The sequence below is a fragment of the Ornithorhynchus anatinus genome, chromosome 2 (genome assembly GCF_004115215.2).
Source record: "Ornithorhynchus anatinus isolate Pmale09 chromosome 2, mOrnAna1.pri.v4, whole genome shotgun sequence".
NCBI classification, from domain to species: domain Eukaryota; kingdom Metazoa; phylum Chordata; class Mammalia; order Monotremata; family Ornithorhynchidae; genus Ornithorhynchus; species Ornithorhynchus anatinus.
This window is the reverse complement of record NC_041729.1, coordinates 28,323,132-28,467,310: the sequence shown is the minus strand read 5'-3', so window position 1 is coordinate 28,467,310 and position 144,179 is coordinate 28,323,132. Positions and strand designations below refer to the sequence as shown.

The window sequence follows — 144,179 nt, the reverse complement described above, 5'->3', positions numbered from 1 at the left end:
TGTAACCAGATCGCAGCCCCCACCCCACATGGGGCTCGAAGACTAAGATGGGGTCAGGAGAATAGGTACATAATCCCCATTTAACAGAAGAGGTAACAGGCACGGAGAAGTTAAGCGACTCGCCCAAGGTCACGCAGCAGACAGGTGGTTCAGCTGATATTAGAAGCCGGGTCTCTGATCCACAGTCCTGAGCTCCTTGTATTAGGCTATGTTGCTTCTCTGAATTCAAGTTAGTGTTGCCGCTCATTAATCAGTGTCTGTGATCACTGAATCTTAAAATGATTCCATTATTATGTGAGAAGCATTATCGGAAGGGTTGACTGAGAAAGATTTGAAAGGGAGAGCCTAGCCTGCCCAGGAAGCTGCAAACTGAAAACCCATGGAGAAGCAGGCGGACTAAGAAAAAGACAAGAAAAAGAGCCTTGGAAGTTCTCCAGACACAGAAGAGCTGAGGAAAAGCCCAAGAGTTGATGAGGGATGTCTTATTGCTCCCATCTAGCCTTCAGTTAGAGTTGACTGTCAGTTCCTTCAGTATAAGGATCATGTAGAGAAGCAGAGTGGGTTAGTGGAAAGAGCACGGCCTTGGGAGTCGGATGTCGTGGGCTCTAATCCCAGCTCTGCCACTTATCAGCTGTGTGACTTTGGGCAGGTCACTCAACTTCCCTGTGCCTGAGTCACCTCATCTGTAAAATGGAGATTAAGACCGTGAGCCTCACGTGGGACAATCTCGTTACCGTGTATCTCCCCCCAGTGCTTAGAACAGTGCTTGGCGCATAGTAAGAGCTTAACGAATACCATAATTATTATTATTACTCACTGTGTCTAACCCCAAATTTTTCATATCTACCCCTGCTCTAATCCCAGCTCCGCCACTTATCAGCTGTGTGACTTTGGGCAGGTCACTCAACTTCCCTGTGCCTGAGTCACCTCATCTGTAAAATGGAGATTAAGACCGTGAGCCTCACGTGGGACAATCTCGTTACCGTGTATCTCCCCCCAGTGCTTAGAACAGTGCTTGGCACATAGTAAGAGCTTAACGAATACCATAATTATTATTATTGCTCACTGTGTCTAACCCAAATTTTTCATATCTACGCCAGTGCTTAGAATAGTGCCAGGCACATAGCAAGCACTTTATCATGTTTTTGTTTTTTTCAAAAAGGAGCTTACAGTCTACAGGGGGAGACAGGACATTTAAATAGATTGGGGATAGGGGAAATATAAAGTGGAAGCTTAAAAATATGGGCTCAAAAGACACATTAACCAAATTTAAGGAATATAATCTGCCAAAAATGAATGAGACATTTGAAAGGCATAAATTTCGGGTGGGTGCAAAACTTAGATGACCATCCCGAGGAACATGTCGCAGAACTGAGAAAGCTGAATAATAGCTGTACTTTGGGGTGACCAATGGCATCCAATCAATGTTATTCATTTATTCATATTAATGTCTGTCTCCCTCTCTAGATTGTAAGCTCGCTGTTGGCAGGGAATGTGTATGTTTATCTTTATATCGTACTCTCCCAAGCCCTTAGTACAGTGCTCTGCACACAGTAAGCTCTCAGTAAATACGACTGAATGAACTCTGCTAGGGATTGAATTAGCTGAAGGCAGAAAACGTTCAAGAATCCCAAGTGCCCAGATCAACTGTACGTGCCCTGAGGGTGTTGAATCAAAACTTACTAATTGACTGTCTTGTCCAGAAAGGCTGAGGTGACCTTCACCCCACTCTTGTCACTGGTATTCTCCACTGACCCCGGTAAGCCCCCATTCCTCCATGTGCCAGTGACCCTGCAGAAAGTTGTAAAACTTCAATTGGAGATGGAGAGCCAAGCCTCCCCCTCTGCTTAGTACCCAAGGTACTGGCAGAGTACTTTATCATCCTCATCCCCATCAAATCAGACCTTACTACAATCCCAACACGGCTCAAAACTGGGATTCAGGTGGAATGGTGAGTCTGATGAAGGAGTTCAATCAAATAACCAAACCAAACAACCAATCTCACCCTCTCCGCCATCTATCACCGATGGGTGACCAAATGGTAACGTAACCGTGAATGCAATCGATTTATTGAGTGCTTACTGTGTGCCGAGCACTGTTTTAAGTGCTTGGGAGAATGCGAAGCAACAGGTTTGACAGTCGGATTTCCTGTCCACAAGAAGCTTTCAGTCCTGAGGGGGAATCAGACATTAATATAATAATAATGTTGGTATTTGTTAAGCGCTTATTATGTGCAGAGCACTGTTCTAAGAGCTGGGGGAGATACAGGGTGATCAGGTTGTCCCATGTGAGGCTCACAGGTAATCCCCATTTTACAGATGAGGGAACTGAGGCACAGAGAAGTGAAGTGACTTGCCCACGATCACACAGCTGACAAGTGGCAGAGCCCGGATTCGAACCCATGACCTCTGACTCCCAAGCCCAAGCTCTTTCCACTGAGCCACACTGCTTCTCTAAAGAGATGGAGAAGTAATGAGGCTTAGTGGATACAGCCCAGGCCTGAGCGTCAGAAAGATCTGGGTTCTAGTACCGGCCCCACCTCCTGTCTACTGTGTGACCTCGGACAAATCACTTCCCTTTTCTGAGCCTCAGTTACTTCATCCGTAATAATGTTGGTATTTGCTAAGCGCTTACGATGTGCCGAGCACTGTTCTAAGCACTGGGGTAGATACAGGGGAATCAGGTTGTCCCACGTGAGGCTCACAGTTAATCCCCATTTTACAGATGAGGTAACTGAGGCACAGAGAAGTTAAGTGACTTGCCCACAGTCAAACAGCTGGGGGTTAAGACTACGAGCCCACTGTGGGACAGGGACTGTGTCTAACTCAATCACCTCGTATCTACCCCAGTGCTTAGAACAGTGCCGTAGTAAGCGTTTAAACATATACCACAGTCAGAATGCAGATTCCTTCTTCGCATGTTCGAAAGCAAGCAGTTGGTTGAGTTAAGTGCCTAAATACCACAGGATTATCGGGAAGCAGAAGTGAGGATTTTCCCCAAACGACACCTTCCTACATTGCCCTTGAAGTTTACAGACTGGAGATACTTTCTAGTTACAGAAATGCCAGAGCGGTGACCCGGAACACCAATGATCATGGCTGCATTTCTTTATTTCAGTGAAGACTGAGGTTCTACTCACTTAGAATTACCTAACTCCTCATCAGCTACGTCCCTCCCGGGACCCTGAAGGGTGGTTAATTAGCCCTGCCCCAGAATCTGCAGTAGATTCCTGGGCAGACCCCAGATATTGGCCAAATAGAAGAGTCACATCTTCAGGGGAATTGGAATGAGCTCTACACTTTGCAATGGAACCAAAATGAAGCAAGCAAGAAACTGTGACCCTGAGAAACTTACAGTTTCTGTTCCCACCTCTCTCACAACCCAGGATTCCTACAGATCCCACATCCAACCTAGATGTAAGGTCCTCACCACTGTCATCGGGAGGTAGCATGGTCTAGCGGAAAGAGCATGGGACAGACAATAAGGAGACCTGGGTTCTAGGCCCAATTCCACCACTTGCTCGCTGTGTGACCTTGGGCAAGTCACTTAACCTCTCTGGGCCTGAGATTCCTCATCCGTAAAATGATAAAAGACCTACTCTCCCTCTTTCTTAGGTCGTGCGCTCCCTTTGGGACAGGACGGTATCCAATCTGATTATCTTGTATCTACTCTAGGGCTTGGTACTTAGTGAGTACTTAATAAACCCATGATTATTAGGATCATTCTGAGAAGCAACACGGCCTAGTAGAAAAAACACGGGCTTGGAAGAGGACCTGGTTTCTAATCCCAGTTCTGCCACTTGTCTGCTGAGTGACCTTGAGCAAGTCACTTCACTTCTCTGTGGCTCAGTTTCCTCATCTGTAAAATGAGGATTGAAACTGCGAGCCCTATGGGGGACAGGAACTGTGTCTGACCTGATTATCTTGCATCAACCCCTGTGCTTAGTGCAGTGCCTAGCACATAGTAAGAGATTAACAAATACCAGTTATTACTATCATTATCAAACTTACCCACCTCTGCTTGAGCCTGAGCCTGTTCAAACGAACTAAAGTATCCAGGAGAAAACTCATCCGTGCACACGATCACCTTCCTACATAAGGAACTTTCCATTTCCTCTTCAAGCACTCCACTAACCAGAACCATCCCACTGGGAGAGGGGGAAAGCCAATTCTAAGGGCATAACCAATCAATCAATCAATAGTATTTACTGGGCACTTACTACACTCAGAACACTGTTCTAAGCACTTGGGAAAGTACAATAAAATAGAGTGGGAATGTCACAATAAAATAGAGTTGGTAGACATGACTCTTGCCCACAAGGAGCTGTAAGGAGACAGGGAGACAGACCTTAAACAAATTACAGAATAGAAGGAGAGGTACTTAAGTGCTGTGGAGCTGAGGGGAGTATCAAAGTGCTTCATTCTCGGTCTCCTTCGCGGGCTCCTCCTCTCCCTCCCCTCCACTATAGCGTTTCCTCAAGAATCAGTTTTTGGCCCTCTTCTGTTCTCCATCTATACTCGCTCCCTTGGGGAACTCATTCGCTCCCATGGCTTCAACTATCATCTCTACGCAGATGACACCCAAATCTACATCTCCTCCCCTGTTCTCTCCCCCTCCCTCCAGGCTCGTATCTCCTCCTGCCTTCAGGACGTCTCCAGCTGGATGTCCGCCGCCACCTGAAACTCAACACGTCCAAGACTGAGCTCCTGATCTTCCCTCCCAAACCCTGTCCTCTCCCTGACTTCCCCGTCACTGTGGACGGCACGACCGTCCTTCCCGTCTCACAGGCCCGCGACCTCGGTGTCATCCTTGACTCGGCTCTCTCATTCACCCCACGCACCCAATCTGTCACCAACACCTGCCGGTCTCACCTTCACAATATCGCCAATATCCGCCCCTTCCTCTCCACCCAAACTGCTACCTTGCCGGTACAAGCTCTCATAATATCCCCACTGGATTATGGTGTCAGCCTCCTCTCGGATCTCCCTTCCTCCTGTCTCTCACCGCTGCAGTCTATTCTTCATTCCGCTGCCCCGATCATCTTCCTACAGAAACGCTCTGGGCACGTCACTCCCCTCCTCAAAAACCTCCAGTGGTTGCCTATCAACCTTCGCACGAAACAAAAACTTCTCACTCTTGGCTTCAAAGCTCTCCATCACCTTGCCCCCTCCTACCTCACCTCCCTTCTCTCCTTCTACTGCCCAGCCCGTATACTCCGCTCCTCTGCCGCTCACCTCTTAACGGTCCGTCGTTCTCGCCTGTCCCGCCGTTGACCCCTGGCTCATGTCCTACTGCGGTCCTGGAATGCCCTCCCTCCCTCACGTCTGCCATGTTAACTCTCTTCCCCTCTTCAAAGTCCTACTGAGAGCTCACCTCCTCCAGGAGGCCTTCCCAGATTGAGCCCTCCCGTTCCCTCTCTGCTCATCCTTCCCTCCCCATTCCCCCTTCTCCAGCCCTCTGCTCTCCCCCCTTCTCCTCCCCACAGTACTGTGCATATTCGTATATATTACCCTATTTTGTTAATGATGCATATATCTCTATGATTCTATTTATCTTGATGATACTTATGCCAGACTACTTGTTTTTTGTTCTGTTTTGTTTTGCTGTCTGTCTCCCCCCCTTTAGACTGTGAGCCCGTTATTGGACAGGGACTGCCTCTATCTGTTGCCGAATTGTCCATTCCAAGCGCTTAGTACAGGGCTCTGCACATAGTAAGCACTCGATAAATATGATCGAATAAATGCACGAAGGGGTACACCGACGATGCAGACAGGAAGGCGGCTAGGAAATAGGAGTTTAATTAGGGAAGGCCTCTTGGAGGAGATGTAAAAATATGACAAAAGAACCAGCTGACCGAGCTTGCACAAATGAACAAAGTCATTACGTAAATCCAGCAGAGCTACTCTCTGTTGCAAAAATGAATCTGATACGCAGTGAAACGAGCTCGGGGTGGCGAGAAAGGAGACCTAAGTGTTCATCCTGTCTGCTCCAGATTTGGGGCCTGGGGTGGCCATTTAGACTTTTCCGGGCCTCTAGTTTCCAATATGTAAAATGGGGACGACTGTACCTGCCTCTCTCATGGGCTTGTTAGGAGGACAAACGAGGGAAATGATAAGAAAACTCTTTATGCCTGTAATTACTGAAGTTCGGATTAGTCATTTTATATTGTCAAAAGGCAAGTATAAAGGAGAGTTTTGAACGAAGGAACAGCTTCTAACACAGCTGACCCTGCAGACTCTCCCCTCTTAAAATTCAGGTGGGGAAAGGTCTTCGGGCAAAAATGGGTTCCATGCCACGTCAGGAGAGCCTGGGTGTGCGCAAGAGCCATTTTGCTTTATTCACAGCCTGGGTCCTCTGATGTCCTCTTCTCTTTCTGTCTTGTGTCCTGGAGGTGGGATCAAGGTGGATAGTAACTCATTTGAGGCTCTAACAGGCAGCCCATCCTCCCATCAGACAGAACAGCTGCTCCTCATCTGTTTGCCTAGTCGGATCACCTTATCCTTTTCTTTTTTATGGTATTTGTTAAGCGCTTACTGCTTGCCAACTAATCAATCTGGACACAGTCCATGCCCCACACGGGGCTCCTAATCTTAATCCCCACTGTACAGATGAGGTAACTGAGGCCCAGAGAGGTCAAGTGACTCGTCCAGGTTCACGCAGGAGGCGAGGGGCAGAGTGGAGATTAGAACCCAGGTCCTCCTGTCTCCCAGGCCCGTGCAATATCCACTAAGCCCACGCTGCTTCTCTTTGGGATTATCATTGAGCTCGAAGTTTTAGTACCGATTCGTTCGCTGCACTTTCTTTTACATTTCAGTAGCTCTGCTCGGGACGTGGGAGGAATGACAAAGTTTTAAGAATTCCCGGAAAGGATGATCAGTTTAACCATGGTGCCCTCTGCAGGAAAATCCCTTTCTGGATTTTAGCCAGAGTTGGATGGTTGGAAGCGGCGGGACTAACTGGACCCTGAATCTCAGTGTGCTGAGAAAGACCGTTTCTAGCTAACATCTCTCACGTGTAAAAACAAGGAGAATTTTCATCGGACACGTTCCTTAGCAACAAAAGCTTTTAAATGTCATTTCTCTGCCACCGACTTGTGATCTGCAAAGTTTAGCGGCTCTGCACGGATCCGAGTTGGCACAAAAAGAGGAAAGGAGATGTTCCTTCTAGAAGTAGAGCCGGTGGTGTTAAACAGCCTCTTGTTGAAAAGGTTTTCTCCACTTTTTTCGGATAAATGAAGGTTGAAGTTCATCCGGTTTGTGTCGGACCCGATCCGTGACGTACGCGCACCCAAGATGGTCTGCTTTGAAGGCGTTATATCCGGAACTCTGATGAAAAAATATATTTCAGCATAGTTTAGGTTCAAAAATACTGCTAAGTTTGGGAGACTGAAATGTCACTATTTCGGGGGAGCCTGGGATCCCCTTCTTCTAAGCCACCTGCACCTACAGACCTTGACCTGGAAATCTCTACCCGGTCAATCAGTTGTATTTATCGAGTTTTCTGTGAGCAGGGGATAGTACTAAGTGTTTGAGAGAGTATGCTACAAAAGTGTTGGTAGAAAAGTTCCTTGCACACAAGGAGTCTTCCAGAAAGTCAGTGCAGGAGAGCAGTAACGTAGGCATCACAGATAAAGTCGGAAAACAGGCAGCCTCAACAGTGACCGAGCCTCTACAAATCCTGGCCCCACTGAGCATCGATATCGGACAGGAATTTACCATCTGTGATCCCACCGTTGTCAAACTGTAGTTGGTTAGGTGCCAGGCTTGTGGAGACCCTGTGGTCAGGGAACGTGTCTACCAACTCTCTTATATTGTACTCTCCCAAGTGCTTAGTACGGCGCTTTGCACGGGGTAAGTGCTCGGTAAATATGATTGATTGGTTGAATGATCGAAGGGAGAGACCCGGAGAAGTGTAGAATCAGCCTTCGACTTTTAGAAGTTAAAAGTTTACTGCGGTGAACACCAACAGAGAAGAGTCAAACATAGAAAGTTGTCAGACAATCGTTGCCTGGCAAACCTTATCCCTGTAATTAAGGATCAGAATGAACTCATGAAAAACATCTCTTTCTCGCTGCATTCCTTCACCCCGGAGAGAAAGATCAGTGGGAGAAGTGGCACCTGTCAATCACAAAGTGGAGGTCAGAGGTGTAAAGTACTCGTAGAACCATGCAAAGCATTGCAAAGAGGGACCAGGATTAGTTTTGGGAAACTCTAAAGAACGTGCTATTCCAGAGATCATTGGGGAAGGAGTTTATAGACAAGAACCTTTCTGGGAATGGACACATAAAGTTCTCAGGGTTCCTTCTAGTCAAAGGACTCAATTAGTTCAGTCCTTTTTTTATAATAATAAGTAATAATGATTACGGTATTTGTTAAGCACTTACTATGTGCCAGCCTTTGTGCTATGCACTGGGGCAGGAACAAGCTAATCAAGTTGGCCACAAGCCCTGTCCCACATAAAGCTCAAAATCTTAATCCCCATTTTAAAGATGAGGTAACTGAGGCTCAGAGAAGTTAAGTGACTTGTCCAAGGTCAAACGGCAGATATGTGGTGGACCCAGGATTAGAACCCAGGTCCTTCCGATGCCCAGTTGGTGTTTTATCCACTAGGCCTCCCTGCTTCTTGATTCCCAGGGTTGGTGTAGGTCAGGAAGAGTGTGGGGAACAGGTGAAAAGCAGCATGGCTCAGTGGAAAAAGCCCGGGCTTGGGAGTCAGAGGACGTGGGTTCTAATCCCGGCTCCACCACTTGCCTGCTGTGTGACCTTGGACAAGCCACTTCTCTTCTCTGTGCTTCAATTTCCTCATCTGTAAAATGGGGATTAAGACTTTAACCCCACGTGGAACAACTTGACCACCTTGTATCTACCCCAGTATTTGGAACATTGCTCGGCATATAGTAAGCACTAACAAATTTCATAATTATTAATCATTATTATTACAGGTGAGGTGGTGGAGTGGAGAAGGGAAGGTCAGGGGAGCAAGTGCTTTCTGCAAGAAACCCGTGTCCTTATTCTCCCCAACCTGAACAAACCCTGGAAACCAGGAGTCCCTCTCCTTCTGCCTTTTAGGCAGCGTGGCTCAGTGGAAACAGCACGGACCTGGGAGTCAGAGGTCATGAGTTTGAATCCCGGCTCTGCCCCTTGTCAGCTGTGTGACTGTGGGCAAGTCACTTCACTTCTCTGGGCCTCAGTTACCTCATCCGTAAAATGGGGATTAACTGTAAGCCTCACGTGGGACAACCTGATTACCCTGTATCTACCCCAGCGCTTAGAACAGTGCTCGGCACATGGTAAGCGCTTAACAAATACCAACGGTATTATTTTACCTCAATCCAGGTTTTCTCTGGGGTCAATGTTTGTCACCAGGGGTCACCCCACTCCCTCCAGAAGGCACTAAGTGCCCTCCACCCCTTATTTAGCACAAAGAGGCATCTCTCCAGAAACTCTGACAACCGCTTTCTCCCCTCTCAACAGGAGAGTTAGGCTCAACCTCAACTTCCTTTCAGTTGCAGTCTTACAAGATAATCCTGTTTTGACTTTTACCTGCTATTAATGGATGTTGAACCAGCACAGCTGCCATGCATCTATTTCTCCAGGGAACGCGTCTGCTAATTCTGCTGTATTGTGCCCTCCCCAGAGCTTAGTACTATGTGTTCCGCACATAGTGAGGCCTCAGTAAATACCACCGATCGTTTGAGTCTCCCAGCAGTTCACTGCTGACTAGCTGACGTGAAACAACCCCTCCGGAACCCTTTACTTTGGAGGCATTTGCAAGTTCTCATGTTGGAAACTTGCAGGTTGGAAATTTTCATGTTGGAGAAGCAGCGTGGCTCAGTGGAAAGAGCCTGGGCTTGGGAGTGAGAGGTCATGAGTTTGAATCCCAGCTCTGCCACTTGTCAGCTATGTGACCGTGGGCAAGTCACTTCGCTTCTCTGGGCCTCAGTGACCTTATCTGTAAAACGGGGATTAAGACTGTGAGCCTATGGGACAACCTGATTACCCTGTATCTACCCCAGCGCTTAGAACAGTGCTCTGTACATAGTAAACGCTTAACAAATACCAACATTATTATATCAGGGAAGCAGAGTGGCTCACTGGAAAGAGCACGGGCTTTGGAGTCAGAGGTCATGGGTTCGAACCCCGGCTCTACCACTTGTCAGCTGTGTGACTTTGGGCAAGTCACTTAACTTCTCGGTGCCTCAGTTACCTCATCTGTAAAATGGGGATTAAGACTGTGAGCCCCACGTGGGACAACCTGATTCCCCTGTGTCTACCCCAGCGCTGAGAACAGTGCTCGGCACATAGTAAGCGCTTAACAAATACCAACATTATTATTATTATTATGTTGAGCTTGGGGGCAAGAGAGAAGGGATTTTAGTGGGGGTGGGAAAAAGGACTGGGAAGCAAGAGGCCACAAAGAATTTATAGGTTAAAAAGGTCACCATTTTGGGTCTTTCCATCTCCAGTGGGAAAAATCTTGGATTATTATTATAATTAGTAGTAGTAATAGTATTTAAGTGCTTACTATTTAGCAGACACTGTACTAATCGCTAGGGTACATGCAAGCTAATCAAGTTGGACACAATGCATGTCCCACTTGGGGCTCACAGTCTTAATCTCCATTTTAAAGATGAGGTAACTGGGGCACCGAAAAATGAAGAGACTTGCCCAAGCTCACAGAGCAGACAAGTGGTGGAGCCAGAATTAGAACCCAGGTCCTTCGGGAGGCCAGGCCCTTGCTCCATCACGTCCATGTTGCTTCTTGGCTTTTGTCAGAGTCTTGTGATGTGGAAGTCCTAGAAGGGGAGCTCAAAAAACTACTGGGGAGAGTGGCCCTCGGCATCCTCTAGGAGTGGGCATCCGTGCTTTAGATTACTCTACCCACATTCCCCAGCAGAGCCCAAGCCACATTGACCTTCATTTTCCAGCCACCAATCTATCTTTTCCCTTAATCTGGATATCACCTAAATGATATCAACTGATGTCAGCAGGCTGCTCGGACACCAGGCCACTTTCTCACACTCCTCTCCTCTGGCTATTCTAGAGGAACAGCCTACTGGTCAGCCTAGTGGAAAGAAATACTATTATTATTATTACCATCATTATTATTATTATTTTCCAGGCACTGTTCTGAGCACTGGAGTGAACTGGAAATCCCTCGAAATGATCCTGTGAGGATGCAGCCTCTTATTCATTCATTGAATAGTATTTATTGAGCGCTTACTATGTGCAGAGCACTGTACTAAGTGCTTGGAATGTACAAATCGGCAACAGATGGAGTCAGTCCCTGCCCATTGATGGGCTTACAGTTTAATCGGGGGAGACAGGCAGACAAAAACAGTAGCAATAAATAGAATCAAGGGGATGTACATCTCATTAAAACAATAGTTTTAACATCTCTTAATGATGATGGCATTCGTTAAGGACTATGGGCCAAGCACTGTTCTAGCACTGGGGTAGATACAAGGTCATCAGGTTGGCCCACGTGGGGCTCACAGTCTTAATCTCCATTTTACAGATGAGGTAACTGAGGCACAGAGAAGTTAAGTGAATTGCCCAAAGTCACCCAGCTGACAAGTATCAGAGCCGGCATTAGAACCCACAACCTCCGACTCCTAAGCCCGTGCTCTTTCCACTAAGTCACTCTGCTCCTCCGCCATGCCAAGACAAGCACTCAACTGGAAATGGACGGGTTCTCCAAAAGGAACGTGTCTACCAACTCTGTTAAATTGTACTCTCCCAAGCGCTCACTACTGTGCTCGGCACACAGTAAGCGCTCAAGAAATATGAAGGATTGATTCACTGATAGGGCGACCAGACCAGAAAGAGGGCAGCTAGTGAGTTGACGGATAAAAGGAGTCCGCGGAAATTAGCTACTCAGAGTTGGGAATTCCGTGTATGGTCGGCGGTGAGAAGCAGTTCCTGGCAACCGGAATAGCAAGTCTGCAAGTTCCCTTTGTTCATGCTAAATGTTTCTGTTTTTCCAAAATGCAAGGAAAAGAAGGGATGACAAAGAATGAACAGGAAAGAGTAATTCAGAGAAGCCCTAGGGCCTGATCAAGTGTTGAGAGGAATGTGCAAGATGGAGGCTAGGTCCCAGATGGAGAGAAAACGGTGCCAATTCCAAAACTGGCTCCTAGGTGGGAGGGAAAGAAGCATGACCTCGCCTCAAGCCAAGCACATGGTGTTCCACTTAATGTCTTCCAAATTCTCCATCTGGGATGGAACCCAGTTGCACCCAAGCTGCGGGAGCCGCCGAGAGCCCTCGATCTGAGAAAACAAGGATGGAACCGGTCTGGGGGAGGCTCTGAGAAGCGATCGGTGGAGTGACAAAGAAGCCTAACTCTCCACCCCCGCTGCACGACTCCATACTTCCCAATCCTGTCAAGTCTGCCAAGCCAAGGCTTAGTGAGAGAAGCCAGATAGGGGGATGAGGATTCCTCGCCACTAGCTTTAAAGCAGTCAATCACCTTGTCCCCTCCTACCTCCCCTCTCCAGTCTCCTATACAACCCAGCCCACACTCTTCGCTCCTCTAATGCCTACCTTCTCGCCGTACCGCAATCTCATCCATCTCGCCGCCAACCTCTCGCCCACGTCCCGCTTCTGGCCTGCAACGCCCTCCCTCCTCACATCTGACGATTACTCTCCTCCTTCAACGCCTTACTGAAGGCACGTCTCCTCCGAGAGGCCTTCCCCGACTAAGCCCCTCCTTTCCTTTTCTTGGACTCCCTGCTGCGTCGCCCCGATTTGCTCCCTTTATTCATCCCCCATCTCGGCCCCACAGCACTAGTGCACGCGGCACGGCTCAGCGGAAAGAGCCCGGGCTTGGGAGTCAGAGGTCATGGGTTCGAACCCCCGCTCTGCCACTTGTCAGCTGTGTGACTGTGGGCAAGTCACTTCACTTCTCTGGGCCTCAGTGACCTCATCTGGAAAATGGGGATTAAGACTGTGAGCCTCGTGTGGGACAACCTGATTAGCCTGTATTATCCCAGCGCTTAGAACAGTGCTCTGCACCTAGTAAGCGCTTAACAAATACCAACATTATTATACCTATAATTCTATTTATTTATATTAATATCCATCTCCCCCTCTAGACTGAAAACTTGTTGTGGGCAGGGAATGTGTCCATCATACTATTACACTGTACTCTCCCAAGAGCTTACTAGAGTGCTCTGCACACGGTAAGACTCAATAAATGCAATTGATTGAATGGAACTGAGGGTGTGACTGAAGCTAGGCAGTCCGACTGTTGTAGTATTATTCCCGCGTGGCTCAGTGGAAAGAGCCCCGCTTGGGAGTCAGAGGTCATGCGTTCGAATCCCAGATCTGCCACTTGTCAGCTGTGTGACTGTGAGCGAGTCACTTCGCTTCTCTGTGCCTCTGTTACCTCATCTGTAAAATGGGGATTGAGACTGTGAGCCTCACGTGGGACAACCTGATTACCCTGCATCTACCCCAGCGCTTAGAACAGTGCTCGGCAGATAGTAAGCGCTTAACAAATACCAACATTATTATTCCCATTATCGTGGTTTCTTTACTCTGGAATTGTGGCACTCCTTCCTTTCTTTTGAAGGCTCCCCCTGCTCTGGGCTTAGAGTTTAGCCACAGTCTTCTCCCTCACCTCCGCTCACCAAGGGTCGGTGGGAACCAGGTGGCTCTTAGTTAGACCTTTAACGAGTCTAGCAACCAAGTGGCCCCCCACATTCTACTCCGGCAGTGGGTAGCATCTTGGACCGACCTGCTACTATCCCATCATTTCAGCCCTGTGGGATGTGCCCGTAGCTCAGAAATTCATTCAATCGCATTTACTGAGTGCTTACTGTGTGCGGAGCACTGTACCGAGAGCTTGGAAAGTACATTTCAGCAATGAAGAGAGACAATCCCTGCCCACAACCTGTCAGAAATGAATAAGGGGGTATTTATCTCTACCATGAAAAGAGTCCTAGAGGCCATTTCTGGTTTTGGTTTATAGCATCTGTTAAGCACTTGCTGTGTGCCAGGCACTGTAATAATTGCTAGGATTAGATGCAGGTTAATCAGGATGGACACGGTCCGTGTTCCACAAAGCGCTTACAGTCTTAACTCCCATTTTACAGATGTAACTGAGGCACAGAGAAGTAAAGTGATCATACAGCAGACAAGTGGTGGAGTGGGGATTAGAACCCAGGTCCTCTGGCTCCCAGGCCACGTTGCTTCCCATAGTAAGTGCTCAACAAATAACATGATTACAATTATTATTACATATCTGAACTCTTAACTAATAATAATAATCTGTGGTATTTGTTGGGCACTTATATGGGCCAAGCACTGTACTAAACACTGGGGTAAATACAAGATAATCAGACTGAACATAGTCCCTGTCCCTTATGTGCGACAGATCGTTAATCCCCGGTTTACAGATAAGGAACTGAGTCCTAGAGAAGTTAAGTGACTTGGCCAAGGTCACGCAGCAGGAGAGTGGCAGATCCGGGATTAGAACCGGTCTCCAGACACCCAATCCAGTCCTCTGCCCACTGAGCCATGCTATTTCTCCGGATCTCTGCGTCTTGCAGCTGTGTCTGCTTTTGGACCTGGAGCTCTTGGATTCATTCATTCAATCGTATTTGAGGGTTTACTGCAAAGCACTGTACAAACACTTGGGAGAGTACAGTGTAACAAGAAACGGACATTCCCCGCCCACATCGAACTTAGAGTCTAGAGAGCAGGCCGCAAATGTGCAGCTTGCCCCGAGACAGCACCAGGGTTCTGGTCACCAGAGGAGCCGGTCTTCATCACCGAGCAAGTCCCAGACTCGATTCCTCAATGAGCAAAGGGGAGGACGAGAGGAAAGTCGGGGGGTTCAGCGGCAGAGTTTCAGGACCAGTAAATCACACCTAAAAGCTGAACCTGTTGACTATTTTATGCCCGTAATCCTCCTCAATTCCAGGGGAGCGGGCAGATTTATCCTGAGTTTGCTGCTATTCACTCCTTGGGCCCTAGCTTCCTGATCCTCTCATTTTACTCCTTATTTATTGTGGAAGGTTCTTCTTTTATTTCACTGCTTAAGGATTGCTGGCAAATGTTTATTTCTTCCTTTGGTTTTCATTCCAGGAAGATTATTCATGATGAACTCATTTGTTTCTAATGTAGATGTAAGATGTAATTCCCCAGGAATTCAAATGTAATTTAAAGTTATTTTCCGATATCTAATTTGCCTTTTATTTATTTAGGAAGATATTTCAGTGGGATCCTCACATCTGAGATGCCATAGCTTGTTTACAGTGCAAGTCCTGGAGGCGGCTGGGAGCCGCACACTTCAGACACAGACGTTACAGATTAAAAAAGTAATTACAACATTGAACACGGCATTAAATAAAAGGGAAAACACAGAAGACAGGGGAGGAAACAAAAACATAAATTGGGAACAATACCATTCACTACAGGCATTTACAATAATTACAACCCGACTGACTCTGAAACTATTTCCCAGACCCCTCCGTTCCCCGACACAAGGGCTTTAGATCCTGAAGCGAATCCAGACTCTGTGTGGGCGTATGTGTGTGTTGGGGGGCAGGGGTTAGGCGAAGGTTAGGTGGAAGGGGTACAGATGTAGTTGTGTATTTACACATTCTTTGAAGGGAGAAATCGGAAAAGGGATCTCCTGAGACGGGGAGAAATGATCCCCTGGTAACTTCACTAACTTCCAGTTTCATTCACTGGAAAAATTACTTCGCCGGAGGGACAGCTCCATAGGAGAATGCTTCTAAGGAAGGACAGAGAAGCAGTGTGGTCTAGTAGATAGGAATTTGCAAGTCTCGGGAGTCGGAGCTCTATCCCAGCTGCTCGGGCAAGCCACCTATCACCCTTCCTCCTGTCTCTCTCCGCTCCAGTCTAGTCTTCATTCCTCTGCCCGGCTCATCTTCCTGCAGAAACGCTCTGGGCATGTCAGTGCCCTTCTTAAAAACCTCCAGGAGTTGCCTATCGACCTCCTCACCAAACAAAAACTTCTCACTCTAGGCTACAAGGCTCTCCATCACCTTGCCCCCTCCTACCTCTCCTCCCTTCTCTCTTTCTACTGCCCACCCCGCATGCTCCACTCCTCTTCCGCCCTCCTCCTCACCGTCCCCTGTTCTCGCCTATCCCGCCGTCGACCCCCGGGCCACGTCCCCCCGCTGTCCCGGAACGCCCTCCCTCCTCACCTCCGCCAAACGGATTCTCTTCCCCTCTTCAAAGCCCTACTTAGAGCTCACCTCCTCCGAGAGGCCTTCCCAGACTGAGCTTCCCCCTTTTCCCTCTGCTCCCTCTGCTGCCCCTCTACCCCCTCCTTCACCTCCCCTCAGCTAAGTCCCCTTTTCCCCCGCTTTCCCTCTGCTCCTCCCCCTCCCTCTTCCCCTCCCCTCAGCACTGTGCTCGTCTGCTCATTTGTATATATTTTTTATTACCCTATTTATTTTGTTAATGCGATGTACATCATCTTGATTCTATTTATTGCTATTGTTTAATGAGATGTACATCCCCTTGATTCTATTTATTGCTACTGTTTTTGGTCTGTCCGTCTCCCCCGATTAGACCGTAAGCCCGTCAATGAGCAGGGACTGTCTCTGTTGCCGATTTGTACATTCCAAGCGCTTAGTACAGTGCTCTGCACATAGTAAGCGCTCAATAAATACTATTGAATGAATGAATGAACCTATACTTCCCCAGGCCTCAGTTCCCTCATCTGTAAAACGGGGATTAAGACTGTGAGACCCCATGTGGGACATTGACGGTGTCCAACCCGATCATCTCGCATATACCCCAGCAACTTAGTATAGTTTCTGGCACACTGCTAGTGCTTAACAAATCAATCAATCAATCAGTGGTATTTATTGAGCGCTGACTAGGTGCAGAGCACATATACCATTAAAAAAACAAAAACCCAGAGTAAACAGGAAGATGAGAGAGGAAGCTCAGTACAGTGCTCTGCACATAGTAAGGGCCACAGAAGAAGATCTGAGGGAGAGGTTTTGTTGTTTGTTTGTTTTATTGATAGGTGTTCAGCACTTACTATGTGCCAGGCAGTGTTCTACGCACTAGGGTAGTTACAAGGTCATGAGGTTGGATACACTCTATGTCCCACATGGTGCTCATTGATCTTAATCCCCATTTTACAGATGAGGTAACTGAGGCACGGAGATGTGAAATGACTTCCCCAAGGTCACACGGCAGACATGTATCCAAGTGGGATTAGAACTCAGGTCCTTCTGACTCTCAGGACCAGTCTCTAACCACTAGGCAAAGAAGCTTCACTGTTGAATGGGCAGATGAAATGCCCATCTGATAACTTTATTTAGCTAGTGGCCGGTCCCCACCAAGTACCAAAAAATGAAGGATCCCATCCTATAGCGTGACCTAGTGGAAAGAGTACAGAGGACCCAGGTTCTAATCCCCACTCCATCACTTGCCTGCTGTGGGACCTTGGTCAAGCCACTTCACTTCTCTGTGCCTCAGTTTCCTAAAATCCCAACGGAATTCAATACCTGTTCTCCCTCTTACTTGGACTGTGTACCCCATGTGGAACAGGGATTGAGTCTGAACTGATTAACTTGTATCTATTCCAGTGTTTAGAACAGTGGTTGGCACATGATAAGCTCTAAACAGATATCATTAGGTTTAGTGGCAAGAGCCTGGGCTTGGGAGTCAGAGGTTGTGGGTTCTAATCCTGGCTCTGCCACTTGTCTGCTGTGTCACTTTGGGCAAATCCCTTCACTTCTCTGTGCCTCAGTTACCTCATCTGTAAATTGGGGTTATTAAGACTGTGAGCCCCATTTGGGACAACCTGATAACCTTGTATCTATCCCCACGCTTAGAACAGTGCTTGGCACATAGTAAGAGCTTAACAAATACCATTATCATTATTATTTTATAGATAATTCTAAGCTGTGCAAACCCAGGAGTGATCACTCATCTGTCATCAATCAAATGAACATACTCATTGAGCACTTACTGTGTACCGAGAGCTTGGGAGCAAACAATTGAGTTAGTAGACCTGATTCCTGCCCCCAAGGAGCTTACAAACTACTTTAGGATACTAAACAAGCCCCCAAAAAGATCATTTCAGGTTTCCTGGCGGTGGAAGCTTTTTTATAAAGTCCTTTATTGATTCCAAAAGCCTTCCCTGACTAACTCCTCATTTCCCCTAGACCCTCTCGCTTCTGTGTTGTCCTCGCACTTGGATTTGTACCCTTTATTCACCCCACGCTCAGTCCCACAGCACTTACATCCACATCCATAATTTATCCGAATGTCTGTCTCCCCTTCTAGATTGTAAGCTCCTTGTGAGCCAGGGAATGTCCCTATGAACTCTGTAATATTGTACTCTCTCAAGAGTTTACTACAGTGCTCTGCACTCATTAAGCGCTCAGTGAATACAACTGATTGATTGGAGCGACTTTAAAGGAAGTTTGCTTTCTTCGATCCCCTATGCTTCTATGTTAGATACATACAGACTCTCTAATGAGACAGAAGAGGAGTCCAACTTCTGCTCAAATGTGGAACAACTAGAAAGCCTGTTGTAAGTGTGAGAAAACCAGAGTGCTTGAAGGAGTAAAAACGGCTTAATTACGGCTAATACCACACCGACTCTCCTGTACGTATGAAGGCCGGAAAGTCTTCGTGAAGGACTTTAATCCTCTTTGCAGACACTTTGCCCCTCTCCACACCCACCCCCCAACATGCTGCTCTTTCCAACTGCCTTTCCCGTCTTTCTCTTCCATCAACCCATCCTTGTATTTCCAGAAGTCACCGGGCACCCATTCATTCATCCTGTTTGCCCATGACTTGAAACAGTTCATCCATTCAATTGTGTTTATGGAGCTCTTACTGTATGCAGAGCACTGTACTAAGCGCTAGGAAGAGAACGATATAACAATAAACAGATACATCCCTGCCCGTGACCGGGAGTAGCAAAGTTGAGCTGCTCCTTTCACCCCAGATTTTCCTAAAGGTGTCCTCATCGCCAAACACAACTCAATTTCCCCAACCATGGCAATGGCTAGCAATCAATCGTATTTATTTAGCACCTACTGTGTGCAGAGCATTGTACTAAGCACTTGGGAGAGTACGGTGTAGCAGAGTCGGAAGCCGCATTCCCTGCCCACAGCGAGCTTACAATCTAGCACCTATCCGACAAGAATTATGCTTTGGCAGGTAAAAGTTTGGGCCCCAGTGGCTATTCAATAAGCACCTTCTCTTCGTCTAAAACCAGGCCACAGAGGGTATCCTAACTGCTCTCTTCTCCTCTTCTATTTGGTGGGTCTCCTTCTCTGAGCAGTTAGCGGTAAGTAAATTATACAATAATTGAATATTGGAGGAAACAGAGTCCCCCCACAGCAGGGAATACCCATTATTTACCCATAAAAAATATTTCAAGGGTTATTAACATGTAAACGGTGATTAATTAAATTCATGGAAAGTGTTTCTAATGCCTGTGAATGAGGAGATGCCTGCCGAGTGAAAGCTGGGAATCCACTTTCAGGAGACCATCAGCAAGTAGCTGTGGCGATCAATGTCTGGCGATTGAACTTTTGGTGATCAAGACCAGACTGTGAAACCCAGTAATGTTGCTCGCCTCCGATCACTGAAAAGAACTTGCTCAATTAGAAGTCCCTCTGCTGGATTTTAAGCTCTCTGAGGGTAGGGATCATGTCCTCTTACTCTCTTGCATCTCCCAGATGCTCAGTACAATGCTCTGTACGTAAGCAACCAGGAGCAGCAAAGAATGTCCATTTGCAACCAATTCAGTCAGCCAATTCAATGGTTGAATCAACCAATTCAATAATTAGCCATCCTGTCTCACTAGAGCCTCCACGTAGATCTGAGCCGGTAAGAGAAACAGTGAGCAAAAACCATGGCCTAGGGAATCGAGCACAGGGTTGGGAGTCAGAAGGATCTGGGTTCTAATCCGCTCTGCCACTCGTCTGCTGGGTGACCTTGGGCAAGTCACTCAATTTCCCTGTGCCTCAGTTACCTTCTCTGTAAAACGGGGATTAAAGTTGTGAGCCCCTCGTGGGACGTGGAATGTATCCGACCGGATTATCTTGTTTCTTTCCCAGCACTTTATATAATTCCCGGCACACAGTAAGCACTTAACAAGTACCATAAAAGAGAAAAGAAATGACACTACCAGTTCTTAAGCCCAAGAATCATCAGAACAGCTATCTGATGCGCCGCCATATTTGTTAAAGCAAAATGAAAAGAAACATAACATTGTAAATTATCTTGGCCACAAAGAGCCCTCAATTTTTCTTTCTCAAGCTCAGGTTCCAGGCTTGCTACAGCAAGAGCAGGTACTAATCTAAGTAATGGAAACCGAGCCAGGCATTATCATGTGGTCTCGTGGATAATGATAATGATGGTTTATGTTAAGCGCTTACTATGTGCCAGGCGTTGTACTAAGCGCTGGGGTAGGTACAAGAAAATCAGGTGGGAACACAGTCCCTGCCTTGCATCGGGCTCACAGTCTTAATCCCCTTTTTACAGATGAGGGAACTGAGGCCCAGAGAAGTAAAAGAGCAGTGTGCCTTAGTAAGAAGCAGTGTGGCTCTGTGGGAAGAGGCCGGGCTTGGGAGTCAAAGATCCCGGGTTCTAATCCCAGCTCTGCCACTGATCAGCTGTGTGTCTTTGGGCAAATCACTTGACTTCTCTGGGCCTCAGTTACCCCATCTGTAAAATGGGGATTGCAACTGTGAGCCCCATGTGGGACAACCTGATTACCTTGTATCTACCCCAGCGCTTAGAAGAGTGCTTGGCACATAGTAAGCACTTAACAAATGCCATCATTATTATTAATGTCACTTAACTTCTCTGTGCCTCAGTTACCTCATCTGTAAAATGGGGATTAAGGCTGTGAGCCCCATGTGGGGCAACCTGATTACCCTGTATCTACCCCAGTATTTAGAACAGTGCTTGGCACATAGAAAGCACTTAGCATGTACCATCATTGTTATTATTATTATTAAACTGACTTGCCCAGGACCACACAACAACAAGTGGTAGAGCCAGGATTAGAACTCATGACCTTCTGACTCCCAGGCCCGTGCTCTATCTACTACACCACATGGGCCTGGGAGGTAGAAGGACCTCGAAGTCAGAAAGACCTGGGGATGAGGATTAAGACTATGAGCCCCATGTGGGACATGGACTGTGTCCAACCTGATTACCTTGTATCTACTCCAGCGCTAATAATATTAGAAACCCCAAATGCCAAGACGTTTGGGAGCCCAATCCAATTGCCAAATATATTCCCCATACCTAGGCCTCAGCCAGGACTAATACGTTTTCTCTAAATTTGAACAATTTTCCTTCTTTAGTTCCCTCCCCTCACAGTTTTTACTTCTTTTTAATTATAATTTATTTTTTATTATGGTATTTGTTAAGCTAAGCTCATCTTCTAGACTGTAAATTCATTGGGCGGCAGGGAATGTGTCTGTTTATTGTTATATTGTACTCTCCCAAATGCTTAGTACGGTGTTCTGCACACAGTAAGCACTCCAAAATAAAAATAACGATAATGATATTTGTTAAGCACTTACTATGTGCCGAGCACTGTTCTAAGCACTGGGGTGATACATGGTATTCGGTCTGTCCCGCATGGGGCTCACAGTCTTAATCCCCATTTTACAGATGAGGTAACTGAGGCACAGAGAAGCTAAGTGACTTGCCCAAAGTCACAAAGCTGACAAGTGGCGGAGCTGGGATTGGAATCCACTACCTCTGACTCCCAATCCACTAAGACGAGCTGTTTCAGTAAATACAATCGACTGATTTAGTATACACAAAACACTCTACTAAGCACTGGGATAAATACAGGATAAGATAGGGCAAGTGGTAGCTTATCAAATGTTGACAGTCAAGCCCTGGACTGCACTACCTCTGTCTTCTCCGGTTAGCAGGAAAGCATCTAAGGCATGAGGCTCCGGCTTCTTCAGGCCACCTCTGCTTTTCCCCAATGGACGGTAGCATTTGGGAATTCACTCTACTCAGCACTTGATCCCAATTTTGCAATCTCCCTTCTGCTAAAGCACCTGGAAACTCTTCACCCTTAACACATTACTGCTCCAGTTGCTTCAGAATTGAAGTGGAGAGTCTGTGCCTTCTTTCTTCCCACCTGACCATGTGGGAGCTGCAGTATTTTTTTTTAATGGTACTTTCTTATGGTATTCGTTTAAACACTGATTATATGCCCAGCGTTATACTAAGGGCTGGAGTAGGTAAAAGATAAAGAGGTTGGGGACACAGTCTCTGTCCCGCAGAGGGCTCGCAGTCTTGATCCCCATTTTCTAGAAGAGCTAACTGAGGCACAGAGACGTAAAGTGACTCGCCCCAAGTCATAAGGCAGAAAAGTGGTGAAGCGGTGACTGGAACCCAGGTCCTCTGACTCCCAAGTCCACGTTCGTTCAACTACGACACACTGCTTCTCAAAGCACAAAAGGAAAAAAAGATAAAAGGTAGAAAGCTAGACAGTTGGACAGCCAGAGAGGATGAAGTCTCCTGTCTCCTAAAATTTCAACATTTTTCCGCCACTCTTCTTAGGAGAAGCAAGTACAGAAGGGGAGAATCGAAATTCATTTTCCACCTTCGCTGATGGTATTTCAGTTACCACATTAAAGACCTAAAACATCCTTAACCAACAATAATGGAGACATTTAAAAGTTTTGCTATTTGCTTGATCGGAGTCTATCCATTTTTTATTTTTGTACTGAAGTTGTTATTTCCATCTGTTGAGAATGTCTGCCTATGATTTCATAGGACATTGCACTTTATGTCTCATCTTCACCCCTGGGAATTGTACTTGACTCCATGAAAATACCCGGAGACACTGCCTGTCTGTGATCTCTGGAACCCTTGTGTGCATTTCTTTCCGAGTCACAGAAGGGGAAGGAGAAACGGGAGTTTTCACTTTTGAAAGATCCCGAAGTGGAGATTTTGATAAGGTTCTCTGCTCTTAGGTAAGGGCCATTGGAAGAGAGAAATCAATCACTATATTCTGGCTATGACTGTAAATATGATTTGTTTGAGCTGAATGTACATCTGCCTTTTCTGAAGTAGATTAAGGTCCTTGAGGATAGTTTTGTCCCGCCTACTCCGTATCACCAGGTAAGAACCCGTACGGCACAGTGGATAGAACCCGGGCCTGGGAGTCAGAAGGTCATGGGTTCTAATCTCAGCTCTGCCACTTGTCTTCTGGGTGGCCTTGGGCAAGTCACTTCACTTCTCTGTGCCTCAGCTACCTCCTCTGTAAAATGGGGATGAAGACTGTGAGCCCTTTGTGGGACAGGGACTGTATCCAACCCAATGTGTTTGTATCCACCCCAGCGCTTAATACAATGCCTGGTACATAGTAAGCGCTAAACAAATACCATAATAATTATTATCATTATATCAATAAGCCTTACTTGGAGGATTCTCCGCTTGAGAACTATAACAATTACTCATGATGCCTCTTTGGCTACAGAATGGCCCAAAAAAAAGCCAAGGTTCAACAGGGGGGTTCTCAGGCCTTCGCCCCTATGGGATCCCAAAGATGGTGTGGCTTGCTGCCCATTAGAGGAAAGACATGGGTTCCGGGGTGCAGAAGCGGGGAGCAAGGGCCGTTCGTTGGGAATGGGAAGCTCACCAATCCCTGAAGGCAATGGCAAGCAGATTGTCCCTTTCAAGTCACCATCCCATCTCCTATCCCAGTTCTCTTAAGTAGCTGGCAACTTTCTCTCCACTAGGATTTCAGCCAAACCTCATCCAGGTGCATGAACATTTAGAATGCGATTAGCCTAGGTCTTCCTAGACTATGCTGTCATTAGAGCACATTTTTGAGTTAAAAATCTCCCGGTGCCTACCCTGAAGGTTTTTCTTGGTTTTTCTCCTCTCTTTGACTTCTCACCCACCCATTTCTGTTGTCCTAGATGCCCTATAACAGATATGAACGGCTTAGAACAGAAACCCGGCCGCAGGGAAGGGAGGGAGAGGGGAAATGGTCAGGGCTAATGGGATTCTTGCTGAGCCACTCCAAAATCTCTCTTCCCCTTTTCTCCCAACACCTCCTCCTGCCATACACAGCCTCAAGAATCTGGGCCTGAAGTGTCTAGGCCACAGGAAGGATTCTTTGAATCAATCCTTGTGGGCAGAGATTGTGTCTACTTACTCTATTGTACTGGTGCAAGAATTTAGTACAGTGCTCTGCTCACATTAAGCACTCAAAAACCATCGATTGACTGGCTGATTGAAGGGAGTTGCTCAGACGATGACGACGGCGTGGAAGAGGCACAACCATACAGTTCGACCAAGCAGCCCCTAAGGTTGGGGACGATGCTCGCAAGTCCTTTTAGGATGTGAGCTCCCGTGCTTCCGAGCCCACTGGATCCCTTTAGATTGGCTTTTCCATTTCCCCTTCTCCCTTCAACTACCTCCATTTTCCCCCCATTTTGTGATCGCGTTCAAGAGATGCTTTCAATCGAAAAGGTCTTGCTAGGACACTGAGCTTATCCAAAGTAAGGGGTCACTGAGATCCTTGACGTCTGCCGAAACGAAAGAATTTTGAGCTAGGTGCCCATTGTATCCAAGTGCCCAGAAGTAGGAACAATGCCCCCTCCTCTGCCCTTCTCTTGGGATGCCCAGACCCCAGGCGTGCTACTTTTCTCTCTTTCAACATCCGCTCACTCCTCTAGGACTATGGGTGACTAGTGAGGGGATATCAGACCGGCCCATTTCTGCCTGTCAGCCCGTACCTCGATCTCATCTATCTCACTGCCGACCTCTGGTCCATGACCTGCCTCTGCCCTGGATCGCCCTCCCTCTTCATATCCGACAGACAATTATGCTCCCCCACCCTCAAAGCCTTGTTGAAGGCAGTTCTCCTCGAAGAGGCCTTCCCTGACTAAGCCCTCATTTCCTCTTCTCCCATTCCCTTCTGCGTCACCCTGATTTGCTCCCTTTATTCACCACCACCCCTCCGCCCCCCAGTACTTACGTACAGATCTGTAATTTATTTATTTGTACTAATGTCTCTCTCCTCCTCTAGATTGCAATCTCACTGTGGGCATCTCTGCCATATTGTTCTATTATACTCTCCCAAGTGCTTAATACAGTGCTCTGCACACAGTAAGCACCTGATAAACACGGCTGATTGGTTGATTGCACATCACCAGCTCACTGACACATTCCCACTTGGTCAACGGGCCTAAGGCAGGGTAGAGAAGACACCCGTCTCTTTTTTAATGCCAAGCACCTCCAGCCCACCCCCTGCATTCAAGGCCGCACACTCTGCCTCTCATCCGCCTTCCCTTTAATACCCTGCGTGTTCTTTCAAAACCCCAACATTATTATTGTAAGGCACAACACCAGCAAGTATAATTGCCATAGTGATTACTTACAGCCATTACATTCCGCTTTAAAATGCTCCTTTCAAATTGAACAATGTTTTTTCAAAGTCAACAGCTGGTTCACAGCTTGAAAGCAACAGTTAAGATAAATTAAATAAAAAGGGTAATAAAATCACAGTCTAAATTTAATTTCGGTAGAAGCATTGACTCGAGCAAATGCTTTTAAAATGCCTTTAAAATACAGGCAGAGAAAAAGTGGTTAGTACACCAGGATACTATGCTGGCTAATGTTCACGGGAGAACAATTAACCAGATAATAGCTCTAATCTGAACAGAGTAACTTGCCTCATTTATACAGATGTGGTGTTGAACTACCGATACTTGCAGGTGTTTATATGCATAGATACTGACTATTTACATGTTTATGCCTGTGTAAATATTTTTAGTAAAGACATCATCCTGCCCGTGAACCAAAAAGGCAGAAGCCAGCAAGTGGCAGCTTTTGCAGAAAAGAGCCTTAGCCCCCCCAGCCAAAAAGTTGGGGGAGGTTCTTTCCCAGGTGGGGCTGTTCCACAGAGAAAATCTCCAGGAAAAAAAGTGGGACAAACCTGATGATCTTGTATCTACCAGAGTGCTTAGTACAGTGTCTGATGAATAGTAAGCACTTAAACAACACAGTTATCATTATTATTATTATTGTTTCCTCAAGTGTAAAGGGGGATTCAGTACCTGTTCTCCCTCCCCCTCATTCATTTAATCGTATTTATTGAGCCCCTGTATGCAGAGCACTGTACTAAGCGCTTGGGAAGTACAATTCGGCAACAAATAGAGACAATCCCTACCCAACAACGGTGGAGCTCCACATGAAACAGGGACTCTGTCCAATCTGATTATCTCTATCTACTCAAGCGCTTAGTTCAGTACTTGGAATATAGTAAATGTTTAATAAATATCATCGTCATCATCATCATCATCTCCCACTGAATACAGAAACTTTGGCAAATGAAATTGATTCGATCTCATGAACTGAAACTTTCAATTTACGCAAAGCTTGTGCCACACACCCAAGGCTGGAAAATAAAAAGCTACGAGCAAATGTGCTCTTCCCCATCCAAGTGCCCAATTCTCGAATTGCCATCAGGCCAACGTAATAAGAGGAGTAAGTGTAGTGGATGGAGCCCAGGCCTGGGAGTCAGAAGGTCATGGGTTCTAATCCTGGCTCTGCCACTTGTCTGCTGTGTGACCTTGGGCAAGTTATTTCACTTCTTAGTGTCTCAGTTACCTCATCTGTAAAATGAGGATTGAGATTGTGAGCCCCATGTGGGACAGGGACTGTGTCCAACTCAATTTGTTTGTACCCAATGCTTAGTACAGTGCTGGGTTCAAAGTACGCACTTATCAAATGATAATGATGGCATTTGTTAAGCGCTTACTATGTGCAAAGCACTGTTCTAAGCGCTGGGGAGGATACAAGGTGATCAGGTTGTCCCACGTGGGGCTCACAGTCTTAATCTCCATTTTACAGATGGAGTAACTTAGGCACAGAGAAGTTAAGTGATTTGCCCAAAGTCACACAGCTGACCAGTGGCTGATCTAGAATTTGAACCCATGACCTCTGACTCCCAAGCCCGTGCTCTTTCCACTGAGCCATGCTGCTTCTCTATACCATCATTATTATTAGTAATATTATTTATCAAGCGCTTACAGAGAAGCAGCATGGCTCAGTGGAAAGAGCATGGGCTTGGGACTCAGAGGACATGGGTTCTAATCCTGGCTCCGCGACTTGTCTACTGCGTGACCTTAGGCAAGCCACTTCACTTCTCTATGCCTCAGTTACCTCATCTGTAAAGTGGGGATTAAGACTGTGAGTCCCACAAGGGACCACCTGATTACCTTGAATCTACCCCAGCACTTAGAACAGTGCTTGGCACATAGTAAGCGCTTAACAAATACCATCATTATTATTATTATTGTTATTTCTGTGTGGAGCATTGTACTAAGTACTGGAAAAGAACACGGGAGTCCACTCTTGGTTATCCCCATTTCTCTTGGGTCCATATAGGTTGGGTGTCTGTTGCTCGCCACTAACATTCGGGGGAATTTTAGTGGATTGAGGTTTGGGTAGAGGGGAGGGAGTGGAAGAAATGAAAGTGTCCAACGTGTTAACAAACTAGTCTCTAGGATCATACTCTATATTTAATCGAGAATAATTTATTGGCATCATTTCAACCTTAGCCCTCAACTCCATTTCCTCCTTTTGCTCTGGTTACAAAAACTGTGGTATTTAAAAATTTACTATATGCCAAGCACAGAACTAAGCGCAGGGGTGGATCGAGATAATCAGGTCGGATACGAGAGTAAAACGTAAGGAAAAAAACCTCAGAACTTCCAAGACCCTTCCCCTGATCTGCGAAGAGGCATTACCCAAAGTTTCCCTGATCCCACACTTGTTTTCTAACCTGAGACAACTTTAGGTTATTGAGACAAACAGACAGTAGTTAGACTGTAAGCCCATTGTTGGGTAGGGATTGTCTCTGTTGCTGAATTGTACTTTCCAAGCGCTTAGTACAGTGCTCTGTAGACAGTAAGTACTCAAAAAATACGATTGAATGAATGAATAATAGTGTGCAGATCAGGAACTGAGGGTTTCCCAGCTAAATTTTTCAGGTAAACCTTTTTTAGGCAAGATTCCATTTTTCGCCTTGAAGACACATCTCTGAGACAGGGACCCACCTATTAACATGTCCACCTAACTGAGAGAATTCCAGGTCTTTCTACCTCTCCCCACACACCCACACACCCTCAAACGACACCTTGGGTGGACTATTTGGGGAAGCAGCGTGGCTCAGTGGAAAGAGCCTGGGCTTCAGAGTCAGAGGTCATGGGTTCGACTCCCGGCTCTGCCACTTGTCAGCTGTGTGACTGTGGGCGAGTCACTTCACTTCTCTGGGCCTCAGTTACCTCATCTGTAAAAATGGGGATTGTGAGCCTCACGAGGGACAACCTGATTACCCTGTATCTACCCCAGCGCTTAGAACAGTGCTCTGCACATAGTAAGCGCTTAACAAATACCAACATTATCATTATTATTATTATGAACTGTCCCCAGAGTCTAAGTCGGCCTATGGTTTTGTGAGGAGAATTGGCCAAGTCCACCAGGATTCTACTCCATCATCTGTCATTCAGGCACATTCACAAGTCACAGCGGAAGTATACACAAGGAAGTTAGATCATCCAACGTGGATCTCAAAAGGAACCAGGCTGAACTGGGAAAACAACAGCACTAATTCCCAGCAACCCTTCTGAAACTGGGAGAGGAAATGGCATTACGTGTTTACTAAGTTCCAGGCACCGCACTAAGTGTTGGGGTGGATACAAGCTAATCAGGTTGAACACAGAGCCTGTTCCACATGGGGCTCACAGTCTTGATCCCCATTTTACAGATTATGCACCAGAGGCACAGAGAAGTAAAGTGACTTGTCCAAGGTCACACAGCAGACAAGTGGCAGAACCGGCTTTAGAACCCAGGTCCTTCTGACTCTCAGGCTTGTGCTCTATCCACTAGGTCATATTGCTTCTCAGCATGCCTCTTAACTGCTCCCCTTCCTGATTAACAACCACCTCAGAACATACATATCTTCCCTGACATCCTTCCTTATTAGCCTTGTCATCCTTGAGATCCTTTCTGCCTTCTATAAAGTCCCTTTCCATCAATGGGTTAAGGTTTAAAAGCTGTTTTTAGGATAAACAAATCTAAGGGAAGAAATCCAAACACACAGGAAGCCACCAACACCTCCCATGTCTGACCTCTGCATTGCAAAAAAAAAACGTTTACAAAGGGAGCGGCAGAAAAGCTCTTTTGTGAAGAACAATTTTCCAACAATGGCGAGCTATTCTAGAGTGTTCTGGGGACCGCCCATTTTGGCATGGATGAGGAGGAAAACAGCCCAGAAACTACGCATTATGCAAATCTGGTCACACACTGCACACAGGCTCCATCCAGGCAGCATCGTGCTTACCTCCTCAGGGGAAGAATCGGATCTTAAAAACTTGCCTTCGACTTGGCAGGGAGTTTGGGAGCAGCAACTTGGTCTGGGGAAATGTTGGGAAGACTCCAGAGCTCCCAAGGCCTCTCACCCCTCCGCCGTAGTCCTTTCCCTCCCTAAAGGAAACAACTCCATTGTATTGGCCTTTCCTAACAATCCCAGATCAGCAATGAGTCTGTCACGATCACAGTACGGTGAGACCGAGAGAGAACAGATGGTCACTTCTGCCTCTCCCTCTTCGGCTCACTAGGTGACATTTAGTTAAGTCTTATAAAACCTAACCCTCGTAGGTATTGACTTATTCCATAGTAAGGTATCACCGAAAATAGAAATAGAAGAGATTTCCCCATCGTTTTCTTCTGGATAGTCATAATAGTAGCAGCAACATTTATTGAGCACCTGTACAAGGTGCTTGGAAAGTACAGAATCAGCACAGTGACGTGATTCCTGCCCACAAAAAGTTTATACTTTAATTGAAGAGAAACACATGCAAAGACAAAAGCAGGAAGGGCAGAGGAAACACTTTAAGGACATGGTATTAGTTATTATTCACTGCGGGCAAGGAACATGTCTACCTACTCATAATATTGTATTCTCACGAGCATAGTATTATTTCTTATGATTATTATTAATAGCGATTACCATCATTGTATTTGGTAAGCACCTACTCTGTGTCAAGCACTGTTCTGAGCGGCGGGGGTAGGTACCAGTTAATCAGGTTGGACAGTCTCTGATCGACCTGGGGCTCGCAGTGTAAGGAGGAAGGAGTAGGATTTCATCCTCATTTTACTGTTGAGGAGACTGAGGCACAGAGCAGTTAAGTGGCTTGCCCGAAGTCACACAGCAAGCAATTGGCAGAGACAAGATCAGAACCCAAGTTTTCTGACACCAAAGCCTGTGATCTCTTCACTAGGCTATGCTGATTCTTACAACAAAGCCTCAGGAAAAACTGTAACCAGCCAAAAACTGGGAGTCAAGAGTCAATTACCAAGCACAGACCAACATGACACACTACTATCAAGACAAGTGGCTCTCTTCCAGCAAAAACTTTGCAAGGCACAAGAGACAAGGAGGCCAAGTGATGAAAACAGTAAGCATGACAACACACGGAACAGGTTTGCGGGTACACAATACTGGCAGGACTGTGACTCCCACGTTGGCTTTTTCACCCACATATACATTGATAAGTGAACTTGTCCATCGGTGGTGTCTTCTTCGAAAACTTTCAATATATACATTTGTTTCCAATTATGTGTTCAGACCTTTCATCTTTACCGATTTGTACTCATCTACTATATCCTTGTTCTTCTCCCTGTTCCCATTCATTATTGAACCCCGCTGCGGCCAGGCCCTCGGGACGGGGTTCGGCGGAGAGGAGGCGTCCGATGGATGGGCCACGCTCCTCTGTCTTCTCGGCCCCAGGGAGCCGACCTTCTTCTTCTCAACAGCTCCCTGAGGAACCATTCTATTATCATTATTATCATTATTATTATCATCATTAGCTGCTAACACTCTTATCATTAGCTCCACACGTGTTAATACTATTAGTATGTTTTTGTCCGTCTGTCTCCCCCGATTAGACTGTAAGCCCGTCAGTGGGCAGGGACTGTCTCTATCAATTGCTGATTTGTACATTCCAAGTGCTTAGTACAGTGCTCTGAACATAGTAAGCGCTCAATAAATACTATTGAATGAATGAATGAAACTAATTTTTGACTGTCCGCCCCATTAAAGTAAGCTCCTTGAGAGCAGAGAATAAGTGTCTTACTTCTACTCTACTCCTCTCCCAGCATTACTTTACAATCAACAAGTGTTCAATACATACCAATGAATGACTGATTGATTAAATGCCCTCTGGGGACGACTAACTTTGAGTAGGATTTCTTTCTACATGTGTGTCTGTGTGTGTGTATTTGAGTGAGTGAGCGAGCATCAAATTCAGCAGCTCCAAAGCCCCAGTGAACTATCAGAAGCAGTGTGGTGTAGTGGATAGAGCATGAATTTGGGAGTCAGAAGGTCATGGGTTCTAATCCCAGCTCCCCTCTTGTCTGCTGTGTGACCCTGGCCAAGTCAGTTCACTTCTCTGGGCCTCAGTTACCTCATCGGTAAAATAGAAATTGAGGTTGTGAGCCCCATGTGGGACAGGGGCTGTGTCCAACCTGATTTGCTTACATCCACTCCAGTGCTCAGTATAGTGCCTGGCGCATAGTAAATGCTTAACAAATACCACAATTATTAGAAGAAAATAACAACAACTTTATGGAAACACCAACCTCGATTTGACCAGTCCTCACCAGATCCTGGAAGGCCACAGCAAATCCATCAACCAATAGGTGGTATTTACTGTGTGCCTATAGTATGCAGAGCACTGTTACTAAGTGCTTGGGAAAGTACGATAGACCTGGTAGGAACAATCCCTGTCCACAAGGAGCTTACACTCTCCAGTCACTGATTAAGCAGATTCCATAGTCAATGGCAAGTCTTTGATTCCCTGTTCCCAGAATCACAAGGGGAACAGTAATGTGGAGCTATTTGGAATGGAAAATAATAACAATAATAATAATTTGTTAAGCACTTACGATATAATAATAATGTTGGTATACGTACTATGTGCCAAGCACTGTTCTAAGTGCTAAGGTAGATATAGGGTAATCAGATTGTCCCGCACAGGGCTCACAGTCTTCATCCCCATTTTACAGATGAGGTAAGTGAGACACAGAGAAGTGAAGTGACTTGCCCAAGGTCACACAGCTGACAAACGGCGGAGCCAGGATTAGAACCCATGATCTCTGACTCCCAAGCTCGGGCTCTTGCCACTGAGCCACGCTGCTTCTCACAGTGCCAAGCACTGTTCTGTTGTAGAGCTGTGAAGGCAGTTATCCCAAATTGGAGCTATTATCGTCAGTTCTCCCTCACCACAGAGGGGACAGGATGTTACCTCAGTACATCTGCTCTCTCCTATGGTCACTATCTCAGAATGCTCCTGGGAGAGACTACAAACCTCAGAGATGCTTGTGGCATATCAGCTTCCCCGTTTTCTTCTCTCATGATTAAGGAGGAGTGGAGGAGGAGGGCAGATTCCGAAGCACAGAGTACAAGGCCTCACTCAGCCTAAATCAGTTGAAAAACAGACCCAGAGTCGGGAAGCAGCATCAGCATGGCCTAGTGGAAAGAACAAATGCCGAGAAGTCGAAGTCCAATCCTGCCACTTGTCTGCTGTGCGACCTTGGACAAGTCACTTCACTCCTCTGGGTCTCAGTCATCTCAGCTCTAAAATGGAGATTAAGACTGTGAGCCCCTTACAGGACAATGATTGGGTCCAACCGGATTAGCTGGCATCTTCCCCAGCACTTATTACAGTGCCTGTCACATAGTAAGTGCTTGAGAAGCAGCGTGGCACACTAGATAGAGCATGGAACTGGGAGTCAGAAGGTCACGGGTTCCAATCCCAGCTCCACCACTTGTCTACTGTGATCCTGGGCAAGTCACTTCTCTGTGCCTCATTTACCTCATCTGTAAAATGGGGATCGAAACTAGGAGACCCATGTGGGACAGGAACTGTGTCCAACCTGATTTGCTTGTATCATTCATTCATTCAATTGTATTTATTGAGAACTGTGTGCAGAGCACTATACTAAGTGCTTGGGATAATACAATACAGCAGTAAAGAGTAACAATCCCTGCCCACAAAGAGCTCGTGGTCTAGGTTGGGGGAGAGGTGTGGGGGAGACAGACATCAATACAAATGAACAAGCATCGATATAAAGAAATAAAATTACAGGTATAAACATAAGTCCTGGGGGAGTTAGGGAGAGGGGGGAAGAGCAAAGGGAGCAATTCAGGGCGACGCAGAAGGGAATGGGAGATGAGGAAACGTGGGGCTTAGTGTAGGAAGTCCTCTTGGAGGAGATGGGCCTTCAGTAGGCTTTAAAAGGGGGGAGAGTAATCGTCTGGCGGATTTGAGAAGGGAGGGCGTTACAGGCCGGAGATAGGACGTGGGCCATGGGGCGGCGGCAAGGCAGGCGGGATTGAGGCACAGTGATAAGGATAGTACCGAAGGAGCAAAGTGTGCGGGCTCGGTTGTAGAAGGAGAGAAGCGAGGTGAGGTAGGAGGGGTCGAGGTGATGGAGGGCTTTAAAGCCAATGGGGAGGAGTTTTTGTTTGATATGGAGGTGGATGGGCAACCACTGGAGACCTTAGAGGAGGGGAGTGGCGTGTCCTGAACGTTTCTGTAGAAAGATGATCTGGGCAGCGGAATGAAGTATGGGCTGAAGTGGGAAGAAAGCAGGAGGTCGGAGGTCAGAAAGGAGGCCGATAAAGTAATCTAGGTGGGATAAGATGAGTGACGGTACTAACATGGTGCTTAGTACAGTGCCAGGCACATGGTAAGCACTTAACAAATATCATAATTATTAACGAACACCTTAGAACACACACACTCACACACACACCCCAAAAACAACATTCTTTTCAGTGGTGGGTATTTATTGCTCCTGAAAACATAATCCATAATCTGTCCTATACAGATATGCTGCATCCATCGTCACTGCCCCTGTTTTCTGCCCTAAGAGTTTCAATCGGACCTGTTCCAAGTCAATGGGCATATCAGATAATGCAGTCAAACTGAGCTGCATATTGGCAAGGAATTAACCAGAAATGTGTTGAGACTGGTCTAGTTCAATATGACCCAGCAGGAGCCAGGCGGCAATATGAAAGGAGTAGGAGCTGGGTAGGAGATTTTGGAGCATTTTAACACTGAACATTTTAACATTTAACATAGAAATTGTTTGCCAAATAATATGAAAATTCAAAACCATGACTGACTCAGCCACTTGGACTCTACGTTGTTTAGGAGACGGGAGCTTATTGATGGAGTTTGAAGACACAGAGGAGGACTAGGAAGAGGAAAAGAAGTAAGAGGATGATGTAACATAGCTTTCCAGAGCCGCCTCGGACATGGAATCGGTCCTGCTCAAGAGCTGGTGATTATCTTGCCTGAAAGCTGAAGGCTGAAATCTTGACCTTGGGGTCAAATTTTCTCCTTCTAGTCCTTTTCTTGAGGCAAAGACGTCTACTCTATATCCTCCAGATCATTCATTGCTTTTGAACTTGTTTTGAAGAGGACCTAGTAAGTGCTCAGCCTGGCTGGCACAGAGTAAGCACTTAAATACCATTATCAATAAATACCATTGATCGAGTGATGGTAGGGCACCCCTGCCTTCCCCATCTCACCCTCTCTTTCCTGTGTCATCAACAAAAAAAGCATTGCTACCCTCCGGCCCCTCCCACTCATCTGAGATGACTCTGGGTTGTGAAAGGGAAAATAGTTGATACACCTAAAATAGAGAATGAGACCCACAGAAAATGGGATATAGCAACCTTTGACAACAAATAGTTCCCTACTGTTAAGAAGATCCAATAGTTATTTAAAACAATTTCCCACAATACTATCGGTAGTTTATTCTCGCCAGATTTGGGCTGCGGAGAGGAGACAGAGAAAGAAAAAGGGAACAAACAGGAGGAAGAACAAAGAAAAAGAAAAGAGAAGGATGAGAAATGAAGCTCCTCATGTGGGAAAAAACATGACTCTAACTGTAAGCTCCTTGTGGGCAGGGAACTGGTCTACCAACTCTCCCGAGAGCTTAGTACAGTATTCTGCACACACTAAGCACTCAATAAATACCATTGCTTGATTGATTGAATGCCCCCCCATGCTTAGAGCAGCATCTGTGATCCCACATGCTTGATTGACCCCTTGCTTTGATTAGTACTTATCCTCCATATCTACTGAGCGCTGTCCTCTAAAAAGCATTGTTGTTGTTTTTTTAAATCCCAAATCCCATCAGACAGTTCTTAAGTATGCTGGTGATAATCATTCCTTTCCAAATAAATGATGTGGTTTTCATCTCCTGAATTATTTATTCATTAAAGGATATGAATCAACTAACCAGCTGGTTATTTGATGGTTCACAACTTCCAAAGAAAATGGAGGAAATTGCAACAGAGACCCTTGGGCTTCAATTTCAAAAACCTCATTGGAAAACAAATTTTGCAATGATTCTAGAATGCAGAGGTTGGTGGTGAAAACAATCTGAGGGCGTAGGTAAACATTCCAGGCTCTCAATTCCCACACCTGCAGCAGTATCTCGCTGGCTCCTGTTAGAGAAGTTATTAAATATCTCAATATTGGTGGTCACGTAGTCCATTTGCAATATCGTCTTGACAAGTCACTTGTAATCCTAGAATGAAAGGGGCTGTTTGGGTAAAATAGATACTCATTTTTGTCTGCAATCAGCCAAGTCAGAAGAAGGCTTCTTTGTTTCTTGCTTCCACAACAAGTATGGCCTAGTGGATAAAGTACGGGTCTGGGAGTTGGAGGACATGAGTTCTAATCCCAGCTCTGCCACTGGTCTTCTGTGTCACCTCGGGCAAGTCACTTAACTTCTGTGTGCTCAGTTACCTCATCTGAAAGTGGGGATGAAGACCGTGAGCCCCATGTGGGGCAGGGACTGTGGTCCGACCAGATTACTCTGTGTCTACCCCAGCACTTAGAACAGCACCTAGCATATAGTAAGTACCTAACAAATACCATAAAAAAAGACCTCAGAGCAAGGATTAGCCAAATTCAACAAATGGCTCACCATTCCAATGGGGCCATGCAGCTGTTCTGACATCATTCCCGTCACTTTCATACAATTGTATTTTTTAAGCACTTACTGTGTGCAGAACACTGTACTGAGCACTTGGGAAAGGACAGTGCAGCAATTAAGAGTGACAATCCCAACCCAGGTCACTAAATGTCTGCCCCTGGACCAAGAAACAGGGATCCTGTCTAACTCCCACCTGCGTATGCTCTCCCAGGGTTTACTACAGGGCTCTGCGCCCAGTAAGTGCTAAATAAATACTAATTCCACCGCCTCCTCCATGACCCTATTTATTTTGTTAATGAGATGTACATCACCCTGATTCTATTTATTCGCTATTGTTTTAATGAGATGTTCTTCCCCTTGATTCTATTTATTGCCATTGTTAGACTGTGAGCCCGTCAAAGGGCAGGGACTGTCTCTATCTGTTACCGATTTGTACATTCCAAGCGCTTAATACAGTGCTCTGCACATAGTAAGTGCTCAATAAATACTATTGAATGAATGAATGACCTAGCTTTTCTCTCCCTCATCCCCTGTCTTGCCTCATATACTGGGTAACAGTAAAAAGGGGAAAACATGAGTACTCCATGTCTCGACTCCATGTCAACATAGCATTTAATGAGATGATATGAGGTATATATCTCCTTGATTCTATTTATCTTGATGATGTTGTCTTGTTTTGTTTTGTTCTGTTTTGCTTTGCTGTCCGTCTCCCCCGTTTAGGCTGTGAGCCTGTCACTGGGCAGGGATTGTCTCTATCTGTTGCTGAATTGTACAGTCCAAAAGCTTAGTAGTGCTCTGCACCTAGTAAGCACTCAATAAATACTACTGAACGAATGAATTGAATGCAGTCCTGTGGGTTGTTTCTGAATTCTTATTCACCTACAGAACTTTCCTTGTTTATCCACTGGCATTTATTAGGATGCTGTGGAGTTGAGCATGTCTGAGGCTTCAAAATATAAAATAGGAAAATTTGGATGGGAATCTAGTGTAGTAAAGGTTAAATGCTCCTACACCTCCTTAAATCTAATAATAACTAGAATGTTAACCACTTATTATGTGCCCAGCTCTGTACTAAGTGCTGAGGCAGACGCAAGATAACTTGGCCAGAGTCCCTTTCTCACATGGAGCTCACAGTCTAAACGGGAGGGAGAATAGAAGCTCAATCTCCATTTTACCAAGGAGAAAACACAGGCACAGAGATGTTAAGTGACTTTGCTAAGGTCACACAGCAGGCAAGAGGCAGTGAAGGATTCGAAACCAGTCCATTGACTCCCAGGGCAATGCTCTTTCCACTAGGCCAAGCTGCTTCCTTCCTTTAACCCTCCCACTCTTGTCAACCCCCTGCCAAGGACTTGACACACCTGGAAACAGACAACTCCTATCTCCCAAACTGGGTTTATGATTATCTCCTCAACAAATGTTATCATTACCATCTCCGCTGGCCGGGGGGCACAGGCCCACGTGCATTCGGGCAGATCCTCCAGGCAGACCCGGGCCCAGCTCGTGGCAACCAGGGAAGGCTCCCCAATCCCCCTCCGCCCCTCGGAGCTCAGGATGGGGGTTATTCCTGTGGAAAATCTTGTCGTTTCTCCTCCCTCTTCACCAGCACCACTCAGCTGACAAGTGTAACGGCTCTCTCCCTTACCCCGCTCTTGTTCCTGAGCAGTATCAGCCCAGGTTTTCCATCCTTGGGTGTTGTTTTGCGGGAAGGTGCGACCAAAGAACCATCCCAAGGCATCGCCTCAGGACCCCAAATCTCACAATGCTACCAAATCCCAGTTTTCAATCTCTTCAAACAATCTCTTCCACCTTTTGCTATTTCCACCAGGTGCCCTTGATTCAACCTTCATGTGCCCTGAGTTGCTGAAGGAATTAACACTCCAAAGGAAAACTCCTTTTTGGTTGTTTGTTGGTTAAAAACCATTAATTATAAAGCAGCCATTGACAGTCAATTGGGGGTCCTACATATAAGTCAAAATACACTGAAACTTTAAAGTTTTCAGTCTCAGCTGTGAATACATTTAAAAGGTTAACGAGACACAACTTGGCCGAATGGGTAGAGCATTGGCCTGGGAGTCAGAAGGACCTGGGTTCTCATCCTGACCCTACCACTTGCCTTCCATATAACCTTGGGCAAGTCAATTCACTTCTCTGTCCCTCGATTACCTCATCTGTAAAATGGGGGTTGAGGCTGTGAACCCCATGTGGGACATGGATTGTGGCCAACCTGATTAACTTGTAACTACCCCTGTGCTTAGTACAAGGCGTAGCACATAGTAAACACTTAAATACTATTTTAAAAGAAATAAAAGAATTACTAGAATTACTGTGTGCTTAATAATGGTTTTGATACTACTAAGTTATTTAAGGAATTTCCTAGAATACTCAAGACACCACTGTCTTCCTTCTGCTCCACCAAGACCCTCTGATAATTAAACAGCAGTCTGCCACCTCAGACCTTTTTTTTTTTCCAAAGTGGGCATAGATTTGCTGAGGTGGAGATAATCACTCACTGCCAATGCCCTGTCCCAAGCCCACTAACAAAATGCTCTCTAAAAATGCCACCGTCCGAGTGTCACCTTATCTTGCTTGAAGTTATTCCATCTAGTAATAGCACCGAAATGATGACAATATGCTGTTCTACATGAGAGTACATGACAGACCTATTTGTAAGACCTGGCAGCTGCCACTCTCAACAGAGCAGATGGCAGTGATAAAACACAATGCAGAGAACAGGTTGATCAAGATATCACAGTCATTCCACTTGCACTTTACAATTACGCTCAGCTGCAAAATGCAATTGAAATGCACAACGCTGCCATACTCAAGCAGGAGAAGCTGGTTTGCCTGTGGCGAATGGCTCTGGGGGTAACGATTAATTTCTTACATGTTATTCAAACAGTCCACTCAGTCCTTGCCCTATAGAGAAAGAATAAAAGGCCTTCCCAGACTAAGCCCCACTTGTCCTCATCTCCCACTCCCGATCTCCCCCTCACCTCTAGATTGTGAAGCCATGTGGGGCAGGAAATGTCACTGTTTATTGTCGTATTGTATGTTCCCAAGTGCTTAGTACAGTGCTCAGCCCATAGTAAATGCTTAATAAATATGAATGAACGAATGGAAGGGGCTCCAGGAAAGGCCCTCTTCCTCAATTAAATGGATCTTCCATAATTCTGGAGTAGATCCTTTTTTTCCTTTAAGACTGAAGAGATGGTTATGGCCTAGTGGATAGAACACGGGCCTGGGGCTCAGAAGGACCTGGGTTCTAGTCCTGGTTCCATCAGTAGTCTGCTGTGTGACTTTGGGCAAGTCACTTCACTTCTCTGGGCCTCAGTTACCTCATCTGTAAAATGGGGACAAAGTTGAATCCAAGTGGGACAGGGACTGTGTTCAACCTGATTAAACTGTATCTATCCCAACGTCAGTACAGTGCCTGGTACAGGGTAAGTGCTTAGCAAATACCATGAAAAAAATAATTGGTTCAAGTTCAAAGTCTTGGCTGATCATGAATAAGGATAGTCCCATAAGGGTTTTTCAAGCTCTTTGTGTTAAAGGGCACCCCACTGACTAGACCACATTTATTAGCCAGTCCTTTCCTTGAGGCTTTTGCAGTGTTTTTTCCTTCATGTGGAGTTTTATTCCAATAGTTATAAGCCCTTGGAGATCCCTCACTTAAGACCGTGAGCCTCTTGTGGGACAAGGCTTAATTGATACTTGTAGCTTATTATCCCAATTTTTAGAAGAGTGCTTTACAGATGGAATCACCTGATAAACATTGGCAGTGATAATAATAGCTGGGTACATTAAAGAATGTTATGTTTCCAAAGAGATGTTTCTCTCAGGTCACAGAACCTTCTCACTCCCGCCATTTGCTTCACCCTGACCTGTTCACACTAATATCTATTTTATCCTTGTTCCTCCTCTTGATCCTTGTGTTTGAAAATAATCATTCATACTTACTGAGCACTTACTGTGTACAGAACACTATACTAAGGGCTTGGGAGAGTACAGTAAAACAGAGTTGGCAGACATGTTCCCTGCTTGCAAGGAGCTCACAGTCTAGATGGGGAGACAGACATTAATATAAGTAAATTATTGATATTTAAGTGCTGTGGGGCAGAGGGTGAATAACCTCGGTCTGGCTCCTCCATTTAATTGTAAACTCCTTGAAAGGAGAGAATAAGTGTTTTGCTTCGGTGATACAGTCCTTAGGTCACTAGATTAGAACCCAGAGAGCTGGGCTTAGAACCCAGGTTTTCAGACTCCCGGGCCTGTACTCTTTCCACTAGACCATGCTGAATTTTCCAAAAGGAGCAAACAAAATTTTGAGGCACCAAACCAGGAGGATATAAGTAGTTGAGGGAAGAGACATTTTTCTGATAGCAGGGCACTCTACCTTAGTGGACAACAATGAAATTCTGGATTTAATAACAGTGGTGATAATTGTTAAGCGTTCACTATGTGCCAAACACTTCTGTGTTAAGCGCTGAGCTAGATGCAATCAGGTCACACAATCGAATAACTCACTGTGTTTCCTTACGGGCCAAGAAGCCGGGCATGAAGTAAATCAGAAGCAGGTCTCGGGGAATCACCAGGGAACTCCAACCATATTCTCAGGTGTCTTACCTTTGACTACCTTTAATCTACTGTTCCAAAACACCAGGCTCTTTGAAAAAGTGCAGTGTCCTTGATTTTGTCTTCTTAACTCCCCTCCCCCTCAGCTCAACCCCTGCTCTGGAAGTTCAAAAGAGGAGACCAAAGTTGGACTCTACTCCACTTCATTTCTATAGTAATGACAAAAGGTCTAGGACAAGGTCAGACTAGAGTGATGATATAAATTAAAAAATATTATCTGCTTCCCCCCCAAATATTATGAGCCTTTACGTACTTTCCAGTGTCAGGGAAAAGATGAACTGCCCAGACTGAGCAGCAGAGACCAAAAGGAATAGCCCTGTCAATGTGACGGATCGTTCTTCCAACTTTTATTCCAAGTCTTCCTTGCTCGTAGCCTGCTATTTTCAGCCCTTTAAGTCTGTAGGCCTGGGCTCCTTTCTTGGCTGCCAGAAAATAGCGGTCCGAGCCAAGATACAGAGTCTCTCTGTTTTCAGGGCTGTGGAGGAATTTCTGCAACAAATGGATCGTGACATCAGAAAGGTCCTCTAATCCTTATGGGATATTCCCTGAAATTCCTAGGAGGGAATAAGCAAGACTGAGTCTCTGTTGCACAAATTCCTGCGATACCCAATTCACTTGATATTATTTTGCCAATCAACAATGTGAGTAATTTACAAGTCCCTTCTTGGGACTATATATTTTGGGGCATCTGTTTGGTTTTTATTACTCCTGGCCTTGGTTTCAATACTCCTTCACAGATCAAATAGCTGCTTCCCCTACCCACTAATTCAAACAGCTGGTTACTGCTCACCAAGCTCCCGCGATAATCACCAAGGGAAGAATTATAAATAAATGTGTACAAGCAAACAGATGTTGTCATTTTAAAAGTCGATCCATCTAAGAAAAATGTTCCACTTAGGACTTAAGCAGTGTACTATGAAGCACGGGTCCTGGTGTCATTTTAATAAAATCTAAAAACAATGGCTTGGCTTCTTGATGGATTCCAATGAGCAAATGAGAGAAGATGATAACGAGGGAAGCAAAGGACAGGCCAGTAAACTTACCCCCATTTGAGACCCCACTTCACACCCTTTCCCATTCCATGACTCCTTATTTGAGGGTTCCTTTGACCAGCTACTCCTTTCCTCACTTATTATTTAAGTAAGCTACTTCTTTCCACCTTTTCAAATTGCTTATTTGAGGGCTCTTTTGACCAGCTACTTATTTCCTTGCTTATTACTTAAGGTACTTATTTCCATCTTTTCAAATTGCTTCTCCTTCTAAAGCTCCAGATTCTGTCCAAAATAAGTCTTACAGATTTTCCTATGCCTCTCTTTCTATCCATGTTAGCCAAAGAATCTGGCAGCACTGACAATTTGAAAGGAAAAAACTTACTACTTTGCGGGGGATATACATCCAGCTTGCCTTTTATCTAATGCCTTTTATCCCAGCATTTAGTACAGTACCTGGCACAGAGTAAGTGCTTAACAAATTCCATTATTATTGCTGTGAAGGGCACGAGGATTTCCCCCAGCTGTCCACTCCAGAGCAGGTGGGAAAGAGGAGTTGGCTTAAGAGCAGAAGCAGCTGTTCTAATCACCACCATGCCCTGTAACCGTCTCTGAAGCTCATCGTAGCTGCAGTCGGCAACTCCCACATCAGCTAATGAATACTGTTCATTGAGCACTTATTCTGGGTACTAAGCATTTGGGAGAGTACATCAGAGTTAGTAGGTGTGATCCTTACCCTCAAGGATTTTATAATCTAATGAGGGAGAGAGACACTAACACAAATTACAGGTAGGAAGAAGCAATGGAGTTTAAAGATCTCAACCTCAGTGCTGTGAGGGAACAGTCTTCGGAGTCATTGTACATAGTGGAGGCCACAGCTCCAATCAACTGGCATTTTATATCCAGTTCATGAGCTAGAATGAATCCACTGGGGGATGGATCCAATATTTTGCTCATCTTGGCTCATTCAATGGTTTTTATTGAGCACTCACTAAGTGCAGAGCACTGTACTAAGCATTTGAGAGAGAACGGGGTTGGCGGACATGTTCCCTATCCACAGTGAGCTTACATTCGAGAGGTCACTCATTTCTTCTCTTCAGAAATAATCCACTAGAAACTGTCGTTAGCTCAGGCTCTTAACAAAAGGGAAATTCTCACATTTCTTCCTGAGACACAGGCAAGGTTATTGAAGCCCGAAGACCATATATGCAGTTATCAAATAACTATTTGAAGTAGTAGTAAGACATGTTTCTCCCCAAAAGGTCTCAAGGGAGACCCTTAAAATGACTTTGAGAAACCTTCAGTCTTTTGGCTGCTGGGGAGTTTGTCCAGAAAGGGAATAAGCTAGAGGAGTAGTGTGGCCTAGCGGAAGGAGCCCGGGCCTGGGAGTCCCAAGACCTGGGTTCTAATCCTGGCTGCACCACTAGTCTGCTGGGTGACTCTGAGTAAGTCAGTTCACTTTTCTGCCCCTCAGTTTCCTCAGCTGTAAAATTCATTCATTCACTTGTATTTATTGGGCACAATGCGTGCAAAGCACTGTACTAAGAGCTTGGGAGAGTACTTTACAAATAGGAAAGAAATTCTACTTCCCCCTACTTGGACTGTAAGCCCCTTGGGGGAAAGGGGCTCTGTCCAATCCGATTAACCCCAATACCCAGAACAGTGCCTACCGCATAGTGGACACTTAACAGATACTATAATTATTGCTATTAAAGTTAAGGAAGTGATTTTAAGGATACATGATCATATCAGTTTCTGTTCACCATTCCCAAATAAATAATCCAAGCCATCAACAACATAAATTTCTGCCGCATACCTACCTGGACCTCCCTGTGGGCTATTGTACTCTCTCTAGCTCTTAGTACAGCACTCTCCACACAGTAAGCACTCAATAAATACCACTGATTGATAGATTGGCCTCAAGGACTCTTATCTTTCATATTCCATGTTTAATATCCTGAGCTATCCAATCCCATTTCAACTAGATCCAGAACGCAGGATGTGCCAGAATCTGAGGTGTCCAAAAAAGGAATAGAATTTATTGCCGCTTAGTCTCTGGGATTTTGTTTTATTGTTCTCTTCTACAAGTATGATTCTGTTTGAGATTGTCCCTTTAGGACAGCATGGCAAGTTGCTTTTTAAAAAGTTACTTCTTAGATAAAGGTCAAATACATTACAGGAAAATAAAGCATATGGCTGCCCAAATCTGCTTTTATCTCATCTAATCGAAAGAGACATAGTCAAGTACATGAATATTTTATAGCAGTTTTCAACATGTACATCACTGTGCCAAGGCCCAATTATTCACTGATCAGTAAATGGCTAGCTAATGAACTTTGGCTAAGAACAATATCCCTTTTCTTCTCCCTTTTTCATCCCAGCCCTTGGATGATGTCTCTCTATGTCCAACTGACTTTTTCATGTACTCAGCTGGCTTTTTTAGGGTAACTTCCTGATCCTCCAAAGTTGTGAGGGCTAAGTGTCCCGAGACTGGGAGGATGGTGTTCAATTCCATCCTATCTATTGAGCGCTTACTGTGTGCAGAGCACTTTACTAAGCGCTTGGAATGTGCAGATCAGCAACAGATAGAGACAATCCCTGCCCAACAATGGGCTCACAGTCTAAAAGGGACTGTGTGGTGGTGGTGAAGTGAACGAGAAAATTAGGAGCAGGTATAGGAGGGAAGATGAGTTTAGCTTTCGACCTACTGGTTCTACGTTAATAATTTCATTCTGAATCTGAAGAATGTTTTCCTTTCCAAAATACTTTCATATCAATTACCTCATATTGCCCTCATGTCATTGTTATTATTACGGTATCTGTTAAGTGCTTACTATGGGCCAAGTACTGTTCTAAGCACTGGGGCAGATACAAGGTAATAGGTTGTCCCACTTGGGGCTCACAGTCTTAATCCCCATTTTACAGATGAGGTAACTGAGGAGCAGAGAGGTTGGAGTCAGAAGTTGGAGTCAGAGGTCATGGGTTCGAATCCCAGCTCGGCCACTTGTCAGCTGTGTGACTTTGGGCAAGTCACTTAACTTCTCGGTGCCTCAGTTACCTCATCTGTAAAATGGGGATTAAGACTGTGAGCCCCACGTGGGACAACCTGATTCCCCTGTGTCTACCCCAGCCCTTAGAACAGTGCTTGGCACATAATAAGCGCTTAACAAATACCAACATTATTATTAAGTTAAATGGCTTGTCCCAGGTCACACAGCAGACAAATGGCCGAGCCGGGATTAGAACCCACGTCCTCTGACTCCCAAGCCCGTGCTCTTGTTGGTGGTGGTGGTGGTATTTGTTAAGCGCTTATTATGTGCCGAGCACTGTTCTAAGCACTGGGGTAGAGACAGGATCATCAGTTTGTCCCACGTGTGGCTGACAGTCTTCATCCCCATTTTGCAGATGAGGTCACTGAGGCACCGAGAAGTGAAGTGACTTGCCCAAAATCCCACAGCCGACAGGTGGCGGAGCCGGGATTAGAACCCGGGACCTCTGACTCCTAAACCCGTGCTCTTTCCACTAAGCGACGCTGCGTCTCTGTGAAGTAGAGGTAGGCATAATTATTCCCACTTTACAGATGAGAAAACGAGGTACAGAGAGAATAAGTGACCTGACAGAAGTTCCTGTTGAACATTATTACGCCAATGTCTTATTGGAGGAGGGGCTAGGGGATTCCAGGGAAAAGTAGTTGGGATAGATATCTCAGAAACCAAAGCGGCTGTTTGCAGTGCAGCTGGGCCACATTTCCCAGCCAGCAAAATGGGAAATAGCAAGGCCTTCCAGAATGTTTTTAGATATTTCTGCTTGAAGTTCACTTTTTCCTTCTCTGCTTCTCCTTTGGCCCGTGCCTTCTTCGCTCCACCCCGTGACCTCCTTAGTCTCTAAGACTAGATCCTAATGGGCCCTGTAAGTTCGTCCTCTAGACTGTAGGCAGGGAATGTGTCCGTTTATTAATGTACCGCACACTCCCAAATGCTTAGTAGACCGCTCTGCACACAGTAAGTGTTCAATAAATACAACTGACTGACATCCAAATGGTAAGTTTACCTCTAAGCATTCTGTTAGCCTTCAGTAGGAGAGTTTAGCCGATAAATAAAGATTGGACTTTTGTTCCACAGTCCGAGAGACACCGAAAGAGTCACTGTTAGAGCCCTGAAACGATCTTTTAATCCTTAATGTTCAGTGTTATTTGTTGGTGGCGTTGGGATCTTCATACTCGTCTGAAGTATTTTAAACATAATTTTCTAAGAGTTTTATGAGTAGCAGAGGTAATAATAATAATTGTGGTAATTGTTAAGCTCTTACCGGGTGCCTGGCACTGAGTGGATACAAGCAAATCGGGTTGGACGCAGTCCCTGTCCCACATGTGGCTCACAGTCTCAAACCCATTAAACAGACGAAGGAACTGAGGCCCAGAGAAGTCAAGGTCACACAGCAGACAAGTGGCGGAGCCGGGATTAGAACCCATGACTTCCTGACTCCTAGGCCCGGGCTCTAGCCACTATGCCGTGCCGCTACTCAGAGATGTAATTGACAGGGCCTCCTCACACCCACACAATCCACACCCTTCCCTCTAGGCCACAATTCCTTCTAGTGGATGATGCCCCGATGATGCACAGAGAGTTAGAAGAGTAGGTAGAGAAATTGCTAAGGGTGGCCACGGTGGAATTTAGGAAGCGGAAACCTGACTGCGGAAGGTTGAGAAATGAGAGGGTGAATTCAATAAGCTCAAGGAATTTGGGTGTGCAACAGGAGTGGGGTGATGGGGCAATATTTGGAAGGGGCAGTGGGGTCAAGGGAAGGATTTTTTTAGTTTGGGGGAGACCTGAGCTTGTGTGAAGGCATTAGAGGGTCAGAACCATCTCTCTCCCTTCTTTGTGATTAGGTAAGAGGTTTACAAGATCGGCACAGTTTGTGAAATCCACCCCAACCCAATTTGGGGGCCAACTACGTGGGCAAAAAAAATTTGCTGTGCAAGTCCCGAATATGCATATTTTTAAAAAACTGAAGTTTTTTGAAATGTAAACCTGATGTTACTATTTAAAAACCATTGATTGACGTAACTGAATTAAAAAATAATTACACTTGAAATGAGCTGATTGTATGTGATCGTTCCATCCATTCCCCACTAGTTAATGTCATATTTTCCCAGGGAAAAGGAAGATTGTTTTTCTTTTGACAAGTTACCCAGCTGGCCTACAGAATCGAAATATTCTCCCCAAAAACTGATTTGGAGGGAATCCAACCTCCCCTCCCCAACCAAACCCTATCATTTTGGGGGTAATTATTTTTTTTAATTCAGCTACCACAATCAGTGGTATTTAAATGGCACAATCAGGTTTGAATTTCCAAAAAAATAACTTCTTAAAAATATGCATGTTCAATATTTGCCCAGCAATTCTTTTTGCAGTAATATTTTTCTTTCCCGAGATTTGCAGGTGAAACAGATAGCTCATTGAATGCTGCACATCAGTGTTAGCTGTTGGCATAAATAGCAATTTAAAGGCATCCATCGTCGCTTAATCTAGGGCACTGGTCAATCCAACATGTGATGATATCCACGTCTTGACTTGGAGGTGAGGGCTCTAGATGAGAGTGAGAACAATGAGTTTTAAAAAAACCTGACTTAATAATAATAATAATGATAATGTGGGTATTTATTATGTGCAGAGCACTGTTGTAAGCACCAGGGTAGATACAGGGTAATCAGGTTGTCCCATGTGGGGCTCACAGTCTTCATCCCCATTTTACAGATGAGGTAACTGAGGCACCGAGAAGTGAAGTGAAGTGAAGTGATTTGCCCGCAGTCACACTGCTGACAGAGGAGCAGTGTGGCTCAGTGGAAAGAGCCCGGGCTTTGGAGTCAGAGGTCATGAGTTCGAATCCCGGCTCTGCCACTTGTCAGCTGTGTGACTGTGGGCAAGTCACTTAACTTCTCTGTGCCTCAGTTCCCTCATCTGTAAAATGGGGATTAAGAGTGTGAGCCCCACGTGGGACAGCCTGATTCCCCTGTGTCTACCCCAGTGCTTAGAACAGTGCTCGGCACATAGTAAGCGCTTAACAAATACCAACATTATTATTATTATTATTGACAGGTGGCAGAGCCGGGATTCAAACCCATGACCTCTGACTCCCAAGCCCGGGCTCTTTGCACCGAGCCAGGCTGCTTCCCTAGAAAACACCCGATTCTCCAGAATAGAGAGAAAAATCTCCCCTCCTTCCCCAAGCAAAATTATGACCTTTAAAAATGAACAAACACCCCAGAAAACACGTCAACTCCATTGACCACAGTAAAGATATTAGCATATAAGCGATCTCATTGTGTTGTTGATGAACACATCGTTTGACCCATCCTAGTTCTGGTACGGTTAAATCCATTTCGGAAATAACGGTTTAAGAAAATTATATTTAGGAATCAATAAATGGTAGATCCCTAAAAATCCATGCATTACTAATGGAAGAGAGTTTCCTTGGTCAGTGGGAGTTCAAAGGGTCTGTTACACGAAAACAGTGTAGTATCATGGATACAACGTGGGACTGGGAGTCAGAGGTGCTGGGTTCTCATCCTGGCTCTGCCACTTGTCTGCTGTGTGACCTTGAGCGAGTCACTTCACTTCCCTGGGCCTCAGTTATCTCATCTGTAAAATGGAGATTAAGACTGTGAATCACCAGTGGAACATGGACTGTATCCAACCTAATTAGCTTGTACCTACTGCGGAGCTTAGTATAGTGAGCCCGTCGTTGGGCAGGGATTGTCTCTCTGTCGCCGGACCGTACATTCCAAGCGCTTAGTCCAGTGCTCTGCACACAGTAAGCGCTCAATAAATACGACTGAATGAATAAGCACTTGACAAATACCATAAAAAATGGCAGAATGACTTTCATCTCCTGATAATGATAACGTTGGTATTTGTTAAGCGCTTACTATGTGCAGAGCACTCTTCTAAGTGCCGGGGTAGATATAGGGTCATCAGGTGTCCCACGTGAGGCTCACAGTCTTCATCCCCATTTTACAGATGAGGTCACTGAGGCACAGAGAAGTTAAGTGACTTGCCCACTTGTCTGCACAGCTGACAAGTGGCAGAGCCGGCATTTGAACCCATGACCTCTCACTCCCAAGCCCGTGCTCTTTCCACTGAGCCACTTTGGATGTTGTCAGACCCTTACATCCTTAAATTGAATCGAACCAATACACTAAAATTAAAAGCAAGCAGTGAATAGTTGGGTTTTTTTAATTTTGGTTTTCATTTTTTTCTAGGGGCGGGGGTGAATTTTTGACAAATCTGATAAACTCAGGTTCCAGCACCAGCACCCTTGGTTATTTTTAAATTGCTGCTCTCTGATAAAAGAAGCAAATTACAAAGATTAAAATGTGGATATATTTTTTTTGGTCAGTGCCTTTCAAAACACCTAAGAGAGCCTTAAAAGGGTCTGGAGCGAACAAACAATTTAGTAGCTTGCAGGAGCAACGTACCTTGGCCAGTGAAACCATCAAATGCAAAGTCCTATGCAGAAATCATAATTAAAGACTCGGGAGGTGGGGTTTTTTTAAGAAAAAAACATTGAACCTCAATACACGGCTTAAAAACAACAGGCTAAAAAAGTATCTGATTAAACTAGCCTCTTAAGGATAAAGGATTGATGACAAGAGCTTCCCAGTTTGGCAGTAAGAAAATTCAAAGAGCTTTTCATCCTCTCATCCATCACCTGCAGAACTGGCCTCTAGTGAATCTTCGTGCCACCGAGGAAGCTCCGTTACGGGTTGTCGGCGACGTGGTCTTGACAAAGCACAGGCCCGCGAGTCAGAGGACCTGGGTTCTAATTCCGCCCCAACACTTGTCTGCTCTGTGACCTTGGGCAGTCACTTCATTTCTCTGTGTCTCAGTTCCCTCCTCTGCAGTTCCCCTTCCTACTTAGAATGAGACCCAGGCGAGACCATATTATCTTGTATCTACCCCAAACGCTTAGCACACTGCTGGACACTTAAATGTTATTACTCCCCCAGCGCTCAGAACAGTGCTCTGCACATAGTAAGCGCTTAAGAAATACCAACATTATGATTATCGTTACTATCAATAAACATGGTTAAGAATGAGGTAAAGGGACTGGATCCGTGACAGCATCTCCCGCCTCGCGGTAAGTTAAGTGCAATAGTCAAATAATCAGAAGCAGCGTGGCTCAGTGGAAAGAGCCCGGGCTTGGGAGGCAGAGGTCATGGGTTCGAATCCCGGCTCTGCCCCTTGTCAGCTGGGTGACTGTGGGCGAGTCACTTCACTTCTCTGGGCCTCAGTGACCTCATCTGGAAAATGGGGATTAACTGTGAGCCTCACGTGGGCCAACCTGATGACCCTGTATCTACCTCAGCGCTTAGAACAGTGCTCTGCACAGAGTAAGCGCTTAATAAATACCAACATCATTATTATTATCATTAACTGTGGTATTTGTTAAGCGCTTACTCTGTGCCGGGCACTGTACTAAGCGCTGGGGTGGAGGCCAGTAAATCCGTTTGGACACGGTCCCCGTCCCACACAGGGGGCTCACAGTCTTCATCCCCATTTTACAGATGAGGGAACTGAGGGCCCGGAGGAGTGAAACGACTTGCCCAAGGTGACGCGGCAGACACGTGGCAGAGCCATGACCCTCTGCCTCCCAAACCCGTGCTCTAACCACTACACCATCCTGTTTCACATCAGCAGGGATTGGCACCCTTTATTGTTGTATTGTAGTTTCCCAAGCGCTTAGGACAGCGCTCTGCACAGAACAAGCGCTCAGTAAATACGACCGAATGAATGAATACGGTTTGAGTCCCTAGTTGGGCACTGTAGCCCCTGCAAATAGCCACCGGGCTACCCGCCCCTGTCTCCCCTCCAGGCTCAGGAGGCCGCTCTTCTGCCCAGACCTCCCAACGAGACTCGCCCGCTTTCTCCGAGCAAACCTCAGCCTGGGACCTGCTGCTGTCCTAGTGGCCGGAGCCCGGCCTTGGGACTCAGAAGCCGTGGGTTCGAATCCCAACACTTCCCCTTGTCTGCTGTGTGACCTTGGGCAAGTCACTTATAATAATAATCACCATGGTGGTATTTGTGAAGCGCTTACTATGTGCACTGTTCTAAGCGCTGGGGTAATCAGGTTGTCCCACATGGGGCTCACGCCAGCGTGGCTTAGTGGAAAGAGCCCGGGCTTGGGAGTCGGAGGTCGTGGGTTCTAATCCCGACTCCAACACTTGTCGGCTGTGGGACTTTGGGCAAGTCACTTCACCTCTCTGTGCCTCAGGGACCTCGGCTGTCAAATGGGGATTAAGACTGTGAGCCCCACGCGGTACGACCCGATGAGCTTGTATCTATCCCAGCGCTTAGAACAGTGCTTGGCACGTAATAAGCACTTAACGAATACCATCGTTATTATTATAATAATGATTATTAATCCCCATTTTACCGATGAGGGAACTGAGGCCCAGAGAAGCAGCGTGGCTCAGTGGAAAGAGCCCGGGCTTGGGAGTCAGAGGTCATGGGTTCTAATTCCGGCTCCAGCTCCACCACCTGTCAGCTGTGTGACTTTGGGCAAGTCACTTAACTGCTCTGTGCCTGGGTTACCTCATCTGTAAAATGGGGATTGAGACTGTGAGCCCCATGTGGGACAACCTGATCACCTTGGATCCCCAGGGCTTAGAACGGTGCTTTGCGCATAGGAAGCGCTTAACGAATACCATCATTAATTAGAGAAGTTGTGACTTGCCCAAGGTCACACGGCAGACAAGTGGCAGAGCAGAATTAGAACCCACGACCTCTGACTCCCAACCCCGGGCTCTTTCCACAAAGCCAGGCTGCTTCTACACTTCACTTCTCTGGGCCTCAGTGACCTCATCTGTCAAATGGGGATGAAGACTGTCAGCCAGCGCTTAGGACAGTGTTTGGCACGTAGGAAGCGCTTAACGAATACCGTCATTATTATTATTATTATTAAGACCCAGGAGATTCCCCTGGGGCACAGAGCCCTGCCCAGGCGGCTCCCGGCGGGGGGAGCGGTGCAGGGAGGTGGCGTGGCCGCTAGGGGGCGTGGTGGTGCAGGTGAGGGGCGTGGCCGATAGGGGGCGTGGTGATGTAGGTGAAAGGGCGTGGCCGCTAGGGGGCGTGGTGGTGCAGGTGAGGGGCGTGGTGGTGCAGGTGAGGGGCGTGGTGGTGCAGGTGAGGGGCGTGGCCGCTAGAGGGCGTGTTGATGCAGGCGATGGGGTGGCCGGCGGGGGGCGTGGTGATGCAGGTGATGGGGCGTTGCCGCTAGGGGGCGAGGTGGTGCAGGTGAGGGGCGTGGCCGCTAGGGGGCGAGGTGGTGCAGGTGAGGGGCGTGGCCGCTAGGGGGCGAGGTGGTGCAGGTGAGGGGCGTGGCCGCTAGGGGGCGAGGTGACGCGGGTGAGGGGCGTGGCCGCTAGGGGGCGTGGTGATGCGGGCGAGGGGCGTGACCGCTAGGGGGCGTCGTGATGCAGGTAGGGGGCGTGGCCGGCAGGGGGCGTGACGATACAAGGTCATTCATTCATTCATTCAATCGTATTTATTGAGCGCTTACTAGGTGCAGAGCACTGCACTAAGCGCTTGGAATGGACAATTGGGCAACACATAGAGACCATCCCTGCCCAATGACGGGCTCACGGTCTATATGGGCGAGACGGACAGCAAAGCAGAACAAAACAAGACCACACCATCAAGATAAATAGAATCAAGGAGATGGACACCTCATTAACAAAATATGTAGGGTAATAAATGATATAAACAAATGAGCACAGTGCAGAGGGGAGGAGACGGGGGAAGAGCAGAGGGGGGAGGAGAGGGGGAGCAGAGGGAAAAGGGGAAGCTCAGTCTGGGCAGGCCTCCTGGAGGAGGTGAGCTCTCAGTAGGACTTTGAAGAGGGGAAGAGAGTTTGGCGGGTACAAGTAGGGATTCTATTTATCGTGATGATTTCAGTCTCCCCCAATTAGATTGCGAGCCCGTCATTGGACAGGGATGGTCTCTCTCTGTTGCCGAATTGTCCATTCCAAGCGCTTAGTCCAGTGCTCTGCACACAGTAAGCGCTCAATAAATACGATTGAATGAATGAAGTAGGGGGCGATGCAGGTAGGGGGCGTGGCCGGTAGGGGGCGTGGCGTTGCAGGTAGGGGCGTGGCCGGTAGGGGGCGTGGCGATGCAAGGTCATTCATTCATTCCATCGTATTTATTGAGCGCTTACTGTGTGCAGAGCACTGGACTAAGCGCTGGGAATGACAATTGGGCCACAGAGAGAGAGACCATCCCGGCCCAGTGAGGGGCGATGCAGGGTATGACGCGGCTTGGCAGAGTGGGGCGGGGGCGGGTCCCCCTATTCGGAAAGGGGGCGGGGCCAAACTCCACCCCATCGACCACTCGGCGCTCCCCTCGTCCTGAGCGGAGACCAGGCCGAGCCGCGAGTGATCGATGGGCCCGTTCGGGCTCCAGCTTCCCCTTCGGGAAACGGGCCCCGGCCGACGCACGTTAGCACCCGCAGGTGGCAAACGCACCGCTCCGGGGACAATTCTGGCGAGTTTGGAATGTCCTAGGGCTCCCCAGGGCGGCCCGAAGCCGCCCAGCTCCAGGCCCTCAGCGCGCGGGGGTAGGGGGAGGGGGGCAGGGCTCTTCCGGGATTCCTACTGCGCATGCGAAGAGGACGGAGGCGAGTTGGAGAAATTGGGGGAGGCGGGGGGGGGATGGGATTGTATGGCGCATGCGCGGGGGGCGGAGGAGCTAGCGGGACTGTGAGGCGCATGCGCAGAGAAAGCAAGCGAGCGAGCCAGAGCATACCGGACTGTAAGGCGCATGCGGAGGGAGAGAGAGAGAGAGCGCGCACACACAAACAGGACTGTAAGGCGCATGCGCGGGGGGTGGAGGAGCGAACGGGACTGTAAGGCGCATGCGGAGAGAGAACACACACAGAGGACGGTAAGGCGCATGCGCGGGAGGAAGACACTGGTACTGTAAGGCGCATGCGCGGTGGGGGGGAGGAGACGAAAGCGAACGGGACTGCAAGGAGCATGCGCGGCGGGGGAGCGGGAGTGGGAGGAGGAGGGAGAGAGCATGCAGGGAGGACTTTTTGTTTAAAAAGCTATTTATTAAGTGCTTAGTATGTGCCAGGCACTGTGCTAGTAGCTGGGGAGGATACAGATCGGGTTGGACACAGCGCCCCACATGGCCTCACAGTCTCAGTCCCCACTTTACAGATGAGGAAACTGAGGCCCAGAGAAGCAAAGTGATTTCATTCATTCAATCGTATTTATTGAGCGTTTGCTCTGTGCAGAGCACTGGACTAAACGCTTGGAATGGGCAATTCAGCAACAGGGGCGAGCCCTGCCCACAACGGGCTCACAGTCTCGAAGTGATTTGCCCAAGGTCACAGAGGAGCCAGGTGCCAGGGCAGGGATTAGAACCCACCACTTACCGATATCCAGGCTCGTCCTCTGCCCGCTGTGCCATGCTGCTTCTCATGGCATTACTGGGTCATGGTCATTACTGGGTCATTCATTACCCTATGTCATCACTACCAAAGCCAATTCCTACGCCGCACAGTCCGCTCCATTGCCGCCGCTCACCTGCTCACTGGGCCTCATTCACGCCTGTCCTGCCGTCGACCCCTGGCCCACATCCCACCACCGACCTGGAACGCCCTCCCTCCTCACATCTGACAGACTAACTCTTTTCCCCTCTTCAGAGCCCTACTGAGAGCTCCTCTCCTCCAGGAGGCCTTCCCAGACTGAGCCCTCCCTTTCCCTCTGCTCCCCTCCCCATCCCCCATCCCCCTCCCCACAGCTCTTCTGTATATTTGTAGATATTATTTATTACTCTATTAATTTTGTCAATGATGTGTATATATCCATGATTCTATTTATCTTGATGGTATTGACGCCTGACTACTTGTTTTGTTATCCATCTCACCCGTTTAGACTGTGAGCCCGTTGTTGAGCAGGGATTGTCTCTATCTGTTGCCGAATCGTACGTTCCAAGCGCTTAGTACAGTGCTGTGCACATCGTAAGCACTCAATAAATACGAGTGAAGGAATGAATCATGGGGAAGTGAAGCTCATAGAAGGATCTCTTCCTAGGTGTCTTTACACCTACCTGGCCTCTTCCATCTTCCTTTACACACTGTTTAGAAAATATGGCCTATCATTATCTAACTATAACAATAATTGTGTATTGTTAAGTGCTCTAGACTGGAAACCCTCTCTAGATAAAGCTGTGAGTCCCCCATCTAGCCCCACAGTACTAACATACATATCTGTAATTTTATTTATATTAATGTCTGTCTCCCCCTCTAGATTGTAAACTCACTGTGGGCAGGGAATGGGTCTGCTATATTGTTTTATTGTGCTCTCCCAAGCTGCACACAGTACGTGCTCAATAAATACGACTGAATGACTGGCTTAGTACAGTGCTCTGCACACAGCAGGTATTCAGTAAATACCACGGATTGATTGTTTATTATGAAAGTGCTGGAGTGGATATAATCAAATCAGTACCAGTCCCTGCCCACATGGGGCACAGAGCCTAAGGGGGAAGAACAACAAACATTTAACTACCATTTTAGAGATGTAGTAACTGAGGCACAAAGGTGTTAAGTGGCTTGCCCAAGGTGAGCAGAAAAATGACGGAGCTGGATTCAGAACGCTGGGCTACCCTACGACCTAGTACAAATGCCTGTCACATAGAAAGCACGGAGTGAATATCTTATTATTATTATTTGGTCCCCCAAACCCTAGTCCTGTGCTCTTCCCACTAGGCCACGCTGCTTCTCATGATAAGTAGAATCAGCCTCCATTACAAGGATGAATGCTCACCGTCATCAGCCTTGGCTTTAAATATCAATCGATCAGTGGTATTTATTGTCAGTAAATCATATTTATTGAGCGCTTTCTGTGTGCAGACCACTGTACTAAGTGCTTGGGAGAGTACAGCACAGCAGAGTTAAGCAAACACCTTCCCTGCCTGCAACAGTGTAAAGGATATGACGGACGTAGGTTTTGCTCATAAACAAGACCGTATCTTCTCCTCATTCTCCTTTTCTTCCTCTGTATACCGGGGTCCGTTTTTGTATGATATTTATAAAGCGCTTACCATGTGCCAGGCACTGAACTACGGACTGGGGTAGAGACAAGTCAATCAGAGTGGACACGGGCCGTGTCCCACATGGGGCTCACAGGCTTAATCCCCATTTTACAGATGAGGTAACTGAGTGACTTGCCCATGGTCACCCAGCAGACAAGTGGTGGAGCCAGGATTCGAACCCAGGTCCTCTGACTCCCAGGCCCACGGTCTCCCTAGTGTGCCATGCTGCTTCTTGATTGGGCCCCATATAAATGGCGAGGGGCTACCTCTAAGGTACCCCTTTTCTCCTGTCGCTCTACGGGGGCGGAACCCAAGTACGTACCCCAGATAGGGTGTCAGTTAATCCCTTTTCCCCTGCCTGGTTCTCACGTGTCCCTGGCCATTTAGCTCCTTGCTTTTTTCCCTTTTCGGAAGCTGGAGCCTCCTCCCGCCATGACTCCTGTTTCCAGGTTCCACCGCTCAGCTGCCCCATCAGACTTCTCGGTGACTCCGGAGAGGAATGCAAATGATCTGGAGCAAGTGGGAGGTTCCGGGATTCCCCCCGAAAAGCACTCTAAGCACCACACTCAATTTTGCATTCTTCTGGAAAATGGGGTCTGTGGTGTCATCACGGTAAACTGTGTACTTGGTATACTCGGGGAAGTGTCACGGGCATTTCCTTGCTGTCAGAGGTGGCCACACTAACAATAACAATGTTATTTGTTAAGCGCTTCCTATGAGCACTGTTCTAAGCGCTGGGGTAGATACAGGGTCATCAGGTTGTCCCACGTGAGGCTTACAGTATTAATCTCCATTTTACAGATGAGGTAACTGAGGCACAGAGAAGTTAAGTGACTTGCCCACAGTCACACAGCTGACAAGTGGCATATGGGGACAACCCCATATGTCAGTCATTCAGTCATACTGAGCGCTTACAGTGTGTGCAGAGCTCTGTGCTAAGCGCTTGGGAGAATACAGTACAACAATAGTCACAATCTCTGTCCAAACTGAAGGTTTTATAAATAAATATAGACATATACATGTAATTTCTCCTTGATTCTATTTACCTTGATGATGATGTCTTGTTTTGTTCTGTTTTGCTTTGCCGTCTCCCCCGTTTAGACTGTGAGCCCGACATCGGGCAGGGATGGTCTCTGTTGCCGAATTGTACATTCCAAGCGCTTAGTACAGTGCTCTGCACATAGTAAGCGCTCAATAAATACGATTGAGTGAATGATTTTATAAATATTTATATTTTCCCGTTTCCTGGCTGCAGTTTCAAGGCGTCGCTAGAAAGGAGAGGATCTCTCAAGATAATCCTTAGAGAACGACGCCTGGGTGCACTCTTCCAGGGCCTCCCATGTCGGAAACAAGCTCCTGCTGGGCGGATCTGATGGCATTGCTGCCCAAATCCAAGGAAGACCTGAAGCTGGCGTTCAGCGACACAATCGAAAGAAGCGTAATCATGTTACTTCAGCAAGCTGGGGAGCTTTTCTATGGCGACAGAAGGGCCGAATGTCTGCAGACGAGTGAAATAATAATAGACTACTCCTGGGAAAAACTCAACGCTGAGACTTGGAAAGACGTAGACAAAGAATGGAGACAAGTGTATTCTTACGGCTGCCTCTTCAAAGCTCTTTGCTTATGCGGCGGTGAGGGTGGGGACGTAGCCGAAGCCATAAGGATCTGTGATATGGGTTTATTGATGGGCGCGTCCATACTGGGGAACGTCTTGGTTGAAGTTATTCGCGTCCTCCGGAAGCATCATCCACGAGGGGAAAAGTCTACTGAAGGGAGAGACGGAGAACCTAGCAAAAAGGTATTCTTTCGAGAGGTTTGTTCAGTCGCATGTTCTTGGGAAGAGAGTCATTATTTTCTAGTCGTTTACCGTAAAACGTAGAGTCTCAGATCAGTATCACTCCAAATGTATGTGCAAACTGACCTAAGATGTTGGTGGTGGATGAATTACACCTGATATTATTTTAACAGCATCAGAGCATGGATTTTGAAGCTGGAACATAACAGCCCATTTTCTGGGTTTATTTGCAATCTCTATAGTCGCAATTCTCATTATGTGTTTGAATTCAGCCTTTAGGGTTCCTGAGAAAAACACCTCAGTTGGGGAGGAGTGAATTGCAACTATTTTGGGGGTGTTTTGTACACCTTTTTATTAGTCAGCCAGTTAAAGTATCACTTTTATTGTCTCCTCTGTTTCTGTTTTGCTGCCTGTCTGTAACTGCAACAAGTTAAGGACTTTTGATTCCCTATATTACTTAATGAATAGTTGGGATTTTTTGTGATGCTTATTTCCTCTCCTTTAAGGTTGCGCTAAGAAGCCACTTTTGGAATTCTGGGTGTCTTTGCCAGGCTGTGCCAATCAATCAGTGCTATTTATTGAGTGCTTCCTATGTGCAGAGCACTGTACTGAGTGCTCTGGAGAAGACAGTACAACAGAGTTGGTGGACTCATTCTCCGCCCACAATGAGTTTAGAGTCTAGAGATGAGGGTACAGTCTAGAATCATCATGTATATTTTAAAATTTGGATGCCGGGGGGAAGGATTGGTTTCAGCCAGCGAGACGTTAAGTTTCCCTTCCTATTGCCCTAACCTTCCCATTTTAGTGCCAGTAATTTCGAGCGAGGCTTACAGAAGCAGAGGCGGGCAACCCTCAAACCGGATTTAATCTAATCTGTAATTTAGACTGTGGCAGAGCCTTCTGGCCAGCTCGGTTACACCCAGCGACCATCCTCTACGTCATAACTCCGAGAACAACCAGGGTAGGCAGCCGATCTGATTGATTGCTTGCCTCTGAGCCAGGTAGGACCTGCTGTGGCCAGAAGAGTCCTTCTCTGGCTGTTTAAGCATCTCCCTCCCTTCCCAGAGAGAGTAAGGGAAAGGGGTAGGTGGCTTGTGGCCCAAAATAATTGTCCACGACTGCTCTCGGGAGTTCCAGTTCAGATCTGACCAACTTCTTTATTGCTCTTGACCCAAATTATAGAGTGCGTCATGGTTTACTACTAATAATAATAATAATTGTGTTATTTGTCAAGAGCTTACTAGGTGCCAGGCACCGTACTAAGTGCTGGGGCGGATACAAGCAAATCGCATTGGACATCGTCTCCGTCCCACATGGGGCTCGCGGTCTCCATCCCTGTTTTACAGATGAACTAACAGGCACAGAGAAGTGAAGTGACTTGCGCCAAGTCACACTTTGGGCAAGGTTACTACTTTGCTCCTGTCATTGGGAAGTAAGATCTTTCTTATGGTATTTGTTAAGCGTTTACTATGTGCCAGGTACTGTACTAAGCGCTGGGGTAGATGCAAGCTAATCAGGCTCGACACGGTCCATCTCGCACGGTCGGCTCACAATATTATTCCCCGTTTTAGAGATGAGGTAACCGAAGCACAGAGAAGTTGAGTGACATGCCCCAAGTGCCGCAGCCGAAATGTGGCGCAGCTGGGATTAGAACCCTCTGACTCCCGGGTCTGTGTTCTTTCTACGAAGCCACGCTGCTTCTCAAGTAATGTGGTAACTCTTCTGTTACTTGGTGCACCTTTAGGGAAAGGTTTTGTGGGAGATTGGAAAGAACTCTATACTCTAAGCTTGTCCTCTAGACTGTAAGCTCACTGTGGGCATGGAACATGTCTATCAACTATTGTATTCTCCCAAGCACTTAGTACAATGTTCTGCACACAGTAAGTGCTCAATAATACAATTGATTGATCGATTTAGTTATCCTTTTCCTGAGGAATTCCTCCCTCTGTTGATGAGAAAGAAGCGTGCGGTATAATTGCTTATTGAAATGCAAATTCATTTTAGTCTGTTTAAACATTTTGCCTCTTGTCACAGAAAAGCAAAACTGAGCCTCCTTCGATTCCAACTGTGCCCTTAGAAACTGCAGTCCCACAGCTTCACTGTCCTTCCTTAGAATATTTTAAGAACAATTATTTGATTCCACAAAAGCCGGTCATCTTGGAAGGGATTGCCGACCACTGGCCGTGTATGAAGAAATGGAGGTAAGTGGCAAAGTGTAAATACAACATGGTCCTTTTTCCCAGTTGCGCCTCACCACTGAGTTGACGGAGTCCCAGGCAGCCCCCAGACTCCAAAAGCTTCATCGGATGGTATTTGTTAAGCACTTACTATGTGCCGGGCACTGTACGAAGCACTGGGGTAGATACAAGATCCTCAGATTGGAGACGGTCCATGTCCCACCTGGGAGTCACAGCCTTAATCCTTATTTTACGGATGAGTAACGGAAGCAACAGAGACATTAAGTGACTTGCCCAAGGTCACACAGAAGACAAATGGTGGGACCGAAATTAGAACCCTTGTCTTCTCACTCCCAGGCCCGTGCTCTTCCACTAGGCCATGCTGCTTCTCAGCTTGAAGGGGAAAAAAAAAAAAATTAGGTCATCATATTGTGCATCACTGCACCGAATTTCTCCTTTAAAATGTGGAGCGATTAGGGGGTTCTTATCTAACGTAAAATGAACTCAAGAAAACCATCCAGTGCCACGCACATTACCCATATGAGAGAGGAACCATCATCCTATAAGAACCACGATCCTACAGAGAGAGTGGAAAACCTACAAAAAAAAAAAGATTACATCATGTCCATGACCAAAAAAAAAAATCTAAGTTTCAGAGTCCTTTGTTTTTGAGGGTAAACAAACAGTCCCCTGCCCTCCTACTCCAATAGCATATCCCAGAACCATCTATATTCTCTCCTGGAGAGAAGCACCATCAGGCAGTCACTAGTTTTATTAATAATGTTGGTATTTGTTAAGCGCTTACTATGTGCCAAGCACTGTTCTAAGCGCTGGGGTAGATACAGGGAAATCAGGTTGTCCCACGTGAAGCTCACAGTCTTAATCCCCATTTTACAGATGAGGTAACTGAGGCGCCGAGAAGTTAAGTGACTTGCCCACAGTCACACAGCTGACAAGTGGCGGATCGGGATTCGAACCCATGACCTCTGACTCCCAAGCCCGTGCTCTTTTCAACTGAGCCATGCTGCTTCTCTGCAGCATTGAGAGCTTACTATGTGCAGAGCCCTGTACTAAGCACTTGGGAGAGTGCAGTACAACAGATTTCGCAGATCTGCTAGAGGAAGATCCAATACTTGTAATATAGAGAAAATGAAAGTGACTATTAAAAAAAAAAATCTCTCCACCCAATTGGAAGGGCCCTGTTGGTTTCCCGGTATGTTATTCAGATATTTTCGGTTTCGGTGGACATGTACTGTCCAGGACTAGAAGAAATCAGATCAAGTAGTTGACCCAAAGAAATTATAGTTAGTTCATCTCTCTTTTTAATATCGGGAAAATGAAAACGAATATTAAAAAAAATTCTCCCAAACTGGAAGGACCTTGTCAGTTTCCTGGTATGTTATTCGAATACTGACGGTGTTAAGGATTGTGACCATAAGATAGTACATGTCCGGGCCTCAAAGAAATCACATCAAGTAGTTGTCCTAAAGAAATTATAGTTAGTTCATCCCTTTTCGCTGTCGCCGTTTTCCTGTGAATTTTAGTCTGTGGAGAGTTCTAGCATATTTACTGCTGGAAGACACTCTGTCCTAACAGCCTAGTATTAGAGAACAGTAAGAAAGGGGGGACGGCAAAAAGTAGGCTAAATACCGTTAAGGCAGATTTTGAAAACTCGTGTAGATTCGAGGCCGAAATAACTCTTGTTTCTTTTTGAACAGTTTGGATTATATTCAAGAAATAGCTGGCTGCCGGACCGTCCCAGTAGAACTAGGATCCAGATACACGGACGCACAGTGGTCCCAGACTCTGATGACCGTCAGCGAGTTCATCGAGAACTACATTGTGAACGAGGTCTGTCGTGTTCACTCCCGTTGCTCCCAGATCCCCAATGGGAGACATTCTCTGTGAGACAATCTAGGCATTTTCGCCTCCCACCAGAGGGAGAAGAGGTTAGATTAGATTAGACTGTAAACCCGTCAAACGGCAGGGACTGCTATCTGTTCCCGACTTGTGCATTCCAAGCGCTTAGTACAGTGCTCCGCACATAGTAAGCGCTCAGTAAATACTATTGAATGAAAGGTTTCTAGAGGAGCGAGGCTGCTAGGGCCTAAAAAGAAGAAACAGAACCCACGAAAGAGGACTCTGGCTTCGGGTCTCCCCGATCATTTCCGGCTTCCCGATCCCCATCTCTGGGAGGAAGGAGAAGCGCAGGGTGGCCAGCCAGGTCCGTGAGCGTGTACCGGTGACAGGTTTGTGAGGAAATGGTCCTCCCGGCAGTCACTGCAGTCTCTGGACCAGCTACTGTCTCCCAAGATACCCCAGGAGCGTGAATTCTGACTCCTACCTCCCCCTAGAGAACCAAGTGAGCTTGGCCTAGTGGATAGAGCATGGGCCTGAGATCCAGGACTTGGGTTCTAATTCATTCGATAGTATTTGAGCGCTTACTACGTGCAGAGCACTGTACTAATTTGGCAACAGATAGAGACAGTCCCTGCCCATTGACGGGCTTACAGTCTAATCTCAGCTCCGCCATTTGTCTGCTGTGTGTCCTTGGGCAAATCACTTCACTTGTCTGTGCCTCAGTTCCCTCATCGGCAAAATGGGGATTAAGACCGTCAGCCCCGTGTGGGACAGGGACTGTGTCCGACCCGATTATCTTATAATGATAATGATGGCATATGTTAAGCGCTTACTATGTGCCAAGCACTGTTCTAAGGGCTGAGCACTGTTATACCTACCCCAGCGTTTAGTACAGTGCCTACCGCTTAACAGATACCATTGAAAACAAAAAGGTGCTGGGAACAAATGGTCTTTGCCTGGCAATCAACCCTATAAATGACTAGTTCTGAAAGAGCCCATGAGGAGCCATTTAGATAATCCAGGCTAGGGGTTGATGTGGAATTCTTCTTTGGGGCACGAAATGAAGAGAGTGAGTACTTTTAATAAAACAGTAACACTCGCTAGATTAGAAAGAAATATAGTTATGTGTCATATGCTAACTGGGTGAGTGGAGAAAAGAGACAGCCGAGGGGAGACCAAATGTATCGTCAGAGTGGACCACTTTAGGGACATTAAACCTTCTTACTGAAAATGCCATTCTGTCTCACCCTTGGGAGCAGGACATTTGTTTCCGGCACAGAAAGCTATGGACGATACATAATGAGAGTCATCTGAAAAATCCCACCTACCAGAAACTGACACCCCAAGGATGTTGGACTCCCTCTAGACTGTAAACTCATTGAGGGGAGGGAAATGAGTCTGTTTATTGTCATATTCTGCTCTCTCTAGCTCTTAATACAATGCTCTGCACACAGTAAGCACTCAATAAATACGATTGCCTGACAAACCTAATTCTACACATCAACCTTCTTTGTTTTTCCTCCCTTGAAATAGCAGAATAACGTCGGGTACCTCGCTCAGCATCAACTATTTGATCAGGTAGGTCTAAACAATACCCTTTTGCCCTTTGCCCTGTTTTGCTGCTCTTTGCTAATACCCTCCCTTGATTCACCATCGTGATCCTCATCATCATACATCATTTATGTGATCTAAAGTGGTTGGAGGGGAAAAATAGAATGAAACACGTAGTTTAAGTTCTAAGATGGTTGGGGAGGGTAGGGGGGCAAGACGACACACAGAAGAAAATTGGAACCCTCAAGAAACCTTCCAGAGATTCATCAGAAACAAATCAAGTCCCTGGAGTAACCCGAAGGTGAAACAACTGTCCTTGTTGGCCAGGCTTAAGATCTGTAATTGCTCAGGGGGGCCTGGCCAGAACGAGAAGCAGTGTGGCCTAGTGGAAAGAGCACGGGCCTGGGACTCAGAGGACCTGGGCTCTCATCCTGGCACTGCTCCTTGTCTGTTGCGTGACCTTGGGCAAATCATTTAACTTCTCTGTGCCTCAGTTACCTCATCCGTTCCCTAACTCCATTCTGCGTCGCCCTGACTTGTTCCCTTTATTCGTCCCCCCACGCAGCCCCACAGCACTTACGTACGTATCTGTCATTTACGTATTTATATTCATTCATTCAGTCATATTTATTGAGCACTAGGTGCAGAACACTGTACTAAGCGTTTGGGAAAGTACAATACAACAATGAACAGATACATTCCCTGCTCATAACAAACTTAACGTCCGTATCCCCTTTGAGACTGCAAGCTCACTGTGGACATGGAATGTGTCTGTTTACTATTACGTTGTACTCTCGCAGAAGTTTAGTACAGTGCTCTGCACATAGTAAGCGCTGAATAAATACGGTTGAATGAATGAGTGAATGAAATAATAATAATAATGGCATCTGTTAAGCACTTTGTATGTGCCAAGCACTGTTCTAAGGGCTGGGGCTGGGGGGATACAAGGTAATCAGGTTGTTCCACATGGGGCTCACAGTCTTGATCCCCATTTTACATATGAGGTAACTGAGACACAGATAAGTAACTTGCCCAAAGTCACACAGCTGACAAGTGGCGGAGTCAGGATTAGAACCCATGACCTCTGACTCCCAAGCCCGTGCTCCTTCCACTGAGCCAGGCTGCTTCTCGATTGAAGTTGTGAGTCTCATGTGCGACACGGACCGTGCCCAACCTGGTTATCGGGTATCTACCTCAGCTGTTAGTACAGTGCCTGGCACATAGTAAGCACTGAACAAATACCATTTTTTAAAAAAAAGCTCAAATTTTTCATAACAGAGTGAAAGCTGTGATGGGATCCACTGCGGCCTCTCCACTCCAGCAGGGGAGCAGAGTTTCCTTTCCTGTGGTATTGAGTAGGATGGAGGCAAAACCCCATGATGAGTCCCCACCCACCCCAAAGTAACAGTGTGGTGTTTCCGCCTCTGCTCGCAAACACCGATCTGAAAATGAGATCGATTCAATACGGTTATACTGCCCAACCCAATTAAGATGTAAAAGTCTATTCATAGTCTTCTACTCACATTTAAACATATTGATCGATCCGTAGCTGGTATTTGAGCGCTTACCACATGCAGAACTTGCTACACTAAGCGCTTTCGAAGGGTACAATAGTAGGTGGACTTGATCCCTGTCAAGTCTAGAGAGGAGCTCTGATGAGTGTAAACCTGTGTTTACACCTCTTTAAGGCTGCAAATTAACTTTCCATTGTTTTCACCCATCCATGACTTCAGAAGCATTTCCATTTTTGGTCTTCTGGGTGAAAGTGATGGGTTTTTTTACCTGGTAAATTTTTCTACTTTCAGTTTATTGCCGGTTTTCAGTTCACCTTAACCTGTGACAATATTCTTGTCAGGAATGGACTGAAAAGCAGTCAGGATGAGGCATTAGTTTTCAAAGATGGGTTCCAAAATTTGGCCAATTAGCATTGGCAACTGCTTTAAATGGGTATAACTTGTAACAGTTTAGTATCCAAGATTGCCTGTAATACTCACCAAATGTGCCCTGAACTTAATGACAATTTTTATAGAAGCTCTGGGTCTGTATTTCGGGAAAATAATCTCTCTTAAAACCATAAACCTAGGAAATTAAATGGAAAACACCCTGTTAACGCAACGCTCTGCCTATGAATGTAAAATAAAATCCTGGAAATGAAAAAATTAAGTGGCTATTAAGTTTCCCACAGTCTACATTTATAGTGTTTTTGATTATAAGTTAGTCTGTTGAAAACATCTTAATAGAGCCAGTATAGGCAAGTTAATGGTACTATTGAAAATCTTAACATTTGCACTTTCTGACCCTGCTTTTCATCACTGTTAGGGTATTAACTTTGTCGGGGGAAGCATTTCACACGAAGGAACCGCTTCTGGGTATTCAGCATATACTCTAGGAGGACCTGTCTTGTCATTCTTTTATATTTCGTTTGATTGAAACAGATTCCAGAACTAAAGCAGGACATTTGCATCCCCGATTACTGCTGCCTGGGGGAAGGAGATGAAGAAGACATCACAATTAATGCCTGGTTTGGTCCATCGGGAACCATTTCTCCTCTTCATCAAGATCCCCAGCAAAATTTCCTAGTCCAGGTGAGCACAATGCAGTTCAGAAGTCAATATCAAATAGACTCCTTTAAGAACCCCATCTCCCGTGGGGCCACGGAATGAAATGCATATATATTTTCTCTCCGCCAGCCTCGACTCCTTCCGAACTCGCCCAAACACTTAGTACAGTGTTTGAGCACAGAGGAGGCGCTCAATAAATACAAATGGATGAATGAATGAAAGCCTCTCATAGGACATAGGGCTTCTCGGCCCGTGTGCCTCGCGATCTCTGCCCCGCCATCTCTGTTGGACGCCCTGTGCACGGCACACGGCCGAGCACGCTTACACCACCGCGATGCACACGCGCTCTAGACGTGAGCCCAAGAGCCAAAGCCGGGGGCCGTCGAAGGGGAAATGGAAATGAAAACGAAATGGCACTGACTCTGTGAAAGCAAACAGTGGGGAGAAGAGGAGTGACAGTATGGTGGGTGATTGAAGGTTCTACCAGAGGCACACTTTTCCGTGCCTAGAAACAAAGAGTTCGCCTAAATAACGTGAACCATCAGTGGCAAAATCCTTCCCCTCTACTCCCACCATTCAGCTCACAGTAGGCTCGTAGAGAAAAAGCTGTTTGCGGCTCACCCGGGGCATTTGGGGAGCTAGAAGTTTTGGTTTCTGAGCAAATCGTGCTGCAGAAGAGGATTGGGAGACGCTGCCTTAGGACCCAACTGATCCTCCCGAGCCAGATTCTCTCCAGAGAGTCATTTGCTTTCTGGTTCTAACTTGTGCTGTTTTGGAGACCCGTTCACGCTAGGAGGAGGCTGTGCTTGCATTACTTAAATAATACCCACGTTCCCTTTGTGAAGGCATTCTCCTAAGAAAGAACGCACATCCGTAAGCAGGGCTGTTCTTCAAGTGCGAGCTCTGAGGCTACAGTGCTCACCTTGTCAGGTAAGGGGCCGGAAAACGTGTTCTACTCTGTTTGGGCACAGTGGGGAACGGGTTGCCCCCCCAGAAAACTCAAGAATTGGGGCCCGGCCATTCCTTCTGAGAAGAGCACCTGAATTGAGAGCAGTCCAGTTTTTCTCCAGATTTCAAAACTCAAAATAATTCTCCTACAGTGCAGGTTTTTACTATGCATTTTAGGTAGAAAGAGATGGCAAAATTAGGGAAGGCTCTCCTAACAACGTATGACTGGAAACCACAAGACATGGTGTCGGGATTTTTTTTTTCCCATTTCAATCCTATTTAATGAGTGCTTACTGTGTGCAGAGCACTGTACTAAGCGTTTGGGAGACTCGTTCCCTGCCCGCAACGAGATTACAGTTTAGAGGGGGAGACAGACATGAATATAAACTACAGATATTAAGTGCTGTGGGGCTTGAGAGGGAGGTGAATAAAGGGAGCAAGTCAGGGTGACATAGAAGGGAATGGGAGAAGAGGAAAGGAGGGCTCAGTCAGGGAAGGCCTCCTGGAGGAGATGGGCCTTCAATAATGATAATGTTGGTATTTGTTAAGCGCTTACTATGTGCCAAGCACTGTTCTAAGCGCTGGGGTAGAGACAGGGTAATGAGGTTGTCCCACGTGAGGCTCACAGTTAATCCCCATTTTACAGATGAGGTAACTGAGGCACAGAGAAGTGAAGTGACTTGCCCACAGTCACACAGCTGACAAGTGGCAGAGCCAGGATTCGAACTCATGACCTCTGACTCCCAAGCCCGGGCTCTTTCCACTGAGCCACGCTGCTTCTCATGGCTTTGAAGAGGCGGAGAGGAACTGTCTGTCAGATATGAGGAGGGACAGCGTTCCAATCCAGACATGGGTAGGAGGATGGCTGTGAGACAGAGATCAAGGTATAATAATAATGTTGGTAGCACTTACTATGTGCAGAGCACTGTTCTAAGCGCTGGGATAGATACAAGGGAATCAGGCTGTCCCACGTGAGGCTCACAGTCTTAATCCCCGTTTTACAGATGAGGGAACTGAGGCCCAGAGAAGTGAAGTGACCTGCCCACAGTCACCCAGCTGCCAAGTGGCGGAGCCGGGATTCGAACCCATGACCTCTGACTCCCAAGCCCAGGCTCTTTCCACTGAGCCACGCTTGAGAACTTGAGAAGGTTAGCCTTCGGAGTGAGAAGGTTAGCACCAGAAGCGATTGTGCCCGTGTGGTGTCAAACACGTGAATATCCTAATGCAACTTTTCCTTAATGCGGGATTCATCAAGAACCTGGCCCCCCCCCGACACTAGAACTGGCTCTAGAAAGAGCCTCGGACCAAGAGAACGGACAGGGAGGATCTGGATCTATTTCCTTCTAATGGATTGAACCACTGCTTCTTTCTATCACATCTGGAAAGATGAGTTCAATCTTGTGGCGCTGCTTGGGGCAAAAAAAAAAAAAAAATACTGTAAACTATAAAATCTTCACGGTTTGCAATTTGCCGGCAGCTTTGCCCCCTATAACCTTCAGTACTCGAACTCAGATATGTTTCCAAATACGGAGAAATCAAATTAAATGTACAGAGCAGTCGCTCTGAAATCCAAACTACAAAGCATTCATATTGATGTACTTTTAGAGCGGATTAGAAAATAGGTGGAGAAATACCTGTTTTCTGATAAGAAAATAGAAGTCGTTATGGGAGCAGGCACTAATTTTTACGGTACGTAGCTATTACTAAAAAGACATGTGACATTCAAAAGCCAGTTACTTTTATAGTGTCAAATAGAGAAATATATACCCAGTAGGAGCTCAGTAAATGTTGAACTTGATATTAATTTGGCACTCGTTTTTAATTGGTCTGAAAAAAGGGTTCCCTCTGTCAAAAAGCATTTCATCGACTTGTCTAATTTGAATTTTTCCCTGGTCCCATGATCCCCACTTAAATGATCAGAGCCAGATTCTTCCCAGTAGCTCTGCCTTGCTGGTAGCAGGTTAACTCTTTCTGGCCACTGGGGAACCATGAATTTAACAGTGAATAGCCTACAAGAGAAAAATGTGCTCCCTGAAGTCTAATTTACTCCCAGAGCAGGACTTAGCCCCTGGCAAGACTAAAGCCTATAATGTAAATGACATCCTAGATGAAAGGATTTTTATTCTAGGTTCTATCTTTCTACCTGAGCGATGCTACGGGTCAAGGCTTTTAAAATGAGGTAGGCACATTTTTATTATTTTCTGTTTAGGGCTAAATGTCATTCCATTTAGTTTTATTTCTCCTTAGTTTCAAAGAACAAAAACAACCAAATCTCTCTTCTAAAGGACACCGAGGTCTCGATATTCCTGGTTTTTTCACATTTAGAGAAACCCGACCGCCAGTACCTCCTGGAGCAAGCTACTGCAACACCCGGATTCTTTTCCTTTATAATCTTGGCCGTTCTAACACTTCATCGATCAGCTAAAATCAGGTCCTTCGGCTGCAAATTATATACAAACTTAGATGGGTGCCGAGTTTTCTTTTATTTCTTCTCAGGTAATCGGAAGGAAGTACCTCCGGCTGTATTCTCCACAAGAATCGGAGGCTTTATATCCACATGAGACCCACCTTCTTCACAACACAAGTCAGGTGAAAGTTATAATCTAATCTCATCTCTGATAACTCCTAGTCCCCAAACCCCTTTGGGACTAAAGGGTGCCTGTGTTTTATCTGTCAGGTTGATGTGGAAAATCCTGACGCGGCTCAATTCCCGAAGTTTGCGGAGGCTCCGTTTCAATCTTGCATTCTCCATCCCGGACAGGTTCTATTTATTCCCGTTAAATACTGGCATTACGTGCGAGCCCTTGATATCAGCTTTTCTGTCAGCTTCTGGTGGTCATAGTCATTTTTAAAAGTCTTCAATGGGGCGGGGCTCCTGTTACAACATCTTCCCTGACCAAAAATCTAAGTGAGACAACATTTCGTTCCATCTTTCGGCTTTGAACGTGCTAGGACGTATCCACTGCACCGAAAGGAACAAACATCTAGAAAACGGTAATCATCATCCAGCTTCCTTCCGAAGAAGAAAACTACTATTTCACCTCTGGAGTATAACTGTGGAATCTTAATGCGCTGAAAGACCAACGGGATGGTCATTCTGAAAACTGTGTCTAACAGTAATGAGATAGGCGTCTTTTAGGCCAGACAGAACTTGGAGAGGGAATATGTCTACCAACTCTGTTGTATTGTGCTCCCCCAGGTACTTAGTACAGTGCTCTGCACCAGTAGGAGCTAAATAAATCCCACTGATGATAGTTTGTGTGCTGCTGTTCTCCCTGCAATGACTGATGAACTTCTCGCTTCAGTTCCTTCAGGAACTGTTTTCGCCATATGTTCTAATGGGGGGGGGGATACACTTTCACTCTGAGCCTAAATTGGAAGTCTAGGCATTTTATGATTTCTTTTGAAACTCAGAACTACAGAACAAATGCATTAAAATATGATTTTCAAAGATGGTTGCTTTCATGACATACCTCTACTAAGCAAGTATCTTGACACCTCCCCCAGCCCATTTCCCCCCTACTAGGTACCTAGGCATTTGAGTCCGTGCTTTAACGGCTCGCCCTAGCCCCTTCCCTGCTTCGGCATTTACGTACATTTGCTTTGAGAAGCAGCGTGGCTCAGTGGAAAGAGCACGGGCTTTGGAGTCAGCGGTCATGAGTTCGAATCCCAGGTCTGCCACTTGTCAGCCGTGTGACTGTGGGCGAGTCACTTCACTTCTCTGGGCCTCAGTTCCCTCATCTGGAAAATGGGGATGAAGACTGTGAGCCCCACGTGGGACAACCTGATTCCCCTGTGTCTACCCCAGCTCTTAGAACAGTGCTCTGCACATAGTAAGCGCTTAAATACCGACATTATTATTACATTTCTTCAGCGCTTAGATCAGTGCTTGGCACATACTAAGTGCTTAACAAACACCATCGTTATTAAACTGTTATTCCACCCATGGGCTTAATTTGTTTCCATGTGTCTCCCCCAGTAGATTGTAAGCTCCTTGAAGGCAGGGATCACGTCTACTAATTCTGTTATACTCTCCCAAGCACTTAGAACAGTGCGCTGCACAGAGAAAACACTCAATAAGAGTTATTGAGACTGACGATTAACAGAAAATGAGATTTTCAGATCACACAAGATAGGCTCCATTATGGCTAGTAATCCAGGATACAGATATCTCCGTTCTGTCAACCCCAGGTGTTTGCTTAGAATGAAGTCTCCTCAAAAGTACTGACAAGTCAAATTAAAGTGTCAGCAACTTTGAGCAGAGAGATTTTCCTTAATCTCTAGTTTTACCAGAACCCCTACTTATAGAACTCAAAGAGGAGGTGGTGTTGTTTGGGCTAGGATGCTGTTAGGGAATGTTCTTCAGACAAACATAATCCTAGTTGGATGGAGTACACTGAGGTGCTAAAAGAAACCATCTGCAAACACACAAGCTTCGGGTGGTAAGCCTGCAGGACACTCTTCTCTAAGTTGTTGGGGGTTTTTTTGGTAAGAACCCAAACCCGAACTTAGAACTAGATGTAGCTAGGCCTGAGGTCCATTTTAAAGGGAATTCTGAGCTGAAAATCCACTTCTAAGTATTTCCCTCTCTCAGGGTCGCACCCGGAGAGTTTCCAGCACTCTACCAGTCTCAACTACAGGAGGGAAAGTCAGGTAAAGGCGTACTTAGTCCACGCCTAGCTTGGGCCGGGGCTAGCGAGTGGAAGGCAATCTGCTACAAGTCAAAACTCACCTGTGCCGGGCAGCAGCGGCCCGGGAGAGACTCAAGGGAGACTCCGGTTTACCGCGCGGGAGGAGGCGGTGGTAAACCACTTCCATATTTTTAACAAGGAAACTCAATGAATACTTTACCAGAACGACTGCAGATGGAGGGGGCGGGGGGGGGGGGGGCCTTCCGGGAGAGATGTGTCCGGGGCATCGCTGGGGGTCGGAGACGACTCGACGGCATACGACGAGACAAGTATCATTTACTTTTTTTCAAAGAGCTGAAAACAGGCCAAACAGCAGCAAGGAATGGTGATCGCTTGACAGTCAATCTTTACTATCGTTCGATCGCCTTCTGTGTGAGATTTAGCAGAAGGCGGTTAAAGATGCGAACCACAGGTCAATCTTCTTGCCTGCGGTGTGGAAATGACTTCAGTTCATACGCTGACCTTCTCGGCCAGGGATGCTCTCGGGATTAAGAGCGCTGTACTAAATGCTCGGGAGGGTAAAACTGAGATGAGTCAGAGTCCCTGCCCTTAAGGAGTTTAAAATCTAATAGGGGAGACTGATAAACACAAGCCATTCACAGAGAGTTGGTGGAGAAAGGAACAGCTGTCCTATGGAAGGATAATTAGCTGCAGAAGTACAAGATGGGGTGAGAATGTGAATATGGGACCGTGGAAGAGCTCCCGGCCGTGGGATTTCAGAAGAGCCTTGAAGATGGGGACAACTGCGATCCAGACGATTGGAAGCAGGAGGAGGTTCTCGCGGGGAGGAGATTCTGAGCAAGGGGTTGGAGGTGGGGGGTCGAGAACATGGTACTGTGAGAAACGAGTCTGGAAAAAACCAGAAAGTACAAATTGGGGTTTAGTGGAAAGAAGCTGAGAGGTGGGAGGGAGAGAGCTAATGGTGCGCCTTAAAAGTCAGGAGTCTCCGCCTGACGTGGAAAGGGAGTGGCTCACCGTCAAAGGTTTCCGAGGCACGGAGAGAGATGTGCAGAATTACGTTTTTAAAAAATCATCTGGGCAGCAGCGTGAAGTGTGGGCTGGAGAGGTAAGAGGCTTATTCTGTATTGAAGAAGGTTGCTCTTGTATCTTGAAGATGTGTATGTGTGTACTGTTGTCCTTCATTTTTAAAGATGACAATCCTGAGAGCATCTCTGGCTGAAAAGGCCACTGTAAAAAAGTCTTTCCACACCACAGTATCAAGAAGATTGACCTTGGGTTTGGGTATATTCAACTTTCTGCTAAATCTCACGAGTTTCATGACAGTTTTTACTCAAAAAGAGCAATCCCATCCAAAATACAATTTAGCTAGAGCAATAGAACTTTAGTTCGATTTTTATTCTAAAAAAAAGCTACATGAAACCTGAGCCTTTTCTCCACCCTATTTAATAATCAGCTGACATGAACATTTCTGGGCTTAGACCTGAAGGAAACCCAAACCACTAGCAAATTAGAACAACTTTATTTTAAAGGTCATTTCCAAGTTAACAAAAATAAAGCAAATTAGCAGAAAAGTGGATAACTTCACCCCTTGTACAATAGGGACATTTTACTCTCTATGATGAGTGGATATCAAATTATATGCAACAACTCCAACTAACTAGTGAATTCTAATGTCTCCTTTTTCCTGAAGATGAATCTCTCCTTCTCTCTCCCTTGGAGGTACACGGCAACTGGGAATCAGGTTGATTTATTTCTAGATGAAGAAAAACACAGAGTTGTTTTCAGTTTCTCACTTTAGAGTGTTGCGAAATTTGCAGTGCCAAGCACCAAATTCCCGTATAATGTAAAGCTGGCCATCGAGCTCACCAGCCGTGAAATTTCAGGATAAGTTAATCAATCAATCCATCGATGGTAATTACTGAGCCCTTAATGTGTGCACAGCACATATAATAATAGTAATGATGGCATTTAAGCTCGTAGTACGTGCAAAGCACTGTTCTAAGCACTGGGGGGATACAAGGTGAGCAGGTTGTCCCACGTGGGGCTCACAGTCTTGATCGCCATTTTACAGATGAGGTTAACTGAGGCTCAGAGAAGTGAAGTGACTTGCCCAAAGTCCCACAGCTGACAAGTGGTGGAGCCGGGATCAGAACCCACGACCTCTGCCTCCCAAGCCCAGGCTCTTTCCACTGAGCCACCCTGCTTCTCTAATGGAATCAAACAGTTCCATTAATATCGTGGGCAGGGAATGTGGCTGTCTACTGTTGTCGGCTCAATGGAAAGAGCCCGGGCTTGGGAGTCGGAGGTCGTGGGTTCAGATCCCAGCTCTGCCACTTAGCTGTGTGACTGTGGGCAAGTCACTTAACTTCTCGGTGCCTCGGTTACCTCATCTGTAAGACGGGGATTATCTGTGAGCCTCACGTGGGACGACCTGATCACCCTGAATCTCCCCCGGCGCTCAGAACAGTGATCTGCACATAGTCAGCGTTAAACAGATACCAACATTATTATTATTACTGTACTCTCCCAAGCATCTGGCACAGTGCTCTGCATGCAGTAACTGCTCAGTAAATTCTACCGAATGAATATCAATATAGCTTAGTAGACAGCGCATAGTCCTGACAGAGGCAGGAGACCTGGATTCTAACTCCGGCTTTGCCATCCGCCTACTTGGGTGACCTGGGCCAGGTCACTTAACTTTTCAGTTTCCTCGTCGATAAAAATGAATTTTGAATCCTTCCCCCTTAGCCTGGGTGGAAGTCCCATGCGGGAATGGGACTGTGTTCAATCTCCTTATATTGCATCTACCCCAGTGCTTGGCACATAAAGTGCTTCCCCACACCACAGTTAGAATCTTTATTATCATTATTACACGACCTTCAAATGGGCACCTACCTAGTATCTCATGAGGCCAGAACTCACTGCAGAAAGGACAGTGCGGTTCGGCCTGGGCTCTGAAATATCTCGCGGCACAAGGTAAGTGCATTGCAGTTGCACAGGTTTCACAGGTCTGGCACTGAAGAAGAAACACGCGTTATAAGAGGCAAACGTATCTGTACTTCACAGCTCTCCGGCCTAGCGGTGCGCTTAAAGATCTCAGATGGGCTGGATCCATCTTAGAACCCCCAAAGAGGAAATGTCATTTCTGTCAACTGTGCAGCGTGGCTCAGTGGAAAGGGCACGGGCTCCGGAGGCGGAGGTCACGGGTTCGAACCCCAGCTCTGCCACTCGTCGGCTGGGTGACTGTGGGCAAGTCACTTCGCTTCTCTGGGCCTCAGTTCCCTCATCTGGAAAATGGGGATTAAGACCGTGAGCCCCACGTGGGACAACCTGATTCCCTTGTGTCTACCCCAGCGCTTAGAACAGTGCTCTGCCCATAGTAAGCATTTAACAAATACCAACGTTACTATCATTATTATTATCATTATTATTTACCCCTGCTTCGCCTCCCCTTAAAGTCTGACCGCCGGGCAGAGGTTGAGGCGCGCTTGCTGGGGCTACGCCACCGCTGGGGAAGGCCTGTTATTGAAGAACCACTTAGGGCGGCTCGCCTGGCGGACGGGCTCGGAAATCCTGAAAACAGCTCACGTGAGCGGCAGAAACCAAAGTGGCTACCGCGGGGCCTCCGGCGGGCCGGTGGCCCCCGGGCTAGACGTCACCAGCGTAGACCGTGAGCGTCCCGAGGGCGGGGATCACGTCTGACGACCCTTCGGGCCTCTCCCAAGGACGTAACTCGGAGCTCTGCACGCGGCGAGCATTCATCGACTGATCCGTTGCAGTCGCTCTGGCCCGAAATGGGTCTGTTACATAAAATGGGAGCCTGCACTTCTCAGTGTGCCGCACTTCTGCCTTCCCACTCACTCGCTGCACCCTCAGGGCCAGCGGGAATGTGAGTGGCGGGGACGAGGGAGTGCGGAAACCGGTTAATGGTATTTATCGAGCGCCTACTGGGGGGAGAGCACTGTGCGGCTCCTGGGAGAGACCGATGCAAAAACTGGCAGATCCGCTCCCTGCCCACAAGGAGCTGACGGTCCACAGCGGGAGGCAGCCACGAAAACAGCAGCGAACAACAGAGAAGCAGCGTGGCTTGGGAGCCGGAGCTCATGGGTTCGAATGCCGGCTCTGTCACTTGGCAGCTGGCTGACCTTGGGCAAGTCACTTCACTGCTCTGTGCCTCAGTTACCTCCTCTGTAAAATGGGGATTAACTGTGAGCCTCACGGGGAACAACCTGATTACCCTGTATCTACCCCGGCGCTTAGAACAGTGCTCTGCACATAGTAAGCGCTTAACAAATACCAACATTATTAAAACAGATTAGGGAGAGGGGAAATGGACTGTGAACCCCTCGAGGGCAGGGATTGTCTCTCTTTATTGCTGTACCTTCCAAGCGCTTAGTACAGTGCTCTGCACACAGTAGGAGCTCAATAAATACGACTGAATGAATATTTACATAGGAACTGTGGGGATGGGGTGACTATCAAAAGTTTCAACGTGCTTAAGGGGTACACAGTCAAGTTCACAGGACACTGAGGGGAAGACATGTTATATCCAACTATATATATAGATATATACACATATATATATATATGTTATATACAGATACCAACTCTGTTGAGAAGCAGCGTGGCTCAGTAGAAAGAGCATGGGCTTGGGAGTCAGAGGTCATGGGTTCTAATCCCGGCTCCGCCGCTTGCCATCTATGTGGCTTTGGGCAAGTCACTTAACTTCTCTATGCCTCCATTACCTCCTCTGTAACTGGGGATTAAGACTGTGAGCGACTCGTGGGACTACCTGACTACCTTGTATCTCCCCCAGCGCTTAGAACAGTACTTGGCACATAGTGAGCGCTTAACAAATACCATCAGTATTATCATTCTATCGGTATATTGTACTCTCCCAAGTGCTCAGAACAGTGCTCTGCACACAGTAAGTGCTCAGTAAATCCGAACGATTACAATAAAGGGCTGTCTGGGAAGGCGTCGGAGAGATGTGATTTTAGGAGTGTTTTGAAGGCGGGGAGGGTGGTGGATTGCCAGATACTAAGTTGGAGGGAGTTCCAAGCCCAGAGGAGAACGTGGGCAAGGGGTCGGTGGTGGGACAGATGAGATCGAGGTACAGAGAGTAGGTCCGGGGTTAGAGGAGCAGAGTGTGCGGGTTAGCTGAACAGCAGCATTAGGTAGGAGGGAGAGAATGGACTGGGGGCTTTAAAGCCACGGGGAAGGAGATTCTGTTTGATGTGGAGTTGACTGGGCAACCATCGGAGGTTTTTGAGGAATTGGGGAGGTATGGAACAACTGGTTTTTCAGAAAAATGATCCAGGTGGCAGAGTGAAGTTTACTGGAGAGGGGAGTGATAGGATGCGGGGAGGACAGCAAAGAGGCCGATGCAGGATTTCAGGCAGAAAACGATCATCCTCTTATCAGCACGATCACAGTTTGGATAGAAAGGAAATGGGAAAATTCTAGAGATGTTATGAAGGTAGAACCGAAAGGATCTCGGGATAGATCGGATGTGTGCATCGAACGGGAGAGATGACTCAAGGATAACGTCGAGGCTACGGGCTCGTGATACAGGGAGAGTGGTGCAGCTGCCTATAGTGATATGACGATGAGGAGTTCCGTCTCGGACACGTTGGGTTTGAGATGTCAGCAGGGCATCCAAGTAGAGATGTCCCGGAGGCAGAAGGAAATGAAAGACTGCACAGATAGAGCGGTCGGGGCTGAAGAGTTGGATTTGGGAATCATCCGCGTAGAGACGGTCACCGAATCTGTGGGAAAAGGTGAGTTTTCCGAGGGAGTCGGAGTTTTCCATGATTGTGGGTTGGTGGCAGGAAATGAGTGGAAGGACAGAGAAGTGAGGGAATTGTGTTCGGTTGAAAGGGCGGTGTTGACTGTAACCTCGTTATGGGCAGGGAATGTGTCTGTTTATTGTTGTATTGTATTGTCCCAAGTGCTCAGTACAGTGTTCTGCAGACAGTAAGCGCCCAATAAATACGACCTGAATGAGTGAACGAATGAGGGTGTGGGTCTCAGTGTCGAGAAGAGGTAGGTTGGATATGGAGACCAGATGGGGTATGACTTGAGAAAATCGGATGGAGTCAAAAGACTGGAGGTTTCAGAGCGGGAACGGGACAGATCCGTGGGGGGGGGGGGGGGGCGCGTGGGGGTGAGAAGGCATGTGAGCGGGTCTTGGCCGGCGAACAGAATTTCAGAGTTGGTGAGGGTAGAGCCGACGGGTGAGGTGGACTGGAGCAGGAGGTGGAATTGACGAGTGACAGCGGGTAGCAGAAGGGTCACCGGGGAAATTCGCGCGGATGTCGAGGTCCCCGAGGATCAGTGCAAGGACGGAGAGAGAAGGAAGAAAAGTGAGAAAGGGATCGAAATGGTTCAGAAAATTGGAGGTGGGGCTTGGGAGACGGTAAATGACAGTGACGAATGACGGGAGTGGGTGGAAGAGGCAGAAGCCGTGGGCTTCGAAGACGAGAAAGAGAGGGACGGGTGGGTGGGAGTGAACAAAAGCAGTGTTGCGGGATGAGGAGGAGGCAAGCTCCTCCCCCTTCCCCAGTAATAATACTAATAATAATATTAATAATAATGATGATGGTATTTGCTAAGCGCTTACAATGTGGCAAGCGCCGTTCTAAGTGCTGAACAGTGAGTCTTGGGGGGTGGGAGAAGGTGAGACCCCTTCTGGAGAGAGAGGCAGGTGAGACGGGCTCATCCGAGGAGCGTAAGGGAAGGGGAGGATAAGGGGAAGCGGCCTGCCGTCCCCCGGCGCGACACAAACCACCACCACTATAATCAATTCCAGTCAAGTGCCAGAATCGTCATTCCGATATAAAAAGTACTTCAACTACTCCACTCTTGCAGAAACCCGGGAAACCCTTCAGAAAAATAAAGCGCGGCGAGGGCGTAGACGGTATTAAGCTGGAAATGGCAATACCGACAGAGGGATTCCCTTCGATTTAACGGTCCCTGGAACACGACCTTCCCCTAACACGGGTTCTTCAGGAACACGTGCCCGCTTGACGGGAGAACGCTCTGTGCGTTCCCAGACGAGGGAGCGAATCGGTACCTGGATGGCAAGGCTTCGGCAGATGTTGCATATTTTCACCATGTCTTGGTATGAATGGCGGATGTACTGCTCCATCTCCATGATGCAGCGGGTGTGTAACGTATACTCTCCTCCTCTCTGAGGACACACAGTCAGAGGTTAAACGGCGCGAGCTAGTTCTTGCTACAGGTTTACTCGATTTCCGCCCAGTACTCTTTCAGCTCTTTGAGTACCTCAAAGATGCCGGCTGATGCTTTAGCCAGTTTTTAACTACTCGCTAACCTCATGCGGGAATCTCATCCCTATTTAATGAGGAAACGGGACCCAACTGAGCATTAGAAAGGGTGAATCTGAAGGCCCGACGCAACCCCCAGAAGTGTCGTGTAACGGCACGTAATCCTCCATCTTGATGAGAACAGAGAAAATACATTATTACGTTGGCCATCTCCACTGCAATCCCTGAACGCTTCCTTTTTTTTTTTTAATTTTCACCTTCACACAGCGATGAGATGCTTAATCGTGTGCTGTCCCTTTGAAAAATGGCTAACGCTCGGGAAGTGCGGCGACAGGAGAGGGAGTCTCTTCGAGAAATACCCTTTCCACTGACTGAAGGCAAAAGGGAGGTGAGCACAGGAGCCTGCCAGGGGAGCTGGGGTCTTAAACTGTGGTACTTGTTAAGCGCTCACTATGTGCCCGGCACTGTACTAAGCGCTGGGGTGGATACAAGCAAATCGGGTTAGACGCAGTCCCAGGTCCACATGGGGCTCACGGTCCCAATCCCCACTTCCCAGATGAGGTAACTGAGGCCTAGAGAAGTGAAGTGACTTGCCCAAGGTCACGCAGCAGACGAGCGGCGGCGCTGGATTAGAACCCCTGACCTTCTGACTCCAGGCCCGTGCTCTATCCACTAGGCTACATTGCTTCACCTTCCCTGCCCATCATACACACCCAATCAAGTAAAAATAACCCACTTAAAATACTACTACCTTCGGAGGATCCAGTAATGCAAATTGCCACAGCCGAAGGCCTGAAAGCCAGAGGCAGCCAAGGAAGAATTATAACAGAAGTGAAACGACGAACCATTTACTTCAAGCTGCTGATGCTAAGTGGCGCCTGATGCCCCATCATTTTGGCACTGGTGGGGCAAGAGCTGAGAAACACTTAACTGACAGGCTCGAAAACACAGTTACTACAGGACCGGAGAAACCATTTCACAAACTGGACAGGTCTGCCTACCAGCTAAACGCTACAGTCTTCTTATTTTCGTCTAGCTTGGGCCGCAAGACAGGGCGGGCACGTGTCAGACGTTGGAAGACACAGGCCATTTCTTCGGAAGGGGCACGGAGCCCCGGCTCTCTGAAATCACGAGAGAAAAGGATGTGTCGGGCTGAACAGAGAAGCTTTTTCTGGTGTTTGAGATGAAGAGGGCACAGAGGCAAACGGCCTACTGCGGTGTCTTCTTTGATTTGCCCTCCGCACCTTCTCTCCACATCCTCTCCAGGAAGCATCACGCCCTCCGCTCGGTAGCGTGAGAAAGAGTTGGGGGTGAAGAGAGAGTCTCGTGCTCCAGAACGTCATGTAAGAGCAAATTTTTCTATCACTAGCCGGGTGCAGAGTCCGATAATGCTCAGTCGCTTAAGACCAGGGGAAACCCGAGTGTCTTCCAACCCCCTGTCCCATTCAGAAATGGCCAAAGTATAAAGAACTGAGCGCGGTCAGGGGCGCTGTAGCTTTGGGCTGTTTGGGGCCTACTTCCAGAGATGACTGAGCCCCCTACTTCAGAAAACCGGGGCTCAAATACTGTAAATACAGCTACCAAGAAGTCAACTTTCCCTGAAAAGGAAGTTCGAAACCACATCGGCAGAGATCAGCAGGTTAAGTCCAGCAACCTGAAAACCGCATGAGCACTGCAAGACGTTCGGCGGCACCAGAGAGCGTTTCTTCCTCACCAGGCCTCCAGCCGGATATAAATGATGGAAAGACATTAGCTTGGGCAATGTGCTGGGAAATGGGGTTTATGTGGAAGGAGGCGCTGCTTTTTCAGCTCATTTCTTGACTTTCTTGGAACCACTGTTGACTTATTATGAAACACAGTGACTAGTCCTAGACTCAGCTAAGGGAGATGGCCACGATTCTCCCTAGGGAAAGTGCCTCTGCTTTTGAACTTCTTTAAAAACAGACCGTGGATCGGCCTTTCAGATCAGTGGGGAGCGTTAGCCACCCTTCGGAAGTCGTTCCCGGCTTCCCCTTTGCCGCGGAGGGCTGTGGGATCGACAATCGATAAAAGCCGTCGGTCACCGGTTCTTGCCCTCCCGCAATATCTCTGAGGTTGGTGCTGAAGATGCTTTTAAACTGTTACTGGGTACAAAGTTTTTCTAACTAACCCAATGTGAGGTGGAAATCATTGAGTTTGGGGGCTTTTTTGACTCCACTCTCCCACCGAGTCTCCCAAGGGCGGCACGATCAATCCATCGCTTAATCATATCTACTGAGTGCTTCCTACGTGCCCAGAGCATTCCCCGCAGTACTAACCCGCTGCCCAACACATTCCCAGGAGCCGAGGGGAAGGCTACGGACCCTTCTCCACCCACTTCTCATCTCCCCGGGGATGCAGCAAGTGGCGGCTTCGGGCAGAGAACGACCGACCAGGAGGACAGTCCGAGGCCCCCCGGCTCTCGGCTCGGCATCCTGCCTCCTTATCGCACCTGGAGGGAATGTTGGAGGGGAGCGAGGCTCCGGCTGCCCCTCTGAAGGCAGAACGGCGGGGGAGGCGTGTTCACCGATCCGCCCCTCCAAGGCACCAACTAATCCAGGGATATGGCCGGTTTTCCCTCGTGCACAGAGTGGTCGCGCTTTTTTTTTCTCCCCCCGAAAGTCCAGGTAGGGGTTCCTAGCCCGATTTAATAGTGATAAAAATGATAACAGTGCTATCTGTTAAGCGCTTACTATGCGACAGGAACTGTACCAAGCGCCGGGGTGGATAGAAGCAAATCGGGTTGGACTCAGTCCCCGTCCCACCTGGGGCTCAGAGTCTCGATCCCCATTCTACGGATCAGGGAACTGGGGCCCAGAGAAGTGAAGTGACTCGCCCAGGGTCACACGGCAGACCAGTGGCGGAGCCGGCATTAGAACCCATGACCTTCTAACTCCCAGGCCCTATCCATTCGGGGAGAGCCCAATCTTCCCCTCCAACTCTAGATTGCAAGCTCCTTATGGGAGGGATTGTGTTCTCCAGCTATGTTTTCATACTCTCCCAAAACGCTCAGTCCTGTGCTCTGCACACAGTAAGTGCTCAGTGAATATCACTGATTAGGTTTATTCAAAGCAGCAGGTTGAGTTGGCTACTATTAGCTCACGGCTATCCGTACTGTATAACCCCACCTGAGAAAAGCAGCATCGACAGCTTTTCAGATTACAACTTACTTCAGAGAGCCACTTGTCCCGGACAAAATTATGTAGCAACTGCTCGACTTCTTTCTTCTTCATTTTCTTGGTCTGAAGTTGGTCCGACAGGTTTAAAATGCTCATGGAGGGGGCGAACCCGTTTTCTGATATGATAATCAGGTCCATCTGAAAAGTATTTGACAGTTAAAACTGGGGATCTCGATGGTCCGGATGAAATTCGGTAAATGAATTTGCATATTTAACCCATTTCTAAATAACGAGTGGCGGTCCCGCCAGCCGAGGAGCACCTCGCCTTACCGTGCTAGGAAACTTACACGCTGCCAGAGGAGTTGAACATTTCACAAAAGGAGACGGAGAGCTGAGGCCCTTGCGTATATTTGGGGTACAAAATTCAGGACACTCCTGAGAGGCTCAACGCTGGGCAACGGTACGGGTTTGAGCGGCAAGATCCAGTCGGGAGAGCCGGGGTGCAAGAGAGTCTGAAATTTACCATCGCTTATGGACGCACCCTAACCGATGACGGTGTCATCTTGGAACCAAACGACAAATCTACTACCCATTAACCGATCGATCATATTTACCGAGGGCTCGCTGTGTGCCGGACGCTGACCTGAGCCCTTGGGAGAGTGCAACACGACAATGTAACAGACATATTCCCCGCCCACAACGTAATCACAACAATGTTGGTATTTGTTAGGCGCTTACTATGCTTACCCCAGCGCTTAGAACAGTGCTCGGCACATAGTAAGCGCTTAACAAATACCAACAATACAATACAATACAATATATGTGCAGAGCACTGCTCTAAGCGCTGGGGGAGATACCGGGTAATCAGGTTGTCCCACGTGAGGCTCACAGTTAATCCCCATTTTACAGATGAGGTAACTGAGGAGTGAAGTGACTCGCCCACAGTCACACAGTTGACAAGTGGCAGAGCCGGAATTCGGACCCACGACCTCCGACTCCCAAGCCCGGGCTCTTTCCACTCAGCCACGCTGCTTCTCTAGCAGTAGTGGAAAGACCACTGGTGAGGGAATAGCAGTGTTGTCTAGTGGTTAGAGCACGGGCCTGGGAGTCAGAGGACCTGTGTTCTAATCCTGTCCCTGCATCTTACCTGCTGCGTGACCTTGCGCAAGTGGTAACTTCTCCGTGCCTCGGGTAACTCATCCGTAAAATGGGGATTGAGACTCTACGAGTCCTACGTGGAACACGGATTGATCCAACCTCATTACCCTGTATCTACCCCAGAGCTTAGTACAGTGCCTGGCACATAGTAGGCACTTAACAAAAACCATGTAAAAAAAAAAAAAGAGTCAGGAGACCCAGATTTGAGTCCCGGCTCTTTTCATCAGCCTGCCCGTGACCTCGGGTAAGTCATTTTATCTCTCTGGGCCTCAGGTTCTTCCTCAATAATATGGGGATCGTGACATCTACCTCTCCCTAGCTCACTGGGCTGTCGTGAGGGCAAAATGAGATAAGCTGTGTAAAAAGGCAGATGGGGAAAGCCCGGCCCTCCATTTCACTTTGCCTCCCACCTCTTCAAAACAGGGCCTGGCTGATAAAAACCTTGGCACGTTAACAACCCTCGCCCAACCCAAGGAATGATGAAACACGGCCTCATTTCTACGCGGGGGGGGGGGGGGGGGGGCGAACACGCATTTGCAGTACGGTACGCCGGCACACCTGACCCTGCGAGAGAACCAGGAGTGCATTATCAAAGTAAAAAAATCTGGTACGGCCCTGAGAATCCCAACAACACCCAGACAACCTTGTCTGACCGACAACGATACAGTTACTGTGCTTACAAAGAAGATCCTAGTCCCCCGGCCAAAGGAGACTTAAAATCGGGCCCGGTCAGGTTCACGTGAACTGGCAACAACTGAACCGCATTTAAACTACCTAACGCGTTCTCCCATTTTCCTTTCAAAAGGATAGTCGGTTCTCCCGAAACGTGCGTCTTCACTAAGGCTTTTGGGTCGGGGCATTAGGAATGATTTTTCCAACGATGCGGGCCCGCCTAGAATAGGATGCGACGTCAGAAGAATTGGTTGGACACACGCGTGTCGAGGACTGGACGCCGTATAAATATATAACTAAAATTTTACAGGGTTCGTAGCTCAACCGGTGGTATTTATTGAGCACTGGCTGGGTGCAGAGCACTGTACTAATCACTTAGAGGATGGAACCCCAGCCCCGCAAGGGAACTAAGTGTCGTGGAATTTTGCATCCCTTCCACTAGCCAGCGGACTATGCAGGAGGCTTATCGGAATAAGCAGCGGCTTACGCAGGAGGCAGAAGTGGAGGTTTTCACCCCTGGTTCATACCCCCCAACTTGCCCGAGAGATGCATCATCGCTTGGTGGGATTTTTTTTTGATTTAACACCCAAAAATCAAGCCCATGAGAAGAGTCAAAAGGAGAACCTGATTGCAAACGAGACCGAAAGGCCACTCCAACAGTGTGTGATGAGTAAAAATCTCAGCTATGCAGAGCCCCGCTCTTCAATACCCAAATTCTCCTGTAACTTTGCATAGAGTTAGGTGGGGGACAAGGGTTGACAGCCACAAACCGCTTTAAGAATTCTCCATTTTTTGCTGAGTCGCAGACCAAAAGTTAATTCGGGGAAGGTGGGGGTGGGAGGAAGCAGGAAACCCGAAGAAATGCTTTAATGTGTCTCTAGATTATAAATTTGTCTCGAGTCTGTCAGCTCGTTGTGGGCAGGGGACGGCTCTACCGACTCTGAACTGTCCTCTTCCAAGCGCTTAGTACAGTGCTCTGCACATAGTAAGCGCTCAACAAATGCCACTGACTGAGTCACTGATAACTGCTGAACTACGGTTTCTTTCTTTCTCCAGTAAGGGGACTTCATTTTTTTTTTTCTACTTTGTTTGGCAACTGTAAATTCTGGCTCTGTTTCTTCCAAAATTTGAAAGACTTTTCAGAGCATCTCATCTCTTTGTCTCCTTGCATGAAAGCGTGGACTTTCCAGCAAGTCAAAGCCTTCTCCTTTATGGTGCGCTGCAAAACGCTCACACCCCTTAACTGAAGTTCCGTTAGGCCCGAAAATTCCACAGAACTACGGGAGACTCTGAAAACCCTCTCGTCGCTCATCTATGTGGGCATATAATAGAAATAATAGCCATTTTATCTAAGTGGGGTAAGGTTTTAAAGTAGAGTCACTTCTGTGGTTAAACAGCAAGCCACTGATGCCAAAAAGCTAAAGAGATTTTAAGAAGCCTTGGAACTCAGCAATTGCTGGGTTCATCTCCCACGAGACCATTCAGTAGCCAGCCAATCTGGGTGGGGTCCATTGAACAAAGCTGACTATTAAAAGAAAGAGAAGAGAGGAAAAATAATGGAGTTATTTTAGTCATTTGATTGTGAGATACGGGTACTTTTATACTTACAGTTTTTTTGAACAGTTCCAACTCATTTTCTGCATAGTCAGTAGCCATTTTAGTTATTTCAGTTTCTGTAAGATTCACCTAGAATCAACACAATGGCACCACACATCAAATTTAAATGTGAAGACATCAGATGGACCGATCGATGCAAACTAATTTTGTTAGTTCTTTAGAACAATATGAGAGAGGCTTGGGAGATAGAACCCCCAAGAGCATCAGTCAAAGAGTTATTAATTTTGTCTGAAACACCTGCCCTCTACACTTGCCCCCGTAAAGCGCCGTGGCCTTGTGTTTTTAAAGAAAAGTCACTTAGAAGGGACATCTGGAGATCAAAGATACCCTCTTGGGATGACTGTACCGTTTCTTTTCTCTGTAAAAAGAAATAACACGTGGATTCATGATACCGGCTCTCTCGTCGTACAGTAAAGCACGGAGGTACCGTGGTTAGGAGAGCTATGAATACGAGACGCAAGAGAAGGCGCCAGGCACGTTTTCCAGCCCGACTCTGTGCATATAAGTCTTGAACTGCAGTCTATCCTGTCCAGTTTTAATTGTCTTCCGCGTGGACGCCAGGGTCTCTTGCACAGTCTCCTCAAAATAAGTCCTGTTTAGGAACGTGCATCGAAATATTAAAGAAGTCAGACCAAAGCTAGCTTTCGAGCCCAGGTCCGAAGTGGGTACGTAACGCCGATTAACTCATCATACCATCTGAGGACCTGCTGGTTTTGTTTTCTAACGTTACAAATTTCTTTTTAAGGGGTTAAAAAAGGAAACCGACAATTTCCAAAGTTATGTACTGAGTCAAAGAACACTGGAATAAAACCGATAATATTTGGGATTAGTCAGTGACAGGATGCTCGAGATCAGTTCAAAGAAAACCACATGCACATGAAAGAAGTGCCCCTTGGTGAATCCTGCCTATTACCCTATTCTGATTTTTATTTAAAAGATGCGAGAACTACCAAACAAAAGCCCAGTCCCCCCAAAACATTTCAAGGTCAATTTTGGCCTGATGATCACTTCAGACTTGCTGTAATGTCCAAAAAATAGAGAAAATGTCCTCCAGATTTTTGCAAAAAAGCTCAACAAAATATTAAGCAGCCCCAGGACACGAAATAACTTCCGCCCTAAAATTCAAAGAAAGTAGTTGGGAATACGACTGGAATAAAATCGTTAAATTGGAATTAAGGAACGGCGCTGAGAATCGAGGCAGAAGGATGACCGCTATTAAAAAAAACCCTATCAAACAGAGGACCGTATTCATTTCAGACACACTATCTGGGGTAAACGGGAGCTGAGTTCCGAAGCCAAGTACAAACTGATACAAGTCTCTGATGATTAAAAGTTTAAAAAAATCCCTTCTGCTGAGCGAACACTGGTTCCTGTGATAAGACTAGAACGGGGGGGGGGGGGGGGGGGGGGTGGAAGGCGGCTCCTCTGAAACTGGGCATACGGAAAAGATCTATCTGTAAAGTTTAGAGATCAAGCCGATGGTACTGACGAGGAATACTGTGTTATAAATGGCTGTCACTGACATCCACAAACAGGCTGATCTTTTCAGTCCCGTCAACGAATGAGTGCTCTTCTCCGCCAAGAAAACACCGGGCTCGGGCTCACACAACTCGCTATCCACGGTCTTTCCCTCGGCTAGAATTGGGCTGAGCGCTGGGGTGGGTACAAGTTGATCCAGTCAGACCCGGGCCCCGTCCCGTGATGGGGCTCACAGTGCCACGGATGAGGAAACTGAGGCACAGAGAAGTGAAGTGACCTGCCCAAGGTCACGCAGCAGGCAAGTGGCAGAGCCGGGATTAGAACCTAGGTCCACTGACACTCAGGCCCGGGCTCTTTCCACTAGGCCACGCTCTCTCTTTGTCGGTCAGGAACACCGGCCAGAAGCGCGGAGCGGCTACTAAAGTAAATCAGATCAGGGTTGGAAACGAAGGTCCAGGAAATGACGGTCGGGGCTCTCGGGGCAACTGGGATGCGTTAGATTCAAGTCGGGGAGGAACTACCAAGGTAGGGCGGGTTTCCGGGCGCTTGAAAATTAATTCCCTGGGGAGCTAATGGGTGAGCGCCTCTTTCCGGGAGCCTAAAAAGTAAGATCCACTTCGGATGGTGAGCTACGACGCCGAGGCTCCGCCCGGAGGGGAAGACCACCCAGCCCCTCTCAGAGATGGCAGCAGGCCCAAAGAGATCTGTTAGCGGGGTCTACAATGGGGTCTCGGAGCAGAACCATCCAGAGTACTCCCTAGAGAGGAGGTTGTGGGAGGGAAGAGAGAGATGGAACCCTCTTCGGCAAAACGCTGCAAGCGTCACCGTGGTACACGTGCACGTAGCATAACGTAATATCGTCATACGGAACAGGAAGGGACACTAATTTTTTCCATCACCTCAAGACGGCCATATGTCTCAACCCACCCCAGCTAAAAGGAAGCAGCGTGGCCTAGTGGAAAGAGCGTGGGCTTGGAAGTCAGAGGACCTAGGTTCTAATCCCAGCTCTGCCACTTGTCTGCTGTGGGACCTTGGCCAAGTCACTCTCTGTGCCTCAGTCTGCCCATCTGTAAAATGGAGATTAAGACCGTGAGCCCTAGGTGGGATATGGATTGTGTCCAACCCAATTATCTTCTATCTAACTCTACGGATCCACTACCAGAAAAACTGCAGATGGATGGATGGGAGACATACGTCCAAGGAGTCACCACGGGTCGGAGATGACTCGACGGCATAAGACAAGACCCTAGAGCTTAGCAGTCAGGGCTCATGAGTTCGAATCCCAGCTCTGCCACTTGTCGGCTGTGTGACTGTGGGCAAGTCACTTAACTTCTCTGTGCCTCAGTTCCCTCATCTGTAAAATGGGGATTAAGACTGTGAGCCCCACGTGGGACAACCTGATTCCCCTGTGTCTACCCCAGCGCTTAGAACAGTGCTCGGCACATAGTAAGCGCTTAACAAATACCAACATCATTATTATTATTATTATTAGCAGAGTGTCGGGAACACAGTAAACACTTAGCAAGTACCACAGTCATTGTTACTATCATTATTATTATTATTATAACGAGCAAGGTTGAGCTCATGGACGAGCTAGCCCACAGTTAAGACTCTTTGGGATGCTAAAGGAGAGTTGGGGCTTGTTTCTGGGAGCCTGAAACAAGTAGGTCTAGGATCTAGAGAAGGCCAAAGTGAGAAACTGAGGAATCAGTACTTCGACGGGTTGGAATTTTTTGTGGGGGAGGGTCCTCCCACGTATGCTTGACTTCTCCCCCGTGCATAAAGACGGGTGATTCCTCGGTAAAATACTACCCCTGCACTCGCTAGATGTGTATTCTGAACATGTAGAGGCTACTTCACAGATTGAGAGCCCCTTGAGGGACCAGGTCCATATTTAATTCCACAGTGCTCTGCACACAGTATGTGCTTTCTACTACTATTTGACTTAATAATAATGTTGGTTTTTGTTAAGCGCTTACTATGTGCAGAGCACTGTTCTAAGCGCTGGGGTAGATATAGGGTCATCAGGTTGTCCCACGTGAGGCTCACAGTCTTAACCCCCATTTTACAGATGAGGTAACTGAGGCACAGAGAAGTTAAGGGACTTGCCCACAGTCACACAGCTGCCAAGTGGCAGAGCCGGGATTCAAACCCATGACCTCTGACTCCCGAGCCCTGGCTCTTTCCACTGAGCCACGCTGCTTCTCATGAAATGTTCCATGCTACTTCAGCTCCACACTTGAGTCCATCTCAAAGCTTATAACACAAGATCCCTAGCTCCAAAGGTCATTCTAAGCAGTAGGAAGACAGAGCTGAAACTGAAAGGTCTGAAAATAAATACTTTACATTTTTTCTTGCTCCAGAAGAAAAAAAACAAACTTCCATGTCATCCTTGTGGTGACCCTCCTATACTTTTTAATTTATTTATTTATTTTTTGCGGGGGTGGGGGAGGAATCTCGTGGAGAGAGAGGCTTCAAATTAAATAAAAACAAAACACTTCTTCGGCCCGCTCCTCACTGAAGCTAATTCCGCGGCAAGATCTTGACATCGGTGCCGAATAAACTCCACAAGATGGCAGCCTCTTACCGACTTACCAAAGCATAATAAGGTTTCCCTTCCTCTTCGGACATTCCTTTCCTGATCTCCATAAACAACGGCTGGAGAAGACTGTTGATAATACCGATGAAGTCGTCCAATTTGTCATGAGCATAGTAGACTGGAAATGAAAAACAACAACAAAAATAGTTTACTTCTCAAAAGAAACAGTTTCCTCTGGCTCAACATTTCCACCCGGCTCAGAAAACGCTCGGGGGCAAGACCGAAATCGTCAACATCAGATGCGGCGTTTCGGCATCGTCGTTATCGTCAACGGTATTTACTAGTACACGAGAGCAATAAAGCAAGATGGCTGAACGAAGACTGGCATAAACAAAAGGTCACCGATGTGCTGTGGGTCGGAGATTTCTCACAGGCTCCTTTCTCCAGGGTGGTGTCTGCAAAGAGAAAAAGGTGTCTCCCTAACGGACTAGTTCCTGGGATTTCAGTCAGTCGGTCAGTCGAATTCACCGAGCGCTTACTGGGTGCGGAGCACTCTACTAAGCGCTCGGGAGAGTACGATATAAAAATAAACACACACATTCCCTGCCCGCAGCGAGCTTACCGTCTAGAGGAGGATCTGAATTTACAAATTAACATAAATAAAAATTTAAAAATATAATAAACAATATGTACACGAGAGTGGCGGGGCTGGGAGGGGAGATGAATAAAGGAAGCAGGTCAGGGTGACGCAGAAGGGAGTGGGAGAAGAAGAAAGGAGGGCTTAGTCAGGGAAGGCCTCCTGGAGGAGATGTGCCTTCAGTAAGGGTTGGAAGGCAGGGAGGGTAACTGTCCGTCGGATATGAGGAGGGTGGGCATGCCAGGCCGGAGGCAGGACGTGGGCGAGGGGTCAGCGGCAAGACAGATGAGACTGAGGTACAGCGAGAAGGTTAGCGCTAGAGTAGTGTGAAGTGTGCGGGCTGGGTTGTGGTGGGAGAGTAGCGAGGTGAGGCAGGAGGGGGGGCAAGGTGACTGACTGCTTTAAAGCCAATGGTGAGGAGTTTCTGTCTGATGCGGAGGTGGATGGGCCACCGCTGGAGTTTCTTGAGAAGTGGGGAAACATGGCCTGAACTTTAGCAGTTGTTGTGTGTTACTCCCTCACCACGCACTCGGTTTGTACTCTGTGAACTCCAGGACTGACTGTAATTCATTCTGTAAATTGGCCACCCGCACTGGCATTCGAAAAACACCGTCTGGTGAAAGAGGCCCAATACGCGTCTCCTTCGGGGTCCGGCGGCCTCTCCCATTGAGGGAGCCAACATCCGGGCATTCGCTAGAGTCTTTATTCAAGACTTTACCGTCCTATGGGTTGACTTCATCGGCCGAGGCATCTCGTCTAAGAAACTCTGAGGCAGAGGGTTTATTTGGCGATATTAATAATGTTGGTATTTGTTAAGCGCTTACTACGTGCAGAGCACTGTTCTGAGCGCTGGGGGAGATACAGGGTAATCAGGTTGTCCCACGTGAGGCTCACGGTCTTCATCCCCATTTTCCAGATGAGGTAACCGAGGCCCAGAGAAGTGAAGTGACTTGCCCAAAGTCACACTGCTGACAGGTGGCGGAGCCGGGATTAAAACCCGTGACCTCTGACTCCCGAACCCGGGCTCTTTCCACTGAGCCACGCCGCTTCTAGTTTAAAGCTCTGTGGCCAAGGGCCCGGCGGGGTGGACGGCATGGAAAAGATTCCCTCAAAGACATTTACACAGTCCCTATCAGCATTCGCCATCGTAGCAGCAGCAGCAGCAGCATCTTCGTACGCCAAGAACAGCTTAATACAGACCTCGCTCTTCGAAGACGAGAGTGATACATAAATCCGTATCTTAGTACGGTACGGGAGCCTTGGGGAGGAGAGCCTTAGAAACACCCCGATCAAAGTCTACTTCCTCTCGGGAGGGTACGGGCAGTCTTGATTCCACATGCGCCACCTCGGCAAGGGGATCGAAGAGGGATCAAAGAGCACGTTGAACCAACCGACGCGCCCTTTGGTAAATGCAGAGTTGGAGTCTCCGGCAGAGGAGCCAACTTGGCATTTTCCGTGTGAAGAAAGGCTGGAGGGAATTTTAGAGGGGGTGGGATGAAGGGATTTGGAGTCTCTTCAGCTCTGAATGGAATAGCTCAGATCAATCAATGGTATCTACTGGGCGCTCGGTGTGTGAGTCAATGTCCTAAGCGCTCGGGAGACTACATGGGCTAGTGGCAAGAGCACGGGCTTGGGAGTCAGAGGACGTGGGTTCTGATCCCGGCTCCTCCACCTGTCTGCTGTGACCTCGGGCAAGGCACTTTACTCAGTTACCTCATCTGCAAAATGGGGATTCAAACTGTGACCCCCCCAAGTGGGACAGAGATTGTGTCCAGTCTGATTAGCTTTATCTCCTCAGCACTGTGCTCATTCGTATATTTATTACCCTAGTTATTTGGTTAACGAGGCGTACATCCCCTTGATTCTGTTTACCGCGATAATGTCTTGTTTTTGTTTTGTTGTTTTGCTCCGCCGTCTGTCTCCCCCGATTAGACCGTGAGCCCATCACTGGGCAGGGATCGTCTCTATCTGTTGCCGAACTGTACATTCCAAGTGCTTAGTACAGTGCTCTGCACATAGTAAGCGCTCAGTAAATACTACTGAATGAATGAATCTACTCCAGGGGTTAGAACAGTGCTGGGCACGTAGCGAGAGCTTAACAAATACCAAAGTTATTTTTACAATACAACAGAGATGGCAGACACGTTCCCTGCCCACCAGCTGCTTAGATCTCGTCAGAAAACAGAGGCAAGTGAGGTTGGGAGTCCTTCTGGCTCGGAAAGCTGCCAAGACAACTGCCCACAGAGTTGGCACCAGGGGGGCCGTCCTCTCGGCCTGTTCCTTGACTGGCACCCAACTGGTACCAGGTGATTTTATATCCGGTGTACTCGCTTTTGGGACCCAACCTCCCTCTGCCAGAGATCCTGGGCCACAGAGCTGCTGAGCTCAGAATTAATGAATGCTATTTATTGAGCACTTACTGTGTGCAGAGCCTCCTACTGATTGCTTGGGAAAGTAGGACGCAGCAGAGGGGAAGACGAACAAGTGGATCAAGGAGAGGGGAGACAAGTATTGTGGGGCTGGGGTGAGCATCGGAGTGCTTAAGGCACAAAAGACAGAGGAATGCAAAGGCTCTGGACCAATCAGGGGGAGCGTCCCGATCTCTCAAAAAGCATCTTGATTCCGACCAAACCGGGCAGACTTCTGCAAAATGACATCATCGCATCACGCGCTGTGTACCGGGTTCGGGTGGTGATGGCTGATGCCGGCCATCTCGGTTTGGCACCTACGGTCTCTGAAACATACGGATGTACAAATAGCGTGTCTCAACCAGCACGTTTTTAGCGGCTCTTTCCGATCGTTCCCAGCAGGATTATTAAAAAAAAAAAAGAAAACTGGAAAAATTCTACTTTGGAAACACCAAGTGACCAGATAAAGCTCATTTTCTGTTGAGAGAGTTTCAGATATGAAATCTGTCCTTAAAGATTATGCAAAAGGCAAAAAAAACCACTTTCTGAGTAACTGCAGCAATCTAAGAGTGGGGTAGTGACTTTTAGGACTTTTAACCCAATTTCTACTCAAAGCTTTGTCTTTTCCGTTAGGTAATTCTCTACCCCTGAAAAACACTAAACATTTAATTTTTAAAAGACAGGTATGCTTTTCTTAACATTATCCCCGCTAGACTGGATTTAACATTTTTACTAGCCAAAGGGCCTTAATTTACAAATGCTTCCTCATTTCCAAATGGTCAACTTGATCACAAATCGACTGAAATATCAAGATCTCCACTATCATTAACAGAAGGAACATGTACATAGATAGAAATGGGATAATCTAGATTGCTTGGTCATTTTTAAGTGTGTCATTTATTTTTTTTTTTTTGAGGGGATTTCCTTTCTCCCCACACTGCTGAGAGCCTGGAGTTTCCTTGAGTAACTGGTCCCATAGTCGGTTTTTGTTTAATCCTTGCGTGAATGTCACCATTCCTCTTACTCCAATATACAGCTCTCGGGCAGAAAGTGAAGTCTGGGATACTGGTAAGTTTGGTCTACTGGAAAGAGCGTGGCCTGGGAGTCAGAGGACCTGGATTCTAATCTCAGCTCCGCTACTTAATAACCGTTGCGGTAACTGTTAAGCGCTTACTACGTGCCAGGCACTCTACTAAGCGCTGGGCTGGATACAAGGCTGTCAAGTTGGATACAGTCCCTTTGCCACATGGGGCTCACAGTCTTAATCCCCATTTCACAGATGAGGTAACCGAGTCCCAGAGAAGTGACTCGCCCAAGGTCACGGAGCAGACCAGCGGTGGAGCCGGGGTTAGAACGCAGGTCCTTCTGACTCCCAGGCCCGGGCTCTATCCACAAGGCCATGCCACTTGCCTGCTCTTAAATATTACAATAAATAAAGGGTGGTATTTAAGCGCTTACTGTGTTCTAAGCGCTGGGGGATACAAGGTGATCAGGTTGTCATTCATTCAATAGCATTTACTGAGCACTTACTATGTGCAGAGCACCGTACTAAGCGCTTGGAATGTACAAATCGGCAACAGATAGAGACAGTCCCTGCCCTCTGACGGGTCCCACGTGGGGCTCACAGTTTTAATCCCCATTTTACAGATGAGGTAACTGAGGCACAGAGAAGTTAAGTGACTTGCCCAAAGTCACACAGCAGTCCGGCGGTGGAGCCGGGATTAGAACCCACGACCTCTGACTCCCAAGCCTGGGCTCTTTCCACCGAGCTACGCTGCTTCTCTTGTCCTTGGGCAAGTCACGTCACTCCTCTGTGACTCAGTTATCTCGTCTGTAAAATGGGCTCTTCCTCCTACTTAAGCTGTGAGTCCCACATGGAACAGAAACTGTGCCCAACTTGATTATCTTGTATCTACCCAAGTGTTTAGTAGAGTGTTTCGCACATAAAGCCCAGGTACCTGTGATGTGGAGCTATTTGGGTCAACTGCAAATCCTGAAGAAAATCCTGTGGGAATGGGGGGGGGAGGGGGACGGGAACCCAGAGCCAAAGATCCACACCCACTGAGTCTCAATCTATTATTTTACTAAGTGCTAACTCCGTGCAGAGCACTGTCGTAAGCGCTTGGTAGAGTACAGTTTAGGAGTTGGTAGACATGGTTCCCTGTCCGGAATGAGCTTACAGTCTAGAGAAGCGGCGTGGCTCAGTGGAAAGAGCCCGGGCTTGGGAGTCAGAGGTCACGGGTTCGAATGCCGGCTCTGCCACCTGTCAGCTGTGCGACTGTGGGCAAGGCACTTTCACTTCTCTGGGCCTCAGTGACCTCATCTGGAAAACGGGGATGAAGACCGTAAGCCTCACGTGGGACGACCTGATTACCCTGTATCCACCCCAGCGTTCAGAACAGTGCCCTGCGCATAGTAAGCGCTTAACAAATACCAACGCTATTATTATTATTAGAGGCCATGATGGCATCCAAGGTCCACAATTCTGAGGGAGTGGACCGCGGATGAAGTTCGGAGCGGCCTTTGAAAACGTTTTAAAACGCCGGGGACTTGGTTGATCTCTGCACTGGGCAAATGAGGATGGGGAAGTGAGGATTACTTTTGTTTTAATTTTTATTACTTGGGCCCCACATGGGATAGGGACCGTGTCTGTCTGACCCGAATGCCTCGTATCAATCCATCGATGGTATTTACTGAGTGCTCACTGTGTGCAGACCACTGTACTAAGCGTTTAGGAGAGCCTAATACAATAGACACCATCACCGCCCACAAGGTGCTATCACTCCCGTACCTGATGCGTAACAAATACCTCACATTTCGTATCTTCACCCTTAGATTGCGAGCTCGTTACAGTTTTAATATAGTAAAAAAAAAAGAAAGAAATAGAAACCACACGAGTCGTCTTCCCAAATGCACCGTCTGTCAGGAAGGGGGGAGGTTCCTGGAACCTGGATTGAGGAGCTTTTGGTTGTGGCTGAGAAACACTCAGGTGCTTCCCGTCTACCGACTCCGTTACACTCCACTCTCCCAAGACCTGGGCAGAGTTCCCTTTCGACTGGCTAACTCGGGGTCGGACCCAGCGCAGGATGGCGGGGCAGCCGAGGTCGCCGCCAGTTGGGCAGCAGCGTGGCCCAGTGGAAAGAGGACAGGCCCGGGAGCCAGAGGACCTGGATTCTGATCCTGGCTCTTGCCAGTTGCCCACCGGGTGACCTGGGGCGAGTCACTTGTCTCCGAAAGCGCTCGGTAAATACGATTAATCGTTCGATTGATCTTCCCGGCCATCCCGTACCCGGTTCATCCCACGAGCCCCGCTCAGCGCCGGGACAATCAGAGAGAGTTGGCAGCTTTCCCCGTCGGGCGGTCGCTCTGTCCGCCCCCCACGAGAGATAGGCGGGGAGGCGTCCTCCTTGTCGGCCTGGCCACCCGTCGGGTCCTCCCTCCCCCACGGGCGGCAGACGTGATTGGGCTGATCCACCGGTCCTCCCACACACGACTCCGGTGGCAGAGGTCAGAGCCGTCCCGGCCCCGGTGAGACACCGTCAGGCAGTCAGTCGTATTTACTGAGCGCTTACTGCGCGCAGAGCCCCGTGCTAAGCGCTTGGGAGAGTATAATATATCAGACCCATTCCCCGCCCACACCGAGCTTACGGTCTAGAGGGGGCTTACGGTCACTGTACCCGGATGACAGGAATTCCCCCTCTCTCTTGGCTCTGCAGAGATGATGATAACAATGACGACGGTATTTGTTAAGCGCTTATTCTGTGCCAGGCACTGTACTACCCGCTGAGATGGGTACAGGCAGATCGGGTTGGACGCAGTCTCTGTCCCACCCGGGGCTCAGTCTCCATCTCCGTTTTACAGGTGAGGTAAATGAGGCGCAGAGAAATGAAGTGACTTGTCCAAGGTCACACAGCAGCAGACGAGGGGCGGAGCCGGGATTAGAACCCACGGCCTTCAGACCCCCAGGCCCGTGCTCCCTCCGCTACACCACGCTGCTTCTCTATGCTCCCTTTATCCATTCGGTTGTATTTATTGAGCGTTCACTGTGCGCACAGCACTTTACCAAGCACTTGGGATACATGACACTCCACAGACCCATCCCCCGCCCACAGTGAGCCGGCAGTCTAGAGGGGGAGGTAGAAATTAATAGAAATAAATAAATTACAGTGCTGAGGGGCTGGGAGGGGAGAGGAATAAAGGGAGCGAGTCAGGGCGACGCAAGAGGGAATGGAAGAAGAAGAAAGGAGGGCTTAGTCAGGGAAGGCCTCGCGGAGGAGACGGGCCCTCAATAAAGCTTCGAAGCGGGGGAGAGTAACCGTCCGTCGGATAACCGTCTCTACTCACCGCACGGTGGGTGAGCCACGGGCTCCGGACACCCAGTCCGTCGGGAGGGGGGGGACGACGCTCGGCCGAAAGAGAGCGAAGAACCAAGCGGAGGTCCAGTCGCCCCCCGAGGACGGGTCCCTCCGCACCCCCGTCCCCGCGTCAAAGGGGCGTCCAGCTGACGGGCGGCCGGGAGCTCATCGGGGTCCGTCCGTTAGCCGATCTGTCCGAGCCGCGGGTTGAGCCAGATGGTCGAGGGTTTAACTGGACTGGCAGGTCAGGGCCTCGGTCGGTTCTTCCGGCGCCTCTCTTGACATTTCAGAATGTCCAATCCACATTTTGCAACGACAGATACCGGTTGAAGCAGGTGGGGACCAGTAATACTCGTAAGTATGTACTAATAATAAGAGTAATTTCACATTTCAGAAAGGACAAAATTTCCCTTACTGTATCTGAAGGTTGGAAGGAGGAAATCCCCCTCGAGAAGCCTGTGGGCTGTCTGCTATTTGCACTTCTTTTCTTTCCAACATAAATTTACTAACCAGTATTTTCATTACTTTGGTGAGGCGTTGGAGTATATTACCCAGGAAGGTCGTGGAAACTTTAAAGAAAAGGGCTAGGAAGCCATTTTCGGCGGGGGGGGGTTTGAGCACCCTCGTGTCTCAAGTGGGATGAACCCTTATCAAGGGGCTTCCGAAGCAGATCCCGGCGTTTCTCGGGCCCGCCCTCCCCCTCCGTACCCAACGGCGGGCCACTCTCCTCGAGAAGCAGCGTGGCTCAGTGGGAAGGGCCCGGGCTTGGGAGTCAGAGGTCATGAGTTCAAATCCCGCCTCTGCCACTCGGCAGCTGTGTGACTGCGGGCTAGTCCCTTATCTTCTCTGCGCCTCAGTTCCCTCATCTGTAAAACGGGGGATGAAGACCGTGAGCCTCACGTGGGACAAGCTGATTACCCTGTATCTACCCCAGCGCCGAGAACGGTGCTGTGCACCTAGTAAGCGCTTAACAAACACCAACATTATTATTATCCTCACCTTTGAAACCTTCCTAAAATCACTTCCCCTCCAAGAGGCCTTGCCCGACTAAGCCCTTTATTTCCCTTCTCCGCCCAGGCCTCTACATCAACTCTGTACTTGGCTCTGTACGCCTTGAGCGCTTCGATGCTCACCCCAGCCTCCCGGTACTCAGGTAAATATCCTGCTAATCTACCACTTCCCCTATCTGTAATCTCTTTAACGCCCGCCTCCCCCCGTAGACTGTAAGTTCCTTGTCGACAGGGACTGCGTCTACCACCTGTTATATCGTTCCCTCCCAAGCACGGAGTACAGTGCTCTGCGCACGGCAGGTGCTTCATAAATACCGCCGACTGAACCCCTTCGGTATGCCTTGATAGTTTTGGAGACCCCCCCAGTGTCTCTGATTTCCGCCTGCGTGGGCAGGCGGGCTTCTAATCGATTAATCAGGAGGCGGGAGGCAGCACGGCCGAGTGGACAGAGCACGGGCCTGGGCGTCAGGAGGACGTGGATTCTAATCCCGGCTCCGCCACCTGTCTGCTGTGTGACCTTGGGCAAGTCATTTCGCTTCTCTGGGCCTCGGTTACCGCATCTGTAAAATGGGGATTCAGAATGCGAGTCTATCCACCCTAGTGCTTACAGTGCCTGGCAGACAAGTAAGCGCTTAGCCAATCCCATTAAAAAAATTATGGTATCTATTGAGTGCTTCATGTGTGCGGAGCACACTCAGGATCTGGGCAGAGCTGCCTTTCAGCTGGGTCACTCGGGGCGGGTGACGCACAGCAGAATGGCAGAGAAGCTGAGCTTCGCCTCCACTTGAGGAGCGGTGTGGCCTAGTGGAAAGAGTGCAGGCCTGGGAGCCAGAGGACCTGAATTCTAATACTGGCTCCAGCCTGCTGGGTGACCTTGGCCAAGTCACTTCCCGTGCCGCTGTGCCTCAGTTTCCCCATCTCTAAAATGGGGACTCAATGCCTGCTTTCCCTCCCACTCGGACTGTTAGCCCCATATCGGACGGGGAATGTGTCCTGCCTGATTAACTTCTAACCACCCCTGGTGTTTAGAATAGCACCTGACACACACTAAGCGCCTAACGAATACCATAAAAATGATAACCACTTTTCCTCCTCACTTCCACCGCTCCAGCCGCCCCTTTTCATCCTCATTTTCAATCGGATCACGGCCTCCAGCTGCCCCGTGTCAAGGTGAGCAAAACCATCTACCGTCTTCGGCCAGGGAAGAAGAGGTGAGGTTTGCCATCCGGGTCCCCCTCGCTCACTCCCGATTAAGGAAACATCAAGCTGAGCCACCACGGGCTGGTATTTTTGCGGGGAGTCTCTGTGAGTCTTAACGGATGAACAGCGACCGCGCGTTCCCCCTCACTGCACTCCACGACTGCCTGAACCTGGGGACCGTTAGACCGTGGGCTCTTTGAGAGCAGGAATCGTGTCTACCGACTGTATTGGTCCTCCCCAACTGCTCAGTACAGTGCTCTGCATAAAGTGCTCAATTAATACCACTGACTGTCCTACGGCTACCCAGCACGGGAGAGCTAGAAGATGCGAAGATTAGAAGGCAAACCCTCTCAGGCAGGAGAGAGTGCTTACACTGGGCCCCTTGAGGCAGCCTAGTAATCGGTGGCTACCAAGGGAGTAATCTTTTCCTCCGGACATAACTTTCCCCCTTAACGTAAAGATGACGCTTATAGGTCAATCTGACCCAAAACACATTTTTCTCCTCAGAAACTAGACTTGCCCCAAGCAGACTCGGGGATACCATACGAAGGATGAAATTATAGTTGGGCAATACGCGGGCTTCTGAGAACAAACAGGTGGGACGGGGAGAATAAAATCCTTGGGAGCTGTTCGTCACTTGGTGGGCAGCGCAAAGCCCACAAGGCTGACCCAGGACGGCGGTACCCCTAAAGGAATAAAGGCTTTCAGATGATCCCCAGGAGCCTCCCGACCCCGAAGAGGAGCTATGGGATCGACTGAGCCCCACCGCACCCCACGACAGTGCCGAAGATAAAGCCGAGCTCAGGCTTCACTCAGCCCGCTGGTCCCGCGTGAGAGCTGATGGAGAAGCAGCATCGCCTAACGGACGGAGGACGGGCCTGGAAGGCAGAAGAACCTGGGTTCTAATCCCGGCTCCGCCACTCGCCCGCTGTGGGGTCTTGGGAGAAGTCACTTCACTGCTCTGTGCCTCAGTTCCCTCGACCTGGAAAATGGGGACCAAGACTTTGAGCCCCATACGGGACGTGGACTGCCTGCAACCTGATTCGCTTGCCCCTGTTCCGGCGCTGCTTAGTACGGTGCCCGCACACCGTAGGCGTCGAATAAATACCATAAAAAAGAATAAGTCGATGCCAAGCCGACTCACTTTGGGGATGCTTCTCTCCTTCCTTGCCCCTACCCTCTTTCACCCACCCTCCAGTCCTCTTCTCAGCCACAGTCCCTATTTTGAGAGCCATTCTGGGCTGTGTGGTGGCCTGCCAAGCAGCAGCATCTGGGGCCCGCCAGGCCCAGCCACTGTGGGGTCGATCGACTGGAGGGGGGTCCCAGTCCTCCCCAAGAAGAGCGTCCGGCCCCATTCCTCCGAGGCTCCACCTGGCCTTATCTTGGATACCGGAGCCCGGTGGGGACTAGCTGGGGGAGGCGGGCAGGGTATGGGGAGGGAAGACGGGCTGGGCCGGGAAATTTCAGGGCTCGCTCTGCAACTCTAAATCGCCGGCTCACCTCAATCGCATCACTGCTCTGCTCTCTCTCCTAACCCTCATCAGACCAGAGCCTTCTTTAAGTGACAAGAGCTGCCAACTGGGAAGCAGCGTGACCTAATGAACAGAGCAGGGGCCTGGGAGTCAAAAGGACCTGGGTTCTAATCCCAGCTCTGTCACTTGACTGCGGTGTGAGTTTGGGGAAGTCACTTAGCTTGTCTGTGCCTCAGTTACCTCAGCTGTAAAATGGGGATTGAGACTATGAACCCTAAGTGGGACAGGGACCGTGCCCAACTTCTACGTACCCCAACGCTTAGAACGGTGCCGGGCACACCGTAAGCCCATACCGTTAAAAAAAAAAAAAAAAAATTTAAAAACCGAATTCAATATTTTTGCCGAGAAAGGCTAGGTGAAATTCAAGCAATCTTCTGAGAACGCTCATTTCAATAAAAGTTTCACTTCCTTTCACAAAAGGAGAAATGGGGGCTGCACTTTTTCTAAAATAAATGCCATCGGGACTATAGGGTCCGGAGGGGGTGGGGCTGGGGTCGCCCACCGATCAGCGGTCCCTCCCCTCTCCTCCTCCTCCGCCACTGCCCGGTGGCGGGCGGAGGCCGGGGGAGAAAGCCCCCTGCAAGGACAGAGAACAGGCGGGCTGCACTCACCTGGCCTCAAGTCTAAACTGTTCAACTTCTGGGGCACGGGGAAGGTTACAACAGTTTAGTCTAAAGATGGCCCTGCTTGGGGCACTGAGGAGGAGCGAAAGTACGGAGCACTGTCCTAAGCACTTGGGAGGGTAAAATACCACACCTTCCCTGCCCACCAGAGCTTACAGTTAAGAGTAAGCTCGTTGCGGGCAGGGAATGTGTCTGTCACAGTGTTATTCAGTGCTCTCCCAGCACTCCGATCAGCGAATGCACATAGTAAGCGCTCAATCAATACGACTGGCTGACTGAGAGGGGGAGATAGACATTATAAAGAAATTCTCTCCCGGCAGTAATGGACTGCCGCTTTGATCTGAGTTTTTTGCTGAATCTACCTTTTACTTCTTTCCCATTTATTTCTTTCTTTCTATATATTAATGTCCATCTCCCCCTCTACACCGCGAGCTTGTTGTGGACAGGGAATGCGTATGTCATTATACTGTACTCTCTCAAGGGCGCAGTATGGTGTTTTGCACCCAGTAAGCGGTCAATAAATACCACTGAATGAATGTCCTGCCCCTCCTCAGCTCCAGACTGTAAAAGCCCCCTAATTCAGAAGGTGATTGAATTACCGTCTTTGTGTTCTTCTCCAGCCTTTAGTAGAACGCTGCACATCCCAAGCCGTGGAAAGGTATTAATCAATCAAATTATTGATTGTTTACTGTGTGTGGAGCGCTGAACTAGGTGCTTGGGAGAGTACTATGTAACTGAGTAGGTAGACGTACGCCCTGACCGCAACGAGCTAATCGATACCCCCCAGTCAGTGCTCTACATTGGTTCCGTGTAGGTTGATTTTTAGAGGAAATAATATAAAGCATATCAACATATTCCCAAGACCCAGCAGAGAAGCAGCGTGGCCTAGCGGATAGAGCCTGTGCCTCATTTCTAATCCCCGTTCTGCCATCTGTCTGCTGTGTGACCTTGGGCAAGTCACTTTACGTCTCTGTAAAATGGAGATTAAGACTGTGAGGTCCATTTGGGAGATGGCCTGTGTCCAACCTGATTGCCTTGTACCTACCCTAGGGCTTAGTACAGTTCCTGGCCCGCAGTAGGGTGTCTGGCACGTAGTGAGCGCCTAACAGATGCCGTTTAAAAAATCGAGTATATTTTTAAATGATTAAGAACATAAATGCATTATTTATTATTTACAATTATCTTACCTATATAAATACTGATCAAGAACAAAAGTTTACGAATTCAAATGTTATACGTCAGATGTAGGGTCATAAGGAGCCCTGTTGCCTCACTGTCGATCCCGTCAAACCAAATCTTTGTAGTCGTCGCTCTGAGGCTCGCCAAAGACCGGACCCTTTAATGCGCCTAACTTGGCTGCCGACTTGCACCCTTAGAAAGTTTTCTCTAGTAGCCTCGGGAGCAAACCGTAAGCTCCTTGCGGGCAAGGCACGTGTCTACCGACCCTGCGATATCATCCTCCTTCCAAGGGCTTAGCAGAGTGCCCGGCAAACAGTGAGCTCTCGGTAAATACGACGGACTGACTGATAACACTCATCATAAAATGTACACCCCGTTTTCCTATACGTGGTGGTGGTGTTCTTGCAAAATCCCTCTTTGGGGACGATCTGTGCAAATTGCCACCACATGAACAGAGCCACTCATCCTCTCCGGCCTGGATGACTGCATCAGCCTCCTTGCTGACCTCCCAGCCTCCTGTCTCCCCCCAACTCCGGTCCGTACTTCACTCTGCTGCCCGGATCATTTTTCTACCAAAACATTCGGGACATGTCACCACGCTCCTCAAAGAAATTCCAGTGGTTGCCCATCCTCCTGCACATCAAAGAAAAACTCCTCGCCACTGGCTTCAAAGCCCCCCCACCACCTTGCTCCCTCCTACCTCACCTCGCTACTCTCCTTCTACGACCCAGCCCGCACACTTCGCTCCTCTAAATGCCAACCTTCTCACTGTGCCTCCATCTCGCCTATCTCACCGCCGACCCCTCGCCCACATCCTGCCTCTAGCCTGGAACGCCCTCCCTCCTCAAATCCGACAGAAAATTACTCTCCCTCGCTTCAGAGCCTTATTGAGGGAGCATCTCGAGAGGCTTTCCTAAACGAAGCCCCTCCTTTCCTCTCCTCGCACTCCCTTCTGCGTCACCCTGACTTGCCCCCTTTGTTCTTCCCCTCTCCCGGCCCCACCGTGCTTATAAACATTATCTGTAATTTATTTATTTGTATTGATGTCTGTCTCCCCCACTCTAAACAGTAAGCTTGTTGTGGGTAGGGAATGTATCTGTTTATGTCTGTTTACTGTGGTCATGTACTCTCCCAAGGGCTTAATACAGAGCTCTGCACACAGTAGGCGCTCACTAAATACGACTGAATGAATGAATGCCACATGCTCCCAGCCACTTCGTCGGATAACGAGTCGCGCTATAACCCAAACAGGGTTCTGCTGTTGAAGGACCTTCCCTATTTCCCTAACGGCACTCTTGCCAGAACGGATGGTGTTCTGCTATGGCTGAACCAAGTTTTGAGGGGTTCATTTCATCATCATCAGTGGCATTTATTGATCACTTATAGTGTGCCCAGCAATGTACTGTTTCGAAGAATGCGACAGTTGGCAGACACATAACAGTAATAATGTTGGCATTTGTTAAACGCTTACTATGTGCAGAGCACTGTTCTAAGCGCTGGGGTAGATACAGGGTAATCAGGTCGTCCCACGTGAGGCTCACAGTTAATCCCCATTTTACAGATGAGGTAACTGAGGCACAGAGAAGTGAAGTGACTCGCCCACAGTCACCCAGCTGACAAGTGGCAGAGCCGGAATTCGAACCCATGACCTCTGACTCCCAAGCCTGGGTTCTTTCCACTGAGCCACACTGCTCCCTGCCCAGAGCGAAGCATTAGTATAAATACACAATTTACCACACAGAATTTAAAGAGATGTACGGTCCGGTGCAGAACCCAGCATTTCTGTGGTTCGGAGGAGCACTGTGGCTCGGTGGAAAGAGCACGGGCCTAGGAGTCAGGGGCCCTGGGCCCTAACACCGGCTCTGCCTCATGCCTGCCGTCTAACCTTGGGCACGACGTTTAATATCTCTGTGTCTCCGTTACGTCATCTGTAAAATTGGGATTCAATACCTTTTCTCCCGCCTACTTGGAGGGTAAACCCTGTGTGACCTGATCGTGCTGTATCTTCCCCGGCCGCTTAGATCAGCGCTTGACACACAATAAGGGCTCAACAAATACCACAATTATTATTATTATTATCGGTTGTGTAGGTTGATGCACGGTGTTTGCAGAACAGATCTAGCCACGCCCAACATTCAAAATGCACATACACCGCTCGAGCGCAAGTGTGGCAAAAGTGGAAAGGTTTCGGCAGGCGAGAGCCTGCTATAAAAGAAATACTATGAAAAAGCACGAAACGAAGAGCAACGTAACAGAGGCTCCCGTACGACAACCACAAATACTAGATCGAGCGTCGAACAGATGTAGGAGAAAGAAGTATTTCAGAATACTTCCATCGACAATTTCCTGTAACCGTAAAAGCAAACTTTGTGTCCGCCGGGTCAACTGGATTCCCTTTAAGGGAGGGTGAGGAAGTTATGCTGGACAAGACCAAGCTAGAAAACTCAACGGAATATAATTAACTCATATCTTAAAAAAAGAGAGAGCAAGCTCCAACCCCCTTTCATCTAGGGAGACGCAGTGTGGCCTAATGGATGGAGCATGGGCCTGGGAGTCAGAAGGACCTGGGCTCGAATCCCGGCTCCGCGACTTGTCTTCTGTGAGGCTTTGGGAAAGTCACTTCACCTCTCTGGGCTTCAGGTACCCCATCTGTTAAATGGGGATTTCAACTGTGAGCCCCATGTGGGCCATAGACTGTGCCCAACCTGATTACCTTGTAGTTACCCCAGTGCTTAGAATAGTGTCTGGCACAAAGTAAGCGCTTAACAAATACCATTAAAAAATAATCAATCAAAAATTCCAGCTGGAAAAGGGGGATTCCAGAGATGGGAGTCTCAGGCTAGGGCATTTTAATAACAACTATGTGGCCGGTATGAGCCAGGGGAAAATAAAGGAAACACGGATAGTTTTCTTGGACACTCTGTGAACGGGCTTCGGGATTGAGAGCCCAACAGCTAAACCAACAGTGCGGAAAGCAAAAAAACCCCAACCAAACGAAAAAAAACCAAAACACCTTCCTGTATTTACACTGTCGGGACTCCAACCCTGTTCATATGCAACTTTAATGCAACATTTAGAAAAGACTCTGCCCCGGCTGAAGGAACTGGCTTATCGTACTCTTTGGATCCCGGCTAAGCAAATAACTCCAGCCCGTCTGTGTGTCTTGGCGAAATGGACGGTCACATCCCCTGGACCCCGGAGGCTCCGATAAACGCTTGAGTTTCTGTCCACTCAAGGCAACAGCCGCTTTCAGCTCCCTTCAGCAGAGACACATTCATGCCGAGCACCCAACTAAAAGAGCAAAATTGACAAGTCATATTTTCCACTGAAAACACTCTGGCCTGGTTTCATTCAGAAAAATGTATCCCGTGGGTGGATTAAAAGCATTTTGAAGCCCTGTACTTTCCAAATATCTAGTGCACCTGGAGGCGGGCCAATTATAACCACCTGCTCCTCCTTTGCTGTTTGAGGTAAAATCGGCCTTGATTTCTATCACACAAATATCCTCCGCACGTTCGTAAGCACGCCTATTTCAAACCTTCCTTCCCCATCTTCACTCCGTCAGTTCACTTTAGAACTTCTCTCCTCGCCAACCCTTCACAGAATCTTGCCACCCTGGAGGCCGAGTCATTTTCTTTGTGAATCTTTCCACTGCCATAAGCCTCCAAATTTGTCTTACTTTCTCAATTCTCTAAATTCAACTCTTACCTGAACATGTCTCTTGCGCAGACTTTAAATCAGGTTTATTTCTATCCCTTACTGAAAATTTGTAACTCTGTAAAGAAATGTTGTAATCACTGCGAAATCTGCGAGGCAGTCTGGCTTAAAAAGATTCCTGGCTTCTCCCCACCGGGCTGCCTCTGACTGTCCACGAGGCTTACTAATTGTATCATTCCTATCACTGTGGTATTTCTTAAGTGCTTACTATGCGCTCGGCACTGTACTAAGTGCTGGGGGGATATAAGCAAATAGGGTTGGACACAGTCCGTTGGACACAGTCCCTGTCCCTCACGGAGCTCCCGGTCTCAATCTCCATTTTACAGATGGGGTAACTGAGGCCCAGAGAAGTGAAGTGACTGGCCCAAGGTCACACAACAGACAAGTGGCAGAGCCAGGACTAGAACCCAGGGGCTTGCAGGACCGAGCCACTGACTTCACGGGGCCCGACCCGTACAAAACAGTCGAAGCGCAATGCCGGGTCCCGAATTCAACCTGGATTCTGAATTGAGCTTTGATTTCCTGCAGCCACGGCCAGTTTGGTAGAGGGGATGCAGGGCCTTTAAATGGCTCAATTCTGGTCGTGGGCCGGGGGCTTCCTCCCAGCGGCTTAGTTACTCTAAACCCTTATAGGGCAGAAAGTAAATACGGAGCAGCAAAAGCAAGCCCAAAGGTAAATGAAGCAAGCTTCTTTATCTGACCTTCACCTCCTGAGGAGAACCCTCCGCCCAACTCTTGCTCTCGGGCTCAGCAAGATTTGAAAAATGGCGTAAACGAATGAGTCATTTGAGGAGTTTGGGAGATTGCTCCAGCTTTCCCATCACAGAGGAGTCAGGCTTGAGGGCAGCCCCACCCGGTTCCGCAGTCTTGCCGTCGTCGTCCGGCGAGACCCTCGGGCTGACCTTATTCCGGGCAGAGCTACCCGAGCTGGGATCACACGAGGCCAGATCCAGTCAGGTTCCGGCAGGCTCGACCATCCTCCTGTTCCCTTCCCGCTGCCAGGTCAAACAGAGAGAGGGAGGAGAAGGAAGCTGAGGGGATATTTACAAGCTCTCTCTTATTTCGCCTCTAACTTCAGAGAACTGGGGCCAAAACAAAGGAGAACCGGTAAATCTCGTCTGACCTTTGCCTATCAGGGCTAACTGCTTGTTGCTATTGCTCGAGCCGGGACCACCGCCATCCTCGGTATATACCGAGCACCTGCAATGTGCAGAACGGTGAACGAGGCGCTTAGGAGACTCAGAGACCGGTTCCTGGCTTACAATCTAAGAGGCCATCCCGCTGCAGGCACGACCAATCAATCGGTGGTATTTACTGAACGCTCACTAGGTGCAGAGCACTATACTGAGCGCTTGGGAGAGTGCAATGCAAAAGAATTAGCAGGCACGTTCCCTGCCCACAACGGGCCTACGGTCCAGCGGCCACAGCCCTAAAGGCCATCTAAGGGGCTCGCCCACTTTGACGCAGCTGGCACGGGCAGATATTTTTAAATTTCAAGATTCAGGCGGGATTGTCCAGTGTCTGCCGGCCACGGGTCGGGTCTCAGAAACCCCACCTAGAGAGAACCGAACGGGGGCCGCCTCGGATCCCTTGCCCTGCCTCGACGATCCTCCTCCTCTCTAAGTTGTTGTGCAATTTAGTGCTTCTCAAACACAGCCAACCAATAATTTTGAGGCGGTCACCAGGACAATAATAATAATAATGTTGGTATTTGTTAAGCGCTTACTATGTGCAGAGCACTGTTCTAAGCGCCGGGGTAGATACGGGGTAATCAGGTTGTCCCACGTGAGGCTCAGTTAATCCCCATTTTCCAGGTGAGGTAACTGAGGCACAGAGAAGTGAAGTGACTTGCCCACGGTCACACAGCTGACGAGTGGCAGAGCCGGGATTCAAACCCATGAACTCTGACGCCCAAGCCTGGGCTCTTTCCCCTGAGCCACACTGAAAGAAACAAACAATTCAAATAATGAATGTTCTCACTGAAGACGTCATTTCCCGTGGATTCTACTAAGTTTATATTGGCCGGGATAACAATCGATCGACGGCACTTAGAGAACTTACTATGTGCAGAGCACTGTACTAAGTGCTTGGGAGAGTATAATACAACAGAATCGGCAGACACGCTCCCTGCCCGTAACGAGCTTACCGTTTAGAGGGTTTTAACGTCGACTTTAAACCATTTCTCACTCGCGACATTCACCCACCAGACGCCCCGCAAAATGGACTGGCCATTAGTTATAGCTTCTGTGGCTCCGAGTTCAGGATCTGTTGACTCCGGGGTCTCCTCTGCCAGGACTATGTGGTCTCTGCCCGCCGATCCGGCACAAACCAACCTCCCCGCCGAAAGACGTGTGCTTTAAGCGTTCTTTAAAATGATTTTTTCCAGAGCCCTGCAGCCAGAAGAGATATATACGGACCTGGCTGACTGAAACACTCACGACAAACCACTGGAGCGTATAAAGCTCCTTGTGGACCTCATCTCGCACTTCTGCTGACTTTCCCAAGCGTTCAGTTTTCCCCCTCGAGACCGTCAGCTCGCTGTGGGCAGGGAATGCGTCCGTTTCACCGTTATATTCTACTCTCCTAAGCGCTCGGTACGGTGCTCCGCAGACCCTAAGCTTTCGGTAAATGCAACCGTCTGTCTGACGACCCCTTCTGATTGTGCAAGGAACAAATGTGCATTATTTTGCTGCTGATATTGCTTTGTGGGGGCTTCTTTTCGGTTTGGGGCTTTTTTCTGGTTCTCATAATATCCTGGAAAAGACCCTCCCAACCCTTACTAAGCCAATCTGAATACGGTGCTCAACAGAGGCTCGCCAAATGGTTGACAGCCCAGTGGAGTCCGCTGCCGTTGCACGTTCGTTGCTTTTCTGTTCAGCAGTCGTAGACCACACCTGCGCTCTCTCCCAGCTACCACATAAGGCAAGCCGTGGGGCACGGGGGTGGGGGAAGACTGGGCGAGACAGCGTGTACCGAGCCACCCGCGCTATCAACACCACTGCAAAAACAACCCGATCACATGTCCTGCTGGTGGGGAGGTTTACATTTCACCTCTTAACCACTGGTGTTAGAGAAATGCTCGACCAAATGGCAAAGGGCAAGGAAGGGTTTCCCAGCTACACTTAAAAGGACAAAGTATGCAAGAGATTCTTTCTCAAAGAACGCAGTCTCACCACCGGCATCGTCTTCAAATCGGGGGGTGACTACCAAGAGAGCTCACTGTGATCAATCGGTGGTCTTCATTCATTCATTCATTCAATAGTATTTATTGAGCGCTTACTCTGTGCACAGCACTGTACTGAGCGCTTGGAATATACAATTCGGCAACAGATAGCGACAATCCCTGCCCAACGACGGGCTCACAGTCTAATCGGGGGAGAAAGACGGACAAAAACAAAACAACGTAAACACGAATGCTCAGACTACCCCTCGCTGTGGGCAGGGAACGACTCTACCCACTGTTACCCTGCTCTCTCCAAAGGGCTTAGGACAATGCTCTGCACACACTGTACTAAGCGTTTCGGCGACTGCGATACAACGGTCGTTCCCTGCCCACAAAAGCCTTATAGAACGCTCAATAAATTCCGCTGCGACTATCTCTCTTTCTCATTGTCTTCATCACCGTTCTACTCGAAGGTATTTTCAGTTTCTCCCACCCTCCCTTCCCAAGATATACCGTTCCCACATGTTTCTTAAAGGCGCAACTATTTCTGATTTCATTTTCCCTCACAAGGGCATAAGACCACGTGCTCGGTCCCTTCCGGCCCATACCACCGCCATCCAGCCAGCACCGGGGCTCCTGGAGGAATCGTGCTCTGCCTGCCCTCCGGGGCATCTTGGTTAGGGTCGAAATATATGGAATTATATTATAAACCTGACTCTTTATTACCGGGGGATATAGAGGTAGACCACACCTGCGCTCTCTCCCAGCTACCGCATAAGGCAAGCTGTGGGACACGGGGGTGGGGGAAGACAGGGCGAGACAACGTGTACCGAGCCACCTGCGCTATCTACACCACTGCAAAAACAGTGGGCTAAGTACGGTGGAAAGCACTGGAGACAATATAAAATCATTCGTACGCGTTCTAATCGTGAGAAGCCGTTTTAAAACCAAAAAAGTTCTCATTTCTCGAGGGCCCTCTATAAAATCTCAATTCGGAGGCAAAGATGGAGTTACTCTGTTGTGCCATCTGCCGAAAAAGTAAGTTAGAAAATTACTGCTGCGGAATCCAGCTAAAACGCGGTTGGATACAATGGAACCGTGTCTCCCGCAGAGAAAAGGCATTACCTGAAACTCCTCTGCGCCCTTTATCTCCTTGGTAAATGAAATGACAATCACCCCCAAACACTCAGTAGGTATACATCCCGGCTCCGCCGCTTGTCTGCTGCGTGACCTTGGGCAAGTCACTTCACTTCTCTCAGTTACCTCATGTGTAAAATGGGGATTGACACTGAGAGCCCCATGTGGGCCAGGGGCTGTGTTCAACCTGATTTGCTAGCATCCACCCCAGCGCTTAGTACAGTGCCTGGCACGTAGTAAGTGCTTACTAAATACTATCATTATCATTCAATGGCATTGATGATAATAATAATAATGTTGGTATTTGTTAAGCGCTTACTATGTGCAGAGCACTGTTCTAAGCGCTGGGGTAGACACAAGGGAATCAGGTTGTCCCACGTGGGGCTCACAGTCTTGATCCCCATTTTACAGATGAGAGATTGATTGATTGATTGATTGAGCACTTACTGTGTGCAGAGCGCCGTATTAAGCGCCTAGGAGACTACAATGCAGCAGAATTGATAGGCGTATTCCCCGCCAACGGGAGATAGTAAAACAAAAAGGAAATGCGTTCATTATCCAAAGGCCCGAGAGAGCATATTATAGTGTTTTCCCTAGCAGGAAATTCCTTTAGTGGGTAGTGTTGCTGAAAACGGGTCCCTCGGGCAGGTAAAAGTGGCTCAGTGGAGAGAAGCATGGGCTTTGGAGTCAGAGGTCGTGGGTTCGAATCCTGGCTCTGCCACTTGTCAGCTGGGTGACTGTGGGCAAGTCATTTAACTTCTCTGTGCCTCAGTTACCTCATCTGTAAAATGGGGATTAAGACTGTGAGCCCCACGTGGGACAACCTGATTCCCCTGTGTCCACCCCAGCGCTTAGAACAGTGCTCTGCACATAGTAAGCGCTTAACAGAATGCCAACATTATTATTAAAAGACTAGTACAATTATAAACCAAACAGGGAAATTTCTCAACTTAGGGTGCATTATTTCAGTACCACGACACTCTTCCCCAAGAACTCTCTGCATTTTATCCTGATAGAGAGTACTTGCTTTCTGACGCGTTCTCTTGTGGACCTGGAGTCACGATTGAGTAACAGTAGCTGAAAGGCTCTGTTGATATAACTTCAGACTAGTAATGCGTTTCCAAAATAGGCACTATAGATAGGAGATTCTATTTTTAGGAAGGGAAAATAAGATCCAGAAGCAAAACCCCAGAGAATATCAACAAGAAATCAGTGGTCGCATGATCTACTGATATAGGCATAAGGTCGGGAAAAGGGACTTAAATTTTAGCAGCCAGAAAGTTAAAAAAATCCTTCGAAGAATAAGAATTGTGGTATTCGTCACGTGCTTAATTTGTGCCAAGCACTGTTCTAAGCAATGGGGTAGATACAAGATTATTTCAAGCGCTAAGTACGGTGCTTCGCACACAATAAGCCCTCAATTAATACCACTGAATAAATAATCGGGACCCCCATGGGGCTCACAGTCTAAGCAGGAGGGAGGGCAGGTACTGAATCCCTATTTTGCAGATAAGGAGACTGGGGCAGAGGAGAGCAGTGACTCGCCCAAGGTCACGCAGCAGAAAAGTGGTGGAGCCGGGATTAGAACGAAGGTCCTCCCAGGCCCGCGCTCTTTCAATCAGGCCACGCTGCTTCTCCAAAAATACGAGAGTGAAACACATTTCATTTAATAAATCACATTTCCCCCCACCTTTCTTCTCACCCTCAGCTCTCTTCCTTCCTCTCCTCCAACCCGCCTCCTACTTCTTCTCACCCCACCCCAACTTCTCCTACACTAAGCCTTCCTCCTCTTCAAACCAACTTGCCCTTCAGTTGGAGTGCACATTTAAAGAGGGTTCCAAAGACACTTGCTTAAAGTTCAACTACCCTGCCCTACTGAAATGAGAGTTACCTCAATTCACATTCTCTTTGAGCTGTACTGACCCGGAAACCAAGTTACTCCCTGATAATAATTCATTCATTGAATAGTATTTATCGAGCGCTTACTACGTGCAGAGCACTGTACTAAACGCCTGGAATGTACAATTCGGCAACAGATAGAGACAACCCCTGCCCAATGACGGGCTTACAGGAATGCACTTTTGGGGGGGGGGGGGGTGTATTACTCCTCAGTGGGTCTAGAAATGACCTGCAGTCAGGAGGGAGGGGGGTTAGAGGCCAGGAAAGTGAAGGACAGAAGGGGAAAAAGGGGAAGGAGGAGAGCGAAGAGGAGGACTGGGGAGGAATAATAATTATGATATCTGTTAAGCACTTACTATGTGCTGAGCACTGTTCTAAGCTCCGGGGTAGATACAGGGTAATCGGATCGTCCCACGTGGGGCTCACATTTCTTAATCCCCATTTTTACAGATGAGGTAACCGAGGCACAGACTAGTTAAGTGACTTGCCCAAGGTCACACAGCAGACAAGTGGCGAAGCCGGGACTAGGACCTTCGACCTCTGCCTCCATGATAAAGGAAGGGAAAGGAGAAGGGAAGGAAAGGGAAGTGGAGGGAGAAGGAGATGAGGGAGCAGAGAGTAAAGACAGGAAAGGCGAGTGGAGGACGGGGAGAGAAGAATGATACGTGAATGCGGGGAGGAAGGGAAAGGAAGAGTTAGGCAGAAAAATGCAGGCAAAGACTAATTAGGTCATTAGCAGGGGAAGAGTTCGAGACACGAGGAAGGAGCATTACAAGAGTGCCCGAAAGAGAATAATGATAATTAAGGTACTTGTTAAGCACTTATTATGTGCCAGGCACTATTTTAAGCGCTGGAGTAGATCCAAGCAAATCACGTTTGACCCACTCTCTGTCCCAAGAGGGCTCACACTCTCACTCCCCATTTTACAGATGAGGTAACTGAGGCCCAGAGAAGTGAAGTGACTTGCCCAAGGTCACACAGCAGACAAGTGGCCCAGCCAGGAACAGAGCCCAGGTCCTTCTGAATCCCAGGCCCGGAGTCTATCCACTGAGCCACGCTGCTATCTACTAAGCCACGAGGGAGGGGATAAGAGATGACAGGGTCAATGAGATACCCTACCTGACCTGACTGAAAAATAGATAATTCTAGCGCGTATGGGAACGTATCAGAAGGCGAGTACTCTTTATCAGGATAAACCGCATAGAGTTCATCAGGAAGAGTGTTACGGTACCGAAATAACGTACCCTAAGTGTACAAATGTCCTTGTTTTGTTTGTAATTGTATTAGTCTATTGCCCGCCCTGCTGACCCACTCGTAATGGAACAGTACAAAGCACCGCTGATTAAAATTAGCTATAATATGGCTTTCATAAGGAAGCGTAATAGCATCAAATGATAATTACTCTTTAAAAAAGGAAATTAGAGTTTATGTGACATACACTTGAACTTTCTTTGGGGAGAATACAACTGACATCACCAAAATGAGATATATCTTTCCTGTTAGCGTTCCTGTACTCGCAGTATACCTGAATAATCAATCGGAATCTGCTCGCCCAGAAGTATTTTATTCATTCATTCAATCGTATTTATTGAGCGCTTACTGTGTGCAGAGCACTTGGAGAGTACAACTCAACAATAAAGAATACATAAATAAATAATACCTAATAAATATAAATAATAAATAGTAATGACATGATAATAAAGAATAAAAATATAAATAATAGTTGAATACATAAATTGCTGAGTTCAGCAATAAATTTTACAACTGTACTAAATCGTAAATGAGCAGAAACTCACGTACTTGTGAAACAGTCTGTTCGATTCCCTGTTTCAGATTCTTACCAAAGATATACTTAAACAAGCCACGGACTAAAGGGGTCATAGGAGCACAGGAATGGCAGAATATGACAGGAAGGCCTTTCCTAAGTTCGACTGCTTTTAAAGATCAAGTAACATTTTCCACTGGATGACTGTAATAGCAGGTTTCCTTCCAGAGTGCTGGCATCTCTGGGCCAGAAGTAAAAGACTTAGGAGAAATTTTCCCTAATGGTATTTATTAAGATCCCACCCTTGACAGAGCACTGGATTAGGTGCTTGGGAACACACCAGAAGAATCAAAGGTGCGGTCACGACCTCATCAATCCATCAATCAATCATATCTGAGAGCGCCGGCCGTGTGCAGAGCACTGTGATAATACAATAGAACAGATCTGACAGACACATGCCCTGCTCACAAGGAGCTTACAGCCCTTGAGGAATCTGTCATCTACCGGTCACCGCTTATTCAGTAAAACCTCACATAATATTGTCAATTTGGGAAAGTGATGTGTTGGGCAAACCCATGCTATAGGAATCATTCAGTTGATGGGAGTTGCACAATGAGATCCTCATAATTTGCAACTTTTCATTCTTTAATATGTTCCAGGCGTCGTACTAAACGCTGGGGTGGATACAGGGAAATCGGGTTGGACACAGTCCCTGTGCCATGTGCGGCTCACAGTCTCGATCCTCATTTTCCAGGTGAGGTAACTGAGGCACAGAGACGTGAAGTAAGCCAGGATTGGAACCCATGACCTTCTGATTCCCAAACCCGTCCTCTATCCACTACGCCATGCCGCTTCTCTAGAACATTATTAGTTTTTAATAAAGCACCGGCTTAAACGAGTATTTATTCTTAGTGCTATTTTAATGCCTTATGGTGGTAAATCAAATAGCTTTCCCATAAAATGCAATTCCTAGTGTTCTGAGGAACAACCATTTATTGCACATATGGAATTAATTTAGAAGAGCTGAGCAAAAGCCTGCACAGCATGCAGAACGTCTAGCTTTGGCCTGTTGCTTGGGGACCATTATACAATACTGAATCCAATCCTCGGCCGACTGGGGCAGGTGGAGCAAAGAGGTCCAAATTCACGGTACTGAGCAGTACTGCAAAATACGGCTCCAGTTTATTTGAATTCGGTCAAAACTGAGTCTCACTGTACGGCACTTCCACTTCCTCCCAGGAGTCTGTCCTGCTGCTTCTTTCAGTGAGTCAATCGTATTTACTGAGCGCTTACGGCGCGCAGAGCACCGTACGGAGCATTTGGGAGAGTACGCTATAGCGATATAACAGACACATTCCCCAGCCGAAACGAGCTCACGGTCTGGAGCGGGGGACTGACGTTAGTAGAAATCAATAATTGTCTGCGCCTGCTAGAGAACCGTCCAAGTGATATCAACGGGCACCAAGGTGGTCAGCGAGTGAAGGCCACGGAAGGCGCAAAGCTGTACGAGCAAAACAGATTCCCTGAAGCCCGCCTCTATTTCTGAGGTTCTGATGCGTTTTTAGAATCGGAGAAAACCCACTTGGAAACGGGGTCCCCACAATCCTTCAGGAATTCAAACTGTATTACATCAAAACCGTTACACAGACAGTTTTATCCGGTTCTTCTGCATTTCTGGACTAAATAAGAAAGACCGTGGAAGGCAGGCTCCTTCAGATAAAAGATCAAAATCAAAGGTTCTTCTGCCGAACTCTGGTAGAGTGTCAGAAGGTACTAAAATCTTGCCTCATCTTTTACAGGTACGCAGAAAACGGCTTAATTAATCTTCCCCCTCTTAAAACAAGTTCTAATATAAAAGGAGATTTTTATGCAGTGGACTCTGAGCCTATCACAGTAAGTGAATTTACTAGAATTTACCCTTTCTAAACTGTGATCCCGGTGGGTGGGGATTGTCCCTATTTGTTGCCGAAATGTACTTGCCAAGCGCTTAGTAGAGTGCTCTGCACACAGTAAGCGCTCTATAAACACGATTGAATGAGTGAATTTCCCTCTAAGAATTAGATGTTGCCGGTGGCTTGGTAAACCTACTGCAGTGTCTGAAAAACACGTAAAGCCCAATACCACTCGGCCTTCATCCCCACGGCACTTTTCTTTCCAGTTTCTCACGGAGCGGCACTAACCTTTATGCTTTTCACAGCAGTGTCGGTGCAATTTTCGCGCCTCTGAGCCTTCCATTATTCCATGAGACATCAGCAGCTGCAGGAAACGGCGATGGGCATCGGTCACGTTGTTGGCCATAGCGGGACTGAACCTTGCTGGGAAGAGAAAGGTCAAGAGATTGGAGATCTTTCACAACCTTCCATTTCTGTAAATTCACATTAGAGCAAATCCTAACATGTCAATTCTTCATATCCCATGAACTTCTGTCTGCGAGGCACAGGATTTCCCCAGGAAACCAAAAATGCAACTAGGGATTGCACATCTCTAAAGAGCAAAAAGAAGGGGCTAGTTTATGGCAATTTGGGGTAGGCTACCTTCCTCTAAAGAAATGTACGAATCAGTGACACGCAAAATGAGATCAAGGCAAATCAATTGGTTTCTAAAGGTTAAAAGTTCCTCCTCGTCTCTAGAGTTGCAATATTACTATTGTAGGACCTGCCCTAATCAATCACGGGAATTTACTGATCACATACTGCACAGAAAGCACTTGCCCCAAATAATGATCTACCAACTCTGATGTACTGTTCTTTCCCAAGCGTCTGGGAAAGTGTTTTGAAGCCAGAAAGCACTCAGTAAATACCACTGACTGAGTGATTAAATGACCTTAAAACTTTGCAATAAAAGGATACCACGTTCCACAAATATTACGCCTTTTCCCTTTGAATCTCTCTCCCTTTTCTATAAGGAACTCTCTCCCCTTGATGGAAATCTACTCCAAAATGCCAGGCCTTAATTTTTACCCCCAACTCTGATCCCAAATATCTATATCTTTCCTTTCCTATCTCAAGAAATGTAAGTTGTCTGAGGAAAAGGATCCTCTGGTTTAAAATGTTACTAAAATATCAAAGCACTTACATTAAATGAAAATGGCAATTATCTTGAAATCTAATTATCTTCCCCGGAAAGAGCCCGACACTGGGAGTCAGGGGCTGTTGGAATCAGTTTTATTGAATGCTATATGCAGAGCACTGTCCTCGGTGCTCAGGAGATTGTGAAAATCAAATTTCATATTCCAGACGTATTCAGAGAAAACAAAGTGAAGAGCTCACTAAATTCTCTAGATAGAAATCTCTGTTTCATTCTGGTTCTGTGCATCTAGCCATAAAAGTTTCATTATTTAGAACAGCACCTTAGAATACCCCAATCCCACAAAGATAAGGGGAACGGCCTCCATACTGCTGGGCATTCCAAGCCCGAGCTTCTCCAAGAGTAAGTGTTCAGTAAATACCATTATTAATAATAATATTAACAATAACTGTGGTACCTGTGAAGCGCTTACTATGTCCCAGGCACTGTATTAAGCCCTGGGGGGTCTATAAGAGCTAATCAGGTTAGGCACTGTCCCTGCCCTACAAATCCCCATTTTACAAATGAGGTAACTGAGGCACAGAGAAGTGACTTGCCTAAGGTCATACAGCAAACAGGTGGTAGAGCCGGAATTAGACACAGGTCCTTCTGACTCCCAGGCCCGTGCTCTATCCACCACTGGTATTGGGCATAGCTGAGTTGGGCACAGTTATGCAAAATTCAATATTTAGAAAATTAAATTTTCAAAAAGATCAGTTATCGGTTCAATTAATCCACTGGTGGTTACACTAAAATTTGCAAATGGCTGCACTTGGGCCTTGCCCCCGGAGGGACAAGGATCATGTCTATTTCTCAGCTGTGTATTCTTTCCTGGGGCTCAGGAATAGTAACAATAATAATAACGGTATTTGTTAAGTGCTTACTATGTGCCAATCACCGTTCTAAGCGCTGGGGTAGATACAAGCTAATCGGGTCGGCCCACGTGGGGCTCCCAGTCTTAATCTCCATTTTACGGATGAGGGAACTAAGGCGCAGAGAAGTGAAGTGACTTGCCCAGGGTCACACAGCAGACAGATGGCGGAGCCGGGATTAGAACCCACGCCCTCCGACTCCCAAGCCCGGGCCCTTGCCTCTGAGCCACGTGTGCTGCACAAAGTGAGCACTTAATAAATGCTATGATCACTACTAGTGTTCCACAACATCGCACAGTGAGTATTTCCATCTCGAGTTTCTCTTCTAACCAACTTAAATTCTAAATTCACGGAACAGGAAGCAGGTATAATTCTGTCATAACACAGCTTTTAGCTCTCTGGATACCTAGCCCGTTTCTAATATCGGTAGCGTTCTTCCACGCTCTGGGGTAGTCGATTAATCATTGATCCTTTTAATAAAGGCAAGTTCGCATAAGGGGGAAAAGAAGTCCAAACCCACATGCATCAGTGGGATTAACTGAGCGTTCACGGTGTGCAGGGCACCTTACTAAGCACTTGGGAGAGTCGGTAAACCTGCCCACAGTGAATTTATAGTCTAGAAGGAGAAGTTTACCGTCTCTTAATGGTAGTGACAGAAGCAGTCCCGGTTTTTGACCCAATCGAGGGAATTTTAAGTTTACTTGTAATTGTTGTGGAAATTTTTCCGAGTTAGTTGAGCTTCACTCATTTAGGCCATTGATCTTCGGCCATATAATTGGGTGCACGTGCCAGAGTCCCACGGCCATCCTCTTCGCCCGTCACCATCTCACCCGGACTATGGAGAAGCAGGCTGCCTAGTGGAGCCAAAGGACCCGGATTCTAATCCCAGTTCCACTCCCTGCGTGCTGTGTGACCTTGGGCAAGTCACTTAATGTCTCTGTGTCTCGGTTCCCTCATCTGTAAAACGGGTATTAAATCCTACCCCCTTTCAGACTGTGGGTCCCAGGTGCGACCAAAGAATGTGTCCGACCTCTAGTCCGCACACTCGTCGTGGGCAGGGAATGTGTCTGTTGAACCGTACTCTCCCAACCGCGTAGTACAGTGCTCTGCAAACAGTAGGCGCTTAATAAATACAATTGAGTGAATAGCCTGATTATTCTCTATCTACCCCAGCACTTAGTTCCACGCTTGGCACACAGTTAGCACTTAAATACCACAATTATTATTAAGACCCTTCAGTTTGGGAGAGTGGAGTTGGACGACCGGCTAAAATGACAGGCAGTCATTACGGTTCCAAGGTTGGGCTCTGGATTGGGAATAGTGATGCTCGTTACTCTTGTTTACACAGCATATTACCTACAACTGTTGGTCGGTCCAAATGTTAAATTGTCCCCTGTCAAGAAGTAGATCAAAAAAGATCTTTTCTCAAGAAAAGTCTTCAAAAATGCATTTGTTCAATGCAGAACTCCAACTGGATATTAAAAAGCCTGTGCAGCATAAATCTGACGACTTAGCAATTTAAATCCCATTTGATCAGGCAAATATTTTTTCGCTCGCCTAGTTTAGATGTTGTCTGCATTGATCGATTAAGATGATGGGGATAACATGGCCTGGTGGGCAAAAAAGGGACAGGAAATCAACAGACCAGGTCCTGATTCCAAGCTCTAACAGTGGCCTGCTGTGTGATCTCACCAAATTACCACTCCGATCCTCAAATAAGATTGCTGCTTTCTCACCTCTTAGACCGTGGGCCCCCTGAGAGACTCTGACCAATCTGATTATCCTCATCTGACCCAAATCTTAGCACTATATTGTAAGCATTTAATGTCACTAACATTATTAAAATGGCACCTTCCAGCAGAGGATTTGATTACAGTGCTAGTGGTTTGCACAGTGTGACTGGCACTTTCTCTTCCCTGACTTCTGTTCCCACTGGGACGGAGTGTTAAGCACAAGTAGGTGAGCAGGGTTATTGAAAAGTGCTTTTTTTTTTTTTTTTTTTAACATGCAGGGCCCATTTGATAGCAAAAAGGACCTCAGCACAGAGCACTCAATCATTCATTCATTTAATCACATTTATAGAGCACTTACCGTGTGCAGGGCACTGTTCTAAACGCTCAGGAGAGTACAATGTTAGATTCTGAACTACCGATGGTTCTGGGAGTCAGAGGTCATGGGTTGGAATCCCGGCTCCGCCGCTTGTCAGCTGTGTGACTGTGGGCAAGTCACTTAACTTCTCTGGGCCTCAGTTACCTCATCTGTAAAATGGGGATCAAGACTGTGAGCCGCATGTGGGACAACCTGATTAGCCTGTATCTACCCCAGCGTTTAGTCATCTCACCCGATAAGAGTGTAAGCCCGTCAAAGGGCAGGGACTGTATCTGTTACAGATTTGTACATTCCAAGTGCTTAGTACAGCGCTCTGCACTTAGTAAGCGCTCAATAAATACTATTGAATGAATGAACAGTGCTCTGCATATAGTAAGCGCTTTACAAATACCAACATTATTATTATTATTATTACTAATGACACAGATCCAGCAGGCAGAGCTGGGACTGGATCCGGGGTCTCAAGATGCTCAGATCTGTGGGTCTGATGGAAAGACCCACAGCAAGGCCTATTCATAATTGGCACAGCTCTTCTTTAACCCAGGACTCGGCGCTTCATATACTACCTGGCACTCAGAAAGCACTTAAACTCAATTAAGATTAAAAAAAAAGACCATCTTCAATATAGCGATTAAAGGTCTTTAGGATGGGAAAGGTCTTGGTCTTGCCCCCCATAAAAGTTCTCGATGCCTTCAGACTTCCTGGCTCTCGCTGTTTAGGTTGGTGTGGGAAAGGAAATGTCAGTCATGTCTAGTGGTTAACTAATCCTGACAGCAGATATCAGAACAAACGATCGTGTCATTATTCCTTTCTGCTTCGACTGGCCTCTCTTCCCCTTAACTACAGAGAACTGTGAATTCAAAAGAAAAAAAAAGGGCTACTCTTCATCTACAGTCTCCCATTTCACCTCTCACAAAAACCCTCCCGCCTTCCTTCACCTCTTTCCCACTACGAAATCAATGGTATCCGTTGCACGCTTACTGTGCGCAGAACACTGTACACCAAGCTTTTGGGAGAGAACAATCCAATAGAGTGGGTGCACATATTCCCCGTTCTCAAGGAGACTAGAGTCCACAAGAGACAGACAGACATTAAAATAATAATAATGTTGGTATTTGTTAAGCACTTACTATGTGCAGAGCACTGTTCTAAGCGCTGGGGTAGACATAGGGGAATCAGGTTGTCCCACATGGGGCTCACAGTCTTAATCCCCATTTTACAGATGAGGTAACTGAGGCCCAGAGAAGTTAAGCGACTTGCCCACAGTCACCCAGCTGACAAGTGGCAGAGCTGGGATTCGAACTCACGACCTCTGACTCCAAAGCCCGTGCTCTTTCCACTGAGCCACGCTGCTTCTCTATGTTCTGAGCGCTGCGGTAGATACAGGGGAATCAGGTTGGCCCACGTGAAGCTCACAGTCTTAATTCCCATTTTACAGATGAGGTCACTGAGGCACAGAGAAGTGACTTGCCCACAGTCCCACAGCTGACAAGTGGGAGAGCGGGGATTCGAACCCATGACTCTGACTCCCAAGCCTGGGCTCTTTCCACTGAGCCACGCTGCTTCTAAAATGAGTTACAGATAGGGGAAGTGAAAATCAATATTCTGTCCCACCTTCCCTTCCTATTTACCAATCCTATTTACTGAGCGGTTACTGTGTGCAGAGCACTGCATTAAGCGCTTGGGAGAGGACACAATGAAATCAGTCATATTTAGTGAGCGCTTACTGTGTGCACAGTACTATACTAAGCACTTAATATGACAGTGTAACAGAGTTGATAGTCACATTCCCTCCCAACATCCTCCTGCCCCGCAAGACCAAGTTTTTGCCCCCTTTCTCCTGTCCATCAATCGAATGACGACAGACCGCAAGCTCGTCGTGGGCAGGGATTGTGTCCGTTTGTTGCTGCGCTGACCTCCCCTAAGCACTTAATACGGTGCTTGGCACACAGTAAGCGCTCGATAAATACGACCGAATGAATGAATGCAGTGCAGTGTTCTGCAAATAGTAAGCGCTCAATAATCGTATTTATTGAGCACTATTTGCAGAACACTACAGCACGGGGCTGGGAAGCAGGTGGTCGTGGGTTCTAGTCCCGGCACGGTCACACGCCTGCTGTGTGACCTTGGGCGAGACACTTCACTTTGGTGCCGCGAGTCCCCTCACCTGACAAACGGGGATGAAGACTGTGAGCCCCAGGTGAAACGGGGCCTGGGTCCCACCCAAACGGCCTTTCTTTATCCACCCCAGCCGCTTAATACAGTGGCAGGCACATAGTGCGCACTTAACAAATATCACAGTTGGCTTAATGGAAAGAGCCCAGGCTTGGGAGTCAGAGGTCGTGGGTTCTAATCCCTGCTCCGCCACTTGTCTGCTGTGTGCTCCTGGGCAAGCCACTTCACTTCCCTGTGCCTCAGTTACCCCATCTGTAAAATGGGGATGAAGACCGTGAGCCCCACGGGGGACAACCTGATCACCTTGTATCCTCCCTAGCGCTTAGAACAGTGCTTGGCACATAGTAAGCGCTTAACAAATGCCATCATCATCACTATTCTCTGGGCCTCAGGTCCCTCATCTGGAAAATGGGGATTAAAACTGAGTCCCATGTAGGACAACCTGATGACCTTGCATCTACCCCAGCGCTTACAGCAGTGTGTGCTTTAACATCTACCATCATCAGCATTATTATTATCATCACCAGACTACTTGGGGTTTTTTTGTTCTGTTTTGTCATCTGTCTCCCCCTTTTAGACTGTGAGCCCGCTGTTGGGCAGGGATTGTCTCTGTTGCCAAATTGTATATTCCAAGCGCTTAGTACAGTGCTCTGCACATAATAAGCACTCAATAAATATAATTAAATGAATATTATGATTATTACTTCCTCCCCTCTAGCCCAGGCATCCCCTCCCCCCTCAAGATGCCTCCCCTCAGGCAGCCACTGCTTCCCACCTCATCTCTTTTATCTCCCTGACTACATTTCTTAAGAATAATAATAATAATAATAATAACTGTGCTATAATGAGAAGCAGCGTGGCTCAGTGGAAAGAGCCCGGACTTGGGAGTCAGATGTCATGGGTTCAAATCCCGGCTGTGCCACCTGTCAGCTGTGTGACTGTGGGCAAGTCACTTTACTTCTCCGGGCCTCAGTTACCTCACCTGCAAAATGGGGATGAAGACGGTGAGCCTCACGTGGGACAACCTGATGACCCTGTATCTACCCCAGCGCTTGGAACAGGGCTCTGCACAGAGTAGGCACTTAACAAATACCAACGTTATTATGTGCCGCACACTGTTCAAAGCACTGAGGTAAAGGGTCACCAGGTTGTCCCCGGTGGGGCTCACAGTCTTCATCCCCATTTTACAGACGGGGTCACTGAGGTCCAGAGTAGCTCCCTCCCTCTTCAAGAGAAGCAGTGTGGCTCCTTCCACTGAGCTCAGTGGAAAGAGCCCGGGTTGGGGCCTCAGAGGTTGTGGGTTCTAATCCCGCCTCCGCCACCTGGCAGCTACGTGACTTTGGTCAAGTCACTTCACTGGGCCTCGGTCCCCTCATCTGTAAAATGGGGATCAAGACTGTGAGCCCCACGGGGGACCGCCTGATGACCGCTATCTACCCCAGCGCTTTGAACAGTGCTCTGCGCATTAAAAAAAGGTGGTATTTGTTAACCGCTTATGATGTACCAAGCACTGTTCTAAGCGCTGGGGGTTACAAGGCCATCAGGTTACCCCCCCGTGGGGCGCTCAGTCCTAATCCCCATTTGACAGATGAGGGAACTGAGGCCCAGAGAAGTGACCTGCCCAAAGTCACACAGCTGACGCGAGGCAGAGCCGGGATCAGAACCCACGACCTCTGGCTCCCAAGCCCGGGCTCTTTCCACTGAGCCTCGCGGCTTCTCTATAATAATGTTGGTATTTGTTAAGCTCTTATTGGGTGCCAAGCACTGTTCTAAGCGTTGGGGGAGATACCAGATAATCACCCCACGGGGGGCTCACGCTCTTAATCCCCATTTAAGGGGAAGGGGGGAGGAAGAGGAAATAATAGTGATGGCATTTAAGCTCTTACTCTCTGCCAAGCACTGTTCTAAGCGCTGGGGGAGAGACAGGGTGATGAGGTTGTCCCACGTGGGGCTCACAGTTAATCCCCATTTGACAGATGTGATAACTGAGGCTCAGAGGGCATGGGTTCGAATCCCGGCTCTGCCCCTTGTCAGCTGTGTGACTGTGGGCAAGCCACTTCACTTCTCTGGGCCTCAGTGACCTCATCTGTCAAATGGGGATGAAGACTGGGAGCCTCACGTGGGACAATCCGATTCGCCTCTACCTCCCCCAGCGCTTAGAACAGTGCTCGGCACATGGTAAGCGCTTAACAAATACCAACACAGAGGAAAGGAAGTGACTTGCCCACAGTCACACAGCAGGCAAGGGGCGGAGGCGGGATTCGAACCCATGACCTCGGACTGCCCAGGCCGGGCTGTTGGCCCCGAACCCCGCTGGAAGTACTTAACAAACCCCCTGACGATGCTGCTGATGGTGGTGATGCTGGAGGTGACGGAGGTGACGAGGAGGACGGTGTCACCCCTGGGCCCCTCCGGCCCCGCTGCCGCCTCAGCTCCTCCTTCCCCGCCGCCTCTGGCTTCGGCCTCCCCCGGCGGGTGGGGGCGGGGGGCGGGCTAAAGGCCAACCGAGCTTCCTGATTGGCCGAGAGCCCCCGCCCGTCTCCCACGCGGCCGCTTCCGGATCCGGTGGCCCGCGGCCGTCGCCATGGAGACGCCACTTCCGGCCTCGAGCGTCGGCGCGCGCCGCGGCTTGGTGGGCGGTGCCCCGGGGAAGGGGGGGGGAGGGGAGGGGAGGGAAGAGGTGCCCGCCATGGCGGACCTCATTCAGTCATGCAGTCAGTCATTGATTCATTCATTCAGTCATCGATTCATTCAGTCAGTCATTCAGTCAGTCATTCAGTCAGTCAATCAGTCATTCAGTCATTGATTCATTCAGTCAGTCAGACATTCAGTCATTGATTCATTCAGTCAGTCAGTCAGTCATTCAGTCATTGATTCATTCAGTCATTCAGTCAGTCAGTCATTCAGTCATCAATTCATTCAGTCAGTCATTCAGTCATTCATTCAGTCAGTCAGTCATTCAGTCAATCAGTCATTCAGTCATTGATTCATTCAGTCAGTCAGACATTCAGTCATTGATTCATTCAGTCAGTCAGTCAGTCATTCAGTCATTGATTCATTCAGTCAGTCAGTCATTCAGTCAGTCAGTCATTCAGTCATTGATTCATTCATTCAGTCATTAAGTCAGTCAGTCATTCAGTCATTCAGTCAGTCATTCAATAATAATAATAATAATAATGTTGGTATTTGTTAAGCACTTACTATGTGCCAAGCACTGTTCTAAGCACTGGGGGAGAGACAGTGGAATCAGGTTGTCCCATGTAGGGCTCACAGTCTTCATCCCCATTTTCCAGATGAGGGAACTGAGGCATAGAGAAGTGAAGTGATTGCCCAGGGTCACACAGCAGACAAGTGGTGGAGCCGGGACTAGAACCCACGACCTCTGACTCGCAAGCCCGGGCTCTTTCCACTGAGCCACGCTGCTGCTCCGTTGGTATTCATTAAGCGGTTACTATGTGCAGAGTACTGTTCTAAGCGCTGGGGTAGATAGAGGGTCATCAAGTTGTCCCACGTGAGGCTCACGGCTAATCCGCATTTTACAGATGAGGTAACTGAGGCCCAGAGAAGTGAAGTGACTTGCCCACAGTCACACAGCTGACAAGGGGCAGAGCGGGGATTCGAACCCATGACCTCTGACTCCCAATCCCGGGCACTTTCCACTGAGCCACGTATTTATCGAGCGTTTACTATGTGCAGAGCCCTGTACTAAGCGCTTGGAATGGACAAATAGGCAACGGATAGAGACAGTCCCTGCCCTTTGACAGGCTCACAGTCTAATCAGGGGAGACAGACAAAAATAATAGCAATAAATAGAATCAAGAGGATGAACATCTCATTAAAACAACAGCAATAAATAGAATCAAGGTGATGTACATAGAATCAAGGTGATGTACATTAGAATCAAGGTATTTATTGAGTGCTTACTGTGCGCAGAGCACTGGACTAATCGCTTGGAATGGACAATTAGGCAACAGAGAGAGACCATCCCGGCCCAATGACGGGCTCACAGTCTAAACGGGGGAGACAGACGGCAGAGCCAAAGAGAACAAAACAAACACAAGACATGATCACGATAAACAGAATCATGGGGATGTACACCTCATTAATGAAATAAATAGGGTAATAAATAATATATACAGATTCATTCACTCACTCAATAGCATTTATTGAGCGCTTACTCTGTCTAGAGCACTGGACTAAGCACTTGGAATGGACAATTGGGCAACAGAGAGAGACCATCCCGGCCCAGTCACGGTCAAAATGGGGGAGACAGAAAGCAAAACAGAACAAAACAAGAACGAGACAACATCAGGAAGATAAATAGAATGAAGAGATGTACACCTCATTAACAAAATAAATAGGGTAATAAATAATAGATACAGAAGAGCACAGCGCTGAGGGGAAGGGAAGGAGGAAGAGCAGAGGGAAAGGGGGGCTCAGTCTGGGAAGGCCGCAGGCCGCCCTTCCTCGCCCTGCCGGCCCTCCGGGACTTTCCGAGGAGGCCTCCCTTGCCCTCCGACCTCGGCCTCGCTTCTCCATTTCTCCCGGCCTTCCTTCCTGGCCTCCCAGTGAGAAAATGGACGCCAAAACCGGCCCACGCCACGAGGCCGAGCCCCAAGCCCGGCCTTTCGCACTCATGCCCACCTCGTGTTTTAGTAAAAAGAGGCAGAAACGCAGTCCCAAGCAACATCATCGGTCAAGCAACATAAGCAGCGGGGCTCAGTGGAAAGAGCTCGGGTTTAGGAGTCAGAGGTCGTGGGCTCTATTTCCAACTCCACCACCTGTCAGCTGTGTCACTTTGGGGAGTCACTTCACTCCTCGGTGCCTTCGTGACCTCATCTGTAAAATGGGGATGGAGACTGTGCATCACAAGTGGGACAACCTGAATGAGAAGCAGCGTGGCTCAGTGGAAAGAGCCCGGGTTTAGGAGTACGAGGTCATGGGTTCTAATCCTGCCTCCACCACTTGTCTGCTGTGTGACTATGGGCAAGGCACTTCTCTGTGCCTCAGTGATCTCATCTGTAAAAGGGGGATGAAGACTGTGAGCCCTATGTGAGGCCTGATTGCCTCGTATCTCCCCCAGCGCTTAGAACAGTGCTTGACACATAATAAGCGTTTAACAAATATCAACATTATTATTATTACCCTGTATCTACCCCAACACTTAGTCTCCGCACATAGCGCTTACCAAATACCGACATTATTATTATTATCATTAAGCATCTGCCATGCGCAGAACATTGTGCTAAGCGTTTGGGAGAGCACAGTGGAAAGACCTCAGGCATGGGAGTCAGAGGACGTGGGTTCTAATTCCAGCTCCGCCACTTGTCTGCTATGTGACCTCGGGCAAGTCACTTCACTTCTCTGTGTCTCAGCTACCTCATCTGTAAAGTGGGGGTTGAAAGTGTGAGCCCCATGTGGGACGACCTGATTCTATCCAACCCAGCGCTTGGCACATAGTTAAGTGCTTAACAAATACCACAATTATTATTATTATTACAATATAGCCAACACATAAAGAAGCAGCATGGCGTGGTGGCTAAAGCACCAGCCTGGGAGTCAGAAGGTCATGGGTTCTAAACCTGCCCCTCCCTGACTTGTTGGGCAAGTCACTTCACTTCTCCGGACCTCGGTGACCTCATCTGTAAAATGGGTGTCATTCATTCGACCGTATTTATTGAGCGCTTACTGTATGCAGAACACTCTACTAAGCGCTTCGAAAGTACAGTTCAGGAACAAATGGAGACAATCCCTGCCCACAACAGGCTCACAGTCTAGAAGCGGGGAGACGGACATCAAAACAAGTAAACAGGCATCAGTAGCATCATTTTAAACAAATAGAATTATAGATGTACATATGAGACTGTGAGCCCCATGTGGGACAGGGACTGTGTCCAACCCGATTTGCTTGTATACACCCCAGCACTTAGAACAGTGCCCGGCACAAATTAAGCACTTAACAAATACCATTATTATTATTATTCCTGCCCACAACATGCTTACAGTCTAGAGCTTCTGGCATTTGTACATAGCCACAATAATCACAGTTGTGATATCAACCGCTTTCTGTGCGCGGCTTAAGGGTATTAAGTGCTGGGGTGGATCAGTGGTATTTGAGCACATACTGTGTGTGGAGCACTCTATTAAGTCTATAACAGGTCTCCACATTGCCACACACGTTCTGGGCAGTTACTCTAGTGCCCTTAGTAATACTGATATAAAGCCAGCAAAAAACTAGTGCTATTTGTAATGGATGAAAATTGGATTATGAGCCACATGTGGGACAAGGACTGTTTCCAACAAGATAATCCTGCATCTGCTTTAGTGCTTAGTACAGTGCTTGGCATACAGTGCTTGAAAAGTACTATTAATGTTATTAATATTATTATTAATGAAACATAAAATGGCAGTGTAACCACCCACTAACATTTTGCCCCTCCCTTTAGTGAGCAGCTAATTCAGTGCCCTGTGGTGCCCAAGTATAATTCTAAACATTTCTTTTGATGTTGCTATTCTTCTATTGGGAATTTGGTGGAAGGTAGGGCATTTTCATTCATTCAGTCGTATTTATTGAGCGCTTACTGTGTGCAGAGCACTGTAGTAAACACTTGGAAAGTACAATTCAGCAGTAAAGAGAGACAATCCCTGTCCACACCGGGTTTACGGACTAGAAAGACATTTGGCATCTATTTCCAATCCCTGCACTGGCAAGTTGCTGCTTCCTCTTTCACTTTCTGCCCCTGAGCTTCCAAAGTTGAAGAACAGGAATTGTTTGGGCCTAACTCACTGAGAGGGGAAAAAAAAAAAATCTGTAGAAACAAAAAGTGAGAACATAATCTAAGTAATAAACAATAATTAAGATACTGACACTACCCAAAACTTCAATAGCCACAAATAGAAAATCCCAGATGACTGGGTCAGTCCAGCCAAGGAATAGTATGAAATCCAAACCGTCCGGCTAACCGGAATAGGTCTTCAAGGACTATTTCACTGTATACCATAATTACAGTGGTGACTGCATTTACTGCTCAGGAAGTATTTTGTCACACACCGATATTCTATTTATGATTATCAATTAGGACACTGTTGAAGGCACTTAGATATATAACAGAAGAGCCAGGGTCCTGCAATGAGGAAAAACAAGTTATTAGAGCACTTTAATAGTAGAAAAAGAGTAAGTTCATAGATACAAGTGCTCCACAGCCTTTCTGCTCATATCCAAAATTTATTTATATTGATGTTTGTCTCCCTCTCTAGACTGCGAGTTCATTGTGGGCAGGGATCATGACTACCAAATCTGTTATACTGTACTCTCCCAAGCACTTAGTACAATTCTCTGCACACAATAAGCCTTCAATAAATGATTAATACAAATGACAGAAAAAAGTAAGCCATCTAATAAGTAAAAAACAAACATACACCCGGGTGCTAAGATGGTTGATGGGATGGTATGACAAGAAACTAGCGGGGTGAGTCAGGAAATGCCTCTTGGAGAAGGTTATTTTTAGCAGGGTGTTGATGGTGGAGAGGAATGAATTAGGTCTGGGGAATTTGGGCAAGGAAGGAGTTCTTTAAGAGGGAGAGGTGTGAACAAAGGATTGGAGGCAGAAAAGTCGCCAAGTACTGTTAGAAAGTTAGCTTGGGAGGAGCAAAGCAGAAATCTGCAAGTTTCCCCATTTAATCTCCAGGTCCTTGCCGCAAAGTTATGGGTTAGGATGACGAGTTGGTGTTAGGATGCGGGTGAGTCCTACATCACCTCCCTTCTCTCCTCCTACAGCCCAGCCCGCACACTCCGCTCCTCTGCCGCTCACCTCCTCAGTGTGCCTCGTTCCTGTCTGTCCAGCCGTCGACCCCTGGTCCACGTCCTCCTGCTGACCTGGAACGCCCTCCCTCCTCACTTCCGCCAAACTAACTCTCTTCCCCTCTTCAAAACCCTATTGAGAGCTCACCTCCTCCAGGAGGCCTTCCCAGACTCAGCCCTCCCTTTCCCTCCACCCCTCCTCCCCTCCCCATTCCCCTTACTCCCTCCCTCTGCTCTACCTCCTTCCCCTCCCCACAGCACTTGTATATATTTGTACATATTTATTGCTCTATTTATTTTATTAATGAGGAACATTCATCTCTGGTTCTATTTATCTATTTTGAGGGTAGTGATGCCTGTCTACTTGTTTTGTTCTGTTGTCTGTCTCCCCCTTCTAGACTGTGAGCCCGTTTTTGGATAGGGATTGCCTCTATCTGTTGCCAAATTGTACTTCCCAAGCACTTAGTACAGTGCTCTGCACACAGTAAGCCCTCAATAAATACGATTGAATGAAGTAATTGTCTCATGCTGTCGAGTTATCTCTGAAACCATAGTGACTCCATGGACACATCTCTCCCAGAACGCCCCCCGCCCCACCTCCATCTGCAATTATTCCAGTAGTGTATCCATAGAGTTTCCTTGATAAAGATATGGAAGTGGTTTACCACTGCCTCCTGTGCAGTAAACTTGAGTCTCCACCCTCGATTCTCTCCCATGCCGCTGCTGCCCAGCATGGGTGAGTTTTGACTTGTAGCAGATGGCCTTCCACTCGCTAGCCACTACCCAAGCTGGAAATGGAAGGGGTAGGCCTCCCCTTGACTCTCCCTCACGTAGCCAAGACTGAAAGAATACTGGAAACCCTCCAGGTGTGATCCTGAGCTGATAGTCAGCTACCATCTGGCTGTTCTATTGACTGTAAACTCCTTGTGGGCAGGAAATGTGTCTACCAACTCTGTTATATTGCACTCTTCCAAACTCTTCGTACAGTGCTCTGCACAAAGTAAGGGTTCGATAAATACCACTGACTGAGCGATTGATAAGTCATGGCCAGAAGATTACCTTGGCTTTCCTCCCTTTTCCCTGCAACTCCCCAGTTAGGCCTGTACCACTCTGCCCCTAGGGAAGAATTGGGGGACAAAGCCACAGATGAACCAGGAGAAGGAACGGGTGTGGTATTTTCAGTCAGCCGCCTTTCCGGGAAGACCTGCAATTCCTGCACGTTACCCCACCTAACCCACAGGCACCCACAGCAATCATTCGGTCAATCGTATTTATTAAGCGTTTACTGTGTGCAAAGCACCGTACTAAGTGCTTATCTTGCAGGGCAAGCTAAATAGGTAGACTTTCTTTGCAGGTTCAGGTCAGGTACCAGGGAATGGCCTGTGGATCTGACTTGGGGGCTAAACATAGTCTTGTTGCAGGTCTTTAGATCAGAGAGTACAAGCTGGGAGTGTAGCAAGAAAAGAGAATTAATTGGTAGAGAGTCTTGAAGGTAATGCCTAGGAGTTTGATTTTTTGCTAGAAAAAAATGGGCCTGGGGACTCCAAGAAGGAAAAAAACAAACAAAAAAAGATTTTTGTTCCATGGTAAGTCCATTTGAGAAAAGTAGCCTGGGCATCTCCAGGGCTTCAAAGCCTGAGAACCATGGCCAAGGACCACTACCTAAATTAAACTGTCCTGGAGTTACAAGCGGAGCCAAGCCGAAAAGTTTGCAGTGGCTGCATTGGCTATTGGCCCAGTGCTTCTGGTTGCATATGAGGGTGCTTCTCTCTTGCCACTTTAGAAATGGTGGGAATTTGAAACCAGACAGGAAGTGCATTTGAAGTGGCAGGGGATTTTGTCTCCACCAATTCTCCCTCCACTAAAACAGGTACGTTGGGGCTGCGATGGATAGGATCGCGGGGGGGAAGCTACCCTCCAGAGTGAAGTAATAGTAGTAATAATAATATCTGCTGAGCACCCCGTCGGTGCAGAGCATCTTATTTCATTCCCCAAGGACAATTAGTTCATTCACATGCCTCCCCACAGAACTGTCCCTGTGTTGCCATAACAGGTCAATTAATATCTCAGTCTCAAAGTCCTTAAGAGAAGAAAGCTATACTTTTGGTGATCCTCACCAACAGGAAGTTCTTCCTTCCAGGTAACCTAACTCCCTTCTGTTGCACGTAAATTTCAGCTCCTCCTGTTTTACTTTAGTCCATCAATCAAATTTACTGAGCACTTATGGTGTGCCCAGCACTGAACTAAGCACTTGGGAGAGTATAATACAGCAGAGGTAGAAGATACGTTCCCTACTTTAAAGGAGATAGAAGTCAGCTGTAATGTTTTTTTTATTAACTGCCCTTGAAATAATAATAAATAACTGTGGAATTGGTAAAGTGCTTACTTTGTGCCAGCTAAGCTCTGAGATAGATATAAGGTAACTAGGTCAGACACAGTCTCTGTCCCACCTAGGGCTCACAGTCTAAGGGGGAAGGAGACAGGTATTAAATTCCCGTTTTACAGATGAAGAAACTGAGACACAGAGAAATAAAGTGACTTGCCCAAGGCTACCCAGAAGGCAGAGGCAGGCTCAGCCAAGTCCCCTGACTACCAGGCCCGTACTCTTTCCGTTAGACCGTGATGCTTCTCAATAAAGAGCTCTGAAAGCTTTTTATTTGGTCACCCTAAGTCTTCAACCTGTTTTTCATGAGAAAAAGATCTTATCCCAAGCCAGCATTCGATAGCTACCGGTTAAGAACATACATGTGTGCCCGCCTCGGGTTGTTCGGGGCACTCACTAGTTATTCCCACAACCCCTTGCAGCACCCCAGGGCCGGTAGCTGCTGTGGTAAGAATGTGTTGTGCATCTGTCTTTCCCACGAAATCATTCTCGCCACAAAAAGCATCAGAAATACAAAAGAACTGGCTGGGCCAGTACCAGTCGCTTTGGCAGCTGAAAGAGAAAACAACATCAAATGCAGAGAAGCCCAGAGCAACAAACTGAGAGCCTAATTTAGATTCAAGATTCCTTTCCCCACAACTCAGGATGATAAATAACGGGTGACCTCCACTACTAACCACCCCCCACCCGCCCCCCAGCCTCAAAACTAAACAAAATAGCAGAGTTACCGTAACTGATGGGCTTCTCTTAGGGGTGAGATCATTTGAGTTGTTTTTGTCTGGATGTGACCAAAGTGGTCTTCTCAGCCATCGCTAGGTACTCCCCCAGTACGCTGTGTCGAGGTGACATCGGAGGACGGCCTAATGACAAAGATGGCACTGAAAAAGAGAAGCGTCCCCTAAAGGAATTTTTACATTTACAGTTCCTTCAAGTTTCTTGGATGACCCTTTAAACACCCCCCCGGGGTGAGTCAACGGTGACCTTTGCGAAGCCTCCCTGGAGATCTTCCAATTCGAGATAAATACCTGTCAGGGCTGGGAAGCCAAGTACAACCCGAGAGCAGGGCGATCGATCCCGTGGTGGGGATGACCCGACCTCGTGAACCTAAGACCGGCGAACCTAAAACATAATGAGCCCGAACGCCACGGTAACCCGAACTGCGACCAGCCGTACTGGAGGGGTGAGGGCCGGTGGGAAGAGCGGTGATCTGGTTAATCTCGCATCTGCCCCAGTGCTTGGCACGGAGTCAGCGCTTTATGAATACCACCATTATTGGGGAAGGAGAAGTGGCGAGCGGCAGGAGGGGAGGGGCCGTCGGGTCGGTCGATCATATTGCATGAGAACGTACTGTGTGCAGAGCACTTTACTAAGCACGTAGGAGGGCACAGTATAACAGACACTTTCCCTGCCCACAACAATCTGACAGTCCAGAGGGGGAGACAGATGTGAATATAAATAAATAAAATGACAGATATGTGTGTGAGGGATGGGGGCAGACCAGAGGGCTGGAGTAGACTCACACTGCAGCCTGCTGCAGTGGAGATGGAACCGCACAGCAGCTGGAGAAAAGTTGCAAGTGGCTCGCGACCCGAAGGGCGAGAGAGACGGGGCCAGCGGCCTCCACTCCTCCTTGTCCCCCCATCCTGTCCTGGTCCCCTCCCCACTGTCCGGTTGGTTTAGGGGTCCCGAAAGTACCAGCTGTCAGGGACTTTCTAAATCATTTCCAGAGCTTTATGTATCCATAGGAGTTTGCAAATCAGTACTCTTACACCCGCCCGCAGGCATCCGAATGAGGTTGCTGATCCTCAAGAAGGTATCAATCAATCAATCGGTGGTAACCATTGAGCGCTTAGTGTGGGCTGAGCACTGTACTAAGTGCTTGGGAGAGTACGATACAAAAGAGTTGGTAGACACGTTCCCTGCCCACGAGGAGCTTACGGTTTGGAGGGCGGGTTAGATATTAATATGAATAAATAAATCAGGGATATGTACATGACTGTGGAGCTGAGAGTGGGGGCAAAATCAATAATAATGATAATGTTGGTATTTGTTAAGCACTTACTATGTGCAGAGCACTGTTCAAAGCGCTGGGGGAGATACAGGGTAATCAGGTTGTTCCTCGTGAGGCTCTCAGTCTTAATCCCCATTTTACAGATGAGGTAACTGAGGCACAGAGAAGTTAAGCGACTTGCCCACAGTCACACAGCCGACAAATAATAATGTTCGTATTTGTTAAGCACTTACTCTGTGCAGACCACTGTTCTAAGCGCTGGGGGAGATACAGGGTAATCAGGTTGTCCCACATGAGGCTCACAGTTAATCCCCATTTTACAGATGAGGTAACTGAGGCACAGAGATTGAAAACTTGCCCTCAGTCACACAGCTGACAAGTGGCAGAGTCGGGATTCAAACCCATGACCTCTGACTCCTAATCCTGGGCTCTTTCCACTGAGCCACGCTGCTTCGCTCGTGATTAAAGGGGACAGATCCAAGCACGCTGCTGACACATGAGGGAGAGAGAGTAGGAGAAAAGAGGACGTAATCAGGGAAGTTCTCTTAGAGGAGATATGATTTTTAGAAAACTTCGAAGGCGGGAGAGAAGCGGCTTGTCATATATGGAGGGATATATGTCCTTAGTACGTACATGTACTTTTGTATACATGTCTTATATGTGCTTAGTACAGGGCTCTGCACCAGTAAGGACTCAATAAATACCAATAATTGATTATTCAGAGAGGAAAAGAAATAAAATCAACATCCTAGGTCCCTTTCTGGCATAAGTTGTTACTCGACCATTCCAGGTTGAGTGTAATCAAGGGGTGAGGGCAGAGGGGCTCGTTTGCTGTGAACGGGGAGTCAAGTTAAACTCACCCTGGCACTGCCACCTGTAAACCTTTTATTTATATTTTTTTCTACTCCCAAGTCCCTCCATACCCGCCTTTCGGCCCCAACTTGCCCCCTCCTCCTTTAATCCACTAAGCTTCCGTTTCTGCCTCTCCCTTTCAGACTTCCCAACACACCTGTTCCATGTCCCCAAACCCCAAACTTTCTTCAGGCATTTATAAAAACTCTTTTAAACGGTATTTGTTACACACTTAGTATGTCTCAGACACCATTCATTCATTCATTCAATAGTATTTATTGAGCGCTTACTATGTGCAGAGCACTGTACTAAGGGCTAGGGTAGATGCAAGGTAATCACTTTGGACATGGTCCCCATCTATCAGTCAGTCAATCATATTTATTGAGCGCTTTTGGTGTGTAGAGCACTGTACTGAGTGTTTGGGAGAGTACAGGATAACAATATAATTGACATATTCCCTGCCCACAACCCACTTACAATCTAGAGAGGGAGACAGACGTTAATATAAATGAATAAAATTACAGACATGTAAATAAGTGCTAAGGGGCTGGGAGGGAGGAGTAAAAAGGGAGCAAGTCGGGCCAGTGAAGAAGGGAGTAGAAGAAAAGGAAAAGAGGCCTTAGTCGGGAAAGGCCTCTTGGAGGAGATGTGCATTTAATAATAATAATAATAATAATAATGTTGGTATTTGTTAAGCACTTACTATGAGTAGAGCACTGTTCTAAGTGCTGGAGCAGATTTATAGAGTAATCAGGTTGTCCCACGTGAGGCTCACAGTCTTTGCCCCCATTTTACAGATGAGGTAACGAGGCACAGAGAAGTTAAGTGATTTGCCCACAGTCACACAGCTGCCAGGTGGCAGAGCTGGGATTCGAACCCATGACCTCTGACTCCCAAACCCGAGCTCTTTCCACTGAGCCATGCTGCTTCTCTGGCTTTGAAGCAGGGAAGAGTAATTGTCAAATATGAAGAAGAAGGGCATTCCAGGCCAGAGACAAGTCACGGGCAAGAGGTCGGCAGCAAGTTAGGTGAGATCTAGGTACAGTGAGAAGGGTACGGGATGAGTTGTAGTAGGAAAGTACCGAGGTGAGGTAGGAAGGGGAAGATGACTGAATGTTTTCAAGCCAGAGGTAAGGAGTTTCTGTTTGATGTGGAGGTGGATGGGTTCTTGATGAGCTGGGAAACCCGGCCTGAACGTTTTGGTAGAAGCAGAGTGAACTACGGACCGGATTGGGGAAAGACAGGAGGCGGGGAGGTCAGCAAGGAGGCTGATGCAGTAATCAAGGCAGGAGAGGATAAGTGCTTGGATTAACGAAGCCGCAGTTTGGATGGAGAGGAAAGGGATGATTTTAGTGATGTTGCGCGTTAAGGTCGAATCAATAAGATTTAGTGAAGGATTGATTATATGGGTTGAATGAGAGAGAGGAGTCAAGGATAATGCCAGGTTTACGGGCTTGTAAGCAGGAAGGGTGGAGGTGGCGTCAAAGGAATGAGAAATCAGGCAGAGGACGCAGTTTGGGTGGGAAGAGAGGGAGTTCTGTTTTAGACATGTTAAGTTCGAGGTGATGGGAGATGTCTTGAAGGCAGGAGGAAATGTGAGACTGCAGAGAGGGAGAGAGATCGGGGCCGCAGAAGTAGATTTGGGCATCATCCCCATAGAGGTGGTAGTTGAAGCCATGGGAGCGAATGAGTTCTCCGGGGAGCGGGTGTAGATGGAGAATAGAACGGAACCCAGAACCGAACCTTGAGGGACACCAGAGGATGAGCTCACGAAAGAGACTGAGAATGGACAGCCAGAGAGGTAGGAAGAGAGCCAGGAGAGGACGGTGTCGGTACAGCCAAGACGTTTCCAGGAGAGGGGGATGGTAGACGGTGTCGAAGGCAGCCGAGGGGTCGACAAGGTTCAGGACGGAGTAGATCCATCCGAGGTTTTGAATGGTATTTGTTACCCACTTACTATGTCTCAGACACCACTAAGCGCTGGGGTAGACGCAAGGTAATCACGTTGGACGTGGTCCCCATCCATCAGTCAGTCAATCATATTTATTGAGCGCTTTTGGTGTGGAGAGCACACTACTCTTCTACTCCCTTCTGCGTTGGCCTGACTTGCTCCCTTTTTACTCCTCCCTCCCAGCCCCTTAGCACTTATTCACCTGTCTGTAATTTTATTCATGTATATTAACGTCTGTCTCCCTCTCTAGACTGTAAGCTGGTTGTGGGTAGGGAATGTGTCAATTATATTGTTATACTATACTCTCCCAAGTACAGTACTCTCCACTGGATCCCCTCGATTCTATTTATTACTATTGTTTTCGTCTGTCTTCCCCGATCAGACTGTAATAATAATAATGTGGGCATCTGTTAAGCGCTTACTACGTGCAGAGCATTGTTCTAAGCGCTGGAGTAGATAGAGGGCAATCAGGTTGTTCCACCTGAGGCTCCCAGTTAATCCCCATTTTACAGATGAGGTAACTGAGGCACAGAGAAGTGAAGTGACTCGCCCACAGTCACACAGCTGACAAGTGGCAGAGCTGGGATTCGAACCCATGACCTCTGACTCCCAAGCCCTGGCTCTTTCCAATGAGCCATGCTGACTGTAAGCCCGTCGATGGGCAGGGAGAGTGTCTGTCTGTTGCCGATCTGTACATTCCAAGCGCTTAGTACAGTGCTCTGCACATAGTAAGCGCTCAATAAATACTATTGAATGAATGAATGATTTGGCAAGAAGGAGGTCATTTGTGACCTTTGAGAGAGCGGTTTCTGTGGAGGGAAGGGGTCAGAAGCCAGATTGGAGGGCGACAAGGAGAGGATTGGAGGAGAGGAGCCTTAGACAGCAGGTGTAGACAACTTGCTGAAGGAGTTTAGAAAGGAATGGAAGGAGAGAGATGGGGGGACAACCGGAGGGAGACGTGGAGTCACGAGAGGGGTTTGTTGGGATCGGTGAGACGTGAGCATTTTTAATAATAATAATGTAATAATGTTGGTATTTGTTAAGCGCTTACTATGTGCCGAGCACTGTTCGAAGCGCTGGGGTAGACACAGGGGAATCAGGTCGTCCCACGTGGGGCTCACAGTCTTAATCCCCATTTTACAGATGAGGGAACTGAGGCCCAGAGAAGTTAAGTGACTCGCCCACAGTCACACAGCTGACAGGTGGCAGAGCCGGGATTCGAACCCATGACCTCTGACTCCAAAGGCCGGGCTCTTTCCACTGAGCCACGCTGCTTCTCATGTATTACTAGTAGACACTATCTGGGACCGGGAAGGACAATCGTAAATACGACACCTTTAACGACAGTTACGCTGCGGCCTATGGATCAGAGGTATTCATTGGCTAGTTGTAGCTGACCAGAAATCTCCCGTCACCGCTAGCTGCCATAAAATAAATTGCTAGGAATATTTTCTTTTCTTGAGTCCCCCTCTGTCCCCTGTCACACATGGACATGTCCAACGATCGGCACGGTGAGAGTGAGAGACTGGAGTTGGATTTTTGAAAGCAGTGGGGAAGAAGCCATTGGAGAGTACACAGTTGAGGGCTGCTAGGGAGGGAAGAAGGGAGGGGGGGAAAGTGTTTTGATAAGGTGTGAAGGGATGGGGTTGGATGCGCAGGTGGAAGGGGTGGATTTTGAGAGAAAATAGGAGATCTCTTGAGATACTGTTGGGAACGAAAGGAGAGCTGAAGAAGAGGCAGGAGAGGGGGAGGGACAGGGGAGATCTTAGGGAGATCGTGCCTGATAGTGTCAATTTTCTCGATAACGTAGGTGGCCGGTTCATTGTGAGTGAGGGATGGGGGAGGCAAGGGGAAATAGTGTTTGAGGAGGGAGTTAAATTTCTGGAACCACCGGCGAGGGCAAAGGGCATGGCGTCAAGAAAGATGGAGAAGTAATTTTGTTGGGCAGAGGAGAGGGCAGAGTGAACGCACACAAGGAGCAACTTGACGTGGATGAGGTCGGCCTGATATCTAGATTTCCGGCCGTGGCACTCTGCGGCTAGATCACGAGAGCGAAGGAGGAGGACTGTGGAGTAGAACCAAGGGTGTGGGTTAGTGGTATGAGATTGACGAAGGGATAGGGGAGCGAGTGAGTTGAGTTCAACAGAGAGGGTGGTGTTGAGACTGTCAGTTTGGTCATCAAGGGAAGGTAGTTCGGGTACGGAGGCTAAGTGAGGCACGATGACCTCAATCCACAGTCCTCTAGACTCTAAGCCCACTGTGGGCAGGGAATGTGTCTGTTGTATTCTTATATCGTACTCTTCCAAGCACTTAGTACAATGCTCTGCACTCAGTAAGCTCTCAATAAATACGATTGACTGATTGACTCTGATACTCAGTTACCTTCGGGCCGGGAAAAATTCACCAACCCCTCATGTTCCACACAACACCGTCATATTATCCTGGAAGCAGTGTGGCTTAGGGGAAAGAGTACGGGTCCGGGAGTCAAAGGACCTGGGTTCTAATTTCAACTCTGCTACTTATCTGCTGTGCGACCTTGGGCAAGTCACTTGACTTCTCTGCGTCTCAGTTTCCTCATCTGTTAAGTGCGGATTCCATACCTGATCGCCCTTCTTCTCAGATTGTTCATTCAGTCAGTCATATTTACTGAGCACTTTCTGTGTGCAAAACACTGTACTAAGCTCTTGGGAGAGTACAATAATAATGATGGTATTTGTTAAGGGCTTAGTATGTGCCAAGCACTGTTCTATTGCATTAGAGATTTTGAGACAGGGACTGTATCCTCTAATGATAATAATAATGGTGGTATTTGTTAAGCACTTACTACGTGCAAAGCACTGTTCTAAGCTCTGGGGGAATACAAGGTGATGAGGTTGTCCCACGTGGGGCTCACAGTTTTAATCCCCATTTTACAGATGAGGTAACTGAGGCCCAGAGAAGTTAAGTGACTTACCCAAAGTCACACAGCTGACAAGTGGTGGAGTCGGGATTAGAAACCACGACCTCCGATTCACAAGCCCGGGCTCTTTCCACTGAGCCATCCTGCTTCTCTAGAATGTAAGCTTGTTGTGGGCAGGGAATGTGTCTGTTTACTGTTAAATTGTGCTCTCCCAAGTGCTTAGTACAGTGCTTTGCACACAGTAAGAGCTCAACAGATACAATTGAATGAATGAGCGAATGTCTGATATAATAATAATTAATAATAATAATGATGGTATTTAAGTGCTTACTATGTGCCAAGCACTGTTCTAAGGTCTGGGATAGATACAAGGTAATCAGTTTGTCCCAGGTGGGGCTCATAGTCTTAATCCCCATTTTACAGATGAGGTAACTGAGGCACAGAGAAGTTAGGTGACTTGCCCGAAGTCACACAGGTGATTAGTGGCAGATCCGGGATTAAAACCCTTGACTTCTGATTCCCAAGCCCGTGCTCTTTCCAACTAAGTGCTTATTATGTGCCAGGCACTGTCCGAACCGCTGGGGTGATATAGGCCTTCAGACATCGCACCTGCACCTCCCTGCTGAACCTTCTGACCTTTCACCTGTGCCGTCACCCCTGCCCCTTCTGACAATGTGCCCGCTCTCCGCTGCCATCCTTTCTCAACCAGCCCCCCGCATCCTATACCACCTAAAGCTCACCGTGGGGGGGAAAAAGTTTACCTGGGTTACAGGGGACAAAATGAAGAACCTCTAGTCCACTCACCTGTGACAGCGTGTTAAAGATACTCGGCTACCTGGGAATCTTATCGAATGCAGAATAAAATCCTTTATTACCCGGTGGCTCCATTACGTTAAACCTTGTCACATGATTCATTGAGTCAATGCAAATAAAGGAGCTAGACACTTGGCCCCAGATTTTTCATAATTAAAAAAATAGAATAGTCTTAGCAGTTTTTAAGGGCAGTACGCAAAGCGGTACCCTGGGTTACAACCATGCTGTGACACAACTATCCCATGACACTTGACCTGACACAACTATCCCATGACTATCCCTGGGATACAGACTGAATCACTTGATGCCTTACTGTTTTTAATCATTCCATCACAAAAATACCCCGATTATTATTACTATTAGTTTTTTTTTTCTGGTATTTGTTAGGCACCTACCATGTGCCAGAAACTGTACTAAGTGCCGGGGTAGATTCAAGATAATCAGGATGGGCACAATCCCCCCAATTTTTTTAGTGGTATTTATTAAGCCCTCGCTATATGCCAAGAATTGTACTAAGGGCTGGTGTAGATACAAGATAATCAGGTTGGACACAGTCCCCGCTCCACACAGGGCTCAGAGTCTTGCTCCCCATTTTACACGAGGTAACTGAGGCACAGAGAAGTGAAGTGACTTACCCAAGGTCACACTGCAGACAAGCAGCTGAACCAGGATTAGAATCCAGGTCCTACGACCCCCCAGGCCCGTGCTCCTTCCGCTAGTCCATGCTGCTTCTAATTAGAGGTCATTGTTTAATTAAGTGCCGAGTCGTTTCTGATTCATAGCGACTCCATGGATATACTTTTTCCAGAACGTCCTGTCATCTGCCATAATCCACGACCTTTCTAATGGTTCTTCCGTTATGGTCCCTATCCATCTAGCTGCTGGTCTGCCTCTTCCACGTTTTCCCTGGACTTTTCCTAGAATTAGTGTCTTCTCCAGAGAATTCGTCCTCCTGATTATGTGCCCAAAATATGCTAATCTCAATTGAGTTAGTTGGCCTTCCAAAGACCACTTTGATTTAATTTGCTCCACATTCCATTTGTTTGGTTTTCGGGCAGTCCATGGTACTCACAAAAGCCTTCTCCAGCACCACATCTCAAAAGAATCAATGTTCTTTCTATCCTGGTTTTTACTTTTGATTAATTTAATGAAGATTAAATAATAATGTAATCATGTTTAGCATTACCGTATATAGCACATTTAAGAATTTCATATTACTTTTCCAGAAGTTCTAGAGTTGCAACCTAATTTAGAACCTGAAAGTCTATAAGAAAACATAATTCATGAGTCAACAATTCATGATACAAATGCATTTTCAAGAAGTATAACCCAGTTGTATCACTGCGTATATCACGTCCTGAACATTTCTGTAGAAAAATGATCCTGGCAGCCAAGTGAAGTACGGACTGGGTCGGGAGAGACGGGAGGCTGGGAGGTCGGGTGGGATAGGATGAGTGATTGTATTAACGAGGGAGCAGTTTGGATGGAGACGAAAGGGAGGATTTTAGCCATGTTGTGAAGGTGGAACCGACAGGATTTGGCGATGGATTCAATATACGATTGGGGAAAGAGAAAGAGCAGTAAAGGATATCGCCACGCTTATGGGCATCTGAGACAGAAAGGATGGTGCTGCCGTCTACAGTGAAGGGAAAGTCGGGGGGAGGACAGGGTTTGGGTGGGAAGATAAGGAGCTCTATTTTGGACCTGTTAAGTTTGAGGTGACGGGAGGCTCACCTGCTTGTGTACTGTGTGATCTTGGGCAAGTCACTTAACTTCTCTGTACCTCAGTTACCTCATCTGTAAACCCTTCTTATCTGAAATCAAAACCTGCCTCCCTCAGAGGACTACAGAAAAATTGTTAAAGGAGTCTCCACAAACCTCAGATAGTATGGCCGTGTCACATATGTTTCGTTTAAATTGCATCAGTCAGTCCGTGGAATTTACTGAGCACTTACTGTGTGCAGAGTACTTTACTCACTTGGCAGAACAGCACGATAAAAATTGGCCTCATGAAGTACAAAGTTCTACTGCCCTCTGCTCTCCTTTCTCCAACTATTAAGGACGATGGAAGTCACTTTCAGGATTAGTCACTTCTGTTAGCTCGTGAACTCCTATCGCTATTTACTTCCAGTGAAAAATCCACCCTGAGTTGATAGTAAACAACCCTGCTTTCCCAAATGATCTTGGCCTCACTTCCTTTTCATTCTCTCATCCTATAACATCACCTCTCCCTATCACCTTGGAAAAGGACAGGTGGAAATAACCTTTTCCTTACTTAATGCCCTTCACCCGCTTCCACAAATGTGTAACTTATACCCGTCCTCTTCTGTATCTGTCCCCCTCCTTCCCGTCTTCTGTCTTTCGCAGACTACGGCCCTCAGCCCCGTTGAGTGACAGATGGGCACAAAATGATGATATTTGGATAAATGCTTATGAATAACTTAGTGGGTCTCTAAGGGGTGTCCCATGATGTTATGCAGTCACTTTTCATATATATCTGCTATTGTACTTTGGACTCAAAGATAATACTACTAATGCTAAGATTTTGATCAATGGGTATGAGAGCTGCTGATAAAACTACTGCATGACTTCCCTTCCATATCGTGTATGCAAAAGATTGTCATTTGCTCTATTTCCATCTACTGCCCACATTGTCTGGTACAGTTTTTTTACTTCTTTGTGTCTTTATCTCTGCTCAATAGGCCGATACGTTTCTCCTGTAGCTTTTTTAAAAAGACTGTGGAGACCTAACTTTTTGAAACTTTGTTTCATTATGCTTCTAAAGTGTTCCTTCTTACCACAGAGCAGTTGTACAGCTTATTAGAATCTATCCCCTCCACCTGCCCCTCTGACGCCATCTCTTCGCGCCTTTTTAAAGCAGTTGCCCTGTCCCTTCTTCAGTCAGTCAGACAACCGTATTTATCAAGCGCTTGCTGTGTGCAGGGCAATGTACTAACAGCTTGGGAGAGGACAATACAACAAAATAACAGATACATTCCCTGCCCACAGTGAGCTTACTAACTCTCCAACGGCTCCAACGGTTGCTTTCAAACCTGCCCTTGTCTCCCCATCCTAAAAAACCCTCCCTTGACCCCATGGCTCCCTTCGGTTATCGTCCCATCTTCCGTTCTACCTTTTCTCCCCAAACTCTTGGAATAAGATGTCCAAACCCACTGCCTCCAATTCTCTCCTTGACCCCCTCCAATCTGGCTTCTGCCCCTTCACTCCACCGAAACTATCCTCTCTAAGGTCACCAATGTCCCCATTCCTTACAGATCCAATGGCTTCTACTCCACCCTCATCCTCCTCGACCTCTCAGTTGCCTTCATCACTGCTGGCCGGCCTCTTCTTCTGAAACCGCTATCTAACTTCGGTCTCACCGACACTGTCCTCTCTTGGTTCTCCTCCTATTTCTCTGACAGAAATATTTC

The 144,179-nt window shown here is 47.5% G+C and overlaps 2 protein-coding genes across 10 annotated transcripts; one reads left to right on the top strand and one right to left on the bottom strand.

Moving 5' to 3' along the window:
• Positions 1-53,068: 53,068 nt before the first annotated feature.
• Positions 53,069-70,099, top strand: KDM8 (lysine demethylase 8). 5 transcript variants are annotated; one of them, XM_029058284.2, is made up of 8 exons: positions 53,069-53,165; positions 57,012-57,554; positions 59,586-59,752; positions 61,447-61,579; positions 63,125-63,166; positions 65,575-65,724; positions 69,145-69,237; positions 69,326-70,099. In XM_029058284.2, exons 2-8 carry the CDS (start codon positions 57,096-57,098, stop codon positions 69,488-69,490), a joined length of 1,209 nt encoding a protein of 402 aa, XP_028914117.1. In that variant the 5' UTR covers positions 53,069-53,165; positions 57,012-57,095; the 3' UTR covers positions 69,491-70,099. The 5 variants fall into 5 exon arrangements, with proteins under 5 accessions (XP_028914117.1, XP_028914114.1, XP_028914118.1 ...); XM_029058281.2 differs by having other exon boundaries at positions 63,122-63,166; XM_029058285.2 differs by having other exon boundaries at positions 63,122-63,166; positions 69,145-69,232; positions 69,326-69,407.
• A 2,701-nt stretch (positions 70,100-72,800) lies between these two features.
• NSMCE1 (NSE1 homolog, SMC5-SMC6 complex component) lies at positions 72,801-124,504 on the bottom strand. 5 transcript variants are annotated; one of them, XM_029057481.2, is made up of 9 exons: positions 124,371-124,504; positions 119,846-119,863; positions 115,997-116,131; positions 89,248-89,369; positions 85,165-85,242; positions 81,778-81,924; positions 78,376-78,492; positions 74,196-74,316; positions 72,801-73,053 (listed from the first exon to the last, which is right to left on the bottom strand). In XM_029057481.2, the coding sequence occupies exons 3-9, from the start codon at positions 116,112-116,114 to the stop codon at positions 72,968-72,970; spliced, it is 789 nt and encodes a 262-aa protein (XP_028913314.1). In that variant the 5' UTR covers positions 116,115-116,131; positions 119,846-119,863; positions 124,371-124,504; the 3' UTR covers positions 72,801-72,967. The 5 variants fall into 5 exon arrangements, with proteins under 5 accessions (XP_028913314.1, XP_028913316.1, XP_028913315.1 ...); XM_029057483.2 differs by lacking the exon at positions 124,371-124,504 and adding an exon at positions 108,057-108,242 and having other exon boundaries at positions 119,846-119,867; XM_029057482.2 differs by lacking the exon at positions 119,846-119,863.
• Between the last annotated feature and the right edge of the window lie 19,675 nt (positions 124,505-144,179).

What these genes read in the sequence shown, in the direction of transcription:
- NSMCE1 (XM_029057481.2), bottom strand. Translation starts at nt 116,114, where the DNA reads ATGGCCAACAACGTGACCGATGCCCATCGCCGTTTCCTGCAGCTGCTG. An exon ending in CTGCTGTGAAAAGCATAAAG is followed by an intron (nt 89,370 to 115,996) that starts GTTAGTGCCGCT and finishes TTTCATTTCCAG; the next exon opens with TCTACTATGCTCATGACAAA. An exon ending in TGGAACTGTTCAAAAAAACT is followed by an intron (nt 81,925 to 85,164) that starts GTAAGTATAAAA and finishes AATACTTTTCAG; the next exon opens with ATGGACCTGATTATCATATC.
- KDM8 (XM_029058281.2), top strand. Translation starts at nt 57,096, where the DNA reads ATGTCGGAAACAAGCTCCTGCTGGGCGGATCTGATGGCATTGCTGCCC. An exon ending in ACGGAGAACCTAGCAAAAAG is followed by an intron (nt 57,555 to 59,585) that starts GTATTCTTTCGA and finishes CTCTTGTCACAG; the next exon opens with AAAAGCAAAACTGAGCCTCC. An exon ending in AGCAAAATTTCCTAGTCCAG is followed by an intron (nt 65,725 to 69,144) that starts GTGAGCACAATG and finishes ATTTCTTCTCAG; the next exon opens with GTAATCGGAAGGAAGTACCT.